The sequence below is a fragment of the Mytilus edulis genome, chromosome 12 (assembly GCF_963676685.1).
Source record: "Mytilus edulis chromosome 12, xbMytEdul2.2, whole genome shotgun sequence".
NCBI lineage: Eukaryota > Metazoa > Mollusca > Bivalvia > Mytilida > Mytilidae > Mytilus > Mytilus edulis.
The window spans coordinates 51834868-51979046 of NC_092355.1; the positions used below are offsets into that span (position 1 = coordinate 51834868).

The 144179-nt window shown below is 31.9% G+C and overlaps 7 protein-coding genes and 2 long non-coding RNA genes across 10 annotated transcripts in view; all 9 read left to right on the top strand.

The window, feature by feature from the left end:
- Window positions 1–2887: 2887 nt before the first annotated feature.
- Window positions 2888–14054, top strand: LOC139497679 (uncharacterized). The gene is made up of 5 exons (XM_071285913.1): window positions 2888–2996; window positions 11069–11131; window positions 11930–12097; window positions 13103–13203; window positions 13995–14054. Exons 1-5 carry the CDS (start codon window positions 2984–2986, stop codon window positions 14052–14054), a joined length of 405 nt encoding a protein of 134 aa, XP_071142014.1. The 5' UTR covers window positions 2888–2983.
- Window positions 14055–18137: 4083 nt separating this feature from the next.
- On the top strand, window positions 18138–22691 carry LOC139497199 (uncharacterized). Of its 2 annotated transcripts, none has more exons than XR_011657714.1 (3): window positions 18138–18312; window positions 20068–20178; window positions 22561–22691. It is a non-coding gene; the product is annotated as an uncharacterized lncRNA (long non-coding RNA). The 2 variants fall into 2 exon arrangements; XR_011657715.1 differs by lacking the exon at window positions 22561–22691 and adding an exon at window positions 21383–21428.
- Window positions 22692–24808: 2117 nt separating this feature from the next.
- On the top strand, window positions 24809–29659 carry LOC139497200 (uncharacterized). Its single transcript, XM_071285292.1, has 4 exons — window positions 24809–24858; window positions 25925–25969; window positions 26968–27046; window positions 28923–29659. Exon 4 carries the CDS (start codon window positions 28942–28944, stop codon window positions 29506–29508), a length of 567 nt encoding a protein of 188 aa, XP_071141393.1. The 5' UTR covers window positions 24809–24858; window positions 25925–25969; window positions 26968–27046; window positions 28923–28941; the 3' UTR covers window positions 29509–29659.
- Window positions 29660–45674: 16015 nt separating this feature from the next.
- LOC139498759 (uncharacterized) lies at window positions 45675–72485 on the top strand. Its single transcript, XM_071287297.1, has 10 exons — window positions 45675–45773; window positions 49453–49647; window positions 55928–56037; window positions 57358–57445; window positions 58986–59108; window positions 60103–60282; window positions 68731–68836; window positions 70225–70311; window positions 70984–71059; window positions 71685–72485. The coding sequence occupies exons 1-7, from the start codon at window positions 45719–45721 to the stop codon at window positions 68829–68831; spliced, it is 852 nt and encodes a 283-aa protein (XP_071143398.1). The 5' UTR covers window positions 45675–45718; the 3' UTR covers window positions 68832–68836; window positions 70225–70311; window positions 70984–71059; window positions 71685–72485.
- Window positions 63064–68553, top strand: LOC139498757 (uncharacterized). The gene is made up of 3 exons (XM_071287295.1): window positions 63064–63750; window positions 64447–64764; window positions 65666–68553. The coding sequence occupies exons 1-3, from the start codon at window positions 63643–63645 to the stop codon at window positions 65729–65731; spliced, it is 492 nt and encodes a 163-aa protein (XP_071143396.1). The 5' UTR covers window positions 63064–63642; the 3' UTR covers window positions 65732–68553.
- Window positions 72486–75419: 2934 nt separating the features above from the next.
- Window positions 75420–106041, top strand: LOC139498758 (uncharacterized). The gene is made up of 10 exons (XM_071287296.1): window positions 75420–75745; window positions 84594–84788; window positions 86187–86296; window positions 89494–89581; window positions 92017–92139; window positions 92719–92898; window positions 94439–94546; window positions 96071–96157; window positions 102261–102339; window positions 105328–106041. Exons 1-10 carry the CDS (start codon window positions 75691–75693, stop codon window positions 105914–105916), a joined length of 1614 nt encoding a protein of 537 aa, XP_071143397.1. The 5' UTR covers window positions 75420–75690; the 3' UTR covers window positions 105917–106041.
- Window positions 97533–100933, top strand: LOC139498761 (uncharacterized). Its single transcript, XR_011658006.1, has 2 exons — window positions 97533–97791; window positions 99942–100933. It is a non-coding gene; the product is annotated as an uncharacterized lncRNA (long non-coding RNA).
- Window positions 106042–120806: 14765 nt separating the features above from the next.
- LOC139498762 (uncharacterized) lies at window positions 120807–133357 on the top strand. Its single transcript, XM_071287298.1, has 9 exons — window positions 120807–120957; window positions 121525–121660; window positions 125428–125550; window positions 125784–125900; window positions 127300–127476; window positions 128457–128585; window positions 129766–129885; window positions 132116–132194; window positions 132899–133357. Exons 1-9 carry the CDS (start codon window positions 120892–120894, stop codon window positions 133266–133268), a joined length of 1317 nt encoding a protein of 438 aa, XP_071143399.1. The 5' UTR covers window positions 120807–120891; the 3' UTR covers window positions 133269–133357.
- Window positions 133358–137016: 3659 nt separating this feature from the next.
- The window catches only part of LOC139498763 (uncharacterized), a 14784-nt gene continuing 7621 nt past the window's right edge, over window positions 137017–144179 (top strand). Inside the window, exons 1-5 of the mRNA XM_071287299.1 lie at window positions 137017–137169; window positions 140269–140454; window positions 141299–141414; window positions 143153–143258; window positions 144105–144179. The exon at window positions 144105–144179 is cut by the window's right edge and continues 57 nt beyond it. Coding sequence (XP_071143400.1) covers window positions 137082–137169; window positions 140269–140454; window positions 141299–141414; window positions 143153–143258; window positions 144105–144179 — 571 coding nt within the window. The 5' untranslated portion in view covers window positions 137017–137081. The remainder of the gene's footprint in view (window positions 137170–140268; window positions 140455–141298; window positions 141415–143152; window positions 143259–144104) is intronic.

Here is a 144179-nt window from a genome sequence, read left to right on the forward strand (position 1 = left end):
TTGTATTTTATTCACCAGGTATGTAAATTGTTTAAATGTTAACTATTTTCTATTGAATTTTAAAAGTAAGAATTTTTCTTTTGATTTATAACTTAGTTTCGTATTTAAAACCTAAATTTATAAAAGATTTTTATTATCAGAAATAAGTTAAAACAAAGTTTAAATCAATAGATCACATGATCACATATCACACTTCAATGTAGATAGCTGTTTGGAATAAATAATTGAAACATCATTGTATTTTATTCACCAGCGCCAGGCCTCGAACGTACAAGTGTCCGAGATGAGGGACACGCCAGAAGAAGGCATAACATAGACCTAAACATGAGCGAGCTAGCATTCCCCAGATTCTCCGAAAGAAGCTAGAATCCCGTATACATAATAGCGAGTCAGAGCAGTCCCCAAGTGAAAGATGCCAGCCCCCCAATATTTAAGTGTTATTAACGTTTTGGAGGGAAAGGGGAGACAACCCGACAGTGAAGCGATTCTTCCCCCTTTTCCTGCATTACATTTTCACTATATATAGTGAATATCTAATTGGAAATTTGGGCGCTCCGTAATCAAGGAAGACAATAAGTGTACTCAAATTCCTTTTAGTCACGCTTGTATCTAACTATTAACTAAATGTTTGCATAATATAAGAATAGATATGGAAGATGAAATTATTCTGGAAAATCCTATTTAAAACAACTTAAATATATACAGTTTTTGATTACGTTGAATTGTGGGGACATTGAAAAATCAGGGGTAAATGTCGGTTTTCACTATATATTTCTTTTTGGGGCTTTCTATAAATATTTTTATTTATATTTCTAAATGTTTCTCGATTTCTCGATTTTTCTTTTTGTTTGAAGAAATATCTATAATACTAAAATTACGAGTTCCAATTTGTCAGCCATCATCACGTAAAAACGACGAATCACAGAATTCAACTTTATACATAACTAATATAGTACAAAGGTGTAGATTAAAAATTACATCAATCCAGGCTCCTTTGTTTTCTACGTAATCAATATTGCCAATAATTAAGAAGTTCCGGGTCGAGTCCGCTACCGATACCAATAGTATATTCACCTGTTACCTATTACCTTATCTGTACGTTCCGCATCTGACAGGCGCACCACCAAACGTTGTATTCAGGATTAATATGCTATATACACGGGTCATAACCACAGGGTTGACACTACTAAATTGTCAAATTGTTACCTATTGTAGTATTTAAATCAGTAAGTCTTTCTAAGATAACAATACGAATACTAAAAATCTGGACTAAAAATAAGGCGTATAGGTACAGTTTTCAATTTGTTAGTGGGCATGACGTAAAACAGCGAAGCAAAGAATTCAACTTTATTTATAACTTATATAGGACAATGCTGTTGATTAAAAAGTACTCCATTCCAGGACCTTTTGTTTTCCAAATAATTAATATTACCAATAATTGATAAGTTCCAGTTCAACGGGTTCAAACAGAAAGACTTGAAAGCAGAGAAAAACTGTGTATCTTATAATCAGCATGACTTTTATCAGATGACAATACTAATACTAAAATAAGGCTTGCGCATAGTTATATACTTTAATTCAGTCACGGGTATGTTCTAGTCATATATAAAAGTACATCTTTAAAGTCGTTTTATTGATAAAGATCTATATTACATATAGACATGTATGCAATCTTCCCGATGTGTACGTATATGCTATGTTACAACTATTCATTTATATTAAGACTGTAAGAAAGTTCGTATAATGATACATTTATTCATACAATCTGTTCGCAGTGTACGTAATGTCATTTTGCAAATATTTAACTATACGAAGACTGTTAGAAAGTTCGTATAATGTAACATTTGTTTGATGTGAACAGAAAAAAAAACTAGATTTAATGATATATAAAACTATCTCTGTTAAATGTGTCATCCTACTTAGACTATTCAATTCAACATAAAACAAATATTCATTATGCAATGCGCATCTATAAATGCTACAGAGTCCATTCGAGGTCAACAGAGATAAACGTCCACCATTGTTGCCAGGTCAGAATTTGATGCTTTGCCACGGACAACACCAGATTTTAATGCACAAGATGCATTTTGATCAGAGAATCTAATACTAAATAATAAGTACTGAAAAAAATGGATTACCGTTTTCAAACACACTTAAGAAATATGAGTTTAATTTTCTGAATGGCATTATCTTCGTATGACAATACGACTTATGTGATTAAAGCTTGAACGTTTGTGTGTAAAAATACTGTATTTTATAAAATATATCGTTTAACATAGCTTAAAGAGTATATGAATACAGAATATATCAGCAATTCAATGATTGGGAAACATAAACAGAGATTTTGTAGAAATCCTTCTCCCTAGAATCAAAGATATAAAAACGAAAAAAGAGGGGCAAAATATACCATAGGGACACTTAAACAAACAAGTCGAAAATAAACTGACAATGCCATGGCAAAAATAACAACAAAAAACATCACAATCAGTAGTACATTTGTAACATTACAAAACTTGAAAAACAAAAGACCAGGAAACTGTGTACATGCGGAGTAGAAAATGAATATATATGTAACAGCATAAAGTCAAAGAATGCACTAATATAAAGAAAGTTTACTTTACATTATTAGATAGAACAAATAGCCAAAGAGAGATTCAAGGATTTTAGATTTCTGTTTTTACATAAAAGGAAAATAATTCTTTATTATGGAGCAATGGACGATTAGATTGTGAATGTAAATCGATGACTACTCATAATAAAGTTTTGCACAGTTTTCAATATAAGTTTATAAGGTTTACCTGTGCACACATCAATTTTTACTACTTGTGGATAATTACAGTATTTATATCCAATTGATATCTCTTTCAAAGTTAAAATTAAAGTGTCGGTTTAGTGAATACCTACAAAATTATTTTACGACTAAATAAGATTACATACATTCGAGAAGCAGGAAGTTTTTCATCGACAAATATTTTGATTCATAATGGTTATACTCGGTAAGAAAGAAATTTTTAATTTTATCTTTACAATTATCATGGTTTACTGGTTAATTTGTATATCTGTTTAGCCGTTGTTTTATTTGTTCAAAAAGTGATTATACATGTAATACACAAATCTTCTAACTTGTCAAAACTGTTTATTTTTTAGCCGATTTCATTCAACCGTTAAATTGATAACATTAACTGAACTGTGTAATAAGTTTACGGATTTTACTATTGACTAAATTAGTATGATGTTCGATTCGAACCAATAGTCCGTCACCTACAAGGAACATTCTGTCTTTTTTCTGTATTTCTAGCAATCGACATCTTTAATATCTGTCCTGGATTACCTTAGCCGTATCTAGCACAACTTTTTGGAATTTTAGATCCTCAATGCTCTTCAACTTTGTACTTGTTTGGCTTTATAAATATTTTGATATGAGCGTAACTGATGAGTCTTATGTAGACGAAACGCGCGTCTGGCGTACTAAATTATAATCCTGGTACCTTTGATAACTATTAACACCCCTGGGTCGATGCCACTGCTGGTGGACGTTTCGTCCCCGAGGGTATCACCAGCCCAGTAGTCAACACATCGTTGTTGACATGAATATCAATAATGTTGATATTTTTATAAAATTCCTGTTTACAAAACTTTGAAATTTTCGAAAAACTAAAGGTTTTCTTATCCCAGGCATAGATTACCTTAGCCGTATCTGGCACAACTTTTTGGAATTTTAGATCCTCAATGCTCTTCAACTTTGTACTTGTTTGGCTTTATAAACATTTTTATATGAGCGTAACTGATGAGTCTTATGTAGACGAAACGCGCGTCTGGCGTACTAAATTATAATCCTGGTACCTTTGATAACTATATACTGGAACAATAACCGTCTCAAATCTGTTTTTTTCCATTATTCTTTACCTGTAAATATTTTAGGCGAATTTCATTTTCTTTTTTAATAGATATGTATATTTGATTTTATGTCAGTGATTTTTTAAATACTAAGGTTTTTCTACCTCAGGAATAGTTTACCTTATCTCTATTTGACAAAACGTTTAGAAATGTATTGTCCTCAGTGCTCATGAACTTTGATTTTGTACTTTATTTGGCCTTTTTAACCAATTTTGATCTAAGCTTCACTACTGGGTCTTTTATAGACGACGTCGCATCTTGCGCAAAAACAAAATTCCAATCCTGGTCTCTATAATCATTTTTTTTACATACAAGGGAACTTATACACTGTCAATTACTTGTACTGTAGATTAACAGTACATGAATGTATCCGATCCGAGTCTGCATACAGATTCAAATGACTGAGCAGATCTCGAAATAATACAAATATATACTTATATTGTAAACATTGTACTTTGATCATCGTATTATATCAATTGAAAAGTAGTGTTCGGCAATTGATGAAATAACCACAAATATGGCTTTTAGTTAAGAATCAACAGTAATCAACTCTTTTACGAGCAGTAGAGGAAAAACAATAATGGGCCGAATAATTATTGATTTTAATGCAGACTGTGCTTCCAAGAAAGTTGCAGACGTTTCAACAGATAATGCTACAGCCAGAGTTGAATATAATATTGATGATACTTCAAAAAAAAAACGTAGAAAAGAAAACAAAAGATGTATTTGTAAAAAATCATTAATGCAACTGGTTCGCAAGGTCTCTTTGAAATATGCATCGTCTGTTACAAACAGGTTTCATAATATTCAGAACGCCTCGGTATTGATGAAGATGCATATAAAAGTTGATGTATCGATTGATTTTTGTAGATTGTATAATGTTAGATCAATCTGATATTTAATCAGATTTTTAACTTTTCTTTTTAACTGGAACTTAGTTTTAATGCTTACATATACTCAATTAGCCTGTGACTGATTTTAAAAGTAACTTCAATGATTTGATATATTTGTATCAGTTTCATGTGTTTTAAGTGATTAAGATAATAACACAATGTTGACTGATGTACCCCTATATTTGAGATGTTTACCTAGTATGACTGTATGTTTTGTTTACACATCGTGTAAGTCCGACAGTGATTTGAAATATATAATAGGTATATAATCGAGCAGAAAGTAAAACCTACAATTTAATTCACTTATTCTTATTCAACGTCTTAACTGAGGTGACAGGATGTTTTTGTTGTATATATCAAAACAGGAAGGTTTCATGTTATTGCAATGCATGCCTGCATCTGATTAAAACAGGCCATGTTACAAAAAAAATGAAGATATCGTCTTATATATAGCTTTATGCAGGATTTAAATTTAAAAAAATTACAGTATTTAATACAATAACAAATAAAAAAAAACGGAAAAAAACCAAACAAAAAATAACATTGATTGAACAATATTGCATTTTTTTGTCTATGCAAGTATCTCAATATTTCATACAAATTAAATGATATTTTCTATATCTAATACGTATGATATAAGTAAGAATCAGCCACACGCGTATACATAAAAGCGTCATTAAACGATAACCAATTTACATGAACTGAAACAGTAAATGTCAAAAAAAGAAAAAAAAACGTACGCCGTTGAAGCTATCGTTACAGTAAAAGTAAGATATCAACCGAAGATCGTATTTTTTTTTAAATATAACGATTTCCTAGACAAATAACAATTGACCATCATGTTATAATCATGAGTGCTGAAAGCTGCGTTAAATACTAATTACGGGTAGTAAGATCGTCATATCGATAATTCTTAGTAGAATAATTTTGTCATAGTTTGGTTAAGTTGGTCATGGATAAGTTTTGGTACTTCCCAAAAATGATTGCCTCAGTTTTTTTCAAATAAGCAAATCAAAAGCAAATTACATGTTTGAATCTATATTGTAAGTCAAACGATCTAAACTGAAATTGTTGTTTTTAAGAAATAAACGCAGGATAACCAAAATTTCGAAGTTGGTTTGGTTATGTTAAGCGATTGACATGGTTAAGAGTATAATAATTCGTCATGGTTTTGATTATATTTGTTATGGTTTAGTTCCAAATAAATACATATTTGTGGCACTTTAATTTTGATAGTTTTTTTTAAGTTGATTGTGAAATATTAAAGTATTACAATTAAATAATGGTAATTGACTAAAGATAAATAAATCCTTTTTACAAAATTAGGTTGACGTACACGGCAAATAGTACAATGATATATTGTTGTTACCCGTTTAACTCATTGCGAGGTCAATGTAAATATCAAGCGTTTGTCATTTTGTCTATCAGGACGCCTGAACGTTCGTACGTCCGGTCTCACTTCGACAATTCTTGCCAGATGTTTTTTTAGAAACTGATGTCCTACATGTTTTAGCAATATCTTGGGCAAGTTCTAAATTCAGAGCTCATCATTTATTTTTGAAAGATGTATGCTCCTTAAGGGCATACGATACAGTTTTGAACCTGTATTTACAAGTTGATGAAAATTTGCATACAGACTATTTTTTACTTGATTAAATCAAATATGTAATAAAAAATATACCTTCATGTGCTACTTTTTGAGTAAAATGAGGTCGAAATTTTGTCATGTTTGTATATTTGCTCAAAATTCAAATTTGTGGCCGTATTTTCTTTTTCGAAAAGAAGACATAACTTTTTTGTTTTAAAAGATTAACACAAATAGTTTTTTGTTAAATAATCGGTTGTTTCTGTATTTGATAAGTATCATTAACAATTATGCAATTTGTATTCAGAAATATCTCATATTTATCAAATGTTCATGAAGAGTGGAAAAAACGTAATTTTTTGCTGCCTGTTTATCCAAATTAAAAAAAATACGCTATTTACAGTTTAATAAAATTTGGGTCACATAATATCCTTGCAAAATGAAACAAATTGCCGTTTTGAAAAATAGGGGTCCATGCACTCGTTTTCAAATTAAGGATGTTCGCTGCTCAGTTTCAAAATAAATGTATTGATAGGGAATAAATTAAGGAATAAAAAAACCAAAAAAAATATAGGGGTCAATGTGCTTGTTTTTGAGATATTAGCCATTGGAGTTTTGGCGGGGAAATGTTCTCTCTTGATTTTTCATTGCTTTATCATTGACCAGTTAAAGTTCTCAAAAACTATTAAAAAATAAATAGAATTTTATAAAACTTTTACAAATGACTTATAATAATACATGTAACAGATTTATAAAAAGAAAAGTGGGGGTTCATGGGCAAATTTTTTAAGCCATTCAAATGGATGAAACCAGAGGATTCCGAAAATCTGACAAAAACTCCAAAACATGACAGGCAGACATCCTTAAATCAGTTTGAATGATAAAAATCAGTCGAAAATGCATCTTTTCCCGATATGTCATAGTTTGACGTAGCGAAAATAACAGTTTACGTTAGCAACGTCATTACCACACCTGTTACTGTATCGTATGCCCTTAAGCCCCAGTCCCACTAGACCACGATCGCACCACGCTCACCACGATCTAAAATGAATTTAGATCATGGTGAGGTCGCGGTATGGGCGACATGAAAATGTAAAATTTCGTTGCTTTCACGATGCTACTATGTCTTCATTACGCTTCTACAACGATCTCGCTACGATTATACCACGTTCCCACCGCGCTTATTGTGCGACCTTACTGCGCTTATCAAGATCTTTATACGCTCTTCATGTTCTAACTACGACCATACCACGAGCTATTCGATTGCAACACGATCTTACTGCGATAATAGCACGTTCTTACTACGAATATACTACGTTCATATCGAGATCTGACTACGTTCTCAGCAATGACGTCAACATCGTGTTCCATATCAAAACAGTTCCATTCCTTCTATTTCTGATTTTTACGTAGATTACTCGGAAACAATAGAGTCATGCCACCAAAATATACTAGAACACATGGGCGTGGTGGTAAGGGTTGATGTAGAGGCAGAGGGAGCAAAGAAACGAATCCCGATCAAGCAGAGATGTCGGACCGACCAGTCCAACCTAAATTACAACCTATTTATGGTCCATCAAGCTCAAATGACGATATTTTGGTGAACGATAGCAGAGATGACACAGATGTGTCAAAAGACATAGGCAGATGTGGTATGAGTGCCAATGAGACAACTCTCCATCCAAGTAACTATTTATAAAAGTAAGAAATCATAGGCCAACGTACGGCCCTCAGCACGGAGCCTTGGATCACACCGAACAACACGAAATAAAAGGCTAAAACAATTACTAGCGTAAAACCATGTAAACGGGAAAACCAACGGTCTAATTTATATAAAAACGAGAAGCATGGTTGAGCCGTTAGAGCAAATTGATTATTACATACAGACAAACAATGCAAAATCTGGTGAGTTTTTTTATATATTTTATGTGAAAATGACAATGAGAATGATGGTCGTAGTAAGAACTTAGTCAGGTCGTAAGACGAGTGTGATGAGGACGCCAAGGGCGTGCTAGAATCGAACTATGGTCATGAACAGCGTGGTATAGTCGTAGTGGAAGCGTAGTTGGGTCGCAGTGAGAACGTGATGGTTGAAAGGGTCGTGATAACGTCGCTGTGAGATCGTAGCACAGTGTCTCCGAATAAAATCACGTTTTCGCTACGCTCTCGCTACGATTGTACAGCGACCTTTGCGATCTTAATACGATCTTAGTGCGCTCTCACGAAGCTTCTACTTCGACCTGATTTTGCCACGACCGCATCACGATTGTTATGAACATGTCCAAAGTTTTCCACGCTCTTCACGATCATGAAGACCTCACCACGACCGTGATACGATCATCAAATTTTTTTTTTCACAGATCGTAGTGCGATTGTTGCCTAATGGGACTGTGGTATTAGATACATTAGTTATATTAAAAATTGCATTGTTAGCACTTTCATATGTACAAAATTTGCCATAATTTTATGAAACTTACATCGGATTTTTATATTAGCAATTTCTTGGACGAGTTCAGAAATAAGTGCCGATTAATGAATTGTGAAAGAGTTATGTCTCTTTGAAATATAATTATATAGAGAACTGCATTGTAAGCGCTGTCGTATGTACAGTTCGTGCCCGAATTTATGAAGCTCAAATCATAGGTTTATATTAGCAATGTTTAGATTTGAAAATTAATACCGATCAATTATTGATAACGAGTTAAGCCCCTTGAGAATAGTAATTATTTGTAAAATTGCCATATGAGCGCTCTAATGTTTACAACTTTTGTCCGATTTTTATGAAACTGTTTTTTCTTATCAATTTACTGGAAGAGTTTTAAAATCAGTATCGATCAATAAAGAGTTATGCACTTGAAACTATTGTTTATATAACATTTTACAATGCTATCGCTCTCGTGTGTTCAACTCTTGTCACAATTTTATGAATCTTATATCGAAGGTTTAAATCAGCAATGTACTTAACACTTTCGAAAAAAAAATTCTGATCCAATCTTTTGTTACAAACATACCCGCATACGTTTTGGTTAAAGTCGAACAATCTTAAAGCGTATACAACTTGCCCTTAATGTGTTTCAAACTTATCTGTAGCGTTTTCAACGCGGTTGTAGTGTATGTGTTACGTGTGTGTAGCGTACAGGTATACGCTTCGCAAACGCTTGAGCCTGATGAAATTTTTTATGCTGCATAAAAATTTCTTGGAATTATAGTGTTCGCCAAGCGTATATTGTTGCATTTCGACGTACTTGAAACTTTTGCAACGTGCGTTAAACGATCGCTTAGCATTTCTCTAGTGTGCAACTTACGTATACGAACTTTTTCAAGTTTGTCAGTGCGTCTGGTGCACGTCGGTCTACAGCGAGTTGAAGATCATCGTTAATATGTGAAACTCAGATCTACTCGTATGGGAACAAAACAACAATATAAGAAAATAACGACCTTATATTGCCTCAAAATAGGGTAGAATGAGTTAAAACAAATACAAATACCAGCGAAAATATTGTTTCACAGTATTCTTATTATTATTAAATAATGCTGTTTATTTTTATTGTAATATTTTCATCATTCACGACAGCAATTACATAACTAAAATAACATAAACCATGACCAAAACCACAACACTAATGAACCAAACAATGATACCAAATGTTCTGTAATCTTACATTGTGTGCAAATGTAGCTTTTTTTTAAGAATAACTGACGGCAGATTTATACCATAACGAAATATGTGATGTAACACACAGTAAAAAAATCACTGTACTTTGAGCATTAGACAGGAACAACAACTTATAAATTTTGACATACGCAAGCATTATTCTGTGTCATATCATAACTATATGAGTAAAACATTAATGTATTAATATCCTAGCTTTAAAAAAAGATACTTAAAAGCTTGAATTTGTATTCAGAGGTTCCTTAAGCGAAAAAGCCGAATCTTAATATTGTGTCATTGTTTGTTAAGAAAACCCACACAACACAACCATGTCTAACTTAACCAAAATATGACAAAATCACTGTAATAAACGCTTCTCCATATGACGACCTGACTATACCCGTGTAACCAGTCTCATTACATTCACAATTTCACAAAAAAATGGTATCAATATTTAGATTGAGTCTTGGCCTTCTTGGAGTTAAGTTTTAGATTTGCACATTTTTTTCTAAATCAGGGCATATAAAACTTATAATGTAAAACAGTTACTAGTATTAGGTACTATTGTATATACATTGTCAAAGTGATTATACATGAAGAATAATTATCATAAATATGTTCAAATAAATTATTCCGAATATGCAAAAGAGACGACATTACACATTATCACATCAGACGTTCATGTAAGGCAGAAAAAATAATTCAATGAGAATAAGATGTTTCACCTTTTTGGTTTTAGAAAAACGTTAAAAGCATCACATCGATTTCAAATGGAAGTAGTGTTCGTCGATTCTGATTTGTATACTCATTCCATTCAACACTTTTTAATACTTTTCATTTGATAAACTAAAGTCAATTCTTTATTTAGAACAATTGTAAATTTTACATTTCGTCATTCTTCATTACATTGTACACTTCCTCTTTCCAGTCAATGACTTATCTGTGTTATTTTTATACAATATTAATTGTTTGTCATTTAAAGTTACATTTGTATCAGATTCCTTATTCGTTTCAACGAAAATTCATACAATTTAATTTCAGGTGACATGGAGAACCGATTAGCTCTCATGTATACAGTGTTTTATTTTTGCTATAGTAGTGAAGGTAATATAATATTGTAATAATAACAGCGAACTATATTTAAGTATACATTTAAACGGGTCATTTCTTTATAGTTGTGTGTTGAATAATTAATAATCTGACATTCATTATCTTGATGGTCCGTCAAGTTCTACATCATACACAGGTATGTAATTTTAAAAATGTAATTTTCAAATAGAGTTATGATTTTGAGATTATAATATGACGTGGATTTTCATGAATTTAACAAAGATCTTTAAAGATATGAATCAAATGTGAAAAAAGACACAGAGAAATTTTGCTTTTGTGCTATGTATATTGTAATAAATACATGAAATAAAGTAGGCAATACTTCAAAATGAAATGCAGAATATTTAAAGTCATGACGAAAATGAAAGTCCAAACATAACTTCGGAAATGATTATGTTGATGCTGGATATACAACTGCATACCAATTATCACTGACAAGTCGTTCCTTGTAAACTGAACTATTTGTAACAATTTTTAACATGTAAACCATGCTAACGCTTTTGAGTAATTTTACCATAACTTGGGTGTCTGATCAAGATAATATCCATGGAAATGAGATGTGTCAATGTTGATGCAACCAAATATCATTGACTTTTTCCTCTTAGTCTACTCCAAAACAACATTACATTAATAACGCATTGCTTTTTCAATATCTATTCGAAAGTCATTTATCAACCATGAGTATGCCAGTGGTTATTTGTGATATTAACAAAGATAATGGGGCAAACAGGATTAAATCTCTGTATAATTGTGTTTTCTTTGATTCTGTGTATATTGTAAGTTTTTTTTCAGTCAGCGTAACATTTCACAACAATGTGACTACCTGGATTGGTGCGGTACAGTACTGTAAATCTCTTGGCGCTGTACTTTATAGCGACGAAAAGGATATAAGAAATCGAACGGTTTATGCAGTTTGGACCGGGAAATACAAAATTCTTACTCCATGGGCAATTACGTTGGGTAATTATAAATACATTTTTTTTTAAAGTAGTCTACTCGTATGCTATTAAGTTTACGTTGACTGATTTTCACCTTTTTCTTTTATTAAATTTTCTGTCTAGTTAACAATATTTTTTAAGATTAAAATAATTACATACACTTGAATATTCCTGAAACGAAATATATTTCAAATACTAAGAAATAAGCATTAATCTTACTTCACTTTGTTGTAAACAAAATTGAGAATTGATATTTTCATTATGTTCTTTGCCTGTGTACAGTCAGGGGCATTACTTAAACAAGTAACATTTGAAATTACCTATACTAGTAATGCTGAAAACGCGGCTATTTTAAATATTACTTATATAAGTAACTTTTCTAAATATTATTTTTATAGGTGTCGAACTATACAGGTTTTACTAGCTTTAACAAATTTTCGCAGTCATCTGGTTATTTTTGCTATGAAATATGAAATCTAATATTTCTGAAACACTAATTGCCTTTCTGACGCACTTATCTTTCATATCGACGCTTTTGGGTCAAAGATTGGTCTCTTGGGACTATTAAAATATCATTTTTCTCAAAAATCTTGAAGGTAGACAGATATAAATAGATAGAAACTTGTGAATTAATTAAGACTTGAAGTTATTTATAGTTTGTAACCGAAAACAATTACATATGTTCCTTAAATAAGTGTTATTACTAATTCTTTCAAAGATGCATAGAATAACTTATTCAAGTAATATTTTTGTCATTATTTTTAAAGTAACCCTGAATCTCTAAACTCCTCTTAAATCTAACAAATTCTTCATTTTATGATAAACAATGCTGTAAAAATTCATGAAAACTACATTTAATCCATGCTTCATTTGAAATTTAAAATTATTTTATAATTTTTTAAAACAAAAATTACCTATATAAGTAACTAAAAAAAATGACTTGTTTAAGTAATGCCCCTGACTGGTGTATATAAGCTATTATTACATTTAAAAACTTCATTTTAACTATGTTAACTATATTTTTTAGGTTGTTATGAAATATATCCAAAAAGGGCATTTGAGGTACCATTTGGTAATCAAGCAGAATGTCAGAAAATATGTATGGAGACAGACCTTTTTGCAATTAAGGTATATATCTGTCTACCCATTTCGCATCATTAGACGGCACACTTTGAATACTAAATGCTTGGAAAATATGAAGTGGCACATTTATGGTTCATTTTGTTATTAACATTCACGCAAAAACGGAATGAGTAAAGTTCAAGTAGTCATTTAAAAAAAATTAAACAATAAGTTTCAAATGAGAGGCTTCAAAAAAGTATTGCACCGTTCTTAAGAATAAGTGTTGTGTGTGGGTGTCAAAAAGAATGAACTGTCTAATTTAAGAAAGAATTCAAAAAAATTTAAGTAGAGCACAAACGTTTTCGGATACTAGTATTATTGGTGAAAAGAAAAGTATTACAATTATATCGTATAACATCGGCATGGTTATCATATTTTTTGGCAAAAAAGTTGATGATGAAACATCTTGAAATAAAACAGAATACTCAAAAAGAAAAAAAAAAAAGATTCGAAAAATAGAACTGTCAGAATAGATTCTTGACTATTTCAATTATTCTAGCCCAGTTATGGCAGAGTTCAAGACAGAACTGTCAGTATCTCCTCAAGTTAAAAAAAAGTCTTAAATAAAGAAAACAATAGCATACCGATGTTGTAAAGTCATCAAACGATTGAGAGAAAACAAATCCGGATAACAAACTAAAACCGAGGGGGACACATCAACTAAAGGATGAAAACAAAGTACCAACATAAACATCGAAGTGCACCATGGTACTATTCTAGAGTTGACAAGCCTATATGTTACTATATATGTGCTAGAACAACTATCTTAAGAAATTTTAAAATTTATTTATTTGCAGAAACATCAGAAAAATAGTTTTACCGCTTTGGATAGTGATATTTTTGTACCCTTCTTATGATGTGTATAAACTTGTTCACTTTGTAATGTTAATTTCAATGAAGGTAATTTTCCGAATACATGGTGGATTAAAGCAGGTTTTTTTAGCTAGCTTAACCTCTATCGTGTCCGCATTTACAAACGTTTTATCTTGCAGTATTGCAAACGGGCACGAACGGTGTATTAACCACAAAGTATAAAAAGTGCATTGACTGGCGAATATTTTTAATGTGAAGAACGTTGAATCCTATCACTTATACGGTCTTTTCACAATCATGTTCACCTTAACACAATTACCTGGAAATATGTACATTATATACTATCGTAAAGTATTTCTAACGTAAATTAATTTTTAAACAGCAATCAACTTGCATGTGTTTACAACTGGCTGATTTAAACACAGACAAATTCAAAGGTCCATGCAATTGCAGTAATTGTGCTACAGTTTTAAGAAGTAAGATGTTTTTTCTGTTATAACGAATCCGTAATTTTACCGACAACTTAATGTGTATAATAAAGCATCAACAATCAATATACTGTGTTCAGATGGATTTGAACCCGTAATTAAGTGACATCATGGCACTACAACCCGAACTGTATAAAAAAGACAATTCACAAGCAACTAAAAAAATTGCAATAACTAGTCAGAATATTGTTCAATCCATATTTAGTATTCTGAAGACAGTGTTGACCTAAAGCCCCAGTCCCACTAGACCACGATCGCACCACGCTCACCGCGATCTAAAATAGATTCACATTGTAGTGAGGTCGAGTTATGTAAATTTTCGTTGCTTTCACGATAATACTACGTCCTCATTACGCTTCTACAACGATCCCGCTACGATAATACCACGTTCTCACCGCGCTTATTCTGCGACCTCACTACGCTTATCAAGATCTTTCTCATCACGTTCTCATGACGACCATTCCACGAATCATCGGATTACAACACGATCTAACCACGCTTTTACTGCGGTTATAGCACGTTCTTACCACGATTATTCTACTTTCATACCGCGATCTTAGTACGTTCTCAGCAATAACGTCAACATCGTGGTCCATATCAATACAGTTCCATTCCTTTTTTGTCTGATTAATACGTAGATTTCTCGGAAGCAACACAGCCAAAATTTTCTAGAACAAGTGGGTGTGATGGTAGGGGTTAATGTAGATGCTCAGTGCGAGCTCTGATTGTAACGAATCCTGATCAAGCAGATATTTCTGACCAACAATCCAACCTAAATTACAACGCTTTGCTGGTCCTTAAAGCTCAAATGACTGTTTTTTAGTGAACGATAGCAGAGATGACACAGATGTGTCAGTCGATATAGGAAGATATGGTATGAGTGCCAATGAGACAACTCTCCATCCAAGTAACAATTTATAAAAGTAAAACAATATAAATGAATATAGGCTAAGGTATGCACTTCAACCCGGAGCCTTGGCTCACACCGAACAGCAAGATATAAAGAGCCCCAAAATTACTAGTGTAAAACCATTCAATTTGGAAAACCAACGGTCTAATCAATATAAAAACGAGAATCATGGTTAAGCCATTAGAGAAAATGGACAAGAAGTTCTAATTACATACAGACAAACAAAACCTGGAGATATATAAAATATGGACGGCAAGGGCGTGCTAGAATCGTACTATGGTCTTATACAGCGTGGTGTCAACGTGGTATAGTCTTAGTGGAAGCGTAGCTAGGTCGCGGTGCATGATGGTCGTAGTGAGGTCGTTATAGCATCGCAGTGAGATCGTGGCGCAGTCTCTCCGAATAGAATCACGTTTTTGCTACGTTCTCGCTAAGATGGTACAGTGACCTTTGCGATCTTACTACGACCTTAACGGCTCTAACTACGCTTCTACTACGACCAGATTTCGCCACGACAGCACCAAGATTGTTTTGAACATGTTCAAAATTTGCCACGCTCATCAAGATCTTGAAGACCTTACCACGACCGCGATACGACCTTACTGTAATCTTCACGATCGTACTACGATCATCAAAATTTGCATTTTTTTCACACATCGTAGTGCGATCGTGGCCTAGTGGGACAGCGGTATTAGATGGATTTGGCAATATTAAAGTATGTTTTTTGTTATCCTGCTTTAATTTTTTACATCTTTGGCTTTCAAATGTCGTCTTTAAATGTTCCCAATGAAGGTAAATCAGTTGTGTTAATCCAGACAAACGCTTCGGACTAATAAAATCGAAATTTTTTTGTTTTCATTTTTAATCATCTGATCATAGAAATCCTACTTTCAAACTTTACAAAAAAATAATTGTTTATTTTACCTTCCACTGACAGTATGAGAATGTTTACTCATATGAAAGTTAGGTCAGCAACATTTAAGCTCTTACACAGATTCATGTTTTACTTGAAAAATAAATCGAAAATAAACTGACAACGCCAGGGCTAAAAATGAAAAAAAAGACACTCAGAAGATTAAAGATGGGAAGTGATATTTTGTTTATGAAATCGTAAAACTTCATAACAATCGAAAACGCAAAAAAGGATTTTGAATTTCACTAAAAACTAATCAAAACATGCATGTATATTACAAGAAAAAGAAAACTCGTATTGGTGGAATGTCAATAAAAAAATAAAAATCTTTGTGAAGTATATCAAACAAAAAAACAATGAATGAAAAATTTCAAGTATATATATATACTAATATTTGTCTTTATGTAAATACTTTTTATGATGCATACATGTTGAATAACATACGTGAACTTTTTTTTTCAGATTTTGTTTCCAATATTCGTAGAGGCACGAGTTGCCGTCAAAGGGACAACACATGTTTTTGTATGGCAGCTGCTTGTAAAGACTGGAAACTAAAACTGACTTCAGAGCAATGCATCACACAATACAAAATAAAATGCGGTAAATTGATTACTATAACCCAATATTAATGTATGATTATTTCATATTAATAACAATTAAATCAAATGCTATAGGTATGTGTGTAATACCGAACCTATACTTAAACGCATGGACCATTGATTTTTCCATTGCAATGTTAAGCAACTTTTTCAAGTACTTATTGACGCGATTCCGGGGTTGTTGTTTTTTTGTGTTGCTCAAACCAATTTGTAAACTGCTTAACATATTCGCTGTATGAACCGTATCGTTTGCAAAAGTAAGTTGATTCTGTATTATAAGAACATTTGCCTTTTTGGATTGTTTTTTCTAGAAGTTTTACATTTTAAAGACTATCCCGAGATACGACAAGCATACTTGTCTTTGATATAACACATTTGCAGAAAAGGCTGGTCGTGACGCTTTAAAAACATAGTAAATTTCAAGGTCAACCAATAGCTATCAAAAATTATCCTATGGTCAACACTCGATTTCAGCAATAATCAATATGTCTAGATCTATCCTTTTTTCGGTTTATAATCAAATTAGATTGTTTCACTGAATATTGTTTTCCCGTTACAAAGATTGTCTTGAGTAATGGGTTTTTGTTTTGATACAAAATGCATTGTTTAAATCGTATACAGAGAAGGGCGTGTATCGTTGAAACATGATCTAAAAAAATATTATTTTTTAACCCAAAGAAGTTATTGCTGGCACTATACTTATCTTATATCTTGCCAGTCTCAATTGAACAATAGTTGTCAATAAACAAAGAACTTATTATTAACGTACTCTGCCCGTGGCAGGTAAATCGTGAAAAAATATATAAAGATAGGCCAGACAAGTTGTCGAAGAAATTGACAGTTAGATTATTTGTACATGTATATAAAGCAATTCGATAGGTAAAATAAACAGTTTTACAGTTATGCACCAGTCAAAATATAAACACTATGGATACATTTTTTTCTAATATAAAATTTGCTGTTATAACATTTAAAAAAATCTATTATAATAAATTTCTAGTGTATTTATTATATTGCTAGTGTATAATTTTGATACCTTATGCAAACGTGAGGTTTATTTGTATTTAATGCATCAGTTCGTCAAGTTTGGTATCAGGTTGTTGGTTTGAATATTGATTGATCATTTTTATCAAGCTACAAGACCTTCTTTGACTACAGACGTTAATAGCATTCTGTTTAATCATGTAAATACAAATTCACAATCATATACAGATGATCGTACAGAATATCCAAATGGAGGATATGGTAGTAATTTTGATGCGAAGACATTTTGTAACAATCAGAACTCATTTGTGCGATGGTATGAACAATCAGATATTTGTCCTAATGGATCTGCACAACACTGGACAAGTGGTATGAGACAAGACTATGGTTACACAGTCAAATACACAGGTATAAAAAAAGTAGCCTACACGAAAAACTCTTTTTGAAAGCAAACATGTTTTACGTTACAACTTTCAGAATGTAACTGAAACTCATATAATATTACAAAAACTCGAATATGTATTATATTCTATATTGGCTAACGTGTAGTATATAACACGTGTATGTGGAGTTTTTAAATAAGACATGGCTCGTTTTATCTTAATCTGAGAAGAAATATGTTATAAAACTATTGACATCCTGTAACCGAAGCGGGAGAAAAAATTTCCGCATGCTGTAAATTTTTAAACAGTAAAAATTTGGTAACCGCACAGCAAGAGATCAAAATAAAAAAGGAAATCAAAGGAAAAAGAAATGGACGAGATATAGACGATTGAGAAGTTACTTTTAATTGATTCTGAAAGATAAGCTCAACAATCATTAATCAACTTTTATGACCAAAAAAAATATTATTTGATTCATCCAATTGATTTATCATCAAAAAGGAGTGTTAATGCGTTTTTCTATAAATCTGCTCTTGTATCAATCTGGTTGGAATTAGAAGATAAGAAAAACTTTATTGACGCAAAATGATAGGATAGACACTTTTACCTCCCGATTAACCAGTGAACAAAGTATGTATTTATAATGATCAATTCCATGAACTATGATTTCACCAAAAAAACTCAAACTCCAAATGCATTTCAACACATTGCAAAACTTATTGTCACATGGCACGCACAATAATACTTGCATATACAATAGTGTCCAGTAGTTGGGTGTCTTATCATACATTATAAGTCCAACAAATGTCGTCTATAACTTGTATTTGTATACTATAACGACACCGCTTTAAAGCTCCGACCACTGGCGCAATGTTTTTGCCTGGTTGTTGTTGACGAGTATTGTATGAAATTTCAGACCTGAGAATGTGTACTTGTAGTCGCAGTACAATGACGTATTGCTTGGTTTAATATGAACTGTTGATTATATTGCGTTCTGTCTATTTCTAGCATTTTTGTTTAGATCAACATGAAATTAAAATGTCGATATTTTGTCCTTCTCTATTTTCAACGGAGCCAATATTGAAGTTAAAAACTTGATTGTGTAACACACGAAATAAACCATATAAAAATGTCAGTAATCAGCGAAGGTCACGGTCAGTTAAAAATTCTGAAGCGAAGTGGCTTTTCTTTGAAATCTGTCAACCGTTTTTTATTATTTTGTTTTACTTTTGAAATAAGTTGACTATTTGTTATAATAATATATATCATTGTAGAAATATGAGATTCTTTTCAACGTATTGGTCATTTATTGAAATTTGTTTACCCGAAAATAAATGCAATAAATGTAAGATTTTTTTCTGTCCTTCAAATCAATTACCGGATACAAATAACTGTTACATGAGTTTCTGAAGACATCCATATGTTTATTCCACTTGTTTTATCCCTTTTGTTTGGCATTTTTTTATTTGCGACTTATATTCTTTGTAAACCTTCATAGTATAAAATACTACTTTAAACATAATAGTATTAAAATTATTTCAAACAGTTGATAAAATTGTCTAAATGTTGATTACTGGTTACGATATTAGATTTTTAAAAGAAAACAAAGTAATTAATTTCTGAGTAAATGCTAATAATGATTTTAAATTGAAAACAAGTTACGACCATTATAATTAGTATGCATTAGTGATATGATAGATGATTCAAATAATAACATACTAGGTAGTAATTCAATATATTTTCAGGTAATTGTCTAAACATTTTGTTTGTATAATTGCAGATGAAGTATCAACACTTAATCCACTTGAGTGTTTTAGAGTATCTCATTTAAATACTGATGGAATGGAATATGTTAAATGTGACAACGTGTTTCCTTTTTTCTGTCAGGCTGGTAAGATGTGTTTAATGATTGAACTTGAAATTCAATAATAACCAATAATGTCGTCTCTCTTTGGGATTGTTGGTAGCTTCTATACAGTTGATATTAAAAACTAATCTCTTTCGTTTTTTAAACCTTGTGGCGCAAATAATTAATTATTTAATTCCTATGAAAAAGTATTATTACATATTTGCTTCGATTACATTTCGCGGGTATGTTGTCTGTTTAACATATTCCCCATTTTTCACCAAAATATACAAACCGGTGTACAAATATGGAGATGAGATTAGTATTCCCAATGAGAAAACTATCAACTAGTTTCCAAATACGTAAAAAAAGTAGATGTACTCTTTCTTTTATGAAATTGATCTATGTTTTTTTTTCTTATTTCACCAGACTTTGGACCTTGTTATCTTTCATTAAAATTGGCAGTAAAGGTTCAGGTTTTGTGTAATAATTTTTACATTTTTCAAACCATACCCTGGAAACGTCTAAAGAGTTATTTGAGAAAGTTATAAACTGTCATTTTTAAGCACTCTCCATTTTCTTAGGAACATTATGCGCAGTCCTGTGATTTGCGTCTTTGATTGAATTGTTTCTTACTAGCTAAACTTGTAATTATTGTAATTACCAATTGTTTTGAAAAAAAAATAATGCGTATTAGGGATACACATATGCATCAAAGATGACTGGATAGTTCATATTTTCATTTATCAATTCAGATTGTACAAAATATTGCTTCTTAATTTGATATTGAATGTTCGTATAATAGGATTGTCAATTTCTTTATATTTAAGCATAACAGTAACTGTTCAACGTCAAGTGCCGAATTTTCATGCATAGTCTAGTCAAACACGGTGACTAATATCATGTCGAATTTCTGGTAGCAAAAATTAGAAAGAAGACACTTTTCACATTCTAAAGTAATTTAAAACTAAACAGATTGTAGTAAATTTGCGTTTTACATATTTTTTTATACAAAGATGCTCAAATCACCATTTGTTTTATCCTATATCTTAGATTGTGCAAGATACTTTTTCGAAATACTGAGTATATATTTTTTTCTTCGTTTTTATTTCAAAATACTATTTACTTTTATGTTTTACACTGAATTTACCAGTAATACTGAACAATACCTATTTCAACGTATTAATAAATAGAAATAAGTGTGTAGAAATGTTGTGAATAATCTTTATTCTCTCTCTCTCTCAAACAGATAGCACTCCAGCAAGTCAGTCTAATGACAGTAATAACCAAGCAGGTAAAATACATGTTATGATTTTTTATTACAATAGATTAATATGCTATGTTATGTATGTTAAATATATACAATAGAATATTTTGGGTGATTTTGATATCCTGAAATGTGAAACATATTTATTTTTTTAAAGATCTGGAGCTGACATTTCAATAACTAGCTAGTAGTCCTTTTGGTAATTTATTTATCAATGGAATTGTGCATAATTTCCTCTGCAACCTACAACTAATTTTACTCGAACGTCTTTCAAACTGTTCCGCTGATAGATTTAAACATAATCACGTAACTCAGATTTCATCATTAGGTACGATTGATTAACGGAAAATACAGAAAAAACACTAAGTTACAAATTATCATTTATACAGAGCACTAAATATTTAGTTAATGATACAATTAAGGTAAACTTTCTATTCAAATGAAGACCCTTGTGCCGTAAAGCATTGGCCTGGATTTATCTTTGATTTTGATTAATGTTACTATTGATTATATTTCGTTCAGGTGCACAAATTTTACGAAGCTTTTATTTCTATTACATAATTTGATTTTTTTTTATTAAATACAGCTCTTCAAAAATCCTTTTCTAAACTATCAGATTGTTAGATGGTGCATTTAAAACAAACTCTTATAATTTCTGGAATGAATAACTAGTATTTCACAATTGGAACGAGAAGTTCATTAAACGCATAGTCCTTTTGTCGCAAATACAAATGGGCTATTGAACTTCCGATGCATGCCTTGTACTTGAAATCAGATATAATAAAGGTATAAAGATTATGCAATGAAAAGACTGAACAATACCAAAAACAAAACATTCAACTGCAGAAAAAGGTCGAAGTATCAAGCAAGATGAACCTGACTTACCTTTGGTGAATGTAATCACAATGACAAGGTTAAACTCTATTTTTGAGGCTTGTTGACTTTCAACACGTTGGCTGAACTGAAATTGTGCAAGATACTTTTTCGAAATACTGAGTATATATTTTTTTCTTCGTTTTTATTTCAAAATACTATTTACTTTTATGTTTTACACTGAATTTACCAGTAATACTGAACAATACCTATTTCAACGTATTAACAAATAGAAATAAGTGTGTAGAAATGTGGAGAATAATCTTTTTTCTCTCTTTCTCAAACAGATAGCACTCCAGCAAGTCAGTCTAATGACAGTAATAACCAAGCAGGTAAATTACATGTTATGTATTTCTAATATATACAATAGAATATTTTGGGTGATTTTGATATCCTGAAATGTGAAACATATTTATTTCTATAAAGATCTGAAGCTAAAATTTCAATAAATAGCTAGTAGTCCTTTTGGTAATTTATGTATCAATGCAATTGTGCATAATTTCCTCTGCAAAGTACAACTAGTTATACTCGACCGTCTTTCAAACTGTTCCGCTGATAGATTTAAACATAAGCACGTAACTCAGATTTCACCCAAAGGTACGATTGATTAACGAAAAATACAGAAAAAAACACTAAGTATCAAATTATGGTTTATACAGAGCACTGACTATTTAGCTTTTGGTACATTAAAGATAAAACTGCTATTCAAATGAAGACCCTTGGCCGTATAGCATTGGCGTGGATTTTTATTACATAATTTGATTTTTTTCTTAAATAGTTATCAAAAGTACCAGGATTATAATTTAAATACGCCAGACGCGCTCTTCAAAAATCAGTTTTCAAACCAGTAGATTGTTAGATGGTACATTTAAAACAAACTCTTATAATTTCTGGTATGAATAACTAGTATTTCTCAATTGGAACGAGAAGTTCATTAAACGCATAGTCCTTTTGTCGCAAATACAAATGGGCTATTGAACTTCCGATGCATGCCTTGTACTTGAAATCAGATATAATAAAGGTATAAAGATTATGCAATGAAAAGACTGAACAATACCAAAAACAAAACATTCAACTGCAGAAAAAGGTCGAAGTATCAAGCAAGATGAACCTGACTTACCTTTGGTGAATGTAATCACAATGACAAGGTTAAACTCTATTTTTGAGGCTTGTTGACTTTCAACACGTTGGCTGAACTGAAATTGTGCAAGATACTTTTTCGAAATACCGAGTATATATTTTTTTCTTCGTTTTTATTTCAAAATACTATTTACTTTTATGTTTTACACTGAATTTACCAGTAATACTGAACAATACCTATTTCAACGTATTAACAAATAGAAATAAGTGTGTAGAAATGTGGTGAATAATCTTTTTTCTCTCTCTCTCAAACAGATAGCACTCCAGCAAGTCAGTCTAACGACAGTAATAACCAAGCAGGTAAATTACATGTTATGTATTTTTAATATATACAATAGAATATTTTAGGTGATTTTGATATCCTGAAATGTGAAACATATTTATTTCTATAAAGATCTGGAGCTTTGACATATTCCCCATGTTTCACCAAAATATGCAAAAACCGGTGTACAAATATGGAGATGAGATTAGTATTCCCAATGAGAAAACTATCATCTAGTTTCCAAATACATCAAAAAAGCAGATTCGCTTTTTCTTTTATGAAATTGATCTATGTTTTTTTTTCTTATTTCACCAGACTTTGGATCTTGTTATTTTCCAGTAAAATTGGCAGTAAAGGTTCAGGTTTTGTGTAATCATTTTTACATTTTTCAAACGATATTCTTTAAACGTTTAAAGAGTTATTTGAGAAAGTTATAAACTGTCATTATTAAGCACTCTACATTTTTAAGGAACATTATGCGCAGTCCTGTTATTTGCGTCTTTGATTGAATTGTTTCTTACTAGCTAAACTTGTAATTATTGTAATTACCAATTGTTTTGAAAAAAAAAAAATAATGCGTGTTAGGGATACACATATGCATCAAAGATGACTGGATAGTTCATATTTTCATTTATCAATTCAGATTGAACAAAATATTGATTTTTAATTTGATATTGAATGTTCGTATAATAGGATTGTCAATTTCTTTATAGTTAAGCCTAACAGTAACTGTTCAACGTCAAGTGCCGAATTTTCATGCAGTGTCTAGTCAAACACGGTGACTAATATCATGTCGAATTTCTAGTAGCAAAAATTAGAAAGAAGACACTTTTCACATTCTAAAGTTATTTAAAACTAAACAGATTGTAGTAAATTTGCGTTTTACACATTTTTTTATACAAAGATGCTCAAATCGACCATTTCTTTTATCCTATATCTTAGATTGTGCAAAATACTTTTTCGAAATACTGAGTATATATTTTTTTCTTCGTTTTTATTTCAAAATACTATTTACTTTTATGTTTTACACTGAATTTACCAGTAATACTGAACAATACTTATTTCAACGTCTTAACAAATAGAAATAAGTGTGTAGAAATGTGATGAATAATCTTTTTTCTCTCTCTCTCTCAAACAGATAGCACTCCAGCAAGTCAGTCTAATGACAGTAATAACCAAGCAGGTAAATTACATGTTATGTATTTCTAATATATACAATAGAATATTTTGGGTGATTTTGATATCCTGAAATGTGAAACATATTTATTTCTATAAAGATCTGACGCTAAAATTTCAATAACTAGCTAGTAGTCCTTTTGGTAATTTATGTATCAATGCAATTGTGCATAATTTCCTCTGCAAAGTACAACTAGTTATACTCGACCGTCTTTCAAACTGTTCCGCTGATAGATTTAAACAGAAGCACGTAACTCAGATTTCACCCAAAGGTACGATTGATTAACGAAAAATACAGAAAAAACACTAAGTATCAAATTATCGTTTATACAGAGCACTGACTATTTAGCTTTTGGTACATTAAAGATAAAACTGCTATTCAAATGAAGACCCTTGGCCGTATAGCATTGGCGTGGATTTTTATTACATAATTTGATTTTTTTCTTAAATAGTTATCAAAAGTACCAGGATTATAATTTAAATACGCCAGACGCGCTCTTCAAAAATCAGTTTCCAAACCAGTAGATTGTTAGATGGTACATTTAAAACAAACTCTTATAATTTCTGGTATGAATAACTAGTATTTCACAATTGGAACGAGAAATTCATTAAACGCATAGTCCTTTTGTCGCAAATACAAATGGGCTATTGAACTTCCGATGCATGCCTTGTACTTGAAATCAGATATAATAAAGGTATAAAGATTATGCAATGAAAAGACTGAACAATACCAAAAACAAAACATTCAACTGCAGAAAAAGGTCGAAGTATCAAGCAAGATGAACCTGACTTACCTTTGGTGAATGTAATCACAATGACAAGGTTAAACTCTATTTTTGAGGCTTGTTGACTTTCAACACGTTGGCTGAACTGAAATTGTGCAAGATACTTTTTCGAAATACTGAGTATATATGTTTTTCTTCGTTTTTATTTCACAATACTATTTACCTTTATTGTTTACACTGAATCTACCAGGAATACTGAACAATACCTATTTCAACGTATTAACAAATAGAAAGAAGTGTGTAGAAATTTGGTGAATAATCTTTTTTATCTCTCTCTCTCTCAAACAGATAGCACTCCAGCAAGTCAGTCTAATGACAGTAATAACCAAGCAGGTAAATTACATGTTATGTATTTCTAATATATACAATAGAATATTTTGGGTGATTTTGATATCCTGAAATGTGAAACATATTTATTTCTATAAAGATCTGAAGCTAAAATTTCAATAACTAGCTAGTAGTCATTTTGGTAATTTATGTATCAATGCAATTGTGCATAATTTCCTCTGCAAAGTACAACTAGTTACATAATTTGATTTTTTTCTTAAATAGTTATCAAAAGTACCAGGATTATAATTTAAATACGCCAGACGCGCTCTTCAAAAATCAGTTTCCAAACCAGTAGATTGTTAGATGGTACATTTAAAACAAACTCTTATAATTTCTGGTATGAATAACTAGTATTTCACAATTGGAACGAGAAATTCATTAAACGCGTAGTCCTTTTGTCGCAAATACAAATGGGCTATTGAACTACCGATGCATGCCTTGTACTTGAAATCAGATATAATAAATGTATAATGATAATGCAATGAAAAGACTGAACAATACCAAAAACAAAACATTCAACTGAAGAAAAAAGTGAAATTATCAAGCAGGATGAACCTGACTTACCTTTGGTGAATATGATTGCAATGACAAGGTTAAACTCTATTTTAGAGGCTTCATACCTTTCAACACGTAGCCTTAAGTTGAAACATTTCAAACACTCCATTCAGATGCTACTTTCACGATATGCTATATGGCATGATAGCAAACTTTTAACTGGGATGAAATCTCCATTGTAAGATACTAATCGAGACAAAAAAAATATTGATGCTTTATTGATCTATCGAATTAAGAGGTTAAGACACAAGTACGAATTTCTTGTAAAATTTGTGTAGTAAAATATTCCGGATTCCTTTACAGTAGCTTTAATTGTATTCAGGTATATATGAATTGACATTAGCATAATTGTTTGGTAATAAAGTTTGGTTGATGTCTATATTGTTGAAGTAAGATATATCATTTAAAAGAATTACATAATGTGTGTAATAATATGTATTACTCAGGAGCAATTGGTGGATCGATATCAGCTATCTTGATTATTGTCATTGTTGCAGTTATAGGCATTTACCTTTACAGAAGAAGGTAAGATCTTGTCAAATTGACCAATTAGCTATAGCAAAATGTGTTGATATACTTATTCAAAAACAGATTGTAACATTGTGCACATATCAAATTACTTCTTTCTATTTATTTCTTCAGCTTATGGCAGATACATCCTCAGAAAACATATGTAATTCCTCATTTCAATATAGAATTTGTCACTAATGAATGTTTAATTTATAAAAAAAAGATGCTCGAATTAAAACCCATACAGTGCCAAAAAAGAGGAAAGAACGTGAATCTTTGAAGATCTGAAGATATTTTTCCCTTCAAATTTCCGTACTAAAAGAGGCACGAAAGATACCAGAGGGACAGTCAAACTCATAAATCGAAAACAAACTGACAACGCCATGGCTAAAAATAAAAAAAGACAAACAGACAAACAATAGTACACATGACAGAACATAGAAAACATAACAATTAGCAACAATAACACCAAAAAGTAGGGGTGCTCTAAAGTGCTCACCCTGCTTACTAAGTTGATTAGCAATGTAGGAAGATACTTTGCGATTATAATAATAAATGTTTGAAAACTAAAGAATTTAGCTAAACTGGCAAAATCATTAGTAAATGCTGGTAAAGCTTGCTTAATTTATACCAATTTTGCGAATACATGAATACTGGTTACTTTGTTTTTAGAAGAGGAAACAATCTTGTAAATGCGTTCTGGATAAAGTTAAAATTATTTATTTTAACTATTGACAAACAGCAACGTAAAATATTTCACGCTTCCAAAAATAAATCATAAAATTATATATTTACATTATCAGCAATTCAGCAATGGCATAGATTGTTGACATTATTTATTAAATTATGTATGTGTCTTATATCCGTGTAATTTAGATAAGATATCTAACTCAATGTTTACAGAATATTTTCCTGTCAAACATTCAAGCGAAATATTATTTAATTTATTGTCAAATTATCTTTACTTTTTATTGTTATGAAACCTGTCAACAAATAAATGATTATTTCATTTTCAAACATCAAACGTATTTTGTTGAAATCCCAAATAAAGTATACCCCAGCCGGGAGAAAACTTGTTAAGAAATCGATAGTTATTAATACATTAAAGAGATCTCCGAATTCCCAACTCATATACATTACTGTGCGGGCATTCGTTTGTTGCCAGAGTTTAGTAATAAGCATTCAACAAATAAAACATATCAACACGAAAGAAATCTGAAATACCCAAAATGTCCATACATTTGGTAAAGCAGTAGGGCACAAAACAATCGAAGTAGTGCTAAATCTAGATTTGTGTTTGTGTCGTCAAGACTTTATATTGACGGTGACTTAACATCTATTCTTATTTATTTATAAGGAATTACATTAAAACAAACATTTTGAAAGTCATCTCAATATTTACCACAACATATCTTATTAGAACGCATGTTCACACATTCTATAAGCATAAAATGAACAATTGTATAGACTATTTGATTTTGTAATACAAATTTAAAATCAATATGGGAATGATTGTTTTTTTGTTGATTTCTGTGGGTATAAAATGTCAACGATTTGATTTTAACATGTTTCACATCCAATGCATATATATGTCCATTGTCTTTTTTTTATAGCTGAAAATACTAGCGCTACCAATATTCAGCTAAGTAATATATTAAAGGTATTCACATGCGGTTGTATTTTGATCTTGCAATCCATTTACACATAAGCCTTTATCTTTTTTTAGGTAATTTTGACATCAGTTGACTGCTAATAACGAAATATTAGCTTATTTATTTCTTTTTTTCTTAAGGTTTGAAACAAGACAAAATCGTATTTTTATTTACAATATTTATGATCTAAATTGTCTATCCTGTTAATTAATCAGCTTTTAATTGCTCCCACATTTCAGAATAGTCAAAGAACCAAAGATGAAACAAATCCGAAGTGAAGATCATCAAATAAGTATGAATGCACATAGAAAAAAAAACAATTCAGATGGACAGTATCATGAAATTGATGTAACAACGAATGACTATTCGTTAGCAAAGCCATTGTCAAACAATGAAGATATAATAACAATCGAGGACGACAAAGATGTATATACAAGGATCGTGTCATCCGCGTTCGAAATCCAAAATGAGACAAGCAAAACTAACAATACAATTTCAAATCCAGGATATAATGATGTGAACTCAAAAGACAAAAGCAACCAAGATAACAACATTAACATGAAACTTATAATTCCGGAGATTGAGAAAATGCACGTAAGTGATTATGCCATGGCAAAGCCAATCACCGACACAGAGGAATTGGATCCGTATACAACAGATACTGACTATGACCATTTGAATAATGTTAAAAAGCAGGAAATGAGTGATGTAAAAGTTTATGATCATTTGAAAAATGTAATAGAATCTGATCCTACGTATGATCATGCTGGTGTTACTGTTATAAAGGATACTGAAAATTATGAGCATTTTAATATTGAAAAGTAATGACATAAACGTAATCCCATGTTTTTATTATCCAACTCGATTCATTTAATGTTTACTCCATAATTGGTATTGTATTATATCTATCAATTTGTTTGTCTATCGTCCACGTTTACGATGTTTCATGCATTTGTCTTGCCATACTTTAACTGTATAAAAAATGTGTTTTAAACTAATAATTGCTTACCTTAACTTTTATATCTGAATTGACGTTAACATCATTGAGAGAAAATATACATGCTAATTTTTATGTTATGTTATAGTTGTTGTTGGTTCTTTTTTTTTGGGGGGGGGGGGGGGGAGGGGGTCATTTTTACACTTTTGGAAGTTTGCAAAATAGAGGACTAGCATACGATACTCTTAACAACCTGTGTCGCACACTTACATCTAAGGTGCGATCGTATCCGATGGTAAAGTTCAATACAAAACATAGAAATGTTTAGAATCTGCGGCAAGTCTTTGTACAATTGCGGAACAAAATGTTCTTTTCAATTTATTTTAGTAAAATGGTTTTCTCTTTTTGTTGAGGCATGTTATTCATTTCTTGCATGTGGAGATAATTATCTTATCACACCGCACACAGAGTGCTACGAAACAAGTTAATTTTATTTGCTTATCCAGCATCACAAGACTACATTTCAACTGGCTATTTGCTAGGTCATTAATCAATGGTTGAGACGATGTACATTTCGTACATAGCAACGGGCATGTGTGATTTCTACAATAATAAACCTTTACACATTTCACCTTTCACATTTCACATTTTCTTTCTGTCAAATTATATTCAATCTGAAGCGTACAAAAAGTCTAAAAATGTCTGTAATTCAGGTTTGTACTGCTGTAAAGAATATACGATATCATTCAGGGATGTGCAAAAGACAAGATGAACATTTGGCCGAATTTTTAATTTACACATTGACAAAGTTGACCATAGAGAAATAAGTTAAGCAACTTGTGAAAATTGAATATTGCTAGATATCATTTCTCGTAATTTAAACTATTTTAAATGGAAATAATAAACTCGCCGAAGGCTCGTTTATTAATATATTGAAATTGAATAACTCGAGTTGATATCAAGCGATATCGCATTCTCACTTGTTATGAAACTCAGTATACAAACTAATCTGTTTTATTTCTTCCCGTAGTATCAATTGACCTTTGATCATGAATTTCTTGTAAGGCAAAACATTTTCTGTTAAAAAGAAATATTTAACTTGGAAATATCAGCATATACAAAGACAAACAACATTATACAAAATTCAGTATAAAAAAGACACACAACACGAGTCATATAAAAAAAACGGGTCTTATCAAGGGAGACACCTGTGATGTTGCGTGTTTAAGTATCACCCCAGATTTAAGTCAAATTCAGTTTAATTCTAAAATGCATACTTTTTGTTGTTAATTGTCAGCAGATAATGTAAAGGTGGACCGTAAATTTGAATCAAATCCATACACATACGTACTAGTACTTGTAATGTCAATTTCTAAAATATAACAATTTATGACACTCTAATTAAAAACACGTTTTTGTTAAACAATAACTTAAATCCCAACAATTTATCGGTGACCATAATATTTTTCGGTTGACAATACTTATTTCATTGCTTCAAGCACAATTATTAGACCTGTGGATTACGAAAAAAACAAGACCTGTATTTAGTTTACTGGTACTTAACTTGATGTATAAAATATGAATACAAGATCTATGAGAATATCCACTGAGATCAGAGGGTGTTTTATTTGGTAGGAATTACGTTTTGACATACATCCTTTGTTTTAAAGATTTATATTTACATTCCATGAACGAAGAAAACAGTGTGGTTTTGTCATAATGATATGATATTTTAGTAATTATTAAAACTTATAGAAACAGAAGAGTTACACCAGTGTATTATAACCTACCTACTCTTAAGTCTGAGTTTACAATGTAATGTTTTAATTGTTTATAATGTATCATCTTTTCCGTTACTTGCGGTTTTGTGTAACCTTTTGTATAACTCCCCAACATTATTTTTGTTTTCCTGTACACATTTACTTACAAGTTTACCTACCAACATTTTATCCCCAATCAATAGTTCCAACTGACTATGAATAACATACAGTGGATTTTGTTTTAACCGAGATTAACATTTGCACTGAATTATAAACTAATGTGTTGAATTAAAATAATACTAGAACCAGGAAGTTCGAATTAATATGTATGGGCATTTATCCACGGATGAGTTAATGGACTGTGGTGTGGTGTTCTGATTTGAACAAGAAGTGGGAAGTTTTTCCGTGTATCATTCAGATAGATTTTCCCACGTTTTTTCCACTTTTACAATCGACATCAACGAAGTGCACATGTCTCCTAGTTTATTACAGTTTATAAATCTTTAAAACTTTCATATATGTTTAGTATTATTAAGTTTGATTGTGTTTAACTACTTCATGTCCAGCCATATACAGAGTAATAAAACTATTTAAACAAAAATGTAATCAGCACGCTTAAATAAAAATAAAGATGCTGACATAAAATATTACATATATCTTAGTATCGAACCGGATAATCTAAGTTTTACAATCATACACTATCGATCAGTCAGTTACACTGCCACCGATGCATTATTGCAATACATAAAAACAATGGTATTATTAGCTGCACAGAATTTTATTAATTGGTAAATGTGAAATTAAGTTTTCGGTGATGTCATTCTGTGGTTTACATGTCGAAATGCACTTTTATATTATTCCTTTCTATCTATTTATCTGTCCTGAGTTTTCTTCCATGCATTTGTTTTGAACTCCTGTCACGCAATGTTGTCATTTTAGCGGTATTTTGTACATTGCCAAATAAGCAGGACGTAAAACCACCAGGTTCAACCCAATATTCTTTTCTGAAAATGTCCTAACAGCAGTTCAGGAATTTTGCAGTTTTGGCCTCAGTATGACTTTAGATGAGAAAACAGCAATATGAGGGTTGTTTCTTTGCACTGTGGTCGTTTCTGTACATGCACTGATTTCCTGTCATAAATGGATGAACCATATTCTGTGTTTTTCTTTTTTGTTTATATTCACAAATTAGTTATCATAAGTATATGTAAACAGGAAGTCCTGAACCTTTTCGATAGCTAGGGGACTTATCGTGTTGTGTACCTTAATATTTGATGATTTATATATAGTAGTTTCAAGTTTGTGGTAACTTTTTCCCGTGCCCTTATTCAAAGACAATTAATGGCTTCACATATTCTCGGGTTTCTCTCTGAAAAGATGCAAATGAAATATTGCTTAAACTCATATTTTTATCATGTGCTTTTAATTGCTTGTAAACAATTCAGGTTAAGTAATTTGCTGTGCACACGTCCTTTTTCTATTTCTATTTGTATTTATCGTGTCATAAATAATTATTGTTTTAATATTAATGGTACTTGATATGTTATTAGGGTAAGATGTAAAAAACTTCCTTTTAAGAGGGAAGTCTATCAGGATTTCTGTTATACTGGAATATGGAGAAACTTCAGCTCTTGATTCACGTTTTTCTAATGTTATTCAAATTTAAAGGTATGGCATGTTTCTCTTCCACTATATGTGTTTTGTTGTATACCTATGTATTCATGATTTATAATGTAAAGCTAACATATTATATATTTTTGCGGGATACAAATCTACAGAACAATGATATTAGACAACCGTATGATACACATTTACTTGTAAACACTTACACTGTTAGAATAATCGTAATTTTCTTCAAAATGCACACCAATAATATTTTGTTGTCGCGACTGTTGGTATGGAAATAAAAAAATGCAATATGACTGCGTATTAGATTACTCTCTTGACAAAGGGGTCAACAATAATAAGGTATTTGTTTGCCTTAAAAATAATCGCTTCTGACGTACGAAATGTTTTCATTCAACAAATTAAAACAAGGTTGCAATATCTTAGTTTGAACTGTTCTTGTTATTTTAGTTTATTCTTTCAATTTATTAGGGTTGATCGCGCAAAATTTAACTTTTTACAATGAAGAAAAATCATGGATAGATGCTGCTAATTTCTGTTCAAAACATGGTGGAGTACTGGAAAGTAACGTCACTTTATTGTTACAACACTTAAGTGGCATTACACAAAGTGTAGAACACGAAGACATTTGGCTTGGTAAAATCGATTTATTAACCAACTGGACATACGTTCGAGGTTTGAAAACTTAACCTTTTCTAACAGATTACAAATGTTGCAAAGTAAAACGAATATTGATACAGTGCTATTGATATGATTGACTAGTAAACAGAGCTGACATTTGAAGCTGTGATAGCTTTAAATGAGTTTCTAAAGTATTGTCCAACGTTTGAGATCCTCGCAAGTAATAAAACAGTGATGACATTTCATGAAACCTCAAATCAGTTATTTTTCAATCGAATATGAGAAAACTATATGTACACATATTTTTCTTCAGCTAAAATCTGTTTACTTGATTTGTATCACAGTCGAAGTCCTTTAAAAAAACAATTTTGATTATTCGTCCGCAAGATGTTCCAAAACTACAGTTGTTTATTTACCTTAACAAAATAAACCAAACGTTTGCTCTGCTTACCTAGTATAGATGTGTAACTGTAAACTGTATTATGTATGTATGTACGAATTAAGGAGGCTTGAGGGTATACCAATTTCAGAAAAAAAATAGACATTTTTCTTAAATTACAAATTTTATTTATTACTTTATTACTTGTTACTTTATCATATGGTACGAAAATCATTAAAAAAAATAATCTTATTGGACCCAGATGACTTTTAAAATGTATATACCTTTGAAAAAGCTCCAAACTATCTCCCTTTTGGTGCAAAAATGCCAATTGTTTGGAATTTAACTTATCGGTGTCCTATGTTTTTTATTATTATTTTCAAATAAGCTGTACTTAAACTTAACTATTGTAAAATTTGAGCGATTTCTGTAATTTAGTTCTTTTTTTATTTCGATATTACCGCTATGTCTCCTATTACAAAATGTAGTTCAACAGAAAAAAGTACCTATACAAAAATGTATGCTTCTTTCGAACTGAAGGTAGATTATGAGCGTAAATAAACGGTGACGCCATTTTTAATTTTATTTTTCTAATAAGTATAAGATAAAGTTCATTTAAAGAAAATATAACGAATCCTATATTAGGAAATAAATCGAATAAGACCCGCGAGCCTTAATTTCATGTATCTCATTTGAATTTGCTAGTTTCAGGACCTTTCTCTAGTTCGAAATGACATGAAGCGTTGCTTTGAGTTATAAAAAGGCCTTAGTTTTATGTTCTAATAAAAGTTTAACCAATTTCAAGGATGTTCGTTACTCTGTTTGTGTATATCTCTTTCATATTCATTTGATAAAATTTACTGTTTGCAATAGCATGAATTGTTCTATATAATAAGAATGTTCTTATCCCGGGCATAAAAACAATGCCGTATTTTGCGAAACCTTTTCAACTTTTGATCTTCAGTGCTGTACAACTTTGTACTTTTTTCACTTTCGATCTTTTATATCTGGGCGTCACTGGTGAGTCTTGTGTGGGCAAGGCGCGTTTTTGGCGTATTGAATTTTAAACCTGATGCTTTTTGTTATCTATTAATCATGTTTTTCTGTGTCTAATATGTTCTCCTATTTATTTGTACTGTAGTCCTGTAATATTATGTTGTCATTTCAATGTTATATTTAACTTTGCCATTAAAGTGCGAGGTTTGGCATGCCTTAAAACCAGGTTCAACCCACCACTTTTATTCCCCTTTAAAAGTGTCCTGTACCAAGTCAGGAAGATGGTCATTGTTATATATTGTTCGTTTCTCTTTGTGTTGCATTTTAACGTTGAGTCGTTTGTGTTTTCTCTTATTTTTGAGATATTGAGATAAGACGTGGCACGGTACTTGTCTATCCCAAATTCATGTATTTGATTTTCATGTTACATTTGTTATTCTCGTGGTGTTTTGTCTGATGATTGGTCTGTTTCTGTGTGTGTTGCGTTTCGATGTTGTGTCGTTGTTCTCCTCTTATATTTAATGCGTTTCGCTCGGTTTTGGTTTGTTACCCCGATTTTGTTTTTTGTCCATGGATTTATGAGTTTTGAACAGCGGTATACTAATGTTGCCTTTATTTAACTAACAAGCTTAGTTTATCAAAAGACTGTTATAAGTTAATAGTATGTAAATAAAAGATCGACAAAAAGCAAAAACAAATGAAGTTCTTGTGCTTGATTTTGATACATAAGACTTGAAAATTTATAGGTAAAGCAGGAATAGGTGGACAACCTTTTTAATGGCACTACATTAATAAACTGAGAAAATTCAGAATATCTAGTAAAATTCAAAAACAAGCGCAGCACACGTTCTTAAGATAAGGTTTGATTTTTCATTATATTGTATTCCATATAAATTCAATTCATATATTGAAAGGTCAAATTTTGAAGACACATGGTGTAGTGAATTTATGACTTCAACTTTCATATCGAAACACTTTATGTTCTATCTTATTTTTCTTGTATACAGGATGCTTTTACATTTATGGAGACTTCAAACACTTTGTGATTGAAACTTCTGAACAAGAATGCCAGATGTTATGTAATGGTTACAGCTTTTATAGCATCAAAGTAAGTTTATAAACCTATGTCAAGTCGTATTAGTGATTCCTTTTTTGTTAATTTGGATGTTGTTTTTTTACAATGTCGTCATTTCAAGCACGTATACCACTTACTAGACACCATCAATCTGCTCATTGAAGTACGTACAGGGACATTTAGTTGCTTTTATCTCCATCGTGATTTTTCATGAAGCATTGTTGCATTAATCACTTTTTATTATTTAAGTGTTTTTATGAGTGTTGCAAACGGTGTTGTCGGGAAAATCATGACAGTATGAATTTTCGTCAATTATAGCTACAAATTTGTAAATATAATGTATTGTCTGACTATTCAATACGTACGCAGATATATTAGGAAGACATCTTTTAAAGAAATTCGCGAGAATTGATGAAAAATGCATTTTACATCTAGAAGTTATATTCAATATTTCATTCATTGCACTGTGATTTTAGTGAAAAAACGACAATGAAAGTTTACTTTATTATTTATTTATTGGTCAACAGATTAAGAAAAAAAATCATACATTATTTTACTATATTTGTCCTTTACACAATTAGTAATACACATATTTATTTATAAAACCTTTTGATGTTGTCATTCAAAGGGAAAAGATTGTTATTGTATTGAAGACATACAGTCATTCCAGAGAAGCGCTAACTGTAATTGTGTCGGATGCTACAAAGTATGGGAACGTGAGTACATGTTAAGATACCATGTACTGATAGACTATTGATATTCTTTAACCTTGAGCAGCACAGAATCCATACACACAATAAACCGTGTTCGATATATACCAATCGATGAGGATTTAAAATTAAACTAATATACAATGTAGATGGTTATTTAACTAGTTTTTTTTCATTTTCCGAAAGAATGTATAATATATAGATTGAAGAAGATATGGTTAGAGTGTCATTTAGACAACTCTCCATCAAAGTTTAAATGTGTAAATGTAAAAAGTAAATAAACTCATCATAGATACCAGGACTAAATTTTGTATATACGCCAGACGCGCGTTTCGTCTACAAAAGACTAATCAGTAACGCTCGAATCCAAAAAAGTTAAAATGGCCAAATGAAGTACGAAGTTGAAGAGCATTCAGGACCAAAATTCCTAAAAGCTGTGCCAAATACAGCTAAGGTAACCTATGCCTAAACCATTATAAGCCAAAATACGATCTGCATCACGAAGCCTTGGCTAAAACCAAACTGCCAGCAAGAAGGTTACATCACTTTTAAACAGAAACTTCTGAACACTATCAATTCAAATTTGTTATTGTCATATAAGTTAATTGTAAAAAATTCAAATATCAACAACAAATCATCAAATCATATAATGATAACAATGCAGAAACATGATATTGGTGTGATCGAATGAGTGCAACGATAAGAATGTCTGCAATAAAATGGCATGTTCTGAGCATATCATCAACATTAATTTAATAACAAAAAATAGGAAAAATTATACATGAAGCTTGGAGGGGAATATTAACAACAAGCTATTTCAAAAGTTTTCTTTATATAATGCCACTTATTTTTAAAAAGCCATTGTTGATTGTATTTTTTTTCTTTCAGATCAGTTTTCCAGCTTTGACAATGATAATCAAGTAGAACATTGCATTGCTGTTAAGTGTAAACACGGAAACCTCATACGTAGTTCTGAAATCTGTGCAGAAAATAGATACTCTGTTACGTGTGGTACACACTATTTCGTATTTTTTTCATTCCCTTATTCGAGGTGAAGGTTATGGAGTTGATTTTTGTTTGAACGTCACCGATGAGTCTTTGATAACGATACCCAAAGCTGGCTGGCAATTCTAGTCCTAAGATCGAGGATAAGTGTATCATGCTTATGATTTACACATGTTTAAAGTACCAAATTGATGCAGAACATAATTTTTTGAAAGACTACCACGAGCAATTCATTTATTTTTATGGTACACACCATTCCATACACAGTCTTTTTGTTGAACCTCAGTATGATAAGATAGATATAGGAAGATGTGGTGTAAGTGTCAATGAGACAACTCTCCATCTAAATAACAATTTATAAAAGTAAACCATTTTAGGTCAATGTACGGTCTTCAACGCGGGCCCCAAAATTACAAGTGTTAAATCATTAAAACGGGAAAATCAACGGTCTTATCTATATAAAACACGAGAAATGAGAAACACGTATAAATTACATAAACAAACGACATCTACTGTACATCAGATTGTACAAGAAGCTGTTGATCAAACAATGACTTCAGAACGTCTTGTTTTTAGGTATTGTATTTTAATTTTTCTTTGTATAAGAGAATATACTATAAGTTGTCATTTCGATTCCTGTTGATTTATTCTTTGACGTTGCCTTAAGATTACAATTGATTATTCCACGTTTGTATTTGGCAAACCTTTTAGGAATTGTTCGTCCTCAATGCTCTTCAATTGCGTAATTTATTTGGCCTTTTAAAATTTTTTTGATTCGAGTGTCACTGGTGAGTCTTTTGTAGACGAAATGCGCGTCTGGCGTAAATATAAAATTTTAATCCTGGTATCTATGATGAGTTTATTTGTATTAAATTGCTGATTTATTTTAAAATAATTATTTTACAGATAATGGTGTAGAAATAAAGGATAAATATGAAGACTTCCAGGCAGCAACAGATGCATGTACAAGCCAAGACTCTTTTATTAAGTGGTATTCTGAAAATTACTGTAATACGCATGACCATGATGGATTACAAGAAAAATATTGGACTAGTGGAACACGTCACAATGAAACATTTCGTCTTAGAAAGTCATGTAAGGATTTTTTTCACCATAATGCAGTTTACTTAGTACATGTGCAACTTATCATTCAGGTTTATACAGTGACATAATGAAACAATATATAAGATGGTTTTGTTTTGTCTTTTTTTTCATTTTTTTTTAAATATAGTTAAGGTTCTAATACACAATATATGCTGCACATCCTCGCCAACACGGTACTTTCTATTATTCTCCAAACAAACTTGTTTTATCATCGCAGTAAAAGGATTTTAAGGAAGAGATAACAAAATAAAAGAATAGAAAGCAGATAAGAATATGCAGTTTTGCATATTTCTTTTCTTTTGATTTCCCTTTTTTTGCCAGTTCATTAATGGTCAAATACAATGTATATATTTATTACAGAAAAATCAACCTTGTGAATATGCCGTTGAGAAAACTATATAGCGTTTTGGTGAATGATTGAATCATCGAGGGTTTTTATTGCGTTTTTGATATCGTAATCTGAATTATTCGATATTGCATTCACTCTATGCTTCTGGGTAGATTTGAATGTCATCAGGTCTGGAAAAGACAATGTAACGTTTGTTTTATGATTTGAAAAATTTATAATTTATAGACATCACCAAAGACTTAACACCTTTAGAATGTTACATATTAAAATACGATGATGAAGATTATGATTTTAGTGAAGACGACGAGACGTGTGTAGAAACATTCCCGTTTTTCTGTACATTCGGTAAGTAAAAAGTCATGCTATACTGATGATAATAATGATGATGATGATGATGATGATGATGATGATGATGATGATGATGATGATGATGATGATGATGATGATGATGATGATGATGATGATGATGATGATGATGATGATGATGATGATGATGATGATGATGATGATGATGATGATGATGATGATGATGATGATGATGATGATGATGATGATGATGATGATGATGGAGGAAGAGGAGAAGGAGGAGGAGGGGGACTTTAATCTAACAAATGATGAAAGTGAAAGCAATTCCTTTCATTCATCTTCCTAAAGAAGTATATTAATCCTATGGGACTTAATAGTATTTTTAATGAAAGTTATATCCTACACTATTCCAAAAGGGATGTGAAATATAATCAATACAAATGATACTTATTGGAAATGAATCTAATATGAATTGGCAATATTTTACAGGAGGTAATGAGGACAAAGGCGACATAGTTTCAATTCCAACTGTCATAAAACCGCAACAGAAAAGTGCAAAATCAGACAAAATTGGAAGTAAGTTTTACAGATTTAACGATGCATGCTGTACGTACATATTTGAATTTCGAAACTAAGATACCATGTTTTTCAAAATATTTTTTTCTAAAAGTATCAGCTGCATTTTTATCGATACAAGATTGTACTCCCGCAATTTTTTTCTTTCTTTTTTTCTTGTTTTATACCTTGACCTTTACTCTTTATTGACTAAGAGTGATAACTTCTTATAAGAATATATGACACACGTGGTGATTTTAAATTAATAATTGTTAACATAATATTTTTGTCTCATCGTACAGACATTACTTATATTAGTAAATAAGTGACGATCGACCATTACACTTAGCGAACTTCATTAAAAATGATGCAATAAACAAATACGAGTAATATTAAACCAAGGTTTTAATTTGTATATGTAAACTATAATATACCATGGTACAGTCTGCAACACTGGGCGTTGATTTCCACCGAACAGCAGGCTATACAGGTCATGAAAAATGACTTGTGTAAAACTATTCAAACACGAACACTATCGGTCTAAGCTTTATACAAAAACTAAAATAAGGAAACATGTATGAACCACGTATAAACGACATCAACAAATGACAACCACTTAACAACATGTATCTGACTTAGTACAGGTGCAAACAAATGCAGCAATGTTTCAGAGATAAAGAATGATATTTTAACGATAATTGTATCTATAAACGTGTATATAATTGGGATTCATCTAGATTGTAAATTAATGCTATATCTTATGATATTTATTTGACAGGCATAGCAGCAGGAACCGTGACATCAATTGTTGTTGTAATTGACGTGATGTTAGCCATCTTTTTTATTCATCGAAGAAGGTAGTTCCTTGATTTCAGTGATTCAAATTAATAAGTTTACAAATAAAAATCTTAATATTTAACCGTTCCCACCTAGACTGAATAAAACAATTTTGAAATGAAAAATGTATCAACGCAACGATACGTTAGACATTACAGGCAGACAATTAGTCGTTTGGCCTTGATATGAATAAATAAACACGACACGGATCAGGAATTATATCATTCATGAGATCAATATTACTTAGCCAAATCACTCCAAAATAAATATAGTTGTTGAATGTGTATAGTAGGCCGACACACTTACACACTGAATGACATCGGAATAATATTCTCACAGATTTACACATCAATAGTTACATTGCATATCATGTTTAACTCTTGATTTTGAATAACTGATAACAACTGCGTGGTATACTGATGAAATTTGATGACACGACTGCTCGACGTATCGGTGCTAGTCGTGACAAAGTTAAAACAATACATTTAAACAAACTAAAAGCTTTGTAAAACTCTCATTTACATGATTATAGTATAATATATTGTTTACGAAACCAAAATAAACTAAATGTTACTTTTTTTGGAATACGAAATAAACATTTTGATTTCTTATTTATTGAATAATTATTATTTTACAGACTGTCTAATAAGAAAACTACTTGTCACGAGCCGAATCTTTCGGAAAGCGAGAGAGATGCAGTGGATAGGCATATATACAACAAAACGCCACAACCTGTAGTTCACCATGAAATTGAAGTCAAAAACTTAAGTCCGCACAATGGGAAGTTTGAATGTCCTCAAACTGTAAACAATATTATATACGATTATGCACAGTCTAACTTTACTCCGAAATGGAAAAATGTTAACCAAGTATCAATCAACACCATTCAATCAATCATACAATCCAATCATTTGAACGATAAAGCTGGTCAAACTGAATATGAAATGACGAAAGTACAAAGTATAACAAGGGATTGTTCTGAAGGCGTAATGGCCAAACATTATTGTTTGGCAAAACCAATTTCAAGTAAAACCGAAGAAGAATCCGATCAGTATGCCATTAATAGAGACTATGATCATCTAGATAACATTAAACAGAAAAAGGACCCAGTAACAAAAGTATACGACCACCTACCTACGATAGTAACCGAGGACCCTACTTACGATCACTCAAATCTTAAGATTGTTTTAGACAATGAGGACTATTATGATCATTCTAAGATTGACGGAGCACATGCATGACACAAACGTGGGTGTATCAAGGTTCCTGTGTTTGACTGTCAAGGAGGTCACTTTCTAAAACGGTACAAGTTTCTTACGTACTAGGTTTTGAATTTGAAATGATTTATCAACATAAAATTGTATAAATATGTTTGTTAATTATTTTAAGTGTATAACGAAACAATATGTTTATCTGAAAAATAATTGACACGATAGCGAGGGGACCATAAAAAGAAAAATCACAAGAATACTGAACTCCGAGGAAACTTCAAATCGGAATGTTACTATTCATAACAAACTGTAGGTTAAAACTATAGGCTAGCTAGACAAAAAGACAAATAATATTGAGACACAAAAAATGAAAATTAAGAAACACGATCGTAACCTGCAACCACTGTTTTACTCAAGTGCGCGTTCTCTGATAGACACACTTTCATTGTGTTACTGCTAAGTGTTACAATGATACCCTTTCACGGGAATCCGTGTCTTTCGGAAAGTTGAATTTCAGATTCACTGTAGTTGGAATTGTAACGACTGTCATGCAAATGACACAATTTAGTAGGTATATTAACGGATGTTCTGGACTGATGGCAGTATTGAGTTTTTTAATATACATACAACGTTGGAATCGTTATCTATGATAACTTCAATAGTTGGAAAATAGATTGTTCGTAGTAAAATAATGTTACACAACAAACTATATAAAAAGACGGTAATGTCAATTCCTCAGCTCAAAACCTAATTTTATGTCAGTGTTGTACATAGTTCATAGAGTATACAAGTCAAATTTGTTAAAAAATTATGCGCTTGAGTGAGTTGGATTTATATAGGCATTCTGAGAAAAAAATGAAATAACGCTTAATTTGAATGTAGTTGTGACGTCTAAAACCTTGAACATGTGTTTGTTTTGTTGAATGCTGCAGCTGCATATACTCATTTATAAACTAACTGTTAGGAATGTGTCAGTAAAACATTACAATCAGCACGAACAGCGTGCATTTTGGTTAGTTGGAAGCCTTTTCACGTATAACTGCGCGGTCTTTGTTTCAAACATGCAAAGGCAATTCTTTGTTACAAATCTTTAACGTATAATTTTTATTTTTTTTTTCGAGTTACTGAAAAATCGTTTTTCAGTTAAAGGTCTTTCTTTTTTAAACAGGAAATGCACAAAAGAAAAATTATATAAGACATTGCTTAATGTTTTTATTTACAGACCGAAAAAATCATTTGCAAAAATATTTTGATCTGTTTCCAAATTAAGGTTGTCAATAATGATCTAAACCATGTGAACAGAGAAGGTGTGGGTATAGTGTTACCTCATAAAGCAAACTGTAAGCTCGAATTGCTGCTTTCTTCACAAGTTGTATTATAGAATTCCTGCTAAAATAAAATTTTGGCCCGATTAGGTGACGTTACATCTTATAAAGTTTTTCTAAATTATTTTTACAATGAATTCCGTTCAAGCCGGTACAAGGGGCGTCTTAAACTTGCAGAGTTGTTTTGCTCCGTGTTGAATGCTTCATTTTGACTTTGAGAAGAAGAACAGCAATTCATGTTTTGCTTTTGTGTAGTTTTATTTTTCTGTTGCTTTGCATGTACTCAATTTCTGTCATGGATTGATACGCCATATCCTTTGAATGTTCTCTTTTATTAACGGAGTTTGTTTATCGTGCTCTGTGAGGGCCGTAGAAAGTTTCCCCGTGCTTGATATGTACTCTATTCTGTATAAAGTGGTGTATTTGTTCTTGGGGTATTTCTTTTACGTGTGCCACATCATTCTCTCAATTTTTGTCGAGTTTATATGCTAAACAGAGACGCAAACCACCTATTATTGGTCCGCAATCCTATATACGTTATCAAGTTTTTCTTTCAAAACATTTTACGGAAACGGGGTCAAAAAACCTGTATTTGTACACCAGACTGCACTGGTTATCAGAATTTGAAACCATGAACGTTATATTTAAGAAACAATCTAATGTGTGCCCTTAATGTTATTATTCATTCATACATTTTTGTATTAATCAAAATTATCAGTAAATTGAGTGTTCCACAAGGATTAGTAGTTCTTTACTTTTCATCTGATACCTTAATGGCTCAAATATGTGCTACATAAGAATTACCCTTATGCGTAGAAACTATTTCATTTTAAATATGTACTACTTTCCAGTATGTTTTTTTTTACTGGGACCGCGATTAGGTGGTGTCATCTAACAAAATATATCCAAAGTATTTCTGCAAGGAGTACTTAAGCCGGAGCTAGGGGCCGTTGTATAACTTGCAGAGAGGTGTGATATTTTTGCTCTAGATCTGCGTTGAACAAAAACGGGTTAAGGCCTCACTGTGACTTTGAGATGAAGAACATAAAAAAACCTTTCCTTTGCTTTTTGTTCTTTTTATTTCTGTTTTTCCCTTTTGAATGGTTTTTTTATTAGTATTGTGTTGAGGCCTTTATAGCTTGCTGTTCGGTGTGAGCCAAGGCTCCGTGTTAAAGACCGAATTGACCTAAAAATAAAGGCAACAGATGTTCGAAACTCATAAATCGATTTAGAAAAAAACAAATCCGGGTTACAAACTAAAACTGAGGTAAACGCATCAAATATATAAGAGGAGAACAACGACACAACAGAAACACAACATTAAAATGTAACACACACAGAAACAAACTATAATATAACAATGGCCATTTCCCTGACTTAGTACAGGATATTTTAAGAAAAATCCTGATTTTGTGGCATGCCAAACCTCCCGTATAATGGTTTACTTTAATGAATTGTGACTTGGATGGAGAGTTGTCTCATTGGCACTCATACCACATCTTCCTATATCTATGTACTGATTTTGTTTCATGAATGGGTACCCTATATCACTTTTGTTCTATTTTGAGTATTAAAAACTTAAAGGTTTCTAACATTTATCAATCACAATATCATGTATCAATGTCAATAATTTGATTTGTTCAAAACGAATAATAAGTTCAACTTCTTTTTTTTTAAATAACTTTAGAATACAAAGGAAATGATTGAGACTACTGTTAAAAATACAAAACCCGGCAACAAGTACTTTATTACTAATAAACACATAAAACATGAGCTTTTGCAACATAATGTATTAAACTGTATCTAGTATGATTCGGGTTTTATCGATATTTAGTTTTTATTGATATAAGATACACTTAACATACACCTAAAACTTGCGTGTTTATGGTCTGTTAGTTGAATACAAACAATGTTTTTGTCAATTTTTTCAAGCGGACATTAATCTTGTAAATCAGTCGACCAAATTATATTTCATTTTGAATATTCACTTGTATTTCGAACCAAATGTGTATCAATGAACTTAACAAATTAGATACAATGCTACAATGTATGAACATACTCAGACAGTTTCAATATGTCGTGTTCGTGTTTACCTCAATTTTTTAGACTTTTGATCATGTTTATGTTGTTTGTCCGCCCCTGCTATAAATAACTTTTATTTATTATCAGTGAGATTTATTTTGGGGCAAATACTTCCTTCTTCCTGTGCAGTTATCCTTTATTGTTGAAGCATGCGAATATGAAGCAAATTAAAATCATCGTTTCAGTTTTTCTAGCTTTATGGCAATCTGAAGGTAAGAAATGATATGTATTTTTTTAGCATTTTGTTAAAATATTATCATAATTATTATAATCATAATTTTGCCTCTCATTCAATTCATAACATGTCAACATACCAAGTTTGATTAAGAGATCAAAATGACACAGAATTTAACAACATAGGTCACCGTACACCTTTCAACAATGAGAAAAGCCAATACCGCATAGTCAGATATAAAAGGCTCCGAAATGACAATGTGAAATAATTCAAACGAGAAAAGTTACGGCCTAATTTATATACAAAAAACGAACGAAATACAAATATGTAACACGTAAACAAACTACAGTCATTGAATTACAGGCCCCTGACTTGGGACAGGCACATACATACAGAATAAGGAGGGATTAAACATGTTAGCGGGATCCCCTAACCTGGGATAGTGGTGTAACAGTACAACATAAAACGAATTATATTAAAATCAGTTGAAAAAGGCTTAATGTACTGTAGTTACCGTCTGTTTAGGTATTTCATAAGTGTTTCTCGTTTCTCGTTTTAATATTAGACCGCTGGTTTTCCCGTTTGAATTTGGAACCCTTCATAGCTTGCTGTTCGGTGTGAGCCAAGGCTCCGTGTTAAAGGCCGTACCTTGATCATTAATGCTTTACTTTTATAAATTGTTTCTTGGATGGAGAGTTGTATCATTGGCAGTCATACCACATCTTCCTATATCTATTAAATCACCAGATGGATAAACACACAACTACTACAAATACAAGTGGGCGTGGCCTGGTGCTTGTACATGTACATCTCAACAACAAAAATACTTTAGTACAGATAACTGTTATATACATTGTAATAGCATTCATAGAAGATCCTCGACTTTTTATAGGTTGATTGGCCATTCTATTGATTAAGTTTTTTTCACTTAAAAGATGGTGAAAGATAAAAAAACAAATCAGTGAAACACAAAATAAAACAACACTGTTGACAATAAAATATTTTCTTCATATTTAGTTGAGTTTTTATTGTCTCTTTTTAAGGGTCATGTTACTTTTATTCTTTTTGTTTCTGATGTAATTTTTTTTCATAAAGAGAGGGGGTTGTTGTTTTTCGTGATTATTTATTTTTTATTTTTATTTTTTTCTGGAGGTTGATTATTTTTTTTAGTGGATAGTTACCTTTGCGTAATAAAGGGACACATCTTTACAATCTTACTACAGGTTGCACTTTGTAAATACAGCTGTTTCTCAATACACGCCTCTTTTGGGGAGATCTTGAATATTCTTAGAAAATTAATTTTGTTTACATACTGGTTCCCAGTTATGCTCTCTGTGTTCCTTGTCACAGAGAAATAACTTGGGAATGTTACCAGTAAGAAAACATGAGCATATTGTTTACATTTAAATCTGTGGTAACCTTTCATTCGCGGTAGGGTTAGTTTAGAAAATTAGTGTTAGTTTGAACTCTTAGAAGTTCAGGGCATATAAACGTTGAAAATATGCCGCACAGCCCTATATTTTGACCTTTAAAAAAAATTGTGGTTTCAATTCTAGGGTAAGATTTTTTTCAAAACTTCATAGTAAAAGTGGTACAGTTTTAACCGTAAAAGGAGTTCCTATGGGAAATTGCATTGTCAGTATTTTCAGAAATGCAACCTACACATATAGGGAAACATATTATTTATGTATACGCGTGTAAAAAGCTCAAAATGTTCAATGAACATAGTGATACACTTGATTGGTGGTATTATTATTGAATCAATTTTCGAAGCTCAGGTCTTCGTTCCAAATATTTGCAAAAAGTTTCAAGGACTAATAAGTGGGCACCATCTACGGAATTGGTGACATATTGTTTTTGTAAGTTTCGTTTTTATGGCAACCTTAACGGAGTCGGGGTGACATTATGTTACTCTACGTTTGTTTTTTACCTTTTAATCCTTCTTTCATACATTTTTGTTCGCGCTAGTTCTCGTAATTTAATGAACCAATTTTGATGGAACTCTACTACATCGAGGACCCCTATGTACAGTTGTGCTCCTTACTAAGGAATGGTTCAAATCTTAGGGTTTAGTGAATTATTTGGGTATACATGAACTTCAAATCATCAATTTTTATACAATGTAGCTGTCCACTATACCGGTTTTGAATGAGTTTGACAACATGGACAATGCACTACTATGTTAGTTAAAACATTATTATTTATAGAGCATTGGGAAACAAGTTTTGCAACTAATATTCATCCCGTTCCACTTTGCGGGTGCGAGTGCTGCCTTGTAGCGGCATTACTCTGCTCTTAATCTAAATCTACAAGGATGTCTTTACGTGCACGGATCAGCCATTTATCGTCCCCTTCCGACGAACAATCTTCATTTTCTCAAGACCATACTCGCAAATGGTGTCAAGCGAGAGCCAAAAATGCAGTACCAGAAATTTTCAACCCAGAGCAGGAATCGAATCAGGAACCTTTGTGTTAGTAGTCCGATGCACTAACCACTACACTATGGCTCTCATTGCCATGGAAACTGCAGCAAAAATATAAAAAAAAAATGAGTATGCTCTAATCTTGATAAAATTTCACAGTAATGATAAGCAACATTTGTAGATGTAGCATTTGAAGTTTGAATTTCCAAAAAGGCTGTTGTAACCATGGAAACAATGCAAAAATGGTCGAAATTCTTCAAAAACCTTAAAATAGCACTTACTTTCTTAAAATGGTAGGTCGAATTCATTGAATTTGTGATGGTTTGTTCCCTGTCATGTATCATTGTAGGATCTGTTATTAAATTTTGTGAATGGTCTGGATCCAGAAATATGTCAAAAAAATCAAAATTTCAAAATCGACAAGATGGCTGCCGTTGCCATGGAAACTGCTTAAATTTGAACAAAAAATCTAAATCTTTCATTATAAGACTATACTGGATGAAATGTTTGGGAATATTACTTATCATTGGTATGGTTATATTTATAAATTATCTGTTAATTTTTACTTTGAATTTTCGAAAAACTAAGTTTGTCTTCCTCAGGAATAGATTAGCTTAGCTAAATTTGGCAAAACGTTAAGTTATTTTGGTCCTCAATGCTCTTGAGCTTCGTTCTTTTTTTGGTCTTTTTAACTTTTTTGGATTCGAGCGTCACTGATGAGTCTTCTGTAGACATAACGCGCGTCTGACATAAATAAAAAATGGTATCCTGGTAAGTATAATAAATTTAATTGATATACAGTATTTAGAAAAGTGAGAAAGTTTAACATTTTCATTATAGGAACACACCTTTAAACTGCACTTTTCTTAAGGAATATAAGATTAAACCTAATGAAGCGTTATTGGTATATAACAACGCATGTCTCAAGGTTGCATCAGTCTTTTGAATTTTGGAAATGGTCCCTTTCACCATAGAAACAAAATTTTAAAAAATATGCTCCAAAAAATCTTCGGAAATAAATATGTTAAATGGAATGTTTAAATGAGTTGTTTGTCTTTCGAATTTTCAAAATGGCTGTCGTTATTCTGGCAATTGGGGAATGAAGGTGCCATTAGTTTTTGCTAGCAATTACAAGTATAGTTTCTTTTCATTTCTTTGATTAACCGAGTATTTATCATTCACAACATTCAAAGGACATGGAAATATGCTAGATGTTTATTCAATCGTTTATTCTTCCTCTTTTTCTGTTGTACAAAGTATATTTCTATATTATATTTTTTTTATATTGAACAGAATTGACCACACAAAATGTTACTTTTTATAACATAAACAAATCATGGAAAGATGCTGTTCATCACTGTGAACTTCAAGGTGGGGTACTGGAAAGTAACGTTACTTTATTGAGAGAACAAGACGAAATCCAAAACTCAGACGAAGGCGTATGGATTGGCAAATTCAGGACATTAACAAATTGGACATGTATTCGAGGTTTGTTTTTCTATTCAATATAACTAAATCGAGATATGAGGTTAACTTCAATGCTACAGCAACGTAATCATACACCTATTAGATAATTCCATATAGAGTCTTATTCAAAGACAACAGAAGTAACTATCAAACAACTGCAAACAACGCCAATTTTTTTTATAACAACAATGTTTGAAATATATATGATTTATAAGGCAACCACTGATGGGGATAATGTGGGGGTTTAAAACAGTTTTTCTTTTAAGATATTAACTTTGTCTTCTAATTAAAATCAGTGGACTGTCAAATGTATAAGTAAAAGTATATACACAGATGTACATATAAGGTACTCAAAACAAAGGTATTTAGTATACATTATGTTTAAAATTTGTTACCTTGCTATAATAAGGTGTTATGAAGTCTCAACTAACAACGTTAAAACGACCAACATCATGACAAGGGAGGCGAATTTCTTAATCCATTAATATCCGTAATAAATGTTTGAAACCACGATAGAAATTACTATAGTTCTAGTTACAGATCTGATTTAGAATTTTACAAACCTAAAGATTACTGCAACTTTATCCTTTATATCAAAATAATTTTGCAAGTGATTGGTACAGAGACTAATCTATGGCATATAGAATATAATTATAAGAATAAACACTTAATAATAGTATGTACAGCAGCAGTGTTTTGTAACAATTGTGAAGTCAGATTGATTGTTTTCAGTTTCTATCAACTTAAACAGTCATTGTTCAAAACAACTGCGATCAATTAAACGATATTAACCCATTAACATTCCTATCGGTCAATCTGACAAATAAGTCAAATTTCTAGAGGAGTAGTTTGCATGACGTTTGGTATCGTTGCCATTTTTTGACATACAGATGTGGTTGTGAGCTCAAATTAATGATCAAAATACCAACAACGTGATTGTTGGTGTCTGAAACCAACAAAATACAATGCATTTGGTCAATTTGCCCTATATTGACAAGAATATTTTTGTGGAAAACTGTTTCAATTTTACTTTTAAATAGAATATTTTCACAGAATGTTACAAGACAAATTGTTGCTGATTTGTTGTTTTAACATGACAATTGTGATAACTGTGCCGTGATCATTTACAAGAATACTATCAAAACTGTAATCAAAACCCATCCATATACAAAATATCTGATTCTTAGAGTATCAACACTGACAAAAACTCAATTTACACGGAATTTTCATAATTTATTTTGTCTTTTTTTGTAGCAAAAGAGATGAGAAAATCTAAAATGTCTTAAAAATTGTTAGCCGAATCGTAATAGCAAAATCAAATCTTTGTGTCTTTGATGTCTGGTTATGAGGATGTTGGATATCGTATCGCTAAGATATAAAAATAGTAACATATCGACGAAAAAAACGAACATGTCTGAATAACTTTCTTACATATTTGCTTGAAAACATAGTTATTTTCAAAAACTAGCTTCTTTAGAAAAAGAAGTTGGATTATGTTCTCCCAAAAATATTTTCTTTTCTTACAGAGAAGGTGACTTATATTCTAAAATTTCATATGTTTTCCAATGGTTTCTGTGGCTAGGTGGTTAGATGAACAGTCTGACACCAGAGAGATCGCATGTTCAAACCTCACTGCAAAGGGGGGGGGGGGGGGGGTGAAGAAATAATTTCCTATATTCCTACTTAAAATTCTTTCCTAAAGGCTCCTTCTGTAAGCAGTTTGGAATAGCACATCTTTAACATAAACTTGGGCCATTTATTTGATTTTGATTACAGTTCTCTAAAAATCCACTTTTTTCGGTGTTTCAAGTATTGATATTTCTACCAATCAGACAGATTTTACATCTTTCTGTATAAAGTGTTCACCTATAACGTTTGTATAAGTCTTAATGCATTAATTTTACACTAAAACTATGTTTTTTTACTTTAATTCAGCATGTCACGTGACTTTTTGAGTGATATCACGTGACCAACGAAAGAATTATTTTCCTTAAATCAAGTTTTCTGGAAACATTCATCAATCATCTAATAGATGAGTCTAAATTTTCCTTTGAGTGAGCTTTTTATCGAAATATACAATTGATTGAAAAAAAATATCCTTTATTCGGGTAGAAAAGGTAAAAATCCTTGAACGTTAAAGGGTTAAGGAAATGATGAGTATGCATTCGGTCATGTCTTTTCATGAATAAGATGTATTTTGTTTTTATTCTATAATGGGCTTAAATGAGAAATGGGAACAAGGGGAGTGTCGCTAAGTCGATTACTCTATTCAAGGTCACGTAGTTACAATAAGTTTGAGCAAACCAACCGGCTACCAAATAATGCATATATATTCAATCGTACCCTTAAAGACAGAAAACAAATATAATGTGTTTTGTCCCTAGCAGACTGGAAAGAGAGAAGATACAAAAGTAAAAAGATTAAACAAAAAATGTAAACTTAAGGATGTTTGCTTGTCATGTTATGGAATTTTTGTCAGATTTTCGAAATCCTCTGGTTTTATCCATTTTAATGCCCTAAAACAAATTGCCCATGAACCCCCTTTTTTATTTTTATAAATTTTGTACATATTTAATTATAAGCCATTTGTAAAGCTTTATAAAATCTTATTTATTAATTAATAGTTTTTGAGAACTATAACTGGTCAATGATAAAGCTATGAAAAGTCAAGAGAGAACATTTTCCCGCCGAAATTCCAATGGCTAATATCTCGAACACAAGCGCATTGACCCCTATATTTTTTTTTGCTTTTTTGATTTCTCAAATAATCCCCTATCAATATATACTAGTTTTTTTAAAGGTATTTATTTTAAAACTGAGCAGCAAACATCCTTAAAAGTTAAAAATAAACTGACAATGCCGTGAATACAATAGAAAAACAACAACAATAGTACACTAAATTTAACATAGAAAACTAAAGACTTAAGCAATATGAACCTCGGGAATGATGGCAAGTTATATATATCATGAAGCGCAAGAAGACCAAACGCCACATGTTGCAACTGTTGTATTGCTTAGGAATGTACAAACCTGTAATTAGTTCTAACACGTAGGCCATTTCGTGGGAAAGAAATTGTAGGTAAGACATTATGAACATATCCGTCTTTAGCTGTGAAACGTTTTTACTCGTAGAATTTATGAATGCATGATGTCAACGTCACATCTTGGAACTCTTGATTTAATAGATACCCTGTGATCAGCAAGTCCCTTTTATGTAAACCATCGTGGAACATGCATTCTCTTCAATATAGTTTAAACAAGGAAATTCATATATCGTATGCAGTTGCTGCTTAGATATTGCTTCAAAGCCATGGAAAATCAAGAATTTTTAAGCTTAAATCATCGCTTTTGTCGTTAAGTTCGATAAAATAATTATGTGTAAGAACCAATAGACTCGTGTATTTCAAAATTTTGTTTTGCTTACTTAGTTTTCTATGTTGTGTCATGTGTACTAGCGTTTGTCTGTTTGTCTTTTTCATTTTTAGCCATGGCGTTGTCAGTTTATATTCGATTTATGAGTTTGACTTTATTATTGAGCTTTTTTAAAATTGAAGTGAGAGGCTTGTGTTCGTATACATGAACGGAAGTGGTGATTTTATGCCAATCGTTTAATGGTTCCTTTTAGCTTAACCATTTCCAGGATGTGGTTTGTACTTTGGTCTCAACTGAAGATCAGCGGAGCAGTTCAACCGTCAAATAAATATAGATTTTTTATTGCTACAGGTTACCTTATTGTGGGATGACAGTCTGTTACTTGATCCACATTAAAAACATAAATCACTACATGTGCAATCTTTTGAAAAACAAGGATTGTTTCAATATAAAAAAAGAAGATGTGGTATGATTGCCAATGAGACAACCGTCCACAAGAGAGAAAATAACACAGACATTAACAACTATAGGTCACCGTACGGCCTTCAACAATGAGAAAAGCTCATTTTAAGTTTGCATACACGAAAAAATCATCGTAAAACGTTAAATTTCCGTCGTTATCATTAATGTTCTGGCGATATACGTTAATTTTATTGTCGTTATTTTTTTTTTTCGTGTTTTTTTTTTAATATTTAACTATTGCTATATTTTTTACAGGTTTTATGTTCATTTTTTTTCTATTTTTTTTTTTTTTTTTGTTAAGTTCAAACATTACAATGTATTATGTTCGATTTTACTTCTGTCTTTCCTTTTATGTACTGTTTTCAACTTTCATCGAACGATATATAAATGGATAATGTTTCAAAGGGACAAACATGATAACCTACGTACATGTAACTTTATAAAGGGACATAACTAAAGAACTATCAAAGTAAAACCACCAAATTTGAACTTAATCGGTTTTTAAAATAAGCATTGTGTATTGCTTTAAAATCTTTAGTTGACCGTTGAACGAATGTATAGGCGTACAGACGTAAGGACTGTCAAAGGTAACAAACAGTTAATGCGATCTCCGCCTGGCGATGGGACTTAACAGGGTAAATTTTTAAATTGTATATTCTGAAATATCTACATGTCAATGACACATTGTATATGATACATACATCGTACATATTGTAACGTGTTCGCAAACCGGTGAGAACCTATCAAGCTAACCGACAAAACTAACCACCAGACCAGACAGACACCAACAACGAACCAAAAGAATTTCACAGGATAAACGCTCAAGATAAATTAATTACTATAGTACTGCTACCACAACGGCATATCACCAAAATATAGTTTCTAGGTCGGCGCCCAGTCTTTTATATTTGTGTGTGTAAGTCGGATAGATTTTTATATGTAATGTAATCAAGTATCAGCTCAGATTTTAGTTTGATGTTCTGAATGGAAACACAAAATAGTTTCAAGTGTAATATAACTTTTATTCACCAGACAATAATATTAAAAACAACTGGAACATGGATTAACAGCAATAAATCTCTTAAAACAACAATCAACAATTAACAATAGTCCGTATAGATTAAACGAACATAAGATAATACCATAAAATCAACATTCAGGAAACACAGATTATATCAGCAACTCTCCATATAAATACATGTAAAATACTACAGTACACAAATAAATAAACCCCTATTTTCGTAACTCTCTTTTTATACTATAAAAAGATATATAAACAGCCACCCTACTATTCGAAACAAACGGCAACTTTTGCCGAGTTGACGCACCTTTCCTATTTAAAGTTAAAATTCATTATTAAACTTTATTCTCAAAACTTAGAATCTTTAGAAAACAAGAACGCTATTAAAATTCTGCCTTCGTTTAAAACTGGAAACTGGAACGATTATATATGAACTGCATAAATAGTTATATTGCATATAAAGTGCAATATACAGGAACTAAACTGCTGCTTTAGAAAAACTGTACCTTGAAAGTTATGAGACAAGTTTATTTTACTGCTATCCGGAACTAGGGACAAGCTAAAACTGACGCAAAATACTATCAATCTTACGCTAGTGTTGTTATTTCGCGTGAGAGAAATTCCAAATATGGGTAAAATCCATGACCAAATAAGGAATCTTCCTTATTAGGTAAATAACTTTGCACTCAACGTCTTAGAAAACGACGTCAAAACAGCCCGATTACAGTGAAAAGGTGCGCAACGTCAGTGCAAAAATAGTTCGTAAGAAGCTATTACAATATATAGAATAAAACTCTATTCTACATAAACCTTACATAAAATACTCTAACATTCATCTCTATTTTGAAAAACATACAGAAATATAACTAAAACATGTCCAAGACAGTATACAATTTATACGATTTCTCAAGATTGTCACTATATTTATCACAATACGTGACTTCCGGTTAAAGCAAAAGTGAAAGTAACGTACATATTATTACAAGCTGCCGGTCATAGAACCATGCTTTCTGTTACTCTGGAACTTACGATATAAAAACATTTATACAATACATAGGTAATCATGACATAAAATACACACACTCCTTGCTATATATAATAATACAAAGTACAGTCGTGGTAGAGACATAGACAAACAATGTCAACCTAATTAAATTAAAACATGTAATCTCAATAATTCATAAAGTTTTCACAAGGTTAGCTAAATAGTAGTTCAACAAAATATAGACAATATCAATAAAAGTTTAGGCAGTGCTATATGTCAAAAACGTCACAATATTATATATGATATATCTAGATTCATCAAAACATTTGATGGAATGCTGTATCATAAAGTCTCAACGTATACATATGTTTTTTTCTTAACTTAAAAAAAGTAATACAGACACAATTTGACTAAATATATTAACATCTGTATATTAAGGTACGTTTTTATTTTTCTAACAGGATGTTATTTGATTAATGAAAACTTCCAACATTTTCAACTTGAACTTTCAAATTCGGTGGAGCTGCAATGTCAAATGTTATGCAATGAATTTAAATTCTATAGTATCAAGGTAACGTATATATCATGTATATTGTGTGTGCGTTCAGCAAAGTTTTTTTTTAACATAAAGCGCTGTCCATTTTTTTAGCAGTGTTGTTTTCGCAATTCTGTTTGGTGGGTAACGTCTATGTCATAGATAAACGAAACCTGCACATGTTTGCATTCTTTTTTCTGTATGATTTATGTAAATTAAAATGATTATCTCAACTAATTAAAATCAGCAGCTGCCAAGCAGATACGATATCAGATGAAATAAAAAAAAAACAAAGGAGCATTTGAATATCATGAGCAAATACTATAAAACTCTTAGTTAATTACTTTTTTTAATATAATTTGATATTAAGTTAATTCGTTATCTTGGTGTAAACAGGTGTATGCAGAATTGTTGAGTTGTTGAAAAGCAAAAACACTTGCAGCAACATACAGTGTTTTTAGGGTATTTAAACAAACGAATTGATTTTGTTATTATGTAAATGTCATTACGATTGATTGGCTTAACAATACGCGATCTACGTGTCTCAAACTTATCTGAATATTACAAACTGAATACAAAAACTTATTAACAATATTCCAAAACATGAACTGCATGCATTGTTTTCTTATTTTGATAATTATATCTAGAACAAACCTAAACTGATCTTATATGTCTTAAACATGTGAAAACAACATCTAGCATATGATTCAGACGATTAAGTAATTTTGATTACTTAAATAATATGCAAACTCTACATGTATATATGTTTTTCCATTGCAACGATGCAACAGTTTATAGCAAAACAAACGAATCACTACAATTTGAATGATATTGTATGGTCACAGCATAAATTCTTATTATAAGACCTTAATGATATCAATTTGCTATCTGTAATCTTGTTTAAATGTTTAATGTGCGCAAAACTGCAAAATGAAGCTCTGTGTCTTATAACAATTGTCAATGCCAGAACATGATAGTAGAAAACAGTATGTCGTAATATTGATTGGCAAGACCTTTCTTATACCCCCAAACAAATTATCCGTTTTATATGATTATTTCAAAAACAAAATACAGTTTGTTCGATACATTTATTTATCGCAGTTATTAGTGATTTATTGATTACAATGTATCAATGGTTCCTCATCATATTTTGCAATGAGCTAGTTTTAAAGTAGCGTTTTGCTTAAATACCAAGGAAAACTATTACGGCCATAGCGAGACTAAGAATTGTCATGATCATTTATTATGTCTTCTTTGTCTTAGACCTTCCGTAGTGAAGTGAATGAAGTAAATAGCTTACTATTTTCTCCTTTTTTCAGTATAAACTAATAACAATTTGATTTTTGTCTTTTAAAGGGAGAAGATTGTTTTTGTATTGAGGATATAAATTCATTCGTTAGAAGCAAGAACTGTACTTGTGTCGGCTGTTACAAAGTTTGGGAACGTGAGTTTATTTAATTAACTTGATTAGATTTCCAACATAATACCACACATTTGTCATTTAAGACAAAATTAGATTATATGAATTGAATGTATATTATGTCTTGCCGAGGTGAAACAAACATTTAAATTATAGCAGTGTATTTATTGTTCATTGTCTTCCATACAAAGCAAATATAATAGTTATTTGTTTTCACCGACAAAGTCGAAACATGGTTAAAATTTTTATAATTTAATTATGAATGTTACACGTCTTCTGATTGGCTGACATTGTTTTTTCTATCAGCTCATTTACATAATTTGTCATGTGACCGTGACGTCTTCAACATTTTTATATGACAAACTTCGGCTTTAAATGAAAATTTAGAATTAAACTATAACGAATGACTGTAATATTTGTTCCCGTCTATTTGAATTAACATATAGGTACAGTTTAAAAATAAGTCTCTATGCCACTTATTCAGTGAGTACCACATGTTTGATATGCTTTTGATTAGACAGGGAAAAAATGCAAGTCATTTCTAAAATAATCAAAATTTAGATGTATTAATTTGAACCAATAAAGCAAGTTATACACGTGCCTTTTCAAGTTAATTTTACGAAAAGGTAAATAAAGCTTTTCGATTTACACGTATGTTAACATTGAAAAAAAATCTTCATAATGAGATAGAGGGTCGAAAGATACCAGAGGGACAGTCAAACTCCTAGATTGAAAATGAAATGACAACGCCATGGCTAAAAAAAAGACAAAAAGAATATGTCATTTCCATTTCACAAGGAATAATCAGTTGTGCTCTGTACACTAGGTGGGACAAGTTTGCGTAGATAATCCGGAGCTTGGTTATGTTGAATGTTACAAAACATTTGTAATTCACGTCTTTCCCTCCTGTCAGCTTAAGTTTCCCAGCCAATTTCCTCATACAGATTTTCAGATTTAGTAGATATAGGCAAACCAGTAACTATTCTAGCTGCAAACTTGCTAGTTTATTAGCTAGGTTATTCCACCGAGCATCAGAGCAAAACGTTAAGCCAAGGTGTTGGTGACATTTTGCTATCGGAATCTCTTTATCATTTAAATAGAATTTTAGAACTAAGACTAAGCAACACAAATCCCATCAAACCTGGGAATAATCTCAGGTGCTCCGAAAGGGTGAGCAGATCCTGCTCAATATGGCATCCGTCGTGTTGCTTATGTTATTACAAATCCGTTAAAAGTCGAATCGGTAGGTCACAATTCGTGAAAAGGGAAAGGTATTGTAGTTACGACATAAAGAAATATCCGATATCATCTGTGAAACGGAAAAGCCATAACGGTCAACCTACTCGTGATGGCGTCCGTTAATTTTACGAAGGGATGATTGCAACTTCACCATTTGGAACTCTTGGTTTAATAGCGTCCATGTGAGCAGGTATCCTCAAAAACAGGTTTGAAAATGCATTTTAGAAAGAAGAGGTCGTGAAATTGGCGAAGTACTCGTTGTATACCCTTATGTATTGATTGACATGTTAAAAGAAGTCATGTTACTTTATATTTCTTCTTGCAGATAGACTTCCCGACTTTGGTACGACAGACAGAAAGGATAGATGCATTGCCGAAAATGGTTGTGACAGTGGAAACCTAAGACGTAGTTATGAAAACTGCAATTACAATTTTTATGTTACCTGTGGTAATAAAAGTGCGGTGTTTTGGTCCTTTCAACGACATTAAATATCATTTTTTTTTTTTTAATATATGTGAGAAGAAATAAAATGTTCCATCTCATGCTTTTTTAAACTATAAGTTATGAGATAGTACACATTATATAATTTATATGATGGAACAGTTTTCATACATGTATAGATCTTGTGTCCCTTTACTTTGTTCAGATCAGAAAAAAGATATTAGGTTCATGAGAGGAAAATGTCTTTTCTGTTGTTCCTTAAGATACTCCACTGATAATGAATAAGGTAATAGTGACTGCTATCAAACCGCTATATTATGTATAAACGATAGCTGGTTGACAGAGTTTGTTGATAACAAACTTGTGATAGTCACTTAAATATATATGAATTATAATCAATTTTGGAACTTAATAGGTACATGTAGTATATTAATGAAGATCATATGATGACTTGTACAAGACTTTTTTTTCTTTTATTTAAGAATTGAATGCTTCTTTTTGTAAATTTATTGGAGTGTAAAAGTGTTGACCGAAGTACATTATGTATGAAGCGCGTAAGCGCTTCATTCTAAAAATGTACGCACGGTCAACACTTTTACAACCCTATAAAGTTACAAAAAGAAGCATTCAATACTTATCATTACATTTTTTAGCTATGATCATGAGAACACGAATTTTATATATTTTATTATTTAATTCACCTGTGCACTTTATTGTTGGAGCACGTGTTATCATGAGTGAAAAGTTGTATTGAGCAATGCAACTGCTTACGGAATAACACGTGAAGTGCAGTTAGCCAATCAGAATAAAATATTATAATGAAACATACATCTAATGTAATTATATATATATATATATATATATATATATATATATATATTTCGTTGCTTCCCTTGTTACTGATACAATTTTTTTGAAGTAATCTTACATTTCCTCTCATTCTAATTAATTAGCATGCTTTTTCTAATCTTTATTGTGATAGTTTATGTAAATGTTGCAGATAATGATGCAGAACTTGGATATAGCTATAAAAACTACCAGGACGCAGCTGAGGAATGTGAAAGACAAGGCTCTTTTATTAAATGGTATTCTGACAGTTTATGTGATTCAAAAGGAACACAACCTAAAAAATGGACAAGTGGAACACGACATGATGAAACGTTTGTTATACGAAAAGCATGTAAGAAATTTCTATCACCATAATATAGTTTTTTTTTAAATGAACCGGTTAATCACAAAATATCTAAATTTTCATCAATCGCATGTTGATTAAATGTGGCTCATGTAAACTTACTGAGTATTCTTTCGTATATTTTGCTCGGTCTTTTCAATATATCATTAAAATATTTGAAATCTGGGTTTATTCATTCTCGCAATTGTCCGTCTATTGTCCCTCCGGATATGTTTCGGGATTCAGTAATAGTTATCCAACGAGTACGCGGTGTGTCAGTGTAAGATCACCCCGATGGCTGGAGCCCAGAGGGTTATCTAACACTGACACACCAAGTCCGAATGGGATATTTTTTTTACATCCCAGCTGTTTTAGATTAGACGAAACACCATTTACAATTCATAAAATCTAGTTTAAAACGCCACATAACCATTATAATATACTTTATATATTACTATATAATGTATACCTTTTATGACCTTCGAACACGATGAGTAGATATGAAACAATGTCAACTCGCCCAACTGGCCAATCGGCCTACACTAGATCGCCATTTTATGAAAAATAATAGCGCCACTCTTGTTTACCGACTCCGCCCCACTTATGTCAAGTGTAAAATCAAATAGTACAATCAGTCAGACAACTCGCTTATTAACGAAAAGGGTTCGAACCCGAATGAACAAAGGTCTGCCAACTCGCCCAACTTCTAAACATATCTTGCATCCTTTATGTAAGTTAAATTACTGACAGTTGGTATCCAGTCGTCCTGGTTAAGTGGTTTCAGTCTTGGGTTGATATGCTAAAGATATTGAGATCGAATGGGATAACTATTTTACATCCCAGCTGTTTTCGATTAGACGAAACACCATTTACAATTCATAAAATCTAATTCAAAACGCCACACAACCATTATAAAATACTTTATATATTACTATATAATATATACCCTTCATGACCTTCGAACACGATGTGTAAATATGAAACCATGTCAATTCGCCCAACTGGCCAATCGGCCTACACTAGATCGCCATTTTATAAAAAAAAAATAGCCCCACTCTTGTTTACCGACTCGCCCCACTTTTGTAAAGTGTAAAATCAAATTGAACAATCAGTCTGACAACTCGCTTATTAACGAAAAGGGTTCGAACCCGAATGAATAAAGGTCTGCCAACTCGCCCAACTTATAAAAATGTCTTGCTTCCTTTATGTAAGTTAAATTACTGACAGTTGGTATCCAGTCGTCCTGGTTAAGTGGTATGAGTATTGGGTTGATATGCTAAAGATATTGAGATCGAATCCCAGAATAAACATGATATACACTGTTTTTTTCTACGTTGATATTGATAGATAGTCTTTTCCTTATAATTAATTATAAGTTTTATAGTGGATTTGACATTCCCGCTAACATGTTAAAGAACAAAGGAAAGCATGCAAAACAAAGAAACTCAAGCTGGAGTTATCTGGTAGGGGTGATCCGACTCAGATCACCCCTGTTCGATCAAAGGTGGTGGGATGTAATAACATGTATTTCAAGAAGAAACTTATGAATCGACATATTGTTTTTCCATGACTTGTAATGACACCAAGTGTGGTGCAATGAGACTCCAAAATGACTTTACATACATTTGACTTAATAAAGGAAAAAACTCGGATTGATATCGATTAAGAGAGATTTAGTATGGTTTAGATAAATATAGCAATGGTGTTGAATTTTTGCCTTTTATATCAGGTATTCGTTATCGTTAAATTAAAAGCAGAGCAAATGAAAATCCGCCTTATTATCAACGCATCTACAAAAACGAGTATGATCGTAAATCAAAATTGAGAAACTTCATTTTTCCTCAACCTTAGCGGATTAATCTCTTAATAAAAATATCAGATTGTTGTAATATATACGAGATCGAGGTTATGGCGGAATGTTGTTGTTTTAGTCAGGTTAAAAAAAAATAAGTGAAAATTGTATCAAAAAGGTATCTCAAAAGAACTGTAATACTATATATTGTGAAATTATCAACCAATACACCATCCGCTTGAGATTAAATGGTAATGAAGTCACAAACAACACCACAAACCCCACATAGACGTCCAAGAGTATCTTCTTCGGGTTCAGAAACAGACACCCCCCTTCGCAAGAGACAAAATATTGAGAAACTTGAAAACATGGCAAATTTAACATTAAAAGAAGTAAATCTTACAGATCTATATTCACTTATGTTAGATATGAAAACAGCCCAAGATGAAATGAAAAAAAAACAAGAACATTTTCAAATTACGGTGCAGACTCAAATAACCGCTTTGGAATCCAAAATAGACACTAAAATGGATTCGGTACATCGCCACATTGAGAAGGAAATAAATGAGGTGAAACTGGAAATGATGCAAGAGAAAGAAAAACACGATGAACAAATGAGAAATCTACAAAGCCAAGTAAGTCGAGCAGAAACCGAGGTGAAAAAAATCCCGAAAAAAAGTTCCGATGAATACAAGTTGATATTTAAGAATATAAAACAAGAAGATATCAGTGACATAGAGGATCTAGATAGTGTGAAATTATTTATTGATAATATCATCAAAGAAATTGAAGTTGACACTGAATCCATAAATATAGAAATATTAAACAGAAACGCCTACTCCGATAATTCCAAATCGAATGGACCCCACAGAAGGGCAAGGTCAGTAATCTCTGTTTACTTTCCAAACGATTAAGATAGAAAACAGGTGTTGAAGAATAAGAGGAAATTGAAGAATATAGAGAAACTTTCCAATATATATATAGAGGTAGATAAAACTACATATGAACGTCAAACAGAGGCAAACTTAAGAAAGATCATTAAAACTGTGCCAACACTTAGAATGAGAGGCGGAAAAATCATCAACGTACCTAATGAAAACAATGAACATGGCTCCGATCCAAACGAAACTAAAGCATCATAGCAATCACAACCCACCCCTGATCAATCAATATTAACTTTTAGTATATGGAATTTAAATGGTTGGTACAATAACAAAACTGAAAGTAAACAATTGCGAAAAGAGATAATAGAAGGTATTAATGCAGATGTTTTTGGAATTTGTGAAACACATTTAAAAGATGATGATGAAATTTATATACAGGGATATACATGGTTTGGTCACAATAGGAGTACTTTGTGTAACAGAGCAGTCAGAGGGTCAGGGGGCGTGGGCGTATTGATACGAAATGAGCTATTAAAGGAATACAATGTGATAGTATTGGATAGAAGTTTCGAGGGAATTATCTGGCTTAAACTTGGGAAAAAAAATGATAACTCTTATTACATAAACTTATGCGTTGCATATCTTACACCAGAAAGGTCAAGTAGAGGTAATTTGGCTCAAGAATTCTACGATATGCTTCTTTCACAGGTTTACACATACTTTGATGAGAACCCGATGTTGATTATGGGAGACCTGAATGGCAGAATTGGAGATAAACAGGATTTCAATGAACTTATAGATGTAGGTGATATACAGAAAAGATTAAGTATAGACAATGTTAGTAATAAATTTGGTGATTACTTACTTGATTTTTTGTCAGACTCTAAAACTTGTATTTTAAATGGCAGATTCAAGCAAAACAAAGATAACTTCACTTGTGTAGCACCTCGTGGCAAGTCAGTGGTAGACTATATAATTGTTCCGCACACACAATTTAAACAAATTCAAGATTTTGAAACCACTTTAGTAACAGACTGTATCAAAAATTACAATTTAAATGTTGGAACAGCAACAATACCAGACCATTCAATACTTAGTTGCAAGTTAAAAATATCAAGATAATAAACAATACAATTTGATAAAAATAAAAACACTATTTCAAGAGAGAAACCAACCAATAATGTTGACTTACAAAATAGAAGATACTTAACAAATGTTATTCCAATAGACATGTTTTCAAACCAACGCACAGCTCATGCTATTGAAAACGTTATTGATAGACTACAAAATTCTCATGTCATTCAATCTGAAATTGATGAAATATACTCCGAATTTGTTGATTTAGTGCAAAGTGAGATGAATGAAAAACTAAACTATAAAGTAACTAGTAAAAAATCTAGCAGGAAAAATGGTCGTCGAAAACAAAAACATTGGTGGAACAATGAACTTTCTGATCTATGGCAACAGGTGAAAAATAATGAAAACTTGTATTTACAGTGTAAAGGCACCAAATGCAAACAAGAACAGAACAGTCTTAGGAAAAATTTTAAAGAGAGCCGAAAAGACTTTGATAAAAAAGCACGTCAAGCCGAACGACAGTACAATGCTAAACAAAGAGACAAAATAACCAGCTTAAAAACAAATGATCCAAAAACTTTTTGGGATGAAATCAATAAACTAGGACCTACTACTACCAAACAGGAAATAGACTGTGTAAACTTAGAAAATGGTAGTGTTTCATATAACCCAGATGACATCTTGAAAAAATGGAAGGAGGCCTTTTCAGGGTTATTTAATGATACAGAATCAAATCAGGTTAGTGATGAATTTCTAGAAAGCACACGTAAACTAATACAGGAATGGGAAGAACAAATGGACAGTTTAAAACCAGAAACAAACAATATACAAAATGAGCAAACACGAAATGAGAGTGAACTTATACTGAATTCTGATATAACTCTTAAGGAAGTCACAGATGCATTAAAAGATGCAAAGACAAATAAAGCAACGGGTATAGAAAACATACCAAATGAAGTTTTAAAATGTGAAAAGTTGGACAAATTATTATTGCAACTATTCCAGTTGTGCTTTGATCGAAACATTTTGCCAACTAAATGGGATTACAGTATTATCCATCCTATACTTAAAAAAGGAAAAGACTACAGAGTGCCGCTTAATCATAGGTCAATTAGTTTAATGTCAACAGTAGCAAAACTCTTTAACTCTATTCTTAGTAAAAGGATAACAGAATATCTAGACTCAAACGAGTTACTCTGTGAGGAACAAAACGGCTTCCGAAAGCTAAGATCATGCATAGATCATATATATACTTTATATTCAATCTTACGAAGGAGAAAAGATGAAAAGTTGTCAACATTTCTATGTTTCATAGATTTTGCTAAGGCATTTGACTCTGTGAACCATGAGCTACTTTTTGCAAAGATCTTGAGCATTGGTATAACTGGAAAAATATACAAAGTCATAAAAACAATGTATAAAAACCTTCACAGTTGTGTAAAAGTTGAAAATATGGCTACTGATTGGTTTGCGGTGGAAAGAGGAGTAAGGCAAGGGGACAACTTAGCACCCGTATTGTTTGCTATCTTTATCAATGACTTGGCACTTGACATTAATAATTTAAACTTGGGAATACAAATGTGTGATAACTCAAAATTAAGTGTGCTCATGTATGCTGATGATATTATTATACTTTCAGAAACAGAAAATGATATGCAGAATATGCTTGATACCTTGCACAGCTGGTCTGAAAAGTGGCAGTTGAAAATGAACATAGACAAAACAAAAATAATGCACTGTCGCAAAGCAAGTATGAAACCAACAGACAAAACGTTCAATATAGGCCATCAAACAATTGATTTGTGTAAGTCCTACAGGTATCTTGGATTTGAAATATGTGAAACAGTTGAGTTTACTAAAGGAGTTAAGCTACTACATGAAGCTGGCGGTAGAGCTCTTGGTGCTATGATTTCAAAACATTTCAGTATAAAAGGACTAAGTTTTCCAGTTTACGAAAAACTATATTATAATACAGTTGTCCCGGTGGCAGATTATGCCTCAGAAATTTGGGGGTTCAAAAAATATGACTTTGCTGATAAACTGCAATCTAGAGCTGCAAGGACATTTCTAGGCGTTGGTAAAAGAGCACCCATTCCATATTTAACAGGAGAAACATGCTGGATGGAAGTTCAACTCAGACACCATTTGAACATGATCAGACTATGGGCAAGAATAATTAACATGTCAAGCAATAGACTACCAAAGATTGCCTATCTAAGTGAAAAAGAAAAGAACAGGAGAAATAGTTGGGCTTTAGAAATTAAAACAATATTGGGTAAATGTGACCTTCTAAACCACTACAACATGAGTAGTTTACTCGGTATGAGTAACAAAAACTTTCTTGGTCTAGTTAAACATAGATTAACAACTATAGCAGCAGAAAACTGGAAAGCGGAATGTGCAGGAATGCCTAAATTAAGAACATATGTAAAAATAAAATCTGATTATTGCCAAGAACCAACACTTCTGAAAACATTATCAACAAAAAAACGTGCTGTGCTTTCAAAACTGAGAAGTGGAACTTTTCCTATAGAAATTGAGAAAGGAAGATATAGGCAACTACCAGTAGAAAGAAGGATTTGCAAACTTTGTACCAAACAAGCAATAGAAGATGAGATTCATTTTGTAATTAAATGTCCAGCATATGACCAAGAAAGACAAACTATGTTTAACATTGCCAATCAGAAACTTACCATTGACTTACAAGAACTAAGTGACGAAGAACAATTTAAAACCCTCTTGACATCGCCAGAATCAATATGTGCAGTTGCAAACTACCTAACAGTTTCCTTGGATGTTAGATCAGCAAAATATTAACAATATTAACTTACCTACTGCTACAGTTATTTTTTTACTATCAATAGACTGTTGGTATGAACCTTTATTTCAATTTTAAATATATGTACTTCACACATTATATCTCTATTTTTTTTATTTTTTTTTTTTATATAAAATATTCTTTATCACTATACTATATTTTCTATATTTATTTTATTTCTTGAAGAATAAAACCCTTTACAACTTTACATGATCATGATGATATATATTTATTCGAAAAGAAACAATAATTTTTAACAGACATAAATTCATATTACATTAATAAGATAAAAATTCTTTTCCAAGTTGAAATGTTTTACTAGATGAGATAATACTTGAAAACCATCATTTTGCTTTTTTAAAATATACATGTTTTGAGCTTGTAACTAAATAGAAAACTCAACTAGCATAGTTAGAAGGATAGCTTCAGAAACATATGTATGTGTGTGCTCAGATAGAATGTAATACTACTATCCGTAAAATAATTCATTATTTTATCACTTGTATGATTTTTTAATATTATTAGAATTTACTATTTTGCTTTTTGTCTAAACAATAGTACTTGGGACAGGGGAGATAATTAGTGTTGATTGTCTCCCCTACACATGGACAAAAACTCACTTAAGTAAATTTCATTATTATATTTAGAACAGGAAAAGTATAACTTGAAGAATAATAACTTGCTCATGCACCTAAAAGAGAAGCATATAAGGACTCGAGTATATAAATAGTGTGGTGCACAGTGTATATAACCAAAAGAAATTTTGAAAAACATAGCAAATAATATTTATTTTTACAATATACAATGTGTTTGTTGTGCAAACATTAAAGGTAGTGAAATAGGCATAATGATGACATCTATTAATTTATAATATATTTCTATATTAAGTATCATATTACTTGGAAATATTGTAAACAGCATTTATAAGAAAAGTATTACTGTATTTATATAATATAAGTTGATTGGCATATGATATCTATACCTTTTGTATTTCGATATTTCCTGGGCTATTTTCTATATCACTAATTTGATTTTAAACATTATACACAGATGATGACAGAAAAATGCAACATAACAATAAAAAAAAAAAGACAATATACATGTATCAAAATAACATTTCTCTGTGGCTAAGGGAAGCAACTCATATTGATATGTTACATTCACTTTCATATGAAAAACATCCCCTTTTTATCCTTTCATTTATGATATATTCAGAAATTGATTTGATATTGATATTCGAAACAATTTGTGCAAACAGCAGCTAGTACTGAACACATACAGAAAAATTTTATGCATACTTTAATTGAAATCCCATCTAAATTATTTTTGCTCTTGATTTTAAGGGAAGCAATTCCAGCTTAAAATGTTTTCAAATTATACATATTTATATTACAGATCTATTTTAAATGAGAATTCACAATTAACATATTAAAACCACCACTTATGCAATGATGTAAAAGAACAAACACAAAAAAAAAGAGAGAAATATTTTTATAAAAACTTAAAACAACCTCAGATCTCAGAATGAATAATCGAGTTAATATATATTCTTTGTATGTTTATAATCTTGTATGAATATTGTTAGTGCTTCATAAGCCTCTAAAGGCTGGCTGATATGGTATACTATTGCTAATGTATTGAAATGTAATTGTAATTTCATGTATATTGTATCAGGTTGCACTTTAAATAAAATAAAATCTAAATCTATACAATAAATAAATAATGTTTTTGACAGGAATAGTAGTAAACCATGAGTGTATTTTCTTTAAAGTGGTGTGGTAATTGATCGTTTATTATTTTGCTTAACAATTTGATCAGTTAAAGTACATGTAACTTGTGTTGTTGTAAAAGTTGAAGTCATTTTATTAATCGTGTTTCTGTTTCAGACGTAACAGAGATCTTAAAACCCGATTCATGTTTTGTTTTGATTAATACCTGGAAAGAAGAAGAGAATAACTGTAAAAAAGAAAGATTTTTTTTTCTGTAGATTCGGTAAGATATAAAGATGATAAACATTGAATCGTTGATAGTTCCGATTGTTTATCATATATTTAGTACTAAATACAGTAATTTTGTAAATATAATATCGAGTCTTTTCTCCAGTCTGCATTTTTCACCTTGTATCGCATAGCTTAAACTATATCGCATACCGAAAGTGACGTCATATGTCGAATGACATCAATGTTAGACATTTGCCGGTTTTCTGGTTTGATGAGAAATGTAATGACATAAAATTAGAATTGCAGTAAATACTTGCAAGAGAAAGTGGGTCATTAATGATATTCGTTTTGGAAATTGACCAATTAAGACAGTTCCCTTAACTCCGAAATTAACACAAGAAACTAAAATTAAAATTTCTACAAGACTAACAAAGGCCAGAGGCTCCTGACTTTGGACAGGCGCAAAATTTTGGCAGGGTTAAACATGTTTATGAGATCAGATCTCAACCTTCCCCCTATACCTCTAGCCAATGTAGAAAAGTAAACGCATAGCAATACGCACATAAAAAAATCAGTTCAAGAGAAGTCCGAGTCCGATGTCAGAAGATGTAACAGAAAAATAAATGACAATAATACATAAATAACAACAGACTACTAGCAGTAAACTGACATGCCAGCTCCAGACCTTAATTAAACTGATTGAAAGATTATGTCTTCATCCTGTGAATATCAGGCACAATCCCTCCCGTTAAGGGTTTAGTATCATACTATATGTTGCCTATGTGTTAATTTTTGTATGTTAACTTTTGTGGGAAAACAACGAATTCTTATAAAATAAAAACGTCAAGCATTGATGAAAAGTTTAAGTTTTGCTCCACTAGTTACATCCATTGTGTTAGTCTTGATCAATAACATATAGCTAAATAGTAACATTCGCCGGACATCAAAGTTATTGAATAGTGAGGTCGAGATTCTGGCTTTGTACGACACCTATATCTAATACAGTGACCAATATCGCATATGTTTAAGAGTAACTGAGTATAAGTATATTAACATGCTATTCCAAATAATTGAAGAAGAACATAACAAACAAAACATTTAATTACTTACTAAATATATTTTTTTTTTTGGCAATACAAATGTACGGCCTATCAATAGGATATATCGTTAAATCTATTATAATTCACATTGCGATAAGACGTGTCACGGTACTTGTCTATCCCAAATTCATGTATTTGGTTTTGATGTTATATATATATGTTATATTTGTTATTCTCGTGGGATTTTGTCTATATGTGTTACATTTTAGTGTTATGTCGTTGTTCTCCTCTTATATTTAATGCGTTTCCCTCGGTTTTAGTTTGTTATCCCGATTTTGTTTTTTGTCCATGGATTTATGAGTTTTGAACAGCGGTATACTACTGTTGCCTTTATTTATAGGGACAGATGAGGATAAAGGTGATTTGATTTCGATTCCAAACCTTTCGATTGTGCCACAAAATAATGCTGAATCTGACAATTGGGGAAGTAAGTTTAGTTACTCCAATTACCGAAAAATATTGTCTTCAGATGTTTAATGATAACCTTCAATTATCAATGTAAAAGTGTAACAAAGTAACAGCTATATATATATTTACTGTAGTTCAAAGTGACAATTTTCTGTCTCGTTTATGTTGTAAAACGCTTATTATCAATCCTGGAAAGTGGATAGTTCGATGGTGTAGTTTTGTGCACTGTCAAATAGCAATAACTGTTTTTTTATGTATTAGAAAACGCATTGATGAGACTATGTATCTAATAAGAAACAAATATTTCGACTTAATGAAAATCAATTCGGAGTGGAAAGATACTGCTAAAGATGACATGCTTAAACTTAAAATAAAACTAAACCCCACATCTCACAGTCAAATTAAAAATACAGTTTCCTTTATAAGTCAGTCATTAGAACTGAGGACGGGAGACCCAAAACAATAAATTGAACTGATACATTTTGTATTTTAATATTGTTTTGTGTATTTTTGTATATATGTTATGTTTATCACAGATCATGTTTTTGATTTATATGGCAATAAAATCATTTGATTTGATTTGATTAAAAAAATACTACGAAAACACCATGTATATTAAAAGCGTTGTGGTTGCTTTCCGTTGCCATATATTACAAAATTTGGTTTCTTATTTTTAAAGTTTATTTTGCAGGCATAGCAGCAGGAACTGTAATATCAACTATTGTTCTCATTATGGCGATTCTAGTTTTTTTTCTTCTTCGTCGAAGGTAAAACCATATTTCAATAAAAGCAAAGCAATTGAAAGCGTAACGTGAACGTGTCTTTTAATTGTTTGTCTCTATGCATTCTGCAATAACAATATTATGCCCGTCAAACGAAAATTTGAATATATAATTTCACACATTTGTTTGAAGGGACTATGTATTGAATGCTATTTTGAGTTTCCCGCCAATATGATAACGCTTACAAAAGCATTATACACACAGTATCTATGTATGTTGGAGTTTGTTTTTGTTCAGTATTTCTGTTGTTGATAGTATACTGTTTTTATCTTTATTTCAAGTTTAAATCATGACACCCCTCTGATTGATTAGCTATATTTTCCAATCGTTCGGGTAATATTTGTCAAATTAAGATGTTCGTTTGTCTTTGCATAACGTATTTGCCACTGAGCAATTGCTACCATCTATTAATCAATTGTATTCATTATTTCATCTCTATTATTCATTTACGAGTCTTTTGTAGACAAAACTCGCGTCTGACGTAAATACAAAATTTGAATCCTGGTAACTATGATGAGTTTGCATTCAAACGAAATGGAAAAATTTGTATCTTAAATTATAAAACAATCTTTTGTTTATATCCAGCTAATCAGTCAACAATTCTTTTCAGACTATCAAAGAAGAAACCAACCATTTACAAATCACAAAATTCGTGTCATGTGCAAGACTTAGACGAGTTACATATTAACAATGAAACTTTCCAGACTGCAGTAGATCATGAAATTGATGGTGGCAATAACAGTCCACCATATGAAATGCTGAATAGATACCCAGCAGTCAATTCTGCATCATACGACGGTTTAAATGTAACATGTACTCCGGAGTCAGAAAATGTGTACATTAACACAAACAACTCCGCAAATTCAATGTCAGATTTCACCGAAACTGATAGCAAATTTCATGAACAAAACGAACGATTAAAGCTGAAAAAGCAAAATGCTTTTAAAGAGGAATTCAATATTAACAACGAATTATCTGAGGCTGCAGCATACCATGAAATAGACAACGGAGAATTAAGTCCAATATATGAAAAATTGAATAATGTTTCCTCTGTCATTGCTACAACCTACGATTGTTTAAATTTAAAACCACTTCCGGAGTAGGAAAATATGGACTTTAAATAGAATACAATTTAAGATTCAAACGAAAAAAAGTTGGCATATGGTATGAGAAAAGGATTAAGAAATCAAAGATTTTTCTGAACTATAAATCAAACCATATATAATTGTATATACTGGTATATGACTTTTAGTAGAATCAAGATACATCGTGCAACAAACATGTCTTTCCGCTAGCGTACCAGCTAAACAAATTGCAGACAAAAAACTTCAAGCAGAAAGATAGGACCGCTAATATTACTTTTCTGGACAAAATAAACTTATGAATTCTATGACAATAAACTAATTTTCTTTGTAAATTTGAGAGATGCCATTACGAGTAATTTGAAAGTAACCGGATATTCGTTTCACATATGATAACGGATATGTTCCTTATGTCGTAATTACAATGCCACCCCCTTTCCCGAATGTGACCTACCGAATTACATTTATTTCAGGGTTTGTACTAACGTGAGCAATACGACGGTTGCCAAATGTACAGCAGGATCTTCTTACCATTTTGGATCACCTGAAACCTTCCTCAGTTTTTAGTGGGCTTTGTGTTGCTCAGTCTTTCGTGTTCTATGTTTTTTGTTGTGATCTATTGTTTTTCTGTTGATCTTTTCTTTTTTTAGCCAAGGCGTAGTCAGTTTATTTTCAAATGAGAAGTTTGAATGTACTTTTGGTATCTGTCACCTCTCCTTTACTACAATACTTTGATCGTTTTGCTTTTAAATCATAGTACAATGGTACAGTTTTAGCCGTAAAAGGAGTTCCTATAATGGGAAATTGCATCGTGGATATTTACCGAAGTGCAACCTCAAACCTCTGATACATGAGGTTAGACAAAATGCATGTACCAGTCCTTAGAATTCAAATTTCAAACATAAATATTCTTTGATAGTTTGATCTGTTCCTTAAAATGACAGACACAATGCATAAGAAGAAATATAGTTAGCTGAAGTTTTACTGATAAAGAATAGTTTTGTTCGTCTTCTAATTTCATAAAAAAAAAATTTATAACTGTCATGCTTTGTTTAAAAGGGCACTTGCGGTTAAACTCAGGTTCACCAATTTGACTTACATTCTCATATTTCATTTATCAGCATGTAAAATATTTACCCAAATTTTAAAAAGGTTTAAATAAACCATTCGCATGGCATGGGCTCGGTAATATGTAGTTGCGTTTCATGTGTATTTGAGACTTGATTTCATCTAAATTACTATCGGGTAGACCTCCGAAGAACAACAGACAGACAGGCAGAGATATATTTTATTCTCTAAATTAAAATACAAATTTACAGAGAATAAAATTGAGAATGGAAATGGGGAATGTGTCAAAGAGACAACAACCCGACCATAGAAAAAACAACAGCAGAAGGTCACTAACAGGTCTTAATGTAGCGGGACATTCCCGCACCTGGAGGCGTCCTTCAGCTGGCCCCTAAACAAATATATACTAATTCAGTGATAATGAACGCCATACTAATTTCCGAATTGTACACAAGAAACTAAAATTATAAAAATACAAGACTAACAAAGGCCAGAGGCTCCTGACTTGAGACAGGCGCAAAAATGCGGCGGGGTTAAACATGTTTATGAGATCTCAACCCTCCCCCTATACCTCTAGCCAATGTAGAAAAGTAAATGCATAACAATACGCACATTTAAAATTCAATTCAAGAGAAGTCCGAGTCTGATATCAGAAGATGTAACTAAAGAAAATAAACAAAATGACAACAATACATAAATAACAACAGACTACTAGCAGTTAACTGACATGCCAGCTCCAGACTTCAATTAAACTGATTGAAAGATTATGATTTCATCATATGAATATCAGGCATAATCCTTCCCGTTAGGGGTTTAGTATCATACCATCATAACATATATGAGAAGAACATAACCCGTGTCATGCCAACAACTGGTTTTTTAATAAATGTGTTTAGTTCCGATGCAAAGACCCTATAAGTGAGTCAATATTAACACCAAAATAAGCAATCTTTAGTGACCTGACAACAGTATCGTAACTATATCCCTTCTTGATAAGTCTATTACATACACTATAAATAAAAATACAATTGTAACATGAATACTAACAGGTTAAAATAAATAGAAAGAAATATGTGCGATTTTTATACGTTCACATTTACATTCAGGGACTAACTTCTTTTTTTAACACTATTCTAACAAAACACAATTGTCTTAAAACTAAGAATGATTTTTGTGGATCGAATCAGTCAATCAAATGGTTTACCTTTGTTTCACTTTCAATGTTGACATTTTTTCCTTTAAAAAATCGAACACGAATAATGGATGCCTTATCCATCTATAGCTGAGAGGTTCGAATACGGATTGAATGATATCGAATTGTACATTTGATAGTGAATAATTAATCAACAATATTTCTTAGCTTAATTTGACAAAATTAAACCCTACTTGCTGATAAAAGAGAATCATTACTTCTTTTTTCACTTTCAACAATGATTAAACAAAAAAGAATTCATACTTTAGATTTGTTTATATATCTCGTATCTAGTGCCCCTTTAATATATCTATATAATATGTTTAATATGTATATATAAATAACTTCATATATCAGTGTCATCAAGGGATATCCCGTACAATTCTCTTTCTAAAGAATAGCAGCTACAATATTTGATTTAAAATTGAATATACTACTTATTGTTATTTGTTTGTACATGTATTGTCTGTATAGCTGTCATGTGAAAGAAATAAAACAAAAACTCGGATAAGCAGTTAAAACCCCATGAAATGTGCCTTCACATAAATAATGATGAACCTCTTTAATCTGGTTAATAAGATACATTGAATGAAATAATTCACAGTTCATTTTTGTGTCGAAATAAAAAATGAAAATCTATACCGCTTTTTGAATAATTGATCAAAAGCGATGCATGCTTACATCATGTGGATTTCTAACAAATTGATAAGATTCGGATGTAAGATGTAATCTGCTCTAGAACTTCCTGATAGTTATCTTTCCTTGTTTCTTTATTTATTCATGTATCATAAAAAATATAATTGACATGTTTTTGTTAACGACAAAATATGTCTCATAAATGTTTCATCCGGATGAAAACCTTGCCAAACAATCGTTCAAATCCTGTCTTGTTGAGACCATTCGATCAATTAGTATGATAAGCCCTCGGGTAAACCCCATTCTATATAAACATGTTTAAAATGTATGACCTAATCTTAAGGTTCACTGTATAAATCCTTATGTTACATTTGAACGAACAATGCTACACTTTACATGTGTGTTTATATACTCTGTCACCAAAAAGTGACATTCTTTGTATCGATGTTTTTATTTGATACGACTACGTAGTATTTTAAATTCACCTTTGCTATAAATAACTTACTGTGTTCACCTCTGCTATAAATAACGTATTGTTGTAATTGATACTTTAAATTCACATAGGTGAATATTTTATGACAAACACTTCCTCGTTGGTGTGTAGTCATCCTTTATAAGTACTAGTGTAGTATGTGAATATGGATACATTACAATTTCTTGTTTCAGTTTTTCTTATTTTATTAAAATGTGAAGGTAAGAAAAGTTATATGTTTGTATATAATTATTATGTCACCTTTCTTTAATGATACCCGGGTGATGTATTGTTATTTCATAATATCTTCTACATGTCTTGTCAAACAGTGTTGACTTGACAGATATTGATGAAACAACACCATGTGCAGAAGTTCATTATTGATTATCTAGGGTTTAGAATTTGCATAATCGCAGTCGCTACCATAGCAACTGGTAAAATTTGAAAAACCAAAAAAAGTTTAAAATTCAATAAACTTCAAGGAAATATAATTTGTCAAACAAAGATGAGCCACGCATTTTAAAACCTCTGAAGTGGCGAATGGTGCAATAGTGCAATAGTACTCTTTTGAATGTGAACAATTTGACTAGTTTACGTTCATTAATTCATAATTGAATAATAATAACCTTTCAAAAAATACCCCATATACGTTGTATACACCGCAGAATAAATATATTAAGTCTAAAACTGATTCGAGTATTCACTTTTAAGATTCCTACTGTAAACGTTAGTCTAGGTATTTTGAATTAACGGCTGTAGTTATCCGATTTTACCACCCGGACAATACTTCTCGGGCACATACTATTGGATTTAAATTTTCGCTATGGATTTAATACCAATCAATTAATCAAAAATCGAGTATTTCAAGCAATACTTAAATCGGACAGAAACATTTACTCGTTACTCTGAGTACATAACTTAATGTGAGATAAAATCAAAATAACATGATAGCTTTTCCAGGCAAATATGCTTTGAATGTCATTAAAAAACAATTATTCTAAAAAAAATTGTAAACACGTAGTTGTTTATTAGAGTGTCACTGCAACTTATTAATTGGTTGGACGATTGACACAGATAAAATCGATTGAACACAAACAATAATAGTGGCGGACACATCAGTAATAACTATGTTTAACTATGCCTATTCGTATAAGGTCGTGTACCCGACCTGTGAAAACTATTGTTAACGTAAAGGCCTATTTTTATACATGCATTGAAATTGTCTGGGTTTCTGTTGGTGTTTTTGTAAGGGGGAAGATACTGTTGTTTATTTACAAATTAGAGGGCTGCTTACATTAGTTTATATGTTTTCCTCAGTGTTTGGTTTGAGACCCAGAGTATTTTCAGTTAAATCGATTTACGAACAGCGGTATACTAATATTGCCCTAATTAACATTATATTTTCTTTCAAATGTATGTAATTGCATCGACATCTAAGTTTTTTTTTTTACCAACAGTAGTCAATTATTTATTGCATTTGTACTTATCATTAGAAGTACATGTTATAAAACTACCCTAAACATACAATAATCAATCCTGTAAACAAGTAAGAATAAATCATAAATTCATCTGAACTAAACGATTAGTAGACGTTTTTGGCGAATAATCAGAATAGATACACATGTAGTATCTATAATTCACAACATAACAGTGTGCGTAGTATTCGTCATCATTCTTCAGATATCAAATTCAGATTATAATACATGTATAATATACTACGCTGATTATTCCATACTTTAGATATTCTGATTTCGTTGACATCTGTAGAAATGTGACTTAGTGTTAGTACTTCTAATAATACTTAAAATTGAGAATGGAAATGGGGAATGTGCCTAAGCGACAGCAACCCGACCATAGAAAAAAACAACAACAGAAGGTCACCAACAGGTCTTCAATGTAGCGAGAAATTCCCGCACCCGGATGCGTCCTTCAACTGGCCCCTAAACAAATAAATACTAGTTCGGTGATAATGAACGCCATACTAATTTCCAAATTGTACACAAGAAACTAAAATTAAAATAATACAAGATTAACAAAGGCCAGAGGCTCCTGACTTGGGACAGGCGCAAAAATGCGGCGGGGTTAAACATGTTTGTGAGATCTCAACCCTCCCCCTATACCTCTAGCCAATGTAGAAAAGTAAACGCATAACAATACGCACATTAAAAATTTTGTTTGTTATGAATAAAGGCAACAGTAGTAATCGCTGTGCAAAAGTCATAAATCAATTGAGAGGGGAAAAAATGAAGGAAGGGATCGTTGCTGTTAATAACTTTAAATTGTTAAATTATACATCATTGGATGCACGTGAATAAAATATAACTAACAATACATTAAATATGTGAAGAACAGTGCTGTTATATTATGTCCATATGATAAATTCCCTATTCAATCGGTAATTTTCGTAGGTCAAGGTTATGGTCCAAATCTTTCTGAAACCAAAATTTATAACTATAAAAGTATTTGTAGCTTTTCGCAAAGGGTATTGTATTTGGAATAAGAACAGACTCGCTGGTATTAAAGAGATAATAGTAACTGCAATTACGATTATCCCAATATGGCGACGGTAGATATAGGTAAAATCTTTACACTCATTTTTCTTAAATGTAGCATGCTTTTGTCAATAGTTACTCAGCTGCAAGGTTTATCTATACCAGTACATCATATTTGAATCGTAAAGGTGCACTGGATTAGTCTAAGCGCTTTGAAAATTGCCGTCGAAAAATTCGGGATGATAATCGTAACTCGGAAAAAAAGATAATCGTAATTATGGTATTTAAAAATGGAAAGATACTCGTAACTGGAAAGTGTTTTATTGATATTGACACTTAAAACATATATCTAATAGCATATAATGAAGTTATGTCGATGAATTATTTACGAAACGTTCCAACATCTTATGACATTTCTTTTTATGCATATATTATTAACAGTTCTTAGGAAAACAGCTACATATGTGTATTAATTTATGTTTTTTGATTGAGTTAAGTCTGCCAATTGATATTTTAACGTGTGTTTTTCTATGTTGTGATGTTATGCTATTGTGTTTTTACACTAGTAATTTTGGGGCCCTTTATAGCTTGTTGTTCGGTGTGAGCCAAGGCTCCGTGTTGAAGGCCGTACATTGACCTATAATGGTTTACCTTTTTATAAATTGTTATTTGGATAGAGAGTTGCATGTCTCATTGGCACTCACACCACATCGTCCTATATCTACATACTAGTATATCATAAAATTTAGTTTTTTTAATAAATAATGCCGTTAGTTTTCTCGTCTAAAGTGTTTTACATTGTCATTTCGGAGCCTTTTATAGCTGTCAATGCCGTATGGTCTTTGCTCATTGTTGAAGGCCGTACGGTGACCTATTTTTGTTAATATCTGAGTCATGTTGGTCTCTTGTGGAAAGTTGTCTCGTTGTTAATCATACCATATTTTTTTAGCTACTTCATGACTGTCACTGAAATTTCGATATCTCAGAAAATAACTATAAACAACAAAATTTAATTTTGAATTATAACAATATGACACCCTTTAAACAGTTAATAATGCTATATAAGAATAGAGAAAGGTTGGAATTTTTTGTCTATTATGAAATTAAGTAACGTGGAGTTCTTTGACAAACATGGATTTGTGTTCTCTTATAGTTTGGCCAAAAGCCCGAAAATGAAGAATTGAAGTTGATGTGGCTTTAAATTGTCTTACAAGGAATACTTATTCAAAGAATGACTGCAAAGTGGAGAATAAAATAACGCATATTCCGCAATATTAGAAACAAACTAATTCAAAAATTCATAAATACTCGGTATATGAAAAGTATGATGCATACATATGTATGGAAGATATTGTAGAGACAAATATTGAAGGTACTAAACAAGGAACATTTTTGTATTTGCATACTTGCCATACAATAAGTTATTTTCTATTAAATGAAAACAAAAATTAGCCTAACCTAATGGTCATGTATTTTTCTGAAGCACAAAATATTGTTGTAAAATCTGTAAAAAATCTTTGTAATTAAACAAGTTCCGACTGTGATGATGTACATGTTATGCCTTCTGATGTAATTTATCAATATACATATGTGTGTGGTTTTTTTTCAGCCCGTCAAGTGCTTCGTATTAAGACTATAGGTAAGGCTAAAAAAAAACAAAAAACAAAAATAACTATAAACAAAAGTAACAATAAACAAAAGTAACAATAAACTGTAACTATTTTAGATCCTTTACCATACACACTGTTTAAAGAAACGTCCTAAAATACATGGGTATTTGATCAAAACATTTGAAGTAAATTTTTAAAATCATATATTATATCAGTATAAAATAGAAAAAAGGGAATCAAAGGGGAAAAAATGGACGGCTATATTTATTGAATTATAAGGAAAAGGGAAATATGAACACTCATATCTACCGATAAAGGTATCTATAAAGTTATTGACGGAAACTTTTGTTCATTTCGCGCAGAATTTTAATATAAACGTGATATTGGAGGCAAAACATATATATGACATATGAAAATGTGGTATACGTGACTTTCATTTTGAGCAATGAATTTAAAGGATTGCACTTTTGGGATATGGGATATAGCTAATCCCCCTCCCCCTCCCCCCTAAAAAAACCAAACAAAAACGGACTTAAACGCGCACATAACATTGAAACTTTGAAAAAAATCAAAATATCTACTTACCACAATAGCTGTCTCGACAGCTGCTTCATTTTCCGTATCTTTAACAGGTACATGTATATATCAAAAGGTTCACCAGCTAATAGAAATTTATTATAGGATATGCATGTCACTTGATGATCGCTGTATAACATCTCTTATATTATGTGATACCTCGAAAGCTTTTGATAGGGTATGGCATAGTGGCCTCTTAATAAAACTAAAAGCGTATAGTATTGATGGAAATCTGTATAAATGGTTTGAAAGTTATATTTCAAATAGAAAACAAAGCGTTTTCGTTTCAAATGCCTATTCGCCTTTTGATAATACTAATGCAGGAGTTCCGCAAGGCTCTGTATTAGGTCCCCTACTATTTCTTATTTATGTAAATGACATAGCTGATAATTTGACAAGTCTAACTCGATTGTTTGCTGATGATACATCTCTTTCTTATTCCAGCAATAACCCTTACACTATAGAGGATGTCTTAAACAGCGATTTAGAACAAATTTCAGTATGGTCTAAAGATTGGCTTATTAACTTTAACCCTAATAAGACAAAGGCTATGATATTCTCCTGCCATATTTCCCCAGATGATATTGAAATAGAATTTCAAAACCAATTAGTAGAATTTGTCTCCTGTCATAAACACTTAGGGATTACTTTTGATTCCAATGATAAATTCCATACACATATAGAAAATATTTTAAAGTGTGCAAGCACGAGATTAAATTTTCCTAAAAAATTGAAATATGTATTGAATAGAAATTATCTTGCTCGTATATATTTAACTTTTATAAGACCCGTTATGGAATATGCATGTGAGTTATGGGATGGTTGTACTCAACAAGAAGCCGACAATTTAGAACATGTTCCGTTAGAAGCAGGGAGGTTAGTAACTGGGTTGCCCGTGTTTGCTAGTCGGGAAGCTATATATTTTGAAACTGGCTGGCAATTGCTTGTGAACAGAAGAAAATCCAGAATGCTCAATATGTTCTATTCTATACATAATGAGACTGCCCCTGATTATCTCTGTGATTTAATGCCCCCGCTTGTTGGTCAAGTATCTAACTACGATTTGCGAAACAGTAATAATTATGTAGTACCCGGTTATAGACTAGACATAACTAGAAAATCCTTTTCCCCATCCACTACTTTTGAATGGAATAGACTTACCCCCGACATACGTACGTCCAAAACATAAATATTTTTAAACGAAAGATGAAGTCCAAATTGATACAACCACCTTCCTATTTTAGTTGTGGGGATAGAAAATTAATATCATTCATACATGTTTGAGAAATATGTGCAGTTCTTTAAATTCAGATTTACATCGTGTTAATATTAAACCCAGTCCCGCATGCAGCTGTGGCCACCCTGTTGAGGATAGTATACACTATTTTTTACAGTGCGCTCTTCACAACGAAGCCAGAGAAATACTGTTTTCAAAATTAGAAAGTTATGCTATATCCATTGAGCTTCTTTTAGCTGGTGACGGTGACCTTTCTTTTCAGCAAAACAAAGACATTTTGAGTCCGTACAATCTTATATCAGAATAACACAAAGATTTAAAGCAGTCAATTAACATTCTAAATTTCTACTTTACAACCTTTCACTTCAGTCTAGTTGTTTCATTATTATTCCTTATTATATTGTATTTTTTTTTCTTTTTTCTTTTTATTTCTAATTTTTTTTTGAAGTATGTATTACATGCATTACTACTATGTTGTGTTTTTTTTCGCCATTATCTAATGTACTTTGTGTTTATATTTATATTGGGAGAGGACGTCTCTAATGTTGTTATAACTTGTGTCCAATCCCTTTTGCTACTTTTGCAAGTAAAATATGTTTAAACTAAAAGGTTATGCATATTGTTGTCAGTTATAAATAGATATACAAGTTGAAATGATAGGACTTTTTTTTACTGGGAACTCACTTTAGTCCCATGACTGTATATATATATATATATAGGTAAATTTGTCCTAGATATTAACCTGTAAGTTTCTTCATTTATTTTTATATGCGTTTATGTCATCGTTAAACTTGACATTTGCATTTTTAACACACAAAATACCATTGAAATGCTGAAAGACACATTTATTATGTTTCAGTTACTATTATCCGATAAAGAAAATTACGATTATCAAAGAAGAAAAATACCATAGAGTTACGATTATCATACCGAATTTTTCAACGGCAATTTTCAAAGCGCTCAGACGATTCCAGTGCACCGTTACGATTCAAATATGATGTAATGGTATAGATAAACCTTGCAGCTGAGTAACTATTGACAAAAGCATGCTACATTTAAGAAAAATGAGTGTAAAGATTTTACCTATATCTACCGTCGCCATATTGGGATAATCGTAATTGCAGTTACTATTATCTCTTTAATACCAGTGAGACTGTTTGACAGTGAGTCCCAATAATGTGTCTGGATGTATAATGACTTGTATTTTGTTTTTAGTTACGCTATGGTGCAGGATTCTAGTCAGTCGCAATATGATAAAAAGCGGGGTACACTGGAAAATCTAGGGAAAAAGATAAACAGAACATGGCTTCTTTTTTTGATAGAGTCGAGAAAAAAATTAATAAAACAATACAGGTGACGGCACTAATCAACATTGATGAAAAGAAAATAAATATATTAACCTGTGTTATCAAAAATATACAGTTGGGCAGATACGCGATGTTTTATGTTTAGTATTTATAGAGTCAATTTCATAAGAAGCTTGTGAATTTGAAATCTAAAAAAATGCCAATCTTTACTGCATATTGATAACAAAAAAACATAAAAAAGGTTAAAATAACATGTGAATACACTATTTAAAGATCTTTCAGATCACCAATTATTCACATTCTTAGATTTTCAACAAAGGACAAGGTACGATAAGACCAGTTTTTGGCCCCCCTATTTTCTCATTTTTTTCAAAAGCTTCTTTTTATGTTAAAACATCCCTGATGATTGAAGTTTGTTTGAATGACTTTAAAACCACTAATTTGTGCACCTAGGAGAGGTGATGGGGGTTAACTTTCTGTTATTATTTAAATATTGTAATTATTATTCATTTTGTAGGTGATTTTACAACAAATAGTTATTTTTTCAGTGCCTGCGCCAACGAGACCCAGGATTTTTTTTTTTATTTCAGTGTCATGAGAACTGTTTTTGCTGTCTTAATCGCAATATTTTTTTCTGAGTCACGTAGGCGCACGCTATTGAATTTTAAGAAATAATAGCCAAAAATCGTTATTTTTCCTTCTTTTTGCGTTTTTTATGCCCTTTTACCCCCTTGAACTCACCCATTTTTTAAAATTAATGGTTTTGAAGTTCATACAAACAAACTTCAAACCTAAGGAAATATTTTAACGTGATAAGGAGCTTTATAAAGCAAAATTTTGAAAATGAGAAAATAGGGGGCCAAAAACTCCATTAATTCAAAAATATAAAAGTTAGTAGGTTACAAATTAAAGGTAAATAGATAAATAGAAAGAATAGATTAATTATTTTTAAACGTTTTTTAAGAAAATTTTGTCTTGATTATTGTGATCGTCTCATTATCTTCACTTTCGACGTTTACATCGGAATAAGGTCCGTTCGAACGTGTTTAGTAACTGAATTTTAAAAGAGACAACTTTTGCTGTATATGAATAGTTATCAAAGGTACCAGGATTAAAATGTAATACGCTGATGCGCGTTTCGTCTGAATAAGACTCATAAGTGAGGCTGAACCGATTCCTTTTGTACAAAAAATGAATGTGTTTCCCGTAAATTTCTCTGAACTAGCTGCATAGACGTATTTAGGAATAAAAAAGCATGTTCCATTGCGGCATCAATCAAGTAAAAAATAAAATGGAATGTGGTACTCGTAGAATATATTCGCATATCCACATATTAAACACTTTTGCACCAATCTCCTTTAGTCTGCTGTTAAATTCTAATTAAGGAAAGAAATACTAATACTAAATGTAAGTTTTTATCTTATTCAAACTCACTTCTACATTACTTTTTACCAGATAATTTATCCTTGAATTCATTATTGATAGCGTCCTTGCTAAAATTTGAGAAACATTATCAATATTGAAAAGTTCTAGTTTTCAGTGTTTACAGGGGATATACTATTGTGTCATTAGGTTTCGCACTGGTAGTATATTCATATTTCTCTATTTTAATTTTTGAAAATTATACTTTCTCAATTATATGTTATAATTATGAATTCGAATTTTATATTTGGCATTCGACATGCTGGAGTTTGAACAGTACTACATTTATCTAATAATCTTGTTTTTCTTTTATGTGATCTTTCAATATTCGTTCACTATTCTTCTAATACAGAATAACTCTGAATAAATTTTAAAGAAAGTCGGTGTGTGTTGCAAATTTCCATCTCTTTTTTTATTTTCAACAGAATCGACCATGCAAAATGTTACTTTTTACAATACACCACAAACATGGAAATATGCTGCTAATTTCTGTTCACATAACGGAGGAGTACTGGAAAGCAACGTAACTTTATTAATGGAACTAGACGAATTCAAAAGTGCAAACGAAGATGTGTGGATTGGAAAATTTGAAACATTAACTAAATGGACTTATATACAAGGTTTGTTTATCTATCTAGTATTGCTAAATGGAGAACCAGATTCAATCTGGCAGCATCGTTAAGCAGCCAATCACACTAGAAGCTTTTTGTTATCAAGCAGCCCATTCCTATGATAGGTAAAAAAAACAAATACGACATACGATACAAATATCTTTTTCAATATAATTCGACATTTCAGGGCTTTTCATGATTCCCAATGATGACAATCCGCTGTTTCTGCCAATAATGTCATCTATCTCTTTTTCATAGGCCACTGTTTATATAGTGTTTTTATAATACAAAAATCATCACCTTGAAATCGTGTTATTTCTTTATCTCGAATTATGTTATTTCACAAGATTAGAATCCAAGAAGAGAAAATATTTGAAAAAATGAGATTGAATAATCTAATTACAATTACATTGTTATAAATTGACTTAAGCAAGCTCGCCGCAATTTTGCGCCCGTCCATAATCGGTAGCCTCTGGCCTTTTTTAGTATTGTATGATTTCTAATTCTAGTTTCTTTAATGTTTGTGCTATTTTCATATTTCTTGACCGGTGTGAGAAAAAAATTTCTCCTCACTAATGGAAAATCTGTTCTCGGCAAATGCTTAGTTGGCGTTTAATGGTGGCGTTAAATTTTCTTGTTTTCTTTTGAATTGTCTTGTTGTGAAGTCCTGAAAAAGGTGACAATGTCTGTTGACGTAACATTAATAGTACACAACTTTCCTCAAATCTTTGAAAAGGAAGGATAAAAATCATTAAATAAACAGATTCCACCACTGTAACTCGTATATTACGATAGTTCTCCACTATCAACAGTTAAGTTTAAATTATTTAAAAAGCTCGGCAAGGCTCGCTCTTTAAATATTAAAATTTAACTGTCTCGAGTAAAGAAATTTCGTAGTACACTTGTTGCAGTTGCGGAACCTATATTTCTTTTATATATTTCGGAGTTAAGTATGACGTCCATTATTATTGAACTAGTATACCTTTTTGTTTAGGGGCCAGCTGAAGCACGCCTCAGGGTATGGTTTTCCCCCCTGCATTGAAGACTCATTGATGACCTTCGGTTCTAGGTGCAAAGATAGTTACCAATGTAGTCCCTGACCATGTTGCAAACCGATGACAATGCAAATGTGTCTCTATCCGCCAGAAATATAACAGAAAATAATCTAGTTGTAGTTTGTATTCTACAAATCCAAATTTAATCGCATTTTTTTACGTCGAAATACACAATAAATGCATTGAAATTGAACAAAAAATATAAAATAAGATCAGTTATATTTGATTGAATGTTGTGACCTGTAGTCTCAACTTGTACATATCTTTTTATCAGGTTTCAAAATACATAATTAACATTAGATAATTTTTTATGAGATCTTTATATTGCGTTTTTTTTTTGTTTTTCTTGCAGGGTGTTATTTATTAAATGGAAAGTTTCAACACTTTAAACTTGAACGTTCTCAAACTTTGGAGCTGCAATGTCAAATGTTATGCGAGGAGGACCAATTTTATAGTATTAAGGTAACGTATAACGTTGTCAATAATTTAGTATATGATCATATCCACGAATAACAATGAATCGGTAACATAAGGCATTTTAAGGTGTTGTACATTAAACGGTTTCATTTGCTACGATAGGCAGGACATTTTTGAAAGACTCAAAAGAAGAATAAAGTGCTCAAACTTTATCAATTTTTCAAAGAGAAATTTGAATGTGACTATGTGCCTTATTCATTTGATTCATTTTTATGTTTTCAATAGCACCAAACCCCTCATCTCAAATCGGTCACCCGGAAAAAATGAAAATATGACCCACTTAATTATTTGTTTGCAATCAAATTGCGTTTAGTTTGAAACTAATGCTATAGTGTTGTTCTTAAAACGATATTTTACATGCAAATGTTTCCCAAAACACTATTTTAGACGCAAATTAACAAGCTTGTGTAGTTGTAATCAAGACTATTGGATGCTAAATATTTCATTTCTGCACATTATCTTCGATAACAAATATACAGTGAAAGCATGACTATAATAGGTGTCCCCATAAGGCCATCAGGACATAAGACCACACACATGTCATGATATAACATAAAACGTTTTGATTGGCCAAAAGCATAGGGAATAAAAAAATTTATGTACTTGTACTTTTCACTGCGGGATTAATCACGAGAGGATCTCACAAGATAAGGAGTGACGACAACGACTATGTCATTTTCGGTGTAGATATTGTTAAGTTAATTTCAATGAACATCTCAACTTCTAGCAACTGCAAAACGATATTATAATTATATTTAATACGAAAAAATGAACCAATTAAATATCTAGAGTAAAATCTAATAAAAATGTTCTAGGGAGATGATATATATACTATGTACATAATATGAAATAAAAAACCAGTTAATATCTTGCTCAAATCCTATGGCGATGGACAGAAAAGATTTATACTAAATAATCGCTTAATTTTGAAATCAGATACATTTGTAATAGTAGGTCTGCTAGTAACCTTGGTGAAACACGGGTGTACGGTGTTTTGTTTTTACGGAAGATGTTCTGATACTCTGTAGTACAAACAGTTTTTAGGATTTGTGACAAAACACTAGTCTTGTGAATTTTGACAACAGCATAACACATTGTAAAAGTCAGATTAAGTCAGATACTACGCAAGGCCCGTTTTCAATGCTTTACTAATTGAGGCAATCGTTCATAACGGTATTTTTCCCTTAGTCAACATCAGGAACTTAACTATCAATTAGAACTAAATCAAATTTGTATTCTGGATATTTTTTTCAAATAAGTAAACTATAAAATATCATTTGTGTCAAAAGATTCCGTAAATTTGTTTCTCAGACCTAATACAATTATTCGAAATTTGAGACTTAAAATTCCTCCATCAATTACCAAAGTTGTACCTGCATGTCTTCACAAAAAAATGTCCAAAAATGTTGTGCCGGTCCTACTCAGTTCACCAATAAGTTTTAGAGGAGAATATGTTTTTATAAAGGTTAACGACGACCGACGCAATGATATGAGAAAATCTCTCTTTGCCATGTGTGCAAGGTGAGTAAAAATAATCATTTTTGCAGAATACACACGCAATGTATTTTTTTCAAAGAGTGTAGGGTACTTCTTTTAGTCAGGAAGGATTATTTTTATATTTTGTGATACGGGATGCTTAATGAAATGTACGTGATGGTTACTACAAATGAAGATCAATAATATTGCCCAAGACAATGGATTTTTTTCTTCATTCAAATGTTTATTAGCCACAATGGATTTGAAATGAGAAAAACGGTGTGTACACAATGAAAAATAATTTTTCGTCGAAAAAATATGAAATAAGTAATTCAGCCTTATATCGATTTAAAATCATTATTCTGTCTATACTTAACCTAATGCCGAAAAGCCAAACCACACGCAAAAAAATGAACTCGTCGTCCTCTTAGTAGTTCTGTTCCTTTTCTCTCGTTATTTTAGTTTCGAAGGACCTGTCTACAAAATAGCCTTTGCTCTCTGATGGAGTTTTCTCATTTGCAATCGTACAACATCTTTAAATGTTTGTATTGTAATGTGTAATACGTCTGTTGAAAGTGAATTTTCCATATAATTCAATAGTCTGGATTACAATGTGTTATTTAAAAACAAATTATGTTAGTTATCATTTATATTTGATTTTTGTCTGGATGTAAACCAAAAAGCATTGTTGCTAGCTAGTTTTCAACTATGTATAAATGGTTGATAGGCACTGCTAGCACTTTTCCACGATACATAAATAAATATGATATTTGAGTAATGTCTTTGTAATAGTGGTTATTTTACTGAATCAAATCATGTATTACTAATCTAATTACTTCTTTTATCAAATAAAAGTTGTTCCTAAGCCCTGTTGACATGACCTTGACTTCTTACTGTTTATATGTCGCGAACTGAACATTCTATGATCTATTCTTAAAAAAATCTATTACTAAACACAAGTTCAAATGACCTTTAACATTGGGTCAAATTTATGGTAATTTAATAGCCAATATTTTGCACATAATAAGTATTCAATAGTTTTTACTTTTTGTGTATTATCCTAAAAACATTGTCAAATTTCAGAGGCAAGAAGACAAATACTAGCTGCCATCCTAGAACCAAATATCCTAAACATTTTATACAAATAGTTGACTAGAAACATTGATTCTTTTTTTAACATCACAGTTTCCCTAGTGACAATATTCACAAAAAATACTTTTTATATGATTATGACATCGATGTTGTGTTTGTTGAGTATCATGTTTCTGAAAATATCATTTAATAAAATCGGGTTTTGATTCCGTATGTCTGCAAAGTTTTTTCGATGATAAATTCCTCAAAATGTACGGGAAAATTACTTTGTTGCAATGATAGTTTTGGCCTAGCAAGACTTTGGTCAACACATCTTACTTTCCTACATGTGCCTATTTTTCTGCGTGTCGAAAACCCTATATATTGTATATGAAATGGTTGGTTATTTACAGATAGTTCCTCATTTGTTTTTAGGTTAGCTGGTTTTTTTTACATAATGTTGGGTGGTATTTTCTCCTTTCTTATATATTAATCAATAACAGTTTAAGATTTATAAATAAATGGTTGATATGCACTTTTCCACTTTAAATGAATGATTGTTTAAATATAATGTTTCTTTGACATAATGTTTGGTAGTATTTTCTCAATAACAGTTTCAGTTATGTCTTTAAAAGGAAGAAGATTGTTACTGTATTGCGAATATAAGTTCCTTCGTTAGAAACACGAACTGCACTTGTGTTGGCTGTTACAAAGTTTGGGAACGTGAGTACATTAACACGACACTGGTTAATCCTATGAACTTTAGTTCGGTAATTCACAGCAGAGTTCAATGTAGACATATTTCTTCTCACATTGGTCTCATGATTAAACAAATAAATTGACAAATCTAGAATAAAATGAATATAGAAGATGCTATGTCTTGCAGAGACGGCAATCTTGTATGACAGGTTGGTCATTGTTCCACACGAAAGATACACATGAAGTCCTAATCTCCTTATGTTTTTTTTTCTCAGATTTATAAACGGTTATAATGTGTTGAACTGAAAAATCTATCCAAATTTTTACAATAAAAATGAAATTGAGAAAGGAAATGGGAAATGTGTCAAAGCGACAACAACCCGACCATAGAGCAGACAACAGTCGAAGGCCACCAATAGGTCTTCAATGTAGCGAGAATTCCCGCACCCGTAGGTGTCCTTCAGCTGGCCCCTAAAAATATGTATACTAGTAAAGTGATAATGGACGTCATACTAAACTATATTGCTATGAATCTCAGTTTATGACCAAACTCAGTAAAGACCCATCATTGTTACATTTGGTTGATACATTCAAAAATACCTACCGTTATCTGGATGATATTTTTTCGTTGAATAATCCAGAGTTCTCTAAATATACTTCAGAAATTTACCCAAACGAACTTACTTTAACTAAATCTAACATAAACAGCAGCAGTTGTCCTTTTCTAGATTTAGACATTTCAATTTCAAACGGGAAACTTCACACTAAAATTTACGACAAAAGAGACGATTTTTCATTTCCTATTGTTAATTTTCCTTTTTTAGACGGCGATGTGCCTTTGGCTCCATCATACGGTGTTTATATATCGCAACTCGTTCGGTTTGCCCGTGTGTGTTCTGATGTCATAGATTTTAACGAACGTAATCAATGCATCACTGGTAAATTGTTGTGTCAGGGATTTCGATACCATAAATTACTTAAAACTTTTACTAAATTCTTTCATAGATACAAAGATTTGATTAGTAAATTTGGCTATACCTGTAGAAAGCTTATTAAAAATGGTATTTCACATCCTAAATTTTATGGTAATATTGTACTTAAAGCGAGGAAATCACTATGTGATCCTTGTAAACTCATCGAACCTTTAAACAAACTTATAAGTAAGGGTTATCGTACCGATATTGTAATAAGATCTCTGAATATAGTTCACATTGGCACTAATATTGATATTGTCATTAGCAAATTAAAACATAACTAAATTTCATTATCTTTTGAGGCGAGATGTATAGAGACACAGACACGTTAACTTTTATTTCTATAGAAGTCGCTCTTCACTATACTACTACCTGTCGATACATTTATTTTTGGCATTGCACAAGTCATGTCTTCTTTGACTATTAATGACGTTAAAATACTAAATCCCTGTGATGTGTTTTAGTCGATTTTAGTCTCTGATGCATGATTTTTTATTATTAATTGGTTTTGGCTTTTAACTAGCTGTCAGTAACTGCGAGTACTCTCAAATCGTATTTTCTTGTTAATTCGACCTGTTGATACTGTTTATAATGCTTTTTTGTCATTTTTTATTTATACGGATCTTGTCTGTACACCAGCTTTGATTATTTGTAATATCTTCACTTATTCTTACAACATTTGTATAAACTTCAAGATTATAAAAAAACCGGTTTTTTTCTAAAGTGAACATTGATTGGTTAAATATTTCTCAGTCATGTCCTGTTTTTGAATTTGTTTGTTAGCTTTTTGGTCATGAATGTTTGTCTCTAATATTTAATTAACTGTGCATTTGTATTCAGATATCGCAGATCAAATTTATTCGTTCATTGTTTAATCATACGTTTTTTGATTGAGTTAAGTCTGCCAATTGATATTTTATCGTATGTTTTTCTTTGTTGTGATGTTATGCTATTGTTTCAGAAAAAGGGAGAAGGTTTGGATCCATTAAAACGTTTAATCCCGCTGCAAATGTTTGCACCTGTCCTAAGTCAGGAATCTGATGTACAGTAGTTGTCGTTTGTTTATGTAATATATACGTGTTTCTCGTTTCTCGTTTTGTTTATATAGATTAGACCGTTGGTTTTCCCGTTTGAATGGTTTTACACTAGTAATTTTGGGGCCCTTTATAGCTTGTTGTTCGGTGTGAGCTAAGGCTCCGTGTTGAAGGCCGTACTTTAACCTATAATGGTTTACTTTTTAAATTGTTATTTGTATGGAGAGTTGTCTCATTGGCACTCACACCACATCTTCCTATATCTATATATGTTTCTGTTCCAAAGAGTTTTGGTGAACCCTAAATAAACCCCTTTGACATTTACTAAGGTAATCTAAAAATTGAAAGGTAAATCAGAAATAGAAATTAGTGTTTACGCAAGAAGTATCGACTGATATATTTCATAAATAAGTTAAATAGGAATAATTTCAACTTATATTTCCCCTTTCAGATCGACTTCCCGACTTTGGTTCTGCAAACAGAGGAGACAAATGCATCGCCGTAGATGGTTGTGACAGTGGAAAACCCAAACGGATTTACAAGAAGTGCGATACAGTTTACTATGTTACCTGTGGTAAGGAAGATTTCTACACTTTTGTTTCATTTACAAAATTTAAAATAGAACAACTCTTTTTTTCTTATTCTAAAATTTTAAAATACTAACATTTGCATTGCATGCTTGTTGTCATACTGAACAAAAAAATACCGAAATATATCATAGGGACCTTCGAACTCATGATCTCTCCTAAACAAGGAAGTTTATCACGTTGATGACGCAACAGGTTTCTGACCTGTAAAGATGAAGGGTCTTTCTGCTTCAGTGTGATACAGTATCTAATTTTTAGAAAATGTCCCTTAAGGGGCTCGACCTTTTAATAATGAACAGGGGACGGGTGAGTGATATCACAACTGTTTTTACTCCTCCAAATGTGAAAGCCCAAAAATCTTGTCAGGAGCGTTTTGTTTAGATCCGTATACTTCTTATGTCTTTAAAGAATTCATTGTTGATGACAAGCATTTGATTATGAATTACAAATGTGATTAAAAGTATTCTCTAATCGGGACCTTTATTGTTCATTTTTATCTGCTGACCTGTAGACGCGTTTATTTGTATCTGTATTCCTTATTGTAATTGATCAAATAAATGTTACAGATAATGGTGCAGAACTTAAATATAAACATGATAAAAACTACTTTGCTGCAGCAGAGGAATGCGAAATACAAGGCTCGTTTATAAAATGGTATTCTGACAGTTTGTGTTTAAACCTTTCATTTCCAACATATTGGACAAGTGGGACAAGATATACAGAAACTTTTCTACTTAGAAAACCATGTAAGAAATTTACATCACCATTCATAGGTTATATTAAGGTCAACAATTGAAATATGTTTTCCTTATTTTGTATACATTTTAACTAGTTGTCAGTAGTTCACTTTTTTTTTAATTAGGCAATGGGTAAACTGCGTGCCCTAAATTGTGAACAAAAAAAAAGCCAAATTAGGAATTTCAGAGAGATTTGATATGGTATAGCGTGCCGGTGGTTCAACAAATAATAATCATACAATTTTAAATCGCATTTTTCGTGGTTTAACTGGCAAAATGCATTTTACTTTTATTGACTGTGTGCCATATTTTTAACATTGATTTACCCCGAGCTTGTACGAGTTTAAATTAATACTTACATTCTATACTACTGCTTTTTGTCTTCCCTGGAATTCAGTATTTGTCGCTAGCATGTGTTATTAGCGGTCTAATATAAGTTAGTCTCAGGATACACATGTATTGAAACATATGCAATTGACTTTAGACAGAACTTTCAAACGATGATTTATTTCGTTCTCCTTGTGAACCGTGATACAATAGGCTTATAATAATGCATACTTTGTTTTTCAAGTCTTTTGTAAAAAAACATTGGAAAGCGTCAAAACGAAAAAAAAAACTAAATCCTACGCGACTGCAATTCGACAAATTTGGTCTTAAACTAGTTTGACCTATTGCAGACTTTATCAGCTAAACATATGTACACGACTGTTTTACCCTTAACGGTGTACACAATCTTTGTGAACTAGTTGAGTTTTTTCTGGCTTTAGTCAAATTATTTATCAGTTTAATTTAGTTTTGGGTTGGTAATTTTAAGGGGTTCGTGTCATTCATGTCGTAGCTCGTATTGTTCCCACGTGTACATGTATCTCGTGTACATCGTAGCCATGAAAAGATGACACTATACAATTTGATGTCCCAAATGTATATATCTTTCAAATTTCACTGTGACCAATGTGTAGGCGACGAATAATCAACCTTATATTATCATATGAATTCGCAGTCTGCTCAACAATTTATAATTTGAAACAACTTCATAGAAAACAAATGGAGTGATAATGCATATAAAGACGAACAACAAATTATTCACAAATGAGCGTTGTTGCCGGTGTCAACATTGTCAGTACATGTGCTGAATATTTTTTATATTAGAATACTAGTACTGATATCAATTATTCTCGTCATTCCATTAAATGTGTGTTATCTAAAGAAAATAGAGTAGAAAACACTAGGTTCTTTTTTTCTCTTCATTCCTTATTCATTTGAAGTAATATTATCGACAACATCGTGACAAAGATCATTGTTGAAAGACGTCAGAGGAATGACATTATCAAATTCATTTCACGTGTCAAATCAGGGTATGAATTTAAAACTTATTAATCAGTGCAGCTTTTTAAATGTACATGTCTCTTCGACATGAATTGTAGAAAACAGTGCATACATGTCACTCTCAGTTGATGTGGTCATTGTGCATTTTATATTTATCCAATTAAACTGCCATTTCAAAATCTCTCGTGTAGTAGTTAGTTTATTAAACATTGTTGTGTTTCAGACTTAACAGAAAACCTTCAACCTGAAAAATGTTATATTTTGACAAAAGACGGAGGAAAAGACGATACAAACTGTAATAGCGACGAAAAGCGATTTTTTTGTAGATTCGGTAGGTAAAAATTGAAGAAAAAAAATAAAAAAAAGATAACAAACACACGAACACTGATAATTCTGATTTTGAAACATACAAGAAAAATAAATATAAAGAGAATAATCAATGAAAGAGAGAAACAAAACAGATAAAACAACACATAGAAAAAAACTAGCGACCTATCAATTCTTATTCATAATACAGAAATCTAAAGATAAAGCAATATTAGGCTCAACAGAATCAGACATATCCTACTCCAATGGTAACATTCTACATGTTGATCATAGCACATTAAAATTGGTAATAATTCGCTTAACTCATTAGATCGTCACAAAGCAGAAATTTAAAATTTGACAAACGAAAACCCTAACCGGACGTTACTTGGTATTTATGCATCCCCACAAGTCACACGAGTTTTCAAAAACGAAATTTGAAACCCATCAATGATTATTTAAGGATTTTTTTTTATTGTGAAACAATTCTTTCAATTCATACCCACACTTGAATCATTAAACAAAAATTGCGCCTCCATATTGCCGAGACTCAGCTATGCAAATCTGAATCAGACAATAAGAATATTGCAGGCAGGAACACGTCAACGTGTTGTTTACAGACAATTTTACCTCAGAAACTCGTTTTACTGTCCTTCCAACAAAAGGTATACAGGCAGACGGGATGGCCATTCATGTCTAGATGAATATCTAGTAACAACGTAACGTCAAGAAAATGTAATTATGCAACGCCAATAATAGACATGTTACGGCTATAACGTCATTAGCTAATCAAGTCGACAAACTACATAGAAGACAGATTCACGTTGAATTTTTTCCAATATACTGAAATGCCAAAGAAATCTTTGAGTTAATGATGAACCAACAATATATAGATACATGGTCATAGCAAACGAATTGTGATATAAACACTGTAAGATAGTTCCTAAGGCAAACCCCGGGCCAAGAAAGTGAAAAACATTTGTGATTAGTATATGAAAATAAAACAAAGCAAGTTAACGGTGAATGTTTATTGAATGCAATTTAGACGGGTCTTTATAACTGAATTCGATCATAAACTATGATTCATAGCAGAACAAGAACTCTCTGTTGTTGAAAATGCGTTATTTTCCAAAGTAATACATATAACCTGTCGACAAAATTGCAAAAAATGTATAAAGGGGAAAATTACCAGCTTCAATCTTCTACTCATATATACCTCCAGTAGGAATATCTAACATATTTACCTTTCTCATTAGAGAAGAATACATCAAAGGAGTTGCAGCAAATATATTTATATGTTCTAATTATAACTAAAAAATATATTGATACATCATTTGATAGTAGTTAACGAAGAAATTAAAAGAGTACGAACATATAAGTTGAAAAACACTTACAAAAGGCCGAGATGAATTGATATTTTAGGAATTTTTGTCGATCCTAAATTATTATTATTTTGATATTGCTACAACCATTATTTATTATATTTTTATTATTACATTATTGAAATACAATAGTACTGAATCAATGCATATCTTAAAATGTATAACAGGGACAGATGATGATAAAGGGGATATAATTTCGCTTCCAGACCTTTCGATGACGCCACAGAAAAATGTTCAGTCTGAAAATTCTGGAAGTAAGTTTGATAATTTATTACTACTAGTGAGGACAATATTTTTATAAAAAAAAAATCAGTTGATTTTTCTCTGTTACAAGTCATCATTTCGCATTTGTAAGTTGGATAAAGAGACAATTTGTGATAGTAATAAAGTATAATTATATAAACCTTTATCAATAAGTCTTTTTCGAACTTAATATCTAATAATGATAAATACAAATGTGTAAATTAAGTCGTAAGCAACCGCTTTTTCTAAAGTCTCTTTCTCAGTTGAAAAATGTTACTAAAATGTTATAAAGAATAGGATGCTCGTTCTTTGTTTGTTCTGTTGGACTGGCTGATGCTTTTGTTTATTCCTTTTATGTACTTTAAATTTAGTTTTGACAATATATATTTCAAAACGGGATAAGGCTTGGGTATTGCTGATACAGAAATCCAAATTGATCCTTAGACAAAATTTCGTTGTTATTTCTTGCCTACATCTTAAGAGCTTGTATCACAGAAAACCATGCAAAATTTGAAAAGTCGTCCAGGAGGTTGGTTAAAATTTTTCCAGCAAATGAAGTTTTTTCATATCTTAGGTTCAGTGGAAACCAGAAAATATATTTGAGACTTCTCTGAATTGCGTCTATTTTTAGTAACAAGTTAATTTGCATAATTGGACAAAATCAGCCAAAAATTCCTTCAAATATATGTTTATTTGAAAGTATTTTAAAAGTCACCAAATTAGTTCTATTGGGGTTCTAGCCATTTATATTGTGGAAATATATGTAAAAGATCATAAATTACGCATTTATAAAGCATTTTTCTTTTTTTTGCACACTTAAAGGGTGCTCTCTTTAATGCCTTATTTTGTATAAGTCATTTACTAGCCAAGTTCAAGTCGTTGGTTTTCGAAAAGGTGAAGACAGAAATACATGAAATAAATTTCTTTCCACAAATTTTTATTGGATTAAAAAAATATAAAAAATCCACCCATGGCAAATTAGTAAAAATATCCTTATTTTTTGTTCTAAAACCCCACCTCAAGCCTTTTCCCGCATTTTTAACTAAACTAATTTTGGGCATATATCAAACCAAACATGATGTTATTATCAATTTAAATGTTCAATTTTGAACATTTTTAAAATTTTTATTCATATAAAACAATTTGCAAAGGTATAACATATAAATAAATAAGATATTGTAGCTTTCACTGAATGATTGTTATCAAGAGTTATCTCCCTTTATATTGTTCTCCACACTACAATAAAGAAGGTAACTGCTCAGACCATGAGATGCAGACTTCCCAGAAACTATCAACTAAGCCTTTTTGTGATAGTAGGACCTTACATAAGCTGTTTGGGTGACATAAAGATACATCACAATTTATATTGATGTTAATGCTGCAATGTGAAGAGACAAGTCAAGAGTTTTCTCACATTTTGTCAGCTCAGAGCTTTGCCATGTTTGCATGAAAATGTCCTGTCATTGAGTGTCAGATAATAAGATATTACAAAAACGTAGAGCTGACACCAAGAGATAATGTTGAGGCTAAGTGGAGAAGGAATTTAGTTTGCTGTTGCTATTATGATCACAACGAACGTCAAGTTTAAAGCAGATCTTGAACTTCGTACAGAAAACTGAACAGAAGCATACAGCATGTACATCAGGTAAATAATAATTATATATAAAATACAACAAATGAATCATTGGTTGCATATCTTTTATTAAGAACTAAAGAAGGGTAAGCCGATACACACCCAACATAACCAGGGGGTTGCAAAAGAGGGGGGATCCGTTCATATAAAACTGGACGACTGTATCGTTAGTCCATGTAACCTCCTAGTGGAAATTTCTGTTAAGGGCAGACCTGTGATATAACATGTACAATATTTATAATTATAAAGAAATTTAACTGCAGCTGTAATCCTTTTACAGTTTGGGATTACAAATACAAGTCCATTGTCTGTGCCGAACCTAATTTATAAGAAAATCACTCCTAGGAAGAGGGGGTGATTTTCTCGGTAACAGTCACCAGGAACAGTCTATACCTTATAGTATAAAAAGTACCTGCAGTCAAAATACATATTATACCATCTGACATATAGATATAGAAAGATGTGGTATGAGTGCCAATGTCAGAGACAACTCTCCATCCAAGTAACAATTTATAAAAGTAAACCATTATACAAGGTACGGCCTTCAACACAGAGCCTTGGCTTACACAAAACAGCAAGCTGTAACTGGCCTAAAAAATTACTAGTGTAAAACCATTCAAACAGAAAAACTTGGAATGGTCTGATCTACATAAAAACGAGAAATGTACGTACATAAATATTTATATCATGAATATAATATTGGCAAGATATATAATAACACATTTAGATTTACATTGTACATATATTTCAATAGTTAATACTTTTTATACCCGTTAATGGGACTTATTCTGGTATAACTTTGTCTGTAGGTCTATCATTCTGTCAGATATGGCATTGAGAAGTTATTGAACTTTCATTTTTGAAATAGCAACATGGGCTCATGGCGAAGCTGATCAATTGTCTCTTACATTGCAAACTGCATGACATACAATGTACAAATGTATGCACCAAAACTCTATTTTAAGCATTATATTTCAGTAGAATTTTGGATAATGTTGCAAGATTATTTGGTAAACTAAGGGCTCAAGTAATTTACTATCAAATACATAAATCGGGCATATGAAAGTCAATCTAATGATAAAAGTTTCCCAAATTAAAAACATTGGTGATATATATATACATGTATATATCCTTCATATGAATTATCAACATTACAATAACAGGTGTAGTACATGTAGTACATGTAGTACATCTATGTCAAGCTCTAAATTGTTCCTTATTATTCGTATAAACTGGGAATGAATTAAACAGCGGTTGCCATTTATTCTTGTCTGCCAAATATTTTTTTTTGTAAATTGTTTTGATATGAAAATATGCTGTCTGTCTGTCTGTTGTCATTGATTCTTGCCTGTCAAATATTGTTTTTTTTGTAAATTGTTTTGATATGAAAAAATGTTGATTTTTGTCTTGTCTGTCTTGTCTGTCTGTCTGTCGTCTGTCTGTCCGTCCCTCCGTAGAAAATTCACACAAATAATCAGTTTTTGACCTTTTTTTATGATTGGTACAAGTACATGTATATACTTTTATAATGACAGGTTACATAACAAGTACAAATTATGTTACGTCTGATTCAATCAAACATGTCTAATACCCAGTTTTCACACCTTTTATATATATAATTATTCATCATGCTTAAACATATTGACTTGATATGTATTACAACACACCATGCCAAATTATAGATTATTTTAGTATATAGCATTTTGTTCCAGTATAAAGAAATTTTAAGCAAGAGGGGACTATGTATTTCTATGCAGGAAACTATACTCCGTCACTCTCATAATTATTCTCATGATTTAAATTCGTTATTTTGAAAATGAGTAAAGTAAATTAGAAATTAAATTAATCAATTTTGTTTACATTCCAATTTTAACCATGTAAACGAAATAGAAATTGTTCTCAGGGTCGGAATACATGTATTTCTAATGTTGAAATTTGGAATAGTTACATCATTGTTTTACACACATCATGCACATGAGTAAAAGGAGGTGTGGATTATATGTCAATGGGACAGCAACCCAACATTATTGTTGATTGTATTAAAATTGTTTTAAAATTGTTTTTAATTATATATAAGATTTTTTTTCTTTCTGTCATAACTTGGTTTCTGTTCAAAAGGGTTCTATTTGTATATTTAACAATGATTTTTTTTCATATTTAAGGTTGTCCAGGCTATTTAGTGAGCACATACTTCTGAAGCTATTCGTTGCTAGAGCAGTATAACCCATATGCACAAGAAAACAAGCCGCCTATAAATGAAAATTCAGCAGTTGAAGCTACTTACTGTTTAGAATGACACACATGTTATTTTTTTTCTGTTTGTGTCCTGATCTGAACAAATCATGATAGAAGATGTGGAGAAATTTTAAACTTGATAAAACATATACAAAATGTTTCAAATGGATAGAAATTAAAAGTATTTGATAGGATAGGACATAGGACAAGACTGAATTTCCAGGTTTTATAGTGCAAATATTCATGTGTGAATTTGGTCGGTATGTTGAACTTGTAGTAACATACATGTAAGATACTGAATAAAATGTCAGCGAAATTCATAACAAAATGGAGTTGGAAAGGGTACATCGCAGTAAGAGAAAAGTATTAAGATTCACACTGCAAGTCCTAAGCTACCTATACTGTACATGTATCTGTGAGGCTGGAAAAATTCCGGATTTCATGTAAGCATGGTAATAAGCCAGAATGAAGCTCCAAATTACATAAACTACAATAGTTACTCAAGTTGGATACTTTGTTAAAAAGGAAACCGATTAACTACTTAACAAAATTAAAAGAATCAAAGCATGTTTTCTGTTAAAAAAAAAATCAGAGACCTCAACCACCAAAGTGTCAGTTTCTGAAAATGATAGTGAATAAGTGACGATAGAAAGGACCTACCAAAAATAGGAATTATGGGGTAGATATTAGATGTGTTGATCTTGTTTTTGTGAATATACAATGAAAATTATAAGCCAGAATAGAAGTGACCATTCATAGACTTTTACAAGGACAATGATATGGCTACTTTTACTGTAAACTGAAAGTTGATATTTTTTTGTCAAGTCAACTGGTATCAATGATTTTATGAACTATAAATTCTGTAATCATGATAATGATTTGAATGTCATTATGGGCTATTAAAAAGAGATGTAAAGGATTCAGTGTCTTATTGCATTTAAACAAACCAAAAAAGATAAAAGATCGTGATGGGTTTTTTTTTCATTAAAAATTTATAACAAGTTATTCTGTCATCACCTTTCAGACCTGACCTATATGTAATTAAACTTTTTCGTTGTGACTAGGATTTGTGTTTTTCTTTTAATTTTACAGCCTCCATATCAGGTACTATTGGACCAAAATACTGAATAACGGGCATAATTACAAACAAATGAATGTTCATGAGTATTATGTATGATTTCCAATAACATTACATTTGCATAAATATGCAGACCCAGTACATGTCAGTGCTTATATTTCATTTTGAATATTAAAGTGCATTTACAAGCAAGTGCCAGATATAATAATGGAAACAGTTGAACGACAAAACATGAAATAAGCAGTTTCAAATTGGAGGATTTGGATTTTGAATCAAACCATTTTTTTTTTTCATTTGTGAAATGGAGCTTTCCATGAGAGCTTTTAGTACTTTGATTATTAATTTCACTATGCTATTGCTTTGAATTAATAAGAAACAGCAGCTGAAGTATAAAATCACTCATTTTGATAAGAATTGCACCATAATTTGTGGTTTTGTGTTAAGAAAAAGATTTAGTTACATGAAAATGTTTATAAAAATTCTATAAAAAGTAGCCGTACAGTGATATATAAAAAATATATTTCTAAATATTTGCCATGGGTGGATTTTTTATATTTCTTTAAGCTATCATAGTAGTTCATTTTGATGTATTCATCTTTTAATTACAGCTTCACCTTTTCTATATTATAGCATTTCTTCAGGTCCTAAATTTGGTAAAATAACCAATTCCTCAAACACCTGTTTAATAAACATAGAGATCCTACTATAAAAAAATCCAATATATATTTATTACTTACATTTTTTTATTTCCTTAATAATGCTTTATCATATGCCTTGAACGAAATAGATATTTTTCATGGCTAGAACTAATTATTTGGTGGATTAAAATCAATAAAAAACCCTTGAATTTGGAAATTTTCCCGTAAAAAAAGGGTGAAAATAGATGGCGCTACAAAACTTGGCTATCCGATAAAATTTAAGCAAAACATTTTGCAAGTGATATTGGCATGGCCTAAGGGTTGTGTGTACCAAATTTAAAGGGATTCCGCAAAATTCACTCCTGGACACTTTTGCATGGTTTTCTGTGAGACAAGCTCTTTAAAATACTCAACATAAGTGTTTATGAAATTCTATATTTTCCAATAAAATGGAACAGAACATTTTTATATCAAGTTTAGTATTAACATACTTTTTACAATTATATGTATGTATATAATATATTTTGCAGGCATAGCAGCTGGAATTGTAACATCAATTATAGTTGTTATTGCAGTGATTTCAGTTCTCGTTTTTATTCATCAAAGAAGGTACTATAGTATTTTTGTCCGTGTAATTTCACATCTAGTGACCACCAGAATCCTCTTATAATCATAATGGATCATAACAAAAACTGAATACTTTATCAAACGTGGTATGAATTAAACAAAAGAAAATATTAGGCATACATCAATGAGATAGCAACACTAAAAAGTAACCGACGTAAAAAGGTCATTAAAAGGTCATGTGTAGGGACTCAATATAATTATTGTAAATACATACACAGATTTTTTGTTTGCATGTAATTGAATTTTATATCGATCTATTAAAAGAACGTTGTCATAAAAGTATTGAAAAATAATCAGAGTATGTAATCTTCTGATATAAGTTACATGGTGTGTGAGTGACCTAATATAAGGCCGTGTTCACACCAAACGCCGTGTAGAGTAAACATGTTTACAATTAGTTTAGTGTAGAGTACACTGGTTTCACATTACATTTGTTCACATCTATACACCTTGTTTAGCTACCTGTACATAAGATTTGTTCCCACTTGTAAACTATATGTCATTTAAATGTTCATTACGTAGCTTATGTTTATTTGTTATGTGACATGCCGACTTTAAAAATAAAGCTTTGAATTGAATTGAATTGAATTGAATTGTAGAACTGAATTCAAAATTTTTGGACAATTTATCTAGCGGTAAGGAAACAACCATTTGATTTCAATAATAATATAAATATTCCGATCCCCAATTTGATAAAATCATAAAAAATTGTCATACAGATGATAAAAAAAATATTCTGAATCAAGAGTTTCCCCATACATTAAAGTGTTAAATATTGAAAAAAGTAATTGATGACCAGCATCGAACGTACGCGCGAAAAAAAAAATCTGACTCAGATAAAAAAAAACAAAAAAAACTCCCCCTTTTTTTAAGTTAAGTGGTTGCTACTTTATGAAAGCCATTTATATAATTTGCAGTAGTTTGAATATATATACTAGAGATGTCTCGATTACGCATTAGAAACCGTTAGCTGCAGCAGCGTGTTTACAGCCGAAAAAAAAAAGGATTGAGATATTAGGGATCACTACATTTTTATCTTTTCTGTTTGTTTCAAATGGTATAATTTCTTCTCCAAGGAGTATTTTGTAAAGGAATAGGGTAATATTTTTTTTTTATTTAATTTATGTGTTATTTAACGGATCTGAGATACAAGACAAACATATCATTTCCCTCACACTTTTTTTAGTCATACATTTATGCGTGAATCGTTGTTTGAGTAAAAACCAGTGGCGAATATTTCTGGGTACGTCAAGTCGATTCGGGAACATCTTTTCAAATGAATAAGGCAGCAACTATTTACTTCATTTTTTGGGGAGGGAGAGGGGGAGCGGGGGTGTAGTGTAATCTATAGCTCACCAACCCACCCCTTTGCCTTTATGTTTTATACTCAACTACAATAGCCCCCCTCCCCGGAAAATCAATTAGATGCCGCCTTATGGGTTCGGCAATGATGCTGCTTTGAGTCTTGATCAGGGGTTAATACAGTACAATGTACGTTATTTTTTTTTCAACAAAAAAAAAAATCTGTTAAATTTAGACAACAATTTCTGTAAAGAAATTCTGTATAGAACTATACTAATAATTATCAAAAATATCAATTTTACTCAAAAATAGTTTCCTCCTTAAATATTATACACGGTAAAACTAATGTCCTAAATGCCTAGTTTTGTGTACACTTAACCTACACAAGGCCTACATTGACTATCGACTGTGTGTAGATAAAACATGATTTAAACTACATGTAAACATTGAGTTTTATCAATGGGAACGCAATTGTGTTTAGTTTACGTGTGAGTTACACTAACACAACACCGAATTTAGGTCAATGTGAACACGGCCTAATACGATGTATATGGGGTCAGTAAATTCTATATGGGATGAGAGCAAAGCTCGAATCCCAATATGGAATTTAATGACCCCATATATATCGTTTTAGGTTACTAGCACACCGTCTTACGAATTTATCTTACCGACTATCTTCACATGTGGTATTTTGACTAGTATTAAGATCCTACTGCCATTTGTCTATACAGAAAACAAATTCCAACAGTAACAACTTTTTAGTTTTAAATTTGTTTTATGAATTTATTTCAATCGTTCATTACATGTATCAATTTCTTCGTCTGTCGAATCTGTCAGATTTCTTTTGTTTTGTTTGAAAGGGGAGTAACTCCGGTATGCCAACAATAACAACCTGTTAGCTTCAATTATGTTTTACGGACTTATTTCAACCTTTCATCATCAATTTCTTCGTCTGTTGAATCCTTTCAGATTTTTCCTCAACACCGTGTTGTGTTTATAAAGGGTTGTGGCATCTTTTTTGTTTTGAAAGGAAAGTAACTCCTTACTAACCCCATATGGTTGCTAACCCTATATGGTAACTAACCAAGTATTTTAAGAGCGTTTAGAGCACCCTATACGTAATATATATAGTCACCACGTGTAGTCCGTTAACCAATCATATCCCCATAAATCTATAACAGGTAAGATAAAGCACATTCCAAAACTTTATTTATAAAATTGTAATATAAAAACTCAAGTGTGAATCAGGTTATGTTCCTTGTCGGCAGTAGAACTACTTCGCGGCAATTCAGCTCAATAAACAGTCTACCATCAGTAGTTTTCAGTCCGAAATGATTTAAAGATAAAAGTTGGTTTAAAAAATTTACAACTAGTATTGTAATCAAATTCGATTGTAAAACCATTTGTTCGGAAAATTCTAAAGAATATACAAGGATTTGCAGTGAAGAAATTGCAAATACACGACAATGCTCTTCAACTTTTTACTTGTTTGGCTTTATAAATATTTTGATATGAGCGTCACTGATGAGTCTTATGTAGACAAAACGCGCGTTTGGCGTACTAAATTATAATCCTGGTACCTTTGATAACTATTGGAAATGTTTTACATATTTTTCTATTTATTTATTTATATATATATATAGCTGATTGGTCAATACTTTATTTTAGGCTGTCTAGAAAGAAACCAACCTCCCACGAGTCACAAAATAATAGTCGTCTGCAAGATACAGTTGGGTTGCCTAGTAACCACGAAATATCGAAGGCTCCAATATACCATGAAATCGACAATGAAAACTTTGGTCCACGAAGTGGAAAGTTGAATTCCTCTCGTGCAGTTGATAACATTACATATGACCAGACTCCGAATTCAAAAAATGTGAATCAAAACGCAAACAGTTCTATTTTAACAAATTTGAACTGCATTGAGCATCAGAGAAAAGTTGGTGAAACCGAATATGATATGCCAAAAGTAATAAATATAACCGGGAATTCTTCTGAAGGTGGAAATTCAAGCGACTATTGTCTGGCAGAACCAATTACAACTTACACAGAAGAAGAATTGGATCCGTACGATATCAATAAAGACTATGACCATCTAAATAACGTACAGAAAAAAGAAGACCCGATAACAAAAGTATACGATCACCTACCGACCGCAGTTACTGATGACCCTACTTACGATCACTCTAATCTTAAGAGTGCTTTAGACAATGAGGACTTTTATGATCATTTCAAGAATGAGGAAGATAATGATTGATACAAAGGTGTTTCATGCCAGTGTTTCCAGAAACTATAACAGTTTTTAAGAATAAAAAATGTACTTATTATTGCCTACTTATTTTGAAACTTGTAAAGATATTCTCATAAAGTTTGTTTTCCAAATAAGATTTGTGATTATTACTTTAAGACAACAAACAAGTGCTGCTGTATGAAAAGGGTGAACTTGATGTTGAGTAAAACTTAGATGACAAATAGAAGTAATCGGACCAAACACAACAACACGCACACCAAATATGTTATGTGCATTATTATTAAGTTCACTTGTCTTTTCGGACAAACCTTCATAAAGAAAAACAACCTCCTCGTGGTAGTGGTCTCATCCCGAGTTGGGAAGGTCGTGTGTTTGCTTCCAAATGTGTCAATTTACAAAAATGTAGTTTATAATTGGTATTCGGTGCATATCTACCAAACATTTGCCATTACTATCAAATTCTGTTTTCAGGTTGACGTCTAAATTATTTGCCCTGGAAGGGTGATATGTTTTCATTATCTCCATTCCCTTTTGAGTCAACGATTTCACATAGCGTGTCGACCTAGTGCAAAACAAGTTAATACCATATCTCACTGATAATAACTGGTCATAATGTTTTGTAATATTTCTCGCTGGACTTTAATAAGCCAACACAGAAACATTCAGGGACAAAGCAAGGAAGCAATTAAACATGGTATAAGATAATCCTTCGAAATATTTTAGGACGCCATCACGACAGAGATCACAACTAAAGACACACTGAGGACAAAATGTTTTATCCTAGCCACCCCCCCCCCCCTTTTCCCCCCATTTCAATGTAATGGTAGCTCCCTAACGAAGTATCTACTTTAAAATCGACATCTTCAATTATTTAACGTTCAGCTATATGACATATAATTTATTTTTTGAGAAACGATGCTGCATGCAGCGGACTAGAACATTTTTGCCAAGGTTTTTGTTTCAAACTTTAAATTCTGCACATTTAAAATGTTCATGTTAAAGGGACAACAACTCAAAAAAAAGAGCAAAAGACGGCCCAAGTCCACCAAAGGGTCTTTAACACAGCGAGACAATTCCTCACCCGGAGACAAGTTTCAGCACAATGATGTACATGTATACTTGTTCAGCAAATATGATGTCCCACTAAATTCCTCAACATATATATGAACCAAATTTAAAATCATACGAGATTTACAAAGGTCAAAGGTTCCTGACTTTGGACTGATGCGAAAATGCGGTGGGGGAACATGTTTTATGTGATCTCAACCCTCCCCTGATATATCTTGCCAATGTGGAACAAACAAACATAAAGCAATACGCGCATTTAAACTCAACTAAAAGAGCTGAGTCCGATAATAGAATATATGGAACAGAAAAAAACTATGCAAAATGAAAATGATGAACATAAATTAACACAGGGCTGCATATACCAGACTACCTTAGTAATCAATAAAATAAGGAGATGTCACAGTGGTATAATTCCCAAATGAGACAACTATCCACCAAAGTTTAAATAAAGACGATGTAAAAAATATTATGCAACCGTACAGTTTTCAATATACAACATGTTTGAATGAAGGTTTCACGTGGCTCTGTTAGAAAACCGCCGAAAATACTAACAACAAAATCACCTTCATTTTGTACGAGTACAAATGCCGTTGGGTGTAAAATAGATAATTTATGTTGGTCCTTAAAGTAGATAATAAACTAAATTTAACGGTAAATATGTACTGAAAGCACGGAAATTACTATGTGAACTGATCCGTGTAAAGTCGTCTAACCTTTAAACAAACTTATTGGTAAGGGTTATCTTACCAAAATTGTAATTAGATCAGTTTACAGTGGCACTAATATCGATTTTGTCATCAGCAATTTAAAACATAACTAAATTTGTATTCTTTTCAAACGGGATGTATTGAGACACACACACGCCCTGTCAATACATATAGTATGTCATGTCTTCTTTGACTGTCCATGACGTTAAAATACTAAATCCCTCGGATGTCTTTTAGTTGATTTTATCCTCTGATGCATGAATTATTATTAGTTAATTGTTTTGGCTTTAATCTAGCTGTCAGTAACTGCGAGTACTCTCAAATCTAACTTTCTTGTTAGTTTGACTCGTTTATTCGTTCATTGTGTGCTTATTTGTGTCACTTCGTTTTTTGATTGAGTGTAGTCATTTCAATTGATATTTTATAGTGTGTTTTTCTATGTTGTGATGTTATGAAACGTCGCACGATACTGGTGTCACCTAACGTTACACACTTGAAGACGTTCGCCAAAACAAAAACGTTAGAATGCACGTTTTAACAATGGCTCAAGTTCTAAAATAATTTTTTACGGATTTTATTACTGAAATACCTAAAGAACTTTAGATTCGTGTTTTTCTTAGATAATAGATACTAAGCTTTTTATCAGCAAATTAAAATTAAAAAATGTAAATTAAATTGAAATCGTTTGAATAATACACATTTTAATTACAAAAGCAATCAATTTCTTGTTAATACACAGCGCACTTCAAATGCACTCAGTTCATACAATCCAGAATGTCGAGGCGAATGGACTTCAGTATAGTTAGCATGCCAGTGTCATTGAGTTCTGCACAAATATGTACAAGGGAATCAGCGGGAATATTAGCTTTTTTCCTTTCTATTAATTTGCATTGTAGAGGATGGGTCTGTCGATCATAATAACAAAGTCCGGAATCCACTTCAGTTCTGCGAGGAAATCTCGCCCCTCCAATGAATTGGTAGAGCTTTTATCTAAAACATTTAAAGTTTTCTTAACGAGCAACCAAAAACTTGCTGTATTTCAAATTGTATGTGAATATCGCAATAACACGGCCGACACTCGGCTAACCGAGAGATTGGTCGGTTAATCTATATTGAGTATGCGGCTATATCGGCGGTTGGTCTGTTAATCGGGTTGGCTAAAGTCTGTTATCGAGAAAATCATTGCAAGTTTAGTATGTTTCATTGTATAACTTTTTAAAAATATTTTTATTATAAAAAATATTCATGTCTGACAAAACAATTTAGTTTCCTGAATCCAGTGGTGTAATAATTTTTTTCTAGCTTCGATAAACGTTCTATGAAATGAAAAGGCGGGTTACTCATCAATAAATTTATACACATTTTACACACACAAAATGTACACAGAATGGCACATACTTCGAATTTACTTGCATGCAATATTTTGAACATCGAAAAAAAGACAGACATTATGTTTGTTAACCATAATAATATCATTGTGTGAAAAATCTTCACGAAAATCTGTATTTTGGTGACATAAATCAATTTTCATTTAAAACCTGGTCTGTTAATGGGTCGGATGTATAAAACTCGGTCTGTTAATTGGTCTGTTAAGAGTTATGAATGGCAATAAAGGAATAATTTTATTGCTATTATGTGGGATGTTGTCGGATCATGGGTAGGCTCAAGACGAACGGCTAAAATATACGGAAACAACACATGAACACTGAAATATAAAATATACGGAAACAACACATAAACAATGAAACATAAAATATACGGAAACAACACATGAACAATGAACAATTTAGACAATAGAAATTGAAAATTGATAAAAATGGTTTCAAAAAGTGTAATATTAAAGTAAATTAACTATTAATTTCATCCAAATCTTGTGGATTCTGTTCAAATGTCATCTACATTAGTAACAAGCATATACATTAGAGATAAACGTCGTAATGTAACTAAACATCAGTAACTAAAATATATTGGGATGCTAGAATATAAAGAATAGAGAAAGAAAAATGAGTAAGATAAATAAAATGTAGAGAAAAGTGGCATAACAACACCGAATGGAGATGCAGAATATAGAATAATAGATAAGGACAGTAGAGAGTGGTGCATTGCTAAAAAAGAGAGAAAAAATAATAATTGTTTAAGAATACGGACATGAAACACCTGGGTGTTGAAACAGTAACGGATTGCGATGTACTCAAATTGGTGACAAATGCTAGAAGTTTACATGCGGACAACTGCAGTTCTCCTCTGCACTTATGTAGAAAGGAACTAAACGGAATAAAATTAATTAAAACTTAAGATAACCAAATGTAGCTACATTCGATCCTTTCCATTTACTTCTTTAGAATGATTTGTAAACAACATATTATGATCAAGTAATAGAAGAAAAGAAATAATTGGCTGATACTGACGAATTAGGGTTTAACGTCCAGTGACAAATATCATGTGCATATGAGAACGACAACACGTTATATGTATATATTGAACAATTGCTCTAACTTATTGTGTACTATACATATATTCTTATGTTGTATTGTTATACCACTGTCCCAGGTTAGGGGAGGGTTGGGATCCCGCTAACATGTTTAACCCCAGCCACATTATTCATGTATGTGCCTGTCCCAAGTCAGGAGCCTGTAATTCAGTGGTTGTCGTTTGTTTATTAAATATTTGTTTTTCGTTCATTTCTTTATATATATATAAATAAGGCCGTTAGTTTTCTCGTATGGATTGTTTTACATTGTCATATCGGGGCCTTTTATAGCTGAGTATGCGGTATGGGCTTTGCTCATTGTTGAAGGCCGTACGGTGACCTATAGTTGTTAATGTCTGTGTCCTTTTGGTCTCTTGTGGACAGTTGTCTCATTGGCAATCATACCACATCTTCTTTTTTATATGTTTATCTATTTTTCTTTTTTTCTTTTTAGGTTGCTTGTTTGTTACCTATTTCAACCACACTTGCATTAAAATGCATTAGTATTAAACAAAAACACATATTATAGATTCTTTATCTACATATTATTTAAGAACTTAAACTTAACTTAAATAGTTCTCATTAATCTTTTTTTTACATCATTGTTTGTATTGTATTATGAAAATTATTGATGTTCTAATGTTTATGCCCTTTGGGGCCCATAACAGGAAATAAAAAAAGATCTTCTGTACCCAGTGCTGTATCAGAAAGACACCTTCAGTCGGATTTTAGAACGTGCTACTTTAATTTGAACAGACACAAATATTAAGGCTGATTGAAAACGTTAATAATAAATGCATGCATATTTCAGCGGCCAATCTATATCACGCTAAATTGAAGTGACACACCCTTCAATAAAATGCAAAGAAAGTCAGAATAAAAATGCTCTTACTAGAAGGATACTGTTGCACCGTATTGTCATTTTATTTACTCAAGAACATCTCATTCTTAACTTTTTCAATAGGAAAATATAAAGGTAGCAAAACTATTGTCGTGGCTAAATAACTGACACAATTTTAATTGTCCAACCCATTAACAGACTTGATTCCCATAATTTTCACTAAAACGTGGTAAAAAATTGCTGTGCGTATAAGCATAAATACTACATACCTGCGCGACGCCTTTTAGTTTTGCTGAAAAATACGCAGACTATAAATTGTTTTTACAGGTGGAAAATGTACTATGATAGATATTATTTTGTCAGACACTTTTCTTTTTTTCATTTGGTTCTTATAATATGCCAAAAATCTGTATATTTAACAGAATTTGACATTAAATTGTGCGTTTTACTCTTAACAGACGTATAACCAACCCGATTAACAGACCAACCGTCCATATAGCCGCATACTCAATATAGATTAACCGACCAATCTCTCGGTTAGCCGAGTGTCGGCCGTGAATAATGACAATTAGACGTAACATTCGTATAATTTGTTACATAACTACGCGTACATAACGTCAAAATTGTATGTGGGGACATTTTATCGGACATTATAGTTTAATCTTATATCTTGTATTTTAGATCAAATTCATGAGATTTTAATATTAAAATAGAGAGAATTATTTGTACTTTCATCCTCTTTACTTTTTTTAGGTAGCGAATAGCACTGTATCAAATAAATATCATGAAAAAACTTATAAACTTAACCCTATATCAATTGGGTTTGAAGGGGACAAAATGTCGTACATTGTTATTCAAATCGAATAAAAAGAAATTATTTAAAAAAAAAACCCAGATACATTGTAGTTGCATGAGGCGAAAGTGTGAGCTTTGTACAAAATACTAGTATAAAAATTATTTACTTACGACATGGTGATTGCTCTGTTATTCCGCTTTTTGGGGACAATTTAGAAAAATGACGGCAATTTTTCGTGCATGGGAAACTTTATTTGTATCATATTCATCCCGTTTCTAAAAAAATCAGTCTTTTCGAAGAAAGAAACCGACATTACATCATCGACCAATAATGACGTGTTTTTTTTTTAGACAAATGTTTTATTATGGTTGGTGGAATATTTTATATGATTTTTTACAATATTAAGAATTTCAAAAAATTAAAGTGTAACACGGGACAAAGAAAAAATATTCAAAAATGAAGGTTTTATTGATTTTTTACTTAATGAAAATGGTCTGTTACATATACAAAATTGCAATAATCTGGAAGCAGACTTTAAAAGCTTTAAGATGATATATAACACTTTAGAATATAATTTTTATTGTTTTAGTGACATGAATGTGTCTCGTCTACGATTTCACCAAAAATAACACTAGTATCGTGCGACGTTTCTATACTACTGTTTCAGAAAAGAGAGAAGGTTTGGTACCTTTAAAACGTTTAGTCTCGCTGCAATTGTAAGCACCTGTCCTAAGTCAGGAATCTCTTGTTCAGTGGTTGTCGTCTGTTTATGTTGTTTATAAGTGTTTCTCGTTTTTCGTTTTTTATATAAATTAGACCGTTGGTTTTTCGTTTGAATGGTTTTACACTAGTGATTTTCTTGGGCGTGTTATATCTTGCTGTTCGATGTAAACCAATGCTCCGTTTTGAAGACCGTACCTTGACCTATAATGGTTTACTTATATAAATTGTGACTTGAATTGAGAGTTGTCTCATTGGCACTCATACCACAGCTGTCTATATCTATCAGTGGTATATTTAAACGCGATGTAAAAAGCATTATCCAAGAGAGTAACGTTCACATGTGTGGTATTCGCTTTTTTCTTCTTAAATTTTTAAGTTCTTAACTTTTGTCGCCGGTGAACAACAACAGGTCTATTCATTTTCTTACAAAGAAGCGTATCTAAAATCTACAAACATCAAACAATATAAAAATGATAAAGGGCAACTTCCGATTTGGAAAATGCACTCAGAAGTCAGCATAAAGTATGTATTCACTTACTGTGAATTTAAAAACTTCCTTAAAGTTTTCCACTTATACATGACATTTATATACATTTATATATCTGGTACATGATGTATATGTACGTAAAGATATAAACATGGTCCTGTGTATCTTTAAAGTTGGTGCATGTACGTAGTATCATTGGAATATTCAATTTGAATTCAATACTTTTTACTACCTGGTAAGTGGGATTGGACTATTTTCTTCGCACATTCGTCGAATTGGAAATGGTATGTAAAAAATGAAAAGTTACAAGTGTTGTTAAATCGGACTCGTTCCAACGCTTATATATAGTTAGTCAGTCGCATGTACTAAATAGAGCTTTCTTACAAATAGAGTATTTGCATTAATCAAGTATTTGCTGGCGTATCCGTATCGACGTATCGTATAACACGTATATGAGGAAAAGATAAATTAATTCAAGTTAGTACAGATGAAAATATTATATAATGCATTAAATTTTAATTGAGATCGGGGCAAAATCATTATTGTTAACAAATCTGTTCGATACGTTTAATATAATCAAAACAGAGAAAAATAGTGTGAAATACACAAGTTTACGTCCGATACGTTACTTACGTAAACCACGAGTACACACATTTCCGCGGGAATTTTTTTTAAGCACGAGTTTCACGATTAACATTTCAATGACATTATTGGAGTTCGTTAGTCTAAATTTAACGACAACATTCACATTTATTTTTATTTGTTACAGTATACTTTCAGCAAATTGTTAAAATGGAATATCGAGATTAAAAATTATGCTACAATTTTTTTTAAAAGTAATGTTGAATAAATCTAGAAAAAAAGACTTTGTATATAAAGAAAATAAATCTACAATTTTGCACTATATAAATTGTGGATTTTATAATGACGATTTAACAGTACACATGTTTGGAAGATAGACGCGAAATTGTCACTTATCGTCCAGTGGCTAATATTTCATGAATGTTCAGGACTATAGGCAAAACGCAGTTATACGCTAAAATAACCGTTCCATTGCTCCGGTGTATCATATATACACATTTAGGACAATTGGCAATGACTATTACCAGGGGAGAGGCGATGATTCAAAAGTTATGAAACGAGCACCGGCATATGGCATAGTATGAAGATCATCTTTTCTTTATTTCATTTTCATTTTATTATTTTGTGGTATAAATAATCATATGCTAACCTATCGTACGTCCCGAAATCCTAAATATATCTCAAGAAAAATCCAATTCAATAAGTGTCGTTGCATGCACGATAATTGTCCGAAGTTCCACGACTATTATTTAAATATGTCAAAATAAAGTATCCCTAAAACGAGTCTTACGTATGATTCGTCAAGCATACATACCTTTCGTCAATTTGTAAGAAAGCTCTAATAAGAACTAGATATTGTTACATGTAGGAGAGTTCATTGCCAGTACAGACCATTTAAAAAAAGGAATAGACCTAAAAGCAAAAAGACTAGTATAATTAGTCAGTATACGAATTAAGTAGCCAAAAAAAGATAGGAAAAAAAGTATGGGTCCGTGTGCTTGTTTTCGAGCTATATGCCATTGAAAATTTGGCGGGAAATTATTCTCTCTAGACTTTTAACATTGGCGTCTTTTTCTTTCAAAAGTTATGAAAAAAATAAGAAGAATTTTATAGGATTTTCAAATTTGGCTTTTTAAACTATATGTTATCAAATTATGAAAAGAAAAGAAGGGGTTAATGGGGGAATTATCTTCACGGCACTACATGGATAAAACCAGAGAATTCCCAATATCTGGCAAAAATTCAAAAACAAGAGGAAAAACATTCTTAAACAAGGATGTACGAGTTGGCAAAGGTACGACATGACATAGATCAACATTTTTTTTTTTGAGAAACAAGTTAAATTATTTATTATTTTTTCCAAATGTATGAGTGACTCTGACAAACTAAGAATTTACATTACCCAGATAGAATGTACAGCCCTCTTAATATTTCGATTTGGAAACAAATATATGTCCTATACAAACCTAGAAAATCCATTTTATAATTAAAATATTTATAATTTGAATCAAAAATTTTAAAGTTACGATTAAGAAATGTAATTGATCAAATAAAGAAATTTGATTTTACACAATTTAATAATTGTTGAAATTCATGAAACGAACCAAGAAAATACCTTAACACGTTATGAAATTGCATTTACACATTAAGTAGTTATAATTACAAATCAAGAACATTAATGTAGAGTTAATATAACGGTTGGAAAAATGCGTGATTTTCTCTTCCATGCAGCAGGGTAAAAGTTTGACGAAAACCAAATTCGTCTTTTCTTTGCACAATGAGTGTTGCTAAATTTCAAAATATCAGCAAACAGAAAGAGTCTACACGGATGTGAAAATTGTTTACTCGCTACAAATTGACACTAACAAGGAAAACTTTCCTTGTACTAAGATTGTTGTAAAAAAAAATCATACTATCTGTAAAGTGGCTGCACGGCATGCGCAGATGTCAAAATTGCGTAACCGTTACCACTCTACGTCACCAAGCTGCAGACTAACTATAAAACCATTCCCTTTCATAGAAGACAACGAAATGTTGACAAAAGTGTTCTTTCTTTCGGACGGAAAGACCGACTGACAGACCGACAGAAGAAGTCGAGCAGTTACCAAAAAAAAAAAGACAGGACCGAACAGAGTGAAAAATAAAAAGGCAGGACAGAGATTACAGCTAAAAAAAATGCAGGACAAAATTTTTCATCCTAGCCCCCCCCCCCCCCCCATAAAAATCAAATGGTAGCTCCCTTACTTTCGCCTTTATCGCATTTACAAAAATTAGACCCTATGTATAAACCACTAGCCTTTGAAATCTTTACCCAAGTTAACACATTTATAGAAAGATGTTTCCTTAGGTCAACAAAATTTTATGATTTGCGTTTGATAAATCTAGCTGTTGTCATATACTGTGATACGATGAAAGCTTTAATTTCTGGGCTGGACTATTTATTTAAATCGTTGTTTCCGCATGTTTACGATTATATTTGAATTACATGTATCTCTTGCTCTTACTGTGAGCAGCCTAGGACTCTGTTAATTGACACATTCTGTTTCGTCTTCACAGCACAAAATTATGGGTCAATTCACAAAGTTCTAGACGGCTAAAATATGTTACCTAATTTTTTAGGTACATTTCGTATAATGACTTCAATATTGATGAAACGCATTGGTTATATAACGTAACAATTAATCAAAGGATACATTAAAACATTACACTGTTAAATGCCAAATATAAATCACGGAATCAATCAATTTTAAGAGTAAATAACTGAGTTGTACAAAGTAGTATAACAAGCCCTCACAATTCCAAATGTATTTACAAAAGTCAACGTTCTTCTTTTGAAAAAACTTCCAGTGTATAAACAAAATTTTAATCTTCGGTAAGCTTTATAATACCCCAAAACAGTAAACTCAATCATTCGGCAATCCTCGGTAGAATCCGCTACTCTCCTATGGGGATACGGAATCGGCCGAGTTGAGACGAATGTAAACTCAATAGATAACTGGAGAATACGGATAATGTACTCGTGATATCACCAAGAATAGTCCCAGCAATCCTCGGTATAATCCGCTACTCTCCTATGAAGGTACGGAATCGGCCGAGTTGAGACGAATGTAAACTCAATAGATAACTGGAGAATACGGATAATGTACTCGTGATATCACCAAGAATAGTCCCAGCAATCCTCGGTATAATCCGCTACTCTCCTATGAAGGTACGAAATCGGCCGAGTTGAGACGAATGTAAACTCAATAGATAACTGGAGAATACGGATAATGTACTCGTGATATCACCAAGAATAGTCCCAGCAATCCTCGGTATAATCCGCTACTCTCCTATGAAGGTACGGAATCGGCCGAGTTGAGACGAATGTAAACTCAATAGATAACTGGAGAATACGGATAATGTACTCGTGATATCACCAAGAATAGTCCCAGCAATCCTCGGTATAATCCGCTACTCTCCTATGAAGGTACGGAATCGGCCGAGTTGAGACGAATGTAAATTCAATAGATAACTGGAGAATACGGATAATGTACTCGTGATATCACCAAGAATAGTCCCAGCAATCCTCGGTATAATCCGCTACTCTCCTATGAAGGTACGGAATCGGCCGAGTTGAGACGAATGTAAATTCAATAGATAACTGGAGAATACGGGTAATGTACTCGTGATATCACCAAGAATAGTTCGAGCAAAGCAGATAAAAGGAGTGGGTAGATCCTTTGGCATTGTGGTATTTAGCTATATTCGAGATCACTGTACATTCAAGAACCTTTAAAACAACTGTTTGTGAAGTCACTAAGTCTAGGTAAAAACTGTCCAAATTTTTTCATGCTCAGACATTTTCCTGTGGCCAAGGCCGTAACTAGGCATCTTATTTTAGTGAGGCAAAATAATTGAGCCGAGCGAAGCGAGGCGTTAAATTTTTTTGGAGGGTATGAAATGAATGGTGCAAAATCCTGCGTTCTAGGCATTTTTAGAGAGTTTGATAATGTTTTGAATTTGGACAGTTTTATATAAATTGTTCATATTTAAAGACTTTTACTAATACCAAATTTTTAACAACTTTATTTGAATTTGTATGTAAGATAATCATCCAAATATCAATTTAAATCTGCCGCCAGAACATAGAACAAACATCGATTCAGTAGAGTTTGCCAATTATTTCTATGGTGGGTTCAGTCAAATTGTTTTAGAATCATAACTTTGGTCTGCTGATATCCTTATCGCGATGAACATGGAGCATGGCAAGACCGCACAACCTCTCGCCACTCATGTATGCTCTTTTCCTAGATTTCAGTCGTTTCAGGGCAGTTTCTAAAGGTAGCACATTATCATCAACACAATGATCAATGTCTTCTTCCAATTCCTTCTCCATCAGCAATTCGGTAGCAGCATCGGTAGTAACAGTTTTGTTTGCAAAAGGGAAATAAGCTTTCCTATAAAGGCTAGCATCATCATATAGTCTCAGTTACAAAATATTAAACTCGCTTGTATGCTGACAAAGAGTAAACAAACTAGGGATAGAATGAGATAAGATACATGTATATGATCTATCTATAGAGTAAGTATATATGATATGGGTACAGGGGAATTAAAATGGAGTTTTGACGTTTACATGTAGGTCCGTAATTTCAAATTATTTCTGGAAATAGTCGATGGTATTTTAGTTCCAGAATCTATAAATTTAGGGGTTAGGGGTTGGGGGTGTCTGATTCCGAAACCCCGAATATAAAGAAATGAAATTCCGTAGTCCCGAATAAGTAAAGACAAAATCCTGTGATAAAGGTTCTATACCATTCCTCAATAATGTCAAATTGGAATATGGGATGTTCTTTCAATTTTTAAGGTTAAAGAAACATGGATCATGAAAAACTAATCCATGCATGTTTCATATTATTTATATTTTATTTATCTGTAAAGAGAAAGATTAAAGTTGATGAAACGGAGAAATGAATACACAGACAGGACTGCCCCCTTGCGATACCCACTACTTGATTTGTCAGCCTACTTATCGTTTTTGGATTGTTCTAATGAAGTTATATGCAATACGCAGACTACGTTCACAAACAAATTAGTTTACTAGAATTATTCCTTCTTTACCTTCAGTGTCGCTTTTCCTTTTTCTGCAAGAGCCTGTTTTTAACCAGAGATCCATGATGATTATCGTTACTAGGTTAATGTAATTGAGAAACATCACCCGTTGAGATGCTGAGTTATATCCAGGAAGAATAGTTTAAAGGAATGATGACAAGTTATAGAAATTAAGGTTGAGACAGAACAACAAAAGACTATTTTATTTGTATATATGTATAAAAAAAAATAATCAGTGTCGAAATTTTAGTGAGGCAATTGCCTCACTTGCCTCAAGGGTAGTTACGGCCTTGGTGGCAGTCTAAATATGCCGCCTTTCAACCGCGATGATCAACTTCAAAAGTAATCATGTTTAAATTATGCTAATTGATTATTGCCCTGAATATTTGTGAACTACTTGCCACTGGACGTATAGGATAAATAGAGAATATCATATGGCGTTTTCAATATCGCATCCGTATCAACCCGAGACACCAATATAATCCCAAGAGCTCTGCTCGAGGGATTATATTGGTTGAGGGTTGATACGGTGTGTGATATTGAAAAAAGCCATATCATATACACTTTATTATATACATATACCTGTAGTAGATGTTTTTTTATGTGACATGACGTCATACAGATAAGAAGATTTGACATGACGTCATACAGATTTTGATAAAGCCTTTGCAACAGTGATTGCAATCGATGACGTGACGTCATACAGTTTAAAGGTGTGATAAAGCTTTTGCAACCGTGCTGATATCGATATCATCACGGGTGGCTGATACAGCGCGCTTGCCATTGATTGTATTACACATACAATTTATCTGTATTTACTACTAAGTATATATAATAAATTCTAATAATCGCCCACAAATAACCCTTGCCTTAGTATATAAAAGACAGGCGAATACACATCCACTTCCCAGTAATGTATCACCGTTACAGCATGATTGAAACAGCAATACATGCATGTATGAGAATAGTAGCCATATATTCCATAAAATATACAGATTAATCATTTGTTTTTCAGAACAAGCTTCTTTGTGTGCGATATATTCAATCAATCGATTTTATAAACTATCGTCGAAACCATATATGTCTCAATTCCAGATATTGATAAAAAAAAAAGATTTGTAAGGCCAGGATTTTTTAATTTGTTGGTTTACGGATCCGCCGACCCGATTTTTCCGATTTCCAGAATAAAAATAAAATTGACTTTTCATGCTTTTTTATTCCCGCCGACCCTAACCAATGCATTATCCCTGAAAAATAATTAAATATTTTTTTTTTTATGAAATGAAATGCATTAATCACTAACAAAATTGATAACACTTTCTGTTGTGAAAAAATAAAACTTCCAGTTTACGTTTCTAAAAATAGACAAATCAATTATAACTGACCTTGAAATGTCGTTTGCGCAAATAATATTGCGGAACGAAACTTGTTTTTAAAACCAATTACACAATAAGTTGGTTTCCCTTATTTGTCATCAGTCCGTAAGATCATCATCTCATAGAAATAGACTTGTCCAAATGTGGACAGGGTATAAAGGCATCAAGTTGAAGTACTGAATATTAACAAATCATTTGGAATTTTCTTGTTTCATAGATAATAAAAAAATTATCGTCCATTTGGATAAAAAACGGGAATGCGAGACAACAGATTAACCCGATAATCTCGTTTTCCAGTGGACGAGTCTATTAGGTTTTTAACACGTGTGTTAAAACTTATTTTCGTACGACGTTTTTACATTTTTTTCTTATCAGTTTTCGTGCTTGAAGATCATTATTCACCAAGTTTTCTGGAATTGATAAAGAGCTACGCGAATTTATTTTTCTTGTTTCTGATATGACGATTTAATTTCGTCTTTGTCCGTGCACCCCCCTTTTTTTACTGTAATTTATTAGACAATGTCATGCGATGTTTATAACATTTGAGCAATAATATTTCATGGAACTAAAATTTAAGAAATGATGATAAAATAGCATAACAAACATATTGTTAGAAAGGTGTAATATATATTGATTTTGCATATTTTTCTGTCTTCAAAGATGATTTTTTTTCTTTTTTTTTCCCGACCGACCGACCCGACTTTTTCATGGTGAAAATCTGTAAACCATCAAATTAAAAAACCGTGGCCTAAGGAAAATAAGCCTGATTTGGAACTATAGACTTTGTATATACATGGAGGGACATAGATAGAAAGACGATAGCAACCAATTGAAGAGAACATGGCTAGATTGATACAACATAGCTTAGTGTTTATCGTACTATTACTTCATGGACGTGTGTGTTTGGTAAGTCTGCTTATATGCTTTTTAGAGATCTATCCAAGCGAACAACAACTTAATAAGAAAAGACCATGATTAGCATGATAGTTCCAAATCTCCTAATAAATGTTGGAAAAATAACCGAGATTATTGTAAGGTTTGTAACAAGCTTGCATACGGTGCTAGTCTGTCAATAACCCCAATACAATTGATATTGTATACTGTGTCTTTCTATGTTGTAATGTTACACTACTGTTTCAGGTTAGGGTGAAGATTCGCATCTGTTAAAACGTTTAAACCTGTTGTATTGATATGCACCTGTCCTAAGTCAGGAGCACGTTGTCCAGAGATTGTCGTTTGTTACATGTATAAGTGTTTTCATAGTGTTTCTCTTTGCTCGTTTTTCTCATACTATATTTTCTTGTTTAAATCATATATTTTTATATGTATATCTATATCGACGGACAGATTTTTTTTATATTCATCTGAAATCAATTTTTATAGGCATGATATGTTTATTTCGTTGTTATGAAATTACAGCTTCCATATACAGATCAAAGCAGTATTTTCAATAATGCAAGTGCATATTTTTAGGGTGGAAATTGCTCCTGTTTAAATGCAGATGAACTACCACCTAATGATGATGATGATGAATCTCATAAGAAATGCTTGAGCTCTTGTCCCACGTGCAGTGAAGATTACGCTTTCATTTACAAGTTCAGTGTAATAGGTAACTGTTTAATATTACTATTTTATGAATTGAATAAAAAGAATCCAGTATCCGAGAGAATCGTCCAAAATGGTAAAAATACCGTCTAGTGCAACAACAAACTTTGTTTAAACGATTTGAACAAATTGTATGTATCAACAAGGAGGGTTATGCTTTCTAGACCCTTTTCTGGATTCGCCGATTATCTTTCATTATTGTCAGACCTGCGTATTAAACATTATAACATCACCACAATACCTTTTAGAGAATGAAAACAAAATATTGTAAATTGCATGCGTGTGGAGCGGATTTCTTGATTTATCTCCATCAGGAACGTTCACAGACGAATAGATTTATTTAAAAGCCTAGGATATTTAAGAACCAAACAGTTGGAGAGGTTCATGATTAAACATGATCTTAAAATATAGTCAATTCATCTGAGGTCAACTTTGCCTGATGGAGTTGGAATCTTTAAAATGTGTAATCGTAGTTATGATTTTATGGAATGTGACAAAATTTCCTTTTCGGTGAGCCTTTATGTTTTGTACACGATGATTTTTTTTTTAACAGAATAAGACATAGTATACAATTCTAACTTACAGTGTGCCTACAACATGTATAATATTCGTCTTTATCTATTCCATTTGTTTTGATGGAACAAGCTCACCACAAGTGCGGGAGGTTTAGGTTCGATCCCTGATAAGAGTTAACAAATTAAAGACTTTAAAATTGATAATTTCTGTATCTACGCTACACGTGTGTTTTTTAGAAGTTAAAAGCAGAGTCAATATTAATTTACTATAATTAATATTCTGGTTATGATAATTATGCATGTAATATTTGCCACTGGATGCTACTCAACGATCCATCTCTAAAGTACAATTAACTTATAATTGGTAAGTAAGCTGTTTGTTGTACAATGCAAATGGGTCCTCCATATCCAGTATAACAATAGATAAAACACTCCAAAACTAGTAAGTATATTCTGCCAGGTGGTTCGATTGGACGATGGGCGAGATTTCCAAATGCCATTTGGAAATCAATGTATATTGGAAATGGGTAGGTTTGGACATTGTCTTGTAAAAGGGCACTCACACCTATACGTGAGGTTTAGGATTATTAAGTGCTAATATATCAATAGTTCATATTAAAACTAACTGAAAACAAATATCAATAACATTTTGAAAAGTGACCCCAGCCATACTATATATGTATGTGCTAATTCCAAGTCAGGAGCCTGTAATTCAGTAGTTGTCATTTTGTTGCTGTTACAGTGTTACATAGTTATTTATTTTTCGTTCATTTTGTTTTTTTACATTTGTTAGGTCGTTAGTTTTTCTGTTTGAATTGTTTTATATTTTATACTTCGGGGTGTATTACAGCTGAATATGCGGTATGGACTTTACTCATCGTTGAAGGCCGTACTGGGACATATACATTGTAGCTGTTAATTTCTGTATCATTTGGTAACAAGTGGACAGTTTTCTCATTGACAATCATACCACATCTTCTTTTTTATATATAAAAAAACATGTACCAAACAATTTGTCTTTTAAAGGTACATGTTCATGTAATTGCGGGTTATTTGGTTGAAATGTTATCTATAGATGAAACAAAAAAAAGTAATCGATAGTTAAACGAAAAATAATAGGAAGGATGAAAGAAAATGGAGATAATTCAGGAAAGGTTTGAATAACATTAATACTCGATTAAACTATGAACCTTACTTGATCAATAAATCTCTAATTTATAAATCTTGAGCGTATAACTTAATACTCAACAATAAACTTCTTATTCTTTCAGTCGATTTATATGTATAAATCCCTTTCTTATTTATAAAGTATATCTTGGTCAAATTTCTAGCCAAGGGAAATCCATCTTGTAAACAATTTAAAGAAAAAAAAATAAGAGAAATTATATATTAAGGCACTGTCCTAGGTCCACTCTTGTTCCTGGTATACATTAACGACCTACCTGATACAGTTACATCTGCCGCAGTTCGCCTTTTTTCCGATGACAGCTTGTTATATATGCACATCAGTAATCAAGCAGATGCGTATAACCTCCAACAAGACCTGAGTGCCCTAGAGCAATGGGAACATAGGGTTAATTTATATTTTTGATGAGTTAAGCCTTCCAATTGATATTTATCGTGTGTTTTCTATGTTATTATGTTATACTATTGTTTCAGAAAAAGGGAGAAGGTTTGGTACCATTAAAACGTTTAATCCCACTGCAAATGTTTTCATCTGACCTAAGTCAGGAATCTTATGTTTAGTAGTTATCGTTACGTAATTATACGTGTTGCTCGTTTCTCGTTTTTTATATAGATTAGACCGTTGGTTTTTCTGTTTAAATGGTTTTACACTAGTAATGTTGGGGCCCTTATAGCTTGTTGTTCGCTGTGAGCCAAGGCTCTGTGTTGAAGGCCGTACATTGACCAATAATGGTTTACGTTTATAAATTGTTATTTTGTTTGAGAGTTGTCTCATTGGCACTTATACCACATCTTTCTATATCTATGTATAGCAGATGAGCTTTTACCCTGCTACATTTTTGTAAATGCACAGTCATCAGAATAAGCTCCAACCGAAAAACATCTTGGAGACACAGTACCACCCACATGGACACCCACTCGAAGTTGTTGACAGCAGCAAATATATGGTGTTACTCTCAGAGAAGATCTAACTTGGAAAAAGCACGCAGAGATAACAGCAGCCAAAGCATCAAAAACTCTAGGATTCTTGCGCTACAACTTCAGAGACTGTAACACATCAGTCCGACAAACCACATACAGATTCATGGTCCGATAATCATTGGCGTACGCGTCTGCTGTATGGGACCCATACAAACTTGAAGAAATAAACCTCCTCGACAAATAGCAAAGAAGAGGAGCCCGTTATGTCTGTAATAACTACTGAGATAAAACCCTGAATGTGTCACCAACATGATTCAGCTTCTCAAATGGAAATCATTACAAGACCGACGTAAGGACCATCGTCTATTGATAATGTACAAGGCCATTAATGGCATGATTTCCATACAAGAAACCGACAGTATCATCAACAAAAGTGACAGCAGAAACAGAGGGGCAAACAGATTGAGGCAGATATACATGAAATCAGACGTGTACAGACACTCATTCTGTCCACGCACTATCCAGAATTGGAACCAGCTGCCAACAACGGTGACCAACTCGACGACTCTGGACGACTTCAATGCCAACCTCTATGCTGCTGTGGCCCTGAGGACAACTACATAAACCACCATTTGATGTAGATAGTTTTAACTGTAAATACCAGCTTTTTATTTGTACATATTAAACCTGTGTATAAAGTGGCTCCCTCAGCCTGGTCAATATTTACAGTCGTCTATGGCTCCTGACCATTATTTGAAGATGTTGATGCTGATTAGGAGTAGTTTGAGGTTTATTAAGACTTTGTGGTGTATTGTTCAGACCAACTCAGAATGGTCGAGTAAAAATCAATACGGTCTAGAACAATCAGCCTACTACCACTTTTAAACTTTTAGTGTTTTGTATTTACTATAATACCTTGTCTGGAAATTGACACAATGACCTGAATATGTATACACTATGACGATATGTCATTTATATATAGAGAGCAGGTTCTTTTACCTCGCGAGCGTTTTAAATTTATTTTTTAAATTGTTTGATTCTTCTAGAATTCCAATATCAACTTATTCCATTACCGTTTTGGCTGTAGCTCACCATTTTATTTTTTGTTGTAGTTTCTAATATGCTATCTAATTATTTACTTCTATTGTAGAATCGTGTGTCGGTAGATGTGGACAAAAGTATGATAGTAGTCTCCCATGTCAATGCAACACAGCCTGTACAAATCCTACGTACAATAACTGCTGTGGCGATTATAATGCATTCTGTTTAATAGGTTTGTCTTAATCTAAGCTCTGCATAATGTACGTCCCTGCTTACATTTCTTGAAATTGCTTCAATTTATAATTAACTGTTTAACTCTTCTGACATAAAAATGCACAATGTACATTTTCATTCTAAAGATGGCCGCATCGCGTAAAATATTTAGTTTTCAAGGCAATATTAGTTTTTTTTATCAAACTTTTATGTTTATTCAACTGTTATGCTATCAAATTTTTTATCTTGTAGAATCTTGTGCGGGAAGGTGTACACAACCCTATGACCGTGACCTCGAGTGCCAATGTAACACACCCTGTAAAGACAATCTAGATTGTTGTGATGACTATGATGATTTCTGCCAAGAAGGTTTGTTTTAATCATTCAAAAAACACTGCTTATCCTTACTTTGTATCCAATTTTAAGTCTCAATCTGCCGCACACGGCTTTTATTTTTTTTTTTTCCTAGGTGAAGGGAAAAATTGAAAAAAACGCTATCACGCCTACACCGTTTTAAGTGTTTTTAACAATGTTTCATCTAATCTAAAAACTTTATATCTGCAATGTCTAATTCGATATCGGATATAAGTTCCAATCATTTATTTTTAAAAAGTTAGACACCTGGAAATGTTTTTTGCGTCCGTCCGTCCGATCTTGTAAGCGCTCTCATTTGTACATGTTTTGCAAGACTTTTTTAAATTTTGATAAGGAGGTTTATATTAGCAACACGTTGTTTTTGCTTTGCAGCTGAATAAAAAAAAATCTCATTAATGGGTACAGATAACACAGCGTGATTAGTTTTTCAATCATAGATTTGCATGTATACGTATGATGTCGTATGTGTATATATCTGTTTTAGTTGTATTTTAGTGGAGAATCCTGATTCAGATAAATGATATTCAACCGATACTAAAATGTGCATGGCATTGCATTGCCGGAATAGCGGTCATCCCAGATTTTTTAATGATCCACAGCAGTCACTGCGAGCACAAAATCAAATACGACAATTGATAAAATCAATTTTCTCAATAGATATAAGAAGATGTGGTATGAGTGCCAATGAGGCAACTTTCCATCGAAGTCACAATTTATAAAAGTAAACCATTATAGGTTAAAGTACGGTCTTTAACACGGAGCCTTGTCTAATCTAGCTATGTAAAAATGAGAAACACTTGTGAACTACATCAACAAACGACAACTACTGAACATCAGATTCCATGTTAATAATTAATTAAAATATTATGTTAAAAAGAGTTTATTAGGCTACAACTATTCAGAACAAGGAATAATCGCCAGAATCATATCTTTTAATGCATAAAATGCATGCTTTTTACCTTATAATAAGATGAGGTTGAGGTCAGATGAACAGACATGTAAAGACTGCAAAAATCCAATATAAAACAGATATATTTATCTTATTATTCATAATAAGTGAGAAATTCACCTAAATGAAAACTGTGTATAGTTTTAAACAGTTGCTGAACCATGAAAATGAGGTTATGACACTATACATGCGGAAATGCCATTACATCAGGCATAATTTGATACATTGTATACAAGGTATGAAACATAAAAATGATCTTCATGTGTTCTACCTTTTGAAATAAATTAAAAAAGAAAATAACATTTATAAAAACATTAAAAAAAGACGAGCAGCTCGGATTACGCTCTCATCAACGATACATTATAGTGCCATGCAAGGTTCCCTCTAATGTTACTTTTCTTATTCAGACTGGTTGCGTATTTTACATTTACATTTATATTTCAGAGGCGAAAAACATAGATTTAGAAGAGGAAGATGAAGATGCAACTCAACTCTGTCCGGGTATTGGCAATTTCATTCAATGGGATCCATCGACATCCTGCATTAACTTTGATCAGCTGAAGGAAAATTGGACTGGTATAATGCGTTCTCGTGAAATGTTAGAAACTTCAATAGCTCCTGGTAAATAATTGTTAAATAAGAATGCTAAATTAACTTCTTCTCACAAAGAGAATGATTAAAAACAAATTCATTGATTAATACATATACATGTACCTATATAGCATAAGTTATAGATATTTCATATTTTTTAGATAGTTTTGGGGTGTTTCGTGAATTATACCACAGCTTTTGTTGAAACCCCGTCAATAACCTCATGAAACGAATGTTTCTTCCCTTAGGTTACAATGTCCATCTATAGGTTGACAGTTGAATTTAATTAGGAGTCCCCAGTCAATGACTGCTTATTAAAGGAACCTAACAGTCTTGGCTTTCTCCTTTTTTGAGTTGATGGGTAAAGAATAAAGAAACAAATCAGTTTACTCATACTGCAAATGAATTACTTAATTCTTTCATGCAGGATTTTATCTATTTTAATCTATACCTTTGATTGTCTGCAAGAATTTTGTTTAACTTAATCCCATTAAGATCATTCTGCAGAACATAATTATGTCATGGATACATACAATGTATACGCATGGATTAATTGCCATTGATCTAAAAGCAAACGACAATAAATAAGCCCTGGGCTTTCGATCATAAAGTATAACTCGGTACACGGAGTACAAATTTGTGCTCGAAACATCGAATCGAGTGTTTTGATTGGTTGATTTCTGAGTCTAAGTGCGATAATCGTGCTCAAAAGTTTTATGACCACAAGGCCAGGTCATTCTAGTGCAACAATTATTTATATATTTATTTAGTTCACTATAATACGATCTTTGCACTATAATACGATCTTTGACAGTTGTCCATAAAAAGAAGGGGGACTGGAACTTCTTTCCTTTCGAGAGTGATAATTGCATCAGTTTCAGGATGCTAAAATATATGTTCTCTGCTTACTTTTTTGCATGGAAACTTGTTGTGTTTTTTTTTCCTTTTGATATTGTCCAATATTAAAAAAAGTTTTAAAACAATATATCCGTTGCATTTTTGTTTATCAGATGATGAGGATGACAAATGGAAGCCGCTTCAATGTAAAATTAAAAACGGAGAGACTTCTGAAGATCTTATGCTGGTTAAATCTTCATCTAACAACTGCAACGACCTCGTGTCATTTTATTGTAAAAATGGTATGTTGGAATGTTTGGTCTTTTTTTTTGCCTTTTTAAAGAATTACATGTTGGTGATAGCACTTTGATATAGTTCTTATCATATATGATATTATTACTGAGTGGTCTATGTAGTTCATCTACAACAATTCCTAGCCTGTTAACACTAAGTAGTGAGTTGGAACAGCTTGCACATGGCAGATGCGTTCGACTCCGATCTTAATTGACTAGTACTGTCAGTTTTATGCCGAAAGTCAGTAGTTTTCTCCTTTTACTCCGGCTTCCTCCACTGATAAAAACTGACGCCATGTTATATAGGCGGTCCAACGATTTACAGAAAAGAGCGACGATTTACAGAAAAGAACCGAAAAGAACCGAAAAGGACCAAAAAGAACCGAAAATGGACCGAAAAGAACCGAAAAGGAATACATATATATTTATTAAATAAAGTTAAAACCATATATCTATACATGGATTTTTTATAGTGTTAAAGTTTTGACTGCCAACAGTCCTTGTTAAGGTAAATATTTAGAAAATTGTTTATCTTTTTATAGGTAAAATACACTAATAAACCTGGAGCGCATAAGTCAATGTCAACACTAGTATTATTGAATTATTAGAGTATATTGCTATTATTTTGTTGCGTGTTTCCTGTAGTATTTTTTCATTACTCATATTACATATCTATTGTCTGTGTATTGCATATATATATATATATATTGTTTGTATGGCTATATGCCCTCCTAGGGGCCCTTATTTGGTGAATAAAAAAAAATCTTTTCTATTTTTCTATTCTATAAAATAGGCATCCAACCCTACCTGTAATTTTTCACATACATGTGAGTTAAAATTAGTCCTCTCACAGTATAAGGTTTTCAATGATTTGCAATTTGCTTATTTCCTTATATAGGTAGCTAAAAGTCACATTAAACACCAACGATCTTCAATTAATCTCAATTGGACAGTTACAATTTGAAATACTTTTTTTAAAAGATAAGAATAAAAAGATAGCATTCGTACATCAAACTAATTTTGGTAAAGTTTTAAAAGAATAAAAACTAAATATTTCAAACAAGGGATTTCAAAAAAGGGTTTCAACATCTTCATATCTTTATACATAATATATACTAAGTTATTGCATAATTTGTTTGAAAAGTAATGGATTTTTGATATCTACGTGTATAAAATATATCACACATAGGGTCTGAACCACAGAAAAGCAAGACAACCATCATGGAGGAACAGGAAAACAATGTTACCATGTCATTTGAATTCGACGTGAATACTCGGAGTCTACATAATACAAGCAACATGATGACAGGTTAAACCTATAATATACGTATCATATAAGTTAACATCAAGTTCTATCATTGGATATGTTGGTTATAATAGAATTCAATGCAATAAAATACAATACAATATAATACACAATCCACAATACAAACATATAATGCTTAATCAGATTGTTTATCATCAGTGATGTTAGGGATTAAAACGGTATTTGGAAGACCATATAGTTAACCTCAATTTAGGATAGACTTTTGAACTTTAAAGAGTCGAAATATGATAAACTGATCTTATACTGCAATCAGCTATTTTACTATACAGATAAAGCTATACGTATAAACGTTAGCTTTATACGTCAATGACCTCAACTCACCTATAAGCTCCGCCTACTTACAACGTCACGTCACAACCATGACAACGTGTAGTAACAATGGTCAAACTTTTATGAATTTAAACCTGTTATGTCTTCAAATTGGTAATTTATATACCATGTTTATCAAATGTTATTAATTAAATTCATTTTCCCTTTCTAATTCCTTAAATTGTCAATGCTTACCGCCTAGACTACGCTCATAGGGAAATACCCCAAAATGGTACCCCAAGGGGGAAATTCCAAACACTTTTTTTTAATAATATTTGTTTCATATTTTTATTATTTTTTTATTTTTTTTATCGATTTCAGTATAAAAACGATATACGTATAGTGTCTTGAAATATGAAATTTATTTGTATTCGGCGCGAAACGGGAAAATGCTCGGTAGAACCTCGCATTTTCCCGTTTCTAAGCCTCATACAAATAAATTTCATATTTCAAGACACTATACGTATATTGTCTAAATATAAACCCGAAGGAACATATAATACCATCTTCGCTAGCCAAGGGTTACGATCCACTCCCGCTCTCTTCACCCTTGGCGGATTGAGATAAAATTTCGGAGACACAAGGTACGGATTCTTATTGGTTTCAGTAGAAACTCGTTGCATCCAATCAAAAAGCGCCTATAAAATTATTACGTGAAGATGTAAAAAGTATTTGTAAACAATTGCCACTGTTTATTGTGCAACAAGTCTTTACATCACTTAAAATACGACTTTATTTAGTGACAATTGAATGTTTTTAATCAACTAACAGAAGTTCCTGTGTATGTTGCTGCGTGTATGTTTCATGCACAAATGCATGAATGTTGACGTATATTTTCGTTTCCGGCTTTACCATGTGTGTAGAATCTAGACGCTACAGTGTTCTTACCTCCAAATTGAAGAGTTCAAGTGCTACCATTGGTCAAGAATTATGTATTCGGAATGGGCGTGACTTTAATCTTCCGATAGATGGCGCAACATTGATATCACAAATGTTAGCTCAATCTGCCAAGGGTGAAGAGAGCGGGAGTGGGTCGTAACCCTTGGCTAGCGAAGATGATATAATACAAGCCCAAACGAAGAATATAAACAAGTCTAAATTGAAAACAACGTTCAAGCCTATAATTGCGTGTCCACAATTTATATACGTGTGCATGGAAATGAAATTTCTTGGTAGAGGGTCTAAATACAGCACAAACAACATTTTCAAAAGTCCACAAAAGTATATTTCAACAAAACGCATTTGACTAGCAGGTCGAACAGCTGATGTTCTTAAACCCTGCTGACTGCCGTTGGCGATTGCCAAATACACAGATCACCAGATGTGAAAAAAATGGATCTTATTATTAATTTATTACCAAACAGAAAAGAATAAACTTGCGAAAAAAGATGGTATATCGAAAACAAGGTGCATAAATTTGTATTCTATATCCGGATTTCGACAATTAATGTCTCTTCAGTGATGTTAGAAATCGAAACGTTACACAATGCAAAGCAACACTACAATACAATACGATACAATACAATAAATACAATACAATACAATACAATACAATACAATACAATACAATACAATACAATACAATACAATACAATACAATACAATACGACACAATACAATACAATGCAATGCAATGCAGCAATTACAATACAAATATAACAAAATACAATACAAGCTATAATATTTCTATATAGCTACCATAATACATATAATAACTATGATATCTCCAGAGACCGTATTGCTGTGTTCACTTTCATAGTTAAATTGTTATTATTCACTTTGGGTTTGTTTTACATAAGTAACAATTTCAGATTCTACAACGTTCTATTGAAATAGAAAAACAGATATTGTTCATTAACTGCGATTATTAATAAGTTAATGTACATGTATGTCCGGTTTTCAGGCGTTATAGTTGGAACTGTATCATCAATCATTGCCATTGGAGTGGTCATTGTTGCAGTAATAGTCTGTCGTCGCCGAAGGTAAGTTAATTATGATTGTACAGTTAAAATAATCATTATGACTGGAGAATGTTTTTCTCACTTTTTTCAACCATTTGTTTAAACATATACATTTGGTCTCTGGTGAGAAATTAGTCTCCTTCGCAATCATACCACATCTTCTTATTTTTATTAAGAATGGTAAACAATATTCTGTTAAATGAGAAGCAGATTTTGTTTGTCCTACAAAAATGGACTTCAAACACGGAGAGAAGATATAGTGTTTTGGAAGTGTGTCATGTCTTCCTGTGCACTGTTGTGAAATAGCACATTAAAATCAGGTTCAGCGTGTCGGTCTAGTACAAAGCAGAGTTTGTATTAAAGTCACACCAACATGTTCTACTCCTGAATATGCATTTAACATAACACAGGACGTTTGAACAAGCATACATCTATCCACCAAAAGGAGCAAACGAAAAGCCTAAGTCAAATAAAAAACCAAGATGACAAAAAGACAAACAATCGTTGCAAATCATACAAAAGTAACTGAAAGTCAATTATTAGTTACCTTTCCTGCTGCACAAGTTGCACTCGTCGTGTCGCTCAAATCAAATTCCAATAATAATCATGCGGAACAAATCTGTACAATTAGAAAAAATCGTCAATTCATGTGTTACCTAATTCCATTTTGATTGCAAGCTCAGAAAATTTCGTGATTTTGTTTCTTTTTTGTTTTGCTTTTGTAGATCAGCAAAGAGAAAACCAGTTTTCAAACAAGATGCACATGGACAAAATGATAAAGAAAAAAATGAACACTTGGAAAACAAAAATGGCTATGCCTACAGTGAAATTGAAATGGAGGCTACCAATAAAAAAGATTATATTGATAATGGCGACAATGAATACACAACAGGGACATCAGACGTATATGATCATTTAAATGAAAATAAAAATAGAAAAACAAAAACGGAGAACCCACATGCTATATATGATCACGCTATTGGAGACAATGCTGAACCTGATTACGACAGTACAAAACATGTAGTACCGACAAATCCGGATTACCAAGAAGTCCAAATTCGTAGTGAAGAGGAAAGCCATAGAGTGAAGCTCTAACTTTTGCAAGAACTGTCATGCATCAACATGAACTTTGGAATCCGTTTCTTGCTTTTAAAGGTTTAATAACTATCCCATGAATCACATTTTTTCTATTGAACAACAAATTTTCTTCCTTATCATATAACTTACTTATATCAATTCTAAATAGTAATTCCCAAACAATATTAAAAATTGTTGTCAACTATTTGAATGAATGCTTGTTGGTGAGAAACTCATTATTAAAAGGTACTTGATTTTTGTAATAATGTATATGCTTCTCATTTATTTTTTATATATTTCTCTCACAATTATCCACTGTCACTCCTTCATTGTATATATATGTTATTGTAGTTAGTCTTTAATTTGTTGCCATAACCATTTATTGTCAATGTGTTAGTGCTAATAAAGTTATCTTATCTTATCTTTAAATGTCTGTAGCACAGAAATATTTAGACATTTAATAATAATAAAAGTGCGTAATGTCAAGTACTGTGGTATCTTACATACAAACAAAGTCCTTATTTCATCAAGTAAATGAACATAATTATGTTGACTCGGGAAATAGTTCCGTCAGTTGTTTACTACAGTGACAAGTAGTTGTTTATTGTATCTGTATTTTTTTTATAAATATATTATTTGCATGCATATGAACATGCATGTGTTTTTTTGTAACATAACAAATGTACATATTTTGCATTCTTTGTTTTTTCGATAAGCCATATGTATAAGGTCATCATTAGTTGTCTATGTGGTGTTTTGTATACAATTCATTGAATATTGACATTGTTGTATGGTTGATTCAGCGATGTACTCATTCAAGTTTTGGCTTTGAAGATTGACGCGGTAAAAAAATGAATTTAAATTATTCTGCTGTTCATGTTTGTCGTGTTGCGAATCGGAGACATGAACATGTACAGACGGAGCAATACGTCATTCCGATTTCGCGCGACAGTATATATACAACACCCGTCAACAGCAAAACACACAAATAGTTCGGTAGCAGGCGGAGCTTTAAAGCGATTATATGTATAGTATACAAATAAAAGCAAACTACTTCTGTTATGTTGTTAATATTTGGGACACTCAACTGCAGCATAAAAGATAATAAAATTGAGAATGGAAATTGGGAATATGGCTAAGTGACAATAACCCAATTAAAAAGCATCCACACAGTAAGAACAACAAACACTGCAGTAAATACAAAATTAAGAAGATGTGGTATGAATGTCAATCAGACCACCAGAGACCAAACCACATTGGACTTAACAACTTAAGCTCAGCGTACGTACTTCAACAATAAGCATAGTTAACTTTAAACGGCCACAAAATGAAAAATAAAACGACAAAACTATAGGCCTGATTTTCCTTCAACATGAAAAAGGATTCGTAGTTGCAGGACGGACAAAATCACAAGAATCAAATTCAAACTTAATACAAATATGTTTTCAAATACTTTCGGTCTATATCTCCGTTACTTAATCGCGCCCTGTGGTTTTCTCCTAAACAACAAAGACAAGAGCTGTGTCTTTAATTCATTTTAAAAGGCACTAGCTGTCATATTCGTGTTCACCGATTTTACTCAAATTCTCATATTTTATTTATAGCATAACAAAACCTATGTTCAAATTACAATAAGTCTGAAATTAACAGTTAACAAAGCAAGTACTCCATAATATATCTCAAAATTTCGTGTATATTTTGGTCTAGACGCCATCTAATTAACTATCAAGATGACCTCCGATTACTGTCGATGATACCATAACCAGGTATAAAGTTAAAACAGAAACATAATAAAATAGATTGCGACTTCGTGCAATTGGATTTTTATAGGTCTGTTTGTTTTCATATAATTATAGATTAAATATAAGTTAATATTTTTTTTTACCTGTATAAGAATGATTCAGTCAACAAAATGATTCACCTTTTTTTTGTACTTCAATGTTGACATTCTTTTCTTTTAATGTCTGAACACGAATTATGCACGCGTAACCAATCTCTAGCTAAAACCTTAAACGCAAGGTTACATGAGTACGGATTTTATGTGGTCGAATTATTTACTTGCAAGTAATAATTCATCAGCGATATTTGTTTTGCCTTTTTTGATAAAATTGACTGCTTAGAACGAAACATTGTTTCTTTATTTTACTTTTAGTAATGATAGAACTAAACGAAACTATATTCTATTTTTTTCATATCTCGTATCTAATACCCTTTTGATATACTGCAAAGCACTTAGCTTCAACCTTTTCGGTGAAACTTGTATGAAGTTGAAAGAAATGATCGACCTCTTATGGACATATTGTAAATGCTAGAAAATACCCGTGGTAGAATTTTGCAATAGTTGTAACAAATAGTAGGAACACAGTAATAAGGTTGACACAATAAGAATTTGGTTTAGACATAAAAGGGGAAGGGTCCAGACTTCAGGTACCTGTGTTCATACATAAAAGGGGAGAGGGATCCGAACGTCGGGTGCCTGTGTTTACACAAAATAGGGGAATCACATTGTCAACAACCATTTCATTTTTTGACAGTTCCTTTCTACTTACTTTCACTTGCATTTTGCGGGATGTACGTCGACTGAACTTGTGCGAAAGGGTATAAGACAAGGATCGATAACGGTCTCCGAATTTGGATATTTTCTCCCAAATTGGCGTTATCTGTGGAAAAAATATTGTTTCAAAGACAAATTTAGGAAGTACAAAACACTACAATTATACGTCATATCACAAATGTTTCCGACTATGGACGGTTTCTGTGAAAATGCAGCTCAATGAAATCGGTCTTTTCCTTTAGTAGTATAGATGAACGCATACAACAATACTTGACTGTTAGTGAATATGATTCCCTGTTCCTATAATTTAACCCTGAGGTTATGCAATTTACGTTATACCACTAGACTTCCGTTATCGGAAACATTTCTAAAGTATACGGATGGATAAGTACATTCGAACAGTACTTTAAATTAGTTGAAAAAAATCTTGATGGAAGACACCAAAAGAGGCAATTAAAGTCACAAGCCGAAGAAGACCTACAAAAGCATGGGACTATAATGAAAAGTAGCGAAAAGACAAACACACAAGGCTTCAAAAAAACAAACACTGAGAAACACTATCACCATTAAACGAAATACGCTGAATTTGAAAATATTCAATTTTGTATGAAATCGCGTTTCAACAAATATAATAAACAGAGATACATACACTCATACTATTATATCATATAAAGATATGTAATACCTTTAATGATGTGGTATGAGCGCCAATGAAACAACTCTCTATCCGAAGGTCAGCAAGATAACAAAAAAGGACTCAAATGACTTGCGTAAAACAATTCAAACCGAAAAACCAACTGAATAGTCTATATCTCGTTCCCTTTTCACGAATGTGACTTAAAGAATTTGACAATTTACCGGGCTTATATAAATAATAAGATTAGCAACACGACGCTGCCATTTGTGGAATCTGCTTATCCTTCCTGAGCATCTGAGATCACCCCCAGTTTATTTTCGATCTACGAGTTTGAATGTCCCTCTGGTATCTTTCGCCCCTGTTCTATATTAAAAAAGAACGAGAAACGTTTCACTTTTGACACACAACTAGAAAATGACCTAGTAACCCTTATTATACATTTGAAGTGAAAAAATGTAAAAGCTTTTTCAAAAGTGACCAAAATAAACCCTGTTTAGTATAGATATTAATCAATGTAAAGAGCATTTTCCGGTATAAACACTTTACAAAGAAGTTATTAATAAACATGAGCGTGTATTTACATATAAACTTCCTTAACGTTGTATTAAAAATGTAGTTAGTAATTAATGAATTCGTAAAAATGACTTTATTGTTGAAATTCGTTATAGACCTATCCCGTTTGTTTATTGGAATATCATCACTCTTCACTATTTGCAACTGCGATAAAGGTATGTACAATAGAAATACAGAGGCGTAATATACTAGAGGGACATTTAAATTCATAAGTCGATTAATTTGATGTCCTACGGCTGTTTTTGCCAGACAAGCTTGGACCGTACTTGCCTGGCAAAATAGCCAAGTCAGAGTATTATCGGACTACTAGTCGAAAACCAATTGAATAGTTCGAGGCTATTACAGAAAAGACCAACAGACACGCAATAGTACATAAAAACACAACATAGAACACTAAAGAATGAGCAACACAAATCCCACCAAACACTGGGGGTGATCGCAGGTGCTTCGGAAATATAAACAGATCCAGCTCCATGTCTGGCAGCCGTCGTGTTGCTCATATTATTACAAACTAGGTATTATTATAAGTCTTATTCGGTAAGTCACATTCGGGAAGGGTACTAGATTGAAGTTACAACATTAATTAGGAATATATCTGCTACAAGTATCATCTGCCAAAACGGATATTCCAACTCGTCATGGGTTCCGCAAAACTTACGAAGTGATAATTTCAACTTCACTACTTAGAACTCTTGGTCTTAAAACTTCCTTGTGAGCATCTTTTTTGTCATAATGATTTGTTTTCAAGCAACCAACATTTTATCAAGATGTGCAGTCGAGATGTAATACAGACTTAACTATATCTGTTGTATCCTTTATTTGAAGTTCTATTGGATAGATACGTTTAATGAAGTCACTATATTCTCGCCGGGCTTTTTAATTCCATGTGTAGTTAAATTTTTAATTTTCAGAGAGTTCTTGATTAAGTGGTGGTCCGAAGGTTCTAACCACAACAATTTTCCAAAGGTCCGTACAATTGTGATATGTTGCAATATAAATAATAGTGAGAACCAGCAGATACAGAACCGACCGGGGAAAACTGATTATAAAAACTCCTGTTTCACGCGACATCTGAGTCGTATTTTAATTCAGACAATATTACATTAATTCAACGGAAAGTTTTAAAGACCAAACAAGGCTGAAACTATATATCATGGAAGGCGTGTTCTCTATGTTATCTTCTCCTAGGAGACGATATTAAGAATTGAACGATGGACAGTCAGTGCGTGAATGCTTCTTACTTCCTGATTGGAAGATATTACGAGACGTGAATAATCAAAGTTTATTGATTGGTTAGGACAATCCAAACCTAGTAAATGTCCTTCAATCCCGTAGAGTATCGGATTTGACCTCTCTATTTTAGCATTTAGATTTTGCCTGGTCATTAATCATATATATACTACTTCATAACGTGTGTCCTCACATGTGTGGTAAAATTTGTTGATTGATATTATAAATGAATTAATCTACAAAACGAGAACACTTCTTCCATTTTCATCAGCTAAGAGACGGCTAGCCTTTTTTGAAAGGCTAATACTTGTATTTTTATTTGATACATAAACTACAGGAACCATTCAAACCACCAATCTACGTTTAAACAACAGATTAATTTTGATAAACGTGGGTAGTCTTCTAGTACAATAATTAACACGTCAGTGTGGATTCGAAAAAAAACTCAATAATAAATGTAACTTGTAATTTCAAACTATAAAATTAAACTGAAAAAGTTTGAATTCCCTGTATATATCCTGACTTTTGAATGAATTACATGTACCAAGGTTTGCGAGTTGATTTATTTTGGCCCTTTATATTTGTAAAACTGTTACCTAATTCTTAACATGCTTTAGAATGGGGTTGCCTTGAAAGAAAGGTTCACCGGTCAGTCAGTTAGTCAGCGCGTCAATTTTTGTAGTTCACAGTTGCTTACTTATATTCTCTTCTGAATCATTAGAATGCAACCTTTATTATAGGTTTAATAAATCCATTATTTTCTAGTACATACATTATAAGTAAATGCCTGTATCAAGTCAGGAATATGACAGTTGCTATCCATTTATCCGTTTCATGTGTTTGGGCTTATGATTTTGCCATTTGATTAGGGACTTCCTTTTTTAATCTTACCCGGAGTTCGGTATTTTTGTGATTTTATTTGTTGATACATGTATATTGTGACATTTGTCAAAAGAAGATCTTCATTGATATCAATGTCACCATATGTCACCATGAGAAGAGTTTTCCGGTTGCTAGATAAGATTATACAAAAGTATATTTGTCATTGTGATAACAACAATACGATGATGATTTTTATACAACTTTGACTTTCACTGCAAAATGAAAGTAAATTTGATAATGACAGAACTATTGTCTTGCTACAATTAAGGATATTCGCCACACTGTTTCAAAATAACAAGCGTTAAAAAAGACTGTAAATTGATAGAATGTGTATGTATTGTATAGTATTAACTATACAAATCCTTCGATAAAGGAATTAAAAACGCCTACAAAATTAAGGCGTTTCCGAGATACATGTATCAGCGATTGAAAATTTTGCGGAAAATGTACATGTAAGAGTTTTCTCTTCAGAAATTTCACATACTTTACTTTAATTTTTGGCACCATTTTTCTTTCAAAAAGTATTAAAAATACATTAGATTGATTTTTTGAAAAATAAGGATTAGTGGGCATTTTTTTATCGGCACTTAATTGATAAAACTAGAGGACTCCGATTATCTGACAAAAAATCAAGAACAAAAGTAGAGAACATGCTTAAGCAACATACGGACCGCTCAAAGAGTTGTATGAATGGTTATTATCCTTTTGGCATTAACCAGAGGCATTCTCTTAATGTCCTTATTCTGATCGAACGCGGCTCCATACCATTTTGTCCAGGAGATAAATACGCGCATTTTCAATTATGAGTTTTTTAATTTGGTCATTAAAGAAGAAAAAAATTGTAAATTCTTATCTTTTTTTCAATTTGTCAGACTAAAATCTATGATTCGTGCTTTGATGAATTATTGTTTGAATTTCCAGCACATCGTGCAAAAGGGTTTGTTTGTCAATACACTCCAGTCTTGATTTATTTCTACCGTAAAATTCAATTTGTTTATAATACTTAAAGGCACCAATGAAACGGTAAAAATCCTAGAAAAAGCAGCATGTTGCTTGTGATTTAACAAAAAAAGCTAAATTAATAAACTTTTAAAAATAACGTAGTATGGCAAAATTTAAGATTACATAAATTTTAATTCCAGGTTTTAATTTAACATTTTACAATGAAAGTAAAACCTGGTCGGACGCCAAAGACTTCTGTTTCGTGAATGGTGGGATTCTAGAGACAGATGAAACTATCATAAAAACTGATCATGATTATACGAAAGAACATGTCAAACTATGGCTTGGTACTTTCAGTATGATTACTCCATGGGCAGGTGTGTTTGGTAAGTCTATTTGTTAGCAACTATAGTGAACTGACCGTATGACCAACCTGCATGCGCAGCGTCCTACAAAAAATGAATTCTCAATAGATATATATATATCAGAATACAGCAGTTATTGTTTAGTCATTTTTAACATTTTATCGCGAAATAGTACAGTTGAATCGTCACATACAAAGCACAAGGCTTAACCATGCAAACAAAACAATAAAAAGCAGAATCACAGTAAACTTCTTTTCTTTTTTTTTAAACTGATAAATAAAAAATGTTTTCGATTGTTTTATTTTAAAAACAAGAGGCTGTCAGAGTGATAACATATTGATTTTTTAATGATTCATTTGTATCATGGCATTTTTTTATATCAATAGGCAAAAAATCCTGAACGATAAAATTGAAACTTGTCAATATCGAACTTGACCTCCATTTTATAATCATTAGAAACAAGAAACTCGAATTCTGAAAAGATTTGGTTAAACATGAATATTTCATGAGTTAAAGCACGGACACGACTGTAAACATAATTGTTCATTCTTTTAAGAAGCGCAACTGAATGGCGAAAGTGAATATTGTCAATATCAAACTTGACATCTATTTTGAAATCGGTAACAACATATTCAGAAATCCGCGGTCAATAATAAATGATTATTTTTTCCCTTTTTTCTGGCGATATTGTTAAAATCAGGTAAACTGTTTTGAGAATACATTAGTTTTTTTTAATATTAGCTTCTATAATAAATATAATAACATTATTTGGTTTCGTTGTCCATGTATCAGTCTTTAGCAATAGCTACAAATTCATGATATACATGTACATGTATATATTCGTGTTTTTGCATTACTTATTAAGGCTGTTATTTGTGGAATGCGGATGGTAGAATTGAGTCGACAGGAAATGATTTTCAAAATAAGGAAGAATGCCAGATCCGCTGTCCACAATCAAATTATGAATTTTTTGTCTTCAAGGTAATTTAATAAATGTCTGAGTACCTAAGTTTTTATATGTTTTCGATAAAACGAAACAAAGCTTGAATCATGACAATGATTTGGCATAATACATGTTAAAGAATCTGTTCATTCTACCTGAGCACATGTACAATATATAGTTCCCCCATATTTTTCAGAATTCGATTTGCTTATTTTTAGCTCACCTTTCCGAAAGGTCAAGTAAGCTTTTCTCATCACTTGGCGTCCGTCGTCCGTCGTCGTTGTCGTCCGTTTACTTTTACAAAAATCATCTCCTCTAAAACCACTAGGCCAAATTAGATCTTTTGCAGGTTAAAAATGTTCATCAGGTTCATCTCTATCTGCTCTAAAAATTTTCAGATGAATCAGATAACCCATTGTTGGGTTGCTGTCCTTTAATATGTAATTTTAAGGAAATTTTGCAGTTTTTTTGGTTATTATCCTAAATATTATTATCAACTATAAACAGCAATAATGTTCCGCAAAGTACGATCTACAAATAGGACAACATGGAGCCTCTTGTCTTGACTATTGTTGTATATATATATATATATAGATAAAGATAAAACAAAACACGGATTTGGCATAATACATGTAAAAAACATGTCCATTCTAACCTGACCACATGTACAATAGTTCAATACTTTTGGCAGTGTTCATTTCGCTCATTTTTTTTTAACTGTTTTGTAGTCCGACGTGTTTTGTTCATAGTATCTGTGTTTCCTCGATGATTGTTGTTGACTGTCCCTTTAATGTATTATTCCTACGTTCTTGTTGCTTCTAGACATGAGAAGAAAATATGTGAAAATTGTTTCTCACTTGATGAGTATTAGATATTTAAGTTTCTACCCCATGGCCGTTATAAGAGACCGTTTACTATTTATCAGATGGTTGGGTCGATGCAAAATTGGGCGGGGCAAGCACTTTTTTTGTGTAAAGATTTGGATGGGCGAGATCTTTTTTTAATATGTATAGTGGATGGGCCTAAACTTGTTTTATATAGGGAAAGTATTGCTATAAATCTTGTCAGTGTCTATAGAAAATTTCTTTTGCAGACACAAAAAAATAATAATAAAAACAAAAATAACAATTTTAAGATGATTTCGGTGTATTTTTAAAAGAATAAATTCATGTAACATGAAAATACAACATCTTAAAACTTTGACCAACCGATAATTTTCACACGAATGAAGTTATCTCAATGTATTTAAGCTTCTAAAATTATAGTTGTTTGTAGCTTATGATGATCAATGCTTTAAAAAATATGTGATAACTTTAGAAATCGATTGGCATACTCACATATATTTCCTTATTTCAAAATGACAGTATAACTCCAGGAGCACATCTACATGTAATTAAAAAAAAAAGGAAAACTATTTTGTCTTCTTTAAATAATCGTACAAGATAAAATTGAGAATGGACATGGGGAATGTGTCAAAGAGACAACAACTCAACCAAAGAGCAGACAAAAGCCAGACCACCAATGGGGCGTCAATGCAGCGAGAAACTCCCGCACCTGGAGGCATTATTCAGCTAGTTTAGTGATAATGGAAGTCATACTAATATCCGAAATATACACAAGAAATTAAAACTAAAAATCATACAAGACTAACAAAGACTTGACTTGGGACAGGCAAAAAAAAGTAAGCATTGTTTTATTATATGGCTTAACTTATTCAATTAAGCATCACAATTTTTTTCAGTAATCATTAATGCAATTTCAATGAGACATTTTTAGGGGGAATCCTGCTACTGTTTTACTAGTGAGAAACTACCACATGATGAAATATCTCCAAAAAATTGCTCGGATTCTACTGAAACTGACTACGTCTTTATTTACAAGCGTAAGTAAAGTTCACATGCTCAAAATTGAAAAAAAAAATAGTTACGTATAATGCATAAGAAATTGATAAAATAAAAAAATTAGAATTAGAATAAATCTTATGAATTATTTTTTTTTATTTTAGTTATATAAACATTCTTTAACATCTGCTAGCTTTTTTTTAGATCTTTCCTTGTCAAGCATATACTATGGAGTAATTTTATTTATGTTTCCTTTTTGCCGAGCCTTCGTCTGTTGTCGAAAAAGCGGGACATAGCGATCCTACATTCCGTCGTCGGTGTCGTCAGCGGCGTCCACAAATATTCACTCTGTTATCAAAGTTTTTGAAATTTTTATAACTTTCTTAAACCATCCTGGATATGCACCAAATTGGACAGAAGCTTGTTTATGATGATCACAAGCTAGTATCTATAAGGACATTTTGTTAATTTTTTTTCCCTGTTTTCTATATTTTACTTATAAATGGTATAATTCTTCTTCCAGTTAACATTACATACAGTCTGCAATTAAAGTTTTGAAACATTTCTTAAGATTCATAAACTATCCTGGATGTTTACTAAACTTGGGCAGAAGCGTCTTATAATCAAGAGATTTTTGTTGAGCCTGCGATTAACAGCAAAAGTAAGCGAGACACTGGGTAACGCGGAACCCTACACATTTTTTTTTAAATTACGTTAATGCAATGTTAAACTATTTAGTTTCACCAATCTTATATAAACCAACAGAATAGTTGTTCTATTGGTTGAGGAAAGCAAAGTTTAAAACTGTTTACCTATTGGTTGAACTGCAAATGGATATCTAGATAGTTTGAAATATAACATTAATTTCTTTTTTTCCCAATTTGTAGAAAATATAGGACCAACTATCGATAGAGATTGGAATGATACTTATACTTGTATTACATTGGAGTGTAAGAATAGCG

Coding starts and splice junctions, on each gene's coding strand:
- LOC139498758 (XM_071287296.1), top strand. CDS start 75,691: ATGGATACATTACAATTTCTTGTTTCAGTTTTTCTTATTTTATTAAAA. Junction 86,297..89,493: donor ACCAATTTTATAGTATTAAG/GTAACGTATAAC, acceptor TGTCTTTAAAAG/GAAGAAGATTGTTACTGTAT. Junction 89,582..92,016: donor CTGTTACAAAGTTTGGGAAC/GTGAGTACATTA, acceptor TTCCCCTTTCAG/ATCGACTTCCCGACTTTGGT.
- LOC139497679 (XM_071285913.1), top strand. Junction 11,132..11,929: donor TTTTTGCTATAGTAGTGAAG/GTAATATAATAT, acceptor GTTTTTTTTCAG/TCAGCGTAACATTTCACAAC. Junction 13,204..13,994: donor CAGACCTTTTTGCAATTAAG/GTATATATCTGT, acceptor ATTTATTTGCAG/AAACATCAGAAAAATAGTTT.
- LOC139498762 (XM_071287298.1), top strand. CDS start 120,892: ATGGCTAGATTGATACAACATAGCTTAGTGTTTATCGTACTATTACTT. Junction 120,958..121,524: donor TTCATGGACGTGTGTGTTTG/GTAAGTCTGCTT, acceptor GCATATTTTTAG/GGTGGAAATTGCTCCTGTTT. Junction 125,551..125,783: donor TAATGCATTCTGTTTAATAG/GTTTGTCTTAAT, acceptor TTTATCTTGTAG/AATCTTGTGCGGGAAGGTGT.
- LOC139498757 (XM_071287295.1), top strand. CDS start 63,643: ATGCTTCTTTCACAGGTTTACACATACTTTGATGAGAACCCGATGTTG. Junction 63,751..64,446: donor ATTTCAATGAACTTATAGAT/GTAGGTGATATA, acceptor TTGTATTTACAG/TGTAAAGGCACCAAATGCAA. Junction 64,765..65,665: donor ATGATACAGAATCAAATCAG/GTTAGTGATGAA, acceptor TTATACTTTCAG/AAACAGAAAATGATATGCAG.
- LOC139497200 (XM_071285292.1), top strand. CDS start 28,942: ATGAAACAAATCCGAAGTGAAGATCATCAAATAAGTATGAATGCACAT.
- LOC139498759 (XM_071287297.1), top strand. CDS start 45,719: ATGAAGCAAATTAAAATCATCGTTTCAGTTTTTCTAGCTTTATGGCAA. Junction 45,774..49,452: donor AGCTTTATGGCAATCTGAAG/GTAAGAAATGAT, acceptor TATATTGAACAG/AATTGACCACACAAAATGTT. Junction 56,038..57,357: donor TTAAATTCTATAGTATCAAG/GTAACGTATATA, acceptor TGTCTTTTAAAG/GGAGAAGATTGTTTTTGTAT.